This window comes from Leuciscus leuciscus (genome assembly GCF_965113295.1).
Source record: "Leuciscus leuciscus genome assembly, chromosome: 1".
NCBI classification, from domain to species: domain Eukaryota; kingdom Metazoa; phylum Chordata; class Actinopteri; order Cypriniformes; family Leuciscidae; genus Leuciscus; species Leuciscus leuciscus.
The window spans coordinates 43,633,841-43,755,736 of record NC_138725.1 but is presented as its reverse complement, the minus strand read 5'-3'; the positions used below and the strand labels follow the sequence as shown (position 1 = coordinate 43,755,736).

Sequence of the window (121,896 nt, the reverse complement as noted above, 5' to 3'; positions counted from 1 at the left end):
GAGCTGCGTTCAGATCCACTTGAAGGGTCCCTACGCAGTGTCCACTGATCCCTGTCCACTTCACTTGACAGAATTAGTTTGTCTGTCTTGCATGTTGTGAAACATCACGATGAAATGTACTGTGAATAAATATAAATGTGATGCACACTTCTGAAAAATTTTGGGGTCTGTAATATCTTTACTTTTATACAGCAAGGATGCATAAAATTGATCAAAAATAAAGTAATTTATAGTGTTACAAAAGATTTATATTTCAAATAAACGCTGTTCTTTTGAACTTTCTGTTTAAATAATCCTAAAAAAAAAATAAACTGCTTTCAACATTGTTCTACAATGTTTCTTTTGGATCAAATCATCATATTAGAATGATTTCTGAAGGATCATGTGACACTGAAGACTGGAGTAATGATGATAACATTTCAGCTTTGATCACAGGAATACATTTCATTTTAAAATATAATACACTACAATAAATATCATTACATATTTATATAGATAGATATAATTTACCCTTTTAGTTAAAAATTACAGTTGCAATGTTTAATATGAAATGTCTGCAGTCTTCCTAACTGCTAAAATCTTAGCACTTTATTCCCAAATGCTCAATTCCCTTACACACCATTTATTTTAGCCATAATTTCTGTAGCACAGAGGTTGTGTCCAATGAACGGTGGTTGAATTTCCCTGTCCAAGGATTGTATTACACTTGTTCTCTACGCTGCAGAAAGAAAAAAATCTAGTAAAATATCAAGCTTTCAGTAAAAATATCTATACATCCTTACACAAGCAATACTGTGTAAGATGGTATCTCTTTTGCATAAATATATCTTGAATTGCTTACATTTTTATATTGCTTACTCCAATGTTTTATATGTCTATAATGTTGCTTCTCAATTCTAAGAATCAGACACAACACACACACACACACACACACACACACACACACACACACACACACACACACACACACGTCTGGTTTACTATCTCTCCATAGACTCCATGGAGTTTTAATACTGTACAAACTGTATTCAATCCCCTTACACTAACCCTATCCCTAAACCTATCCATCACACAAAACTTTCTGCGTTTTTACATAAAAAAATAAAATAAAAAACCCCACACATTCTGTATGATTTATAAGCTTGTTTCCTCATGGAGAATGCAGGTCCCCACAGTGACACGAGTCCCCATGTGCATTCAGGATGAGGTCCCCACCGGGATAGAAAAACATGAACACACACGCGCACGCATGTATGCACACACACACACACACACACACACACACACACACACACACACACACACACACACACACACACACACACACACACACACACACACACACACACACACACACACACACACACACACACACACACACACACACACACACACACACACACACACAATCACTCCAACATGAACAAGTGAGTGTCTGTTGCTGTGATAACAGGGACTTTCATTAATTAATCTGGCCATATGTCTTGGTGAAGTCTAATTCCTTTAGAAGAAGGTGACAGCAGGTCAAAACTTCACTGCACTGTCCTACGACTTCTAGGAAGGGGAGAGATTTGAGAGCTTGGGGATAAAAAGTGATTTAGTCTTGTCCCTGTATTCTCTATATCCTTTTCTCTCATTGGTGTCTGTCAAGTGCTATAAAAAAGATTTAGGTCTTAGCATTTACAAAGTACCTGCACAAAGAAAGAACTACTCAACAAAACTGCAGAGCACACATGTACCGACTAACCCACATCTGACATCAGATGTGACTGTGACTATCACTGATCTGTAATCACACTATAGCTCACAGAAAACAAACACTGACCTCACCATCTCAAACATACAGTCCATAGCAGGAAATACTGGAAAGTTACTGAACTTTGGTATAATCCAATAAATCTATAGGACATTTGCAGGCCAGAGTAATATCAAAAGATTAACGTATCTATACCCTTATGCTTCCACACTTATTTGCAAAACATTTTCCTTACAAAACAGTTATTTTATTCTTGCTTATTATTGGTCATTCATTCAAACTTCTAAGTATTAAACTTCTGTGTGCAACTCAACTATTTGTGTTACAGATATGAATGATACCTCAAATTGTGTTGCAGATTATTATTTTTTATGAACAATAAAACTGGCAAAAAAAAATAGATAACACATTTTAAAACTAAAATCGTAGACACACTGAAAACTGACGAAATGTTTCTTAAGCATCAAATCATCATATTAGAATGATTTCTGAAGGATCATGTGACACTGAAGACTGGAGTTGACATCACAGGAATAAATTACATTTTAAAATATATTACAATAGAAAACTGTTTTTAAAACGCAGTCATATTTCAAAATGTTACATTATAAAATATTCATATTTTTACCGAATTCCTGATCATATAGCAGGCCTTCTGAAGCATAAGAGACTTATTTCATACATGAGTCACTGACTACTGTAAAAGGCTTATATTTCCATGCATTTAGCTATCTATGTCAATCATCATGTCCTTATAAGGTAAAGCAAAATGCAGAATACCTGTAAACATATGAGTCAGTTTCCCAGAAATGAACTAATGCCTGATGAAAAAAAATATAATTAGAAGTCCAGTGAATACCATGAAAAGTGTGGTTCAGTTCATGAACATTAGAAAAACATAGGCCTATTTCTTTTCTGCAAGTCTCTTTTTTGTCTTCAAAAGCATATTTTTGAATGAAAACAAGAAAGAGATAGAGAGAGACTTGCAGAAAAGAAATATGTTTTTCTAATGTAAATTTTCATAGTTTTCATTGAATGTCACACAATGGCAAGTGGAAATATTGGTTTAATTGTTTCAACCAGAAACTAATTCAGAAGAATATATCAGAATGGTAATACGTTTTATGTATCGCTCTTTACAACGTCGGACAGTAATTAATATTATTAGCCTTTGGCTTAACTACGTTATCAAACAGCTAATAATGTGTTGCTAATGTTAAACCAACATTTTTCCCGTTCGCCATCTCAGTCAGCCAACTGCCTTCTGACAATCGGCATCCTTAGAAACACTTTGAACATCATAGAAAGTCAGTGGAGAAAAGCCCCGCCCCCCACATTGACGGGATTGGTTCAACCCGATCTCACGGGAAAACGTACAAATTTTACAAGGTGGCTAATTCGTACGAATTCATACGACCTCACTCGTACGAATTAGTACGATTTTTGCAAAATCGTACATATTTTACGAATTGGCCAATTCGTATGAATTCATACGAATGACCTAACCCTGACCCTGCCCCGAAAACCTACCCATCACGTGGGTTTAGACAAATCGTACAAATTCATACGAGTGAGGTCGTACGAATTCGTACGAATTAGCCATCTTTTTATCATTCGTACAAATTCGTACGAATTGGTCGTGAGATAGCGTTGGATTGGTTAGATGTTTGTGATGTAGGAAACAGGGGCATTTTCAAACAGCGTTTTTGAGACCGTCTTTGGTTCACTGCAGTTTTAAGGAGAAAATACTCAGCAATGGTGTTGACTGATGAATTTGAACACCACATAGACATTAAACATTAAAAGCTTGATTTTCACCACAAAGGGTCTTTAAAACTAATTATTGAGTTTGTTCTCAAGTTTAGGCATGTTTAGAGATTTCTGATTAAAAAAGTGATTTCTACAGTGTTAGCCTAACATTCGCCAACACTGCTCATTTCAAAGTCGCCCATTGTCTTTTTAAAGAAATGTGCTGTGTTTATCATCTTCCTCTCTGCATAAGGGCCTATGCAATCATGAATGATTCTCATCTCATCACACGCGCTGCAGTCCCTGTCCCACCAGTACGCACCCACTGAGGATTAATCATAAAATATTAATTCTTTAATACCTCACCGGCAGCTCGAATGAAACTACGGGTTTCATCTATTACTTTGGATAAATGTGAATTCAGCACAGTTCAGCAAAGGCAGCCAGGATTACGACCCATGTGATTTGCAAATCACTATTATAAAAATCCACATCAAAATGTATTGAACCAAATTCAGGTCATATTAAAAGAGATTAGGCCAATTGTTCGGAGGAAACAGGGGCACAGACCTCTAATATTTCTACTGCACAAGGGTTTGAAGTAGAAGGCCTGTAAGTACTGCAAACAAAAATGTAGGCATGTCTCTACACATTTTTAAAATTGAATAGGATTACACAGCCATGCTTCATTCTTTATCTGCATTCATAATGCCGCAAATACTACTACTACTACTCTGATAGCAACAAGGGGAGGACCCAGAAGTCCACGTGGTTTCGAGAAAAGGATGAAGTGGTCGCCATTAGTGGACACGGACGTAGTTAACAGTGGTCATCGCATAACCACAACGCTCAGCCCGCAGGATAATCTCTTCCCAGAGGCTCCACAGAGCTGCTGAGTCCAAGGATTGGCTGTCTTTTAAGAGGTTTCCTCCATACAACCCAAATCAGTAAAAAATGCATTTATTCTGTAGATTTCTCCTTAATCTGCAGTGTCTTATCTTGTTATAAGTGTAAAGAAAATTCTCAAAATTTAAAACTGGGCATTGCTAGGAATGTGGTAACTGTCAGTGTTGACAACACGCTAAGTATTCATAAGCAGGGAATTGGTTGATAAGTAAACGCTATAAACATGGAAGTTTGTATTCTAAAAATAAAGTTGTGTTCCAACTAGAACAAACATTAGGGTAATTACAGGCTGTTATAAAACGTCTTTCTGGCGCTCTGTGGGTCAGGATTTCAAAATGTGGGTCATATACAGGGTTGTACTTAGAGTGGGTCTCGCTTTTCACAGTCTTTAAAGGACAAATCCAGTGAAAAATGAACCTAGGGGTAATTAACACATGGTTACCGAGTCGATCGTTCCCTGGGGTGCGTTTTCATGATAATCGAATGTAAAGAGTTTTATTTATAAAAACAGATTAGCTCATAACACTAGTATATAGGGCAGAGAGTAAGTAAAAACACATCGCAAGTTAATACCACTAACAAGGCTCAAAATAGTCTCACACTAACACGGTAGCATAATGAGGGTCCATACATGCAAACCGAAGCATTGAGAACTTTGTAAGTGTACAGACAGTTTAATAAGAAAATACTTTATAAAGACAGTACATTACGCGTTTACATGCAGGATCCATCTTGGAAAACAGTCTTGAATAGTCGAGCAACGAACGCCGCGCTAAGTGAGCTGGTCGATAGGAATTACGCATAGTGAAATCTGCAAATCTAACGTAGCACGGCGTTCGTGACTCGATTAGTCGAGACTGTTTTCCAAAATGGATCCTGCATGTAAACGCGTAATGTACTGTCTTTATAAAGTATCTTCTTATTAAACTGTCTGTACACTTACAAAGTTCTCAATGCTTCGTTTTGTATGTAGGGACCCTCATTATGCTACCGTGTTAGTGTGAGGCTATTTTGAGTGTTAGTGGTATTAACTTGCGATGTGTTTTTACTTACTCTCTGCCCCATATACTATTGTTATGAGCTAATCTGTTTTTATAAATAAAACTCTTTACATTCAATTATCATGAAAACGCATCTCAGGGAACGATCGACTCGGTAACCATGTGTTAATTACCCCTAGGTTCATTTTTCACTGGATTTGTCCTTTAAGCTTCTTTACAAACTAGTCATATTATGAGAGAGACTAACTACGAAATGTCCTGGAAAACAGAATTGCAAAAGACTTCCCTCTAGTTTCTTGAAAATGAGGTGAAAGAGGAAACGGGTTTACTACATGATAATGAACACATAAATAAATATGCTGATTAGAGCATGTCTTGGTGGTCATTGTCAAAGGTTAAACCTTTAAAGAGATACTCATTGAGTTACGTTTGTGTTTGTCCTCGAGCTGTGGGTCACTGTGTTTTATTATAATAGTCTTATGCTAATTTGGACTTGGTTGAACGGACACCTGCTATACTATCACTCTGGATTATTGACTCGAGCTCTGTTGTTGGGTCTGGTAAAGTTATAAGTTAGGAACGATTTGAGCACTGGCTCAAGTGCTATAAAGTAAACTTTGGCTGAATTCGAATATGCATACTTCCCTATCCACCTTATTTGCAAAGCAGAAGTAAGCTATTTTCTTTGAATATGCGAGACGTCCATTTCATTAGCAGCTATAGGGAAATAACTAAGAATAACAAAGAGCAGTAAATGGTAAAACGATTTGCGCTACAAACCAGTTTGTTTATGATTAATATCATTTATTAAAATAGTATGATAGCAAATACCAGTTTGCAATATCAAGCAGCATAACAGACTGTTTTTGTACAGTTAAAACAATTGGAAGTGAATGACAGTAGAAGCATTTGCACATTCAAGTTACATCCGTATCCGCTCTTACGTTTAAAATAAGGTGGATAACAGGCAAGAAACTGTACATGAAAAAAGCAGAATGTTGCAAAAACGTAGTTGAAAAGTACCCTGGATGACCTAATACTTCTGGCGTGATTCTGAAGTGTGTATCCAGTGAACACTTTACTATCCCGTGAAGCCATGGGAGAGGATTGGTGAATGGCAGTGACATGACAATGACATCATGACGAATGCAGTACCGGATTGCATTTATACATTTTAAAGAACAAAGGCTGCATCAGAGATCACAAACTTTCTTGAGTAGGTACTTATGTTGAATAAGTAATTACTTCAAGACGACTAAAAAAGTATGTTGTATGTATAGTATGACTGTGTGTAGTATGAATGCAATCCGGACGTAGGCCTACTACATTCGTTATTTTGTCATTATCATGTGACCTACCAGCGTCACTTCACTGCCATTCATAAATCCTCTCTCCTGGCCTCATGGGATAGTAAAGTGTCCATCGAATGCGCACTTCAGAATCTCACCGGAAATAGTAGGTCATTCTGGGACTTTTTGTCTACTCTTTTATGAGTGCTGCTTCTTTTGTCACATACTTTTTTTTTGCCTAGTATATTGTAGGGAAGTATGCAATTTCGGAAGCAGCCATACTTTTTTAAACAACCATGAAGTTCCAACTCCGAAAGTACGCGGTTTCGGACACAGCCATAGTATTATTATATGAGTAACTCAGTCAATTGCGTGACACGACTGGTCATGTGATCTCACCAGAGCAGAACTCCATTGCTGCGTCCGAAATCAAATACTTTCCAACTATATAGTATGGAAAAACAGTAGATGAAAAATACCTGGATGACCTACTACTTCAGGCGAGATACTGAAGTGTGCATACGATGGACACTTTCCCATGAAGCCACAGGAGAGGATTTATGAATGGCAGTGAAGCGATGCAGCTGACGCTGTTAATGTGATAATGACAACATGACGGATGTACGTCCGGATTACATTTATACTACACACATTCATATACAACATGCTTTTTTAACGGCCATGAAGTTCAAATTCAATTGTAGTATAGCCTACTCAGACAGTAGCCTATACGCAATTTCGGACGCACTGCATTTGTATAATAAAACTGCCTATTTTATAAAATTGCTTTCATTTTCTCTGCACTTTTGTTTGTTTAAAACATTTTGCACCTTTGCAACAGAGTGCACCTTTAAAAATCAGCTATTGAAAAATCCACATCTAATCAATATTCTGAATATTACGGTATTATAAAACTTTACTAAACTAAATACATTTAAAATCATATTCTAATATTTGCTAAATATAATCAAAATGTATTTTATTTGCATTTTACACCACGTTTTGGGTTGTATGTGTTTGGTTTTGGAAAGAGTTGCACATGTTGAGGTTTTCATAAATTAATCCCATTAATTTATTGTTCAGCAACCATGTAGTTGTTTTCTTTTTGCCTGAAATTCTGTCTCGCACTATGACACATTAGTTTATTTCGCAATGTACATGTGTACAAATGATGTTGCTGCATCATGGGAAGTGACATTGACTTATTTGTATTGCCTAAACTCAACTAAACTAAATACATTTAAAATCATACTCTGTTGTTACTAATACTCTATGTCACAATATTCTGTTTTCTTCAGGCATTTGTCTCAAACAAAAGTTTACCGTCTATAAAGACAACATTAAATGCAAGTAGGTTAGTTTCCTCATCCAGACTACCGGTGTAAAATGATCTAAAATAATGCTGCGGGATCGGTAATCCTCTGACCTGCAGACTCAAAGCCGCTTCTCTGGCAGGTTTTAAACGCGATAGTGAGTGAGTGTGCTGTTGAAAGTTGCTGTATCTCTCTCTCCCTCCCTCCACTACACTCGTCCATTGACTGCGAGCTAAGCGAAATTACGAATGCTACTACGGTTAAGGCTACGCTTATGAATATTAAGAAGGTCGCGCTCACGTTGCCTGGTAACCTTCCAATGGCAAAGGCTAGTTTCATGCATATTAATTACCCTACGCAGGCGTTGTTCGGTAACCTTCCAATAGCGAAACGCCTGCCTAATGAATATGAATTAGCTACGAGGGCCTTTGTTTTGATAGTCCAATAGCGACAGTTTGTGTTATGAATATTAACAACTAAGGTTTACCGTAGTAGATTTCATAACTTTGCAGTCGGACCTCTTGAAGAGGACTGTGGGGGAGGGTCACGTGACGTGTGTACACACAGTAGAGTTCAGCACCACTCGATTCGTAGTAAGATCATCAGCGTCCTCCCCTTTCCAGAACAAGCTTTGACGGACCAGAGACGAATGTACCATATGCAACTGTGTTTGCGCCACATATTGGCGACTTAATCGATCGCATTTTTACTTACTTTTTTTTTAATACGAAGTCTAGCTACCGATTTGGGAGCTTTTGTCAAAGTATCCGAGGAGAAATGTCAATGGAAATACAGCAGAACCCGATGCCTCCGTAGAGAGCTGTCTCTCAGTGCCAAGAACTGGTCCTCTGGTGAGTAGGTTAGCCAATACCTCCCTGTATTGAGTTAAAAGTTGTTTTTAAAGTAGCATTTCATCCGCAGTATCTAGTCAGCAGTGATGAGAGAGCTCGCTACATCAGTCTCATGCACGTTAGACACTTTATAACAGTTCACCGCTCGAAGTGTGGCATATATGTGACAGTCAACAGCAACATCAGACAGGTTAAACTCAAACGTGTAATGCCCGGATGAAAAACAAACCAATGATATTCACTGCTCAGTCAAACATACGCATCTTTTTAGTCATTGTGAAGACTTTTTCCCCCGCTGTATGTTTACTAAAAATTAACCATGGTTTTACTTCAAATAAATAAATAAAAATACCTTTAAAAAAACAAACAAAAAAACATGGTAACCACAAATTAACAATGGTTGTGGTTATACAAATCCATCTGCCAAAAAAACATGGTTAATACACTTTTACTACAATAACATTTTCGTACGGGTTGTTTTTGAGATTATGCGTAGAAAAAAAAGCAGGCTATATAAGGGGTTTGTACATTTAGCCTAGTATTTTCGGTTATATTTTCCATGAAGGTGCCTGGATGGGCTTTGAACATCCTGTGAGCATCAACAGACCGTGTAGGGAACACACTGTGTCTTTACATTTAAACACTCTGTATAGCTGATCAATTTTAACTTTTATTTTGAATTAATATTTAAAAATAAAAACAAACCAGGGGTGTCAGCTAAGTATTGAACAAACAAATTACAGGTGTTTAATTGTTTTTAAACTTGATGTAAGGCGATTTGTAAGTTGCTGTTTTCACCAAGTACAACATGTTCCTGGATCAACATCTTTATTGATCCTGAAACAACGTTTTAATCAACCAATCAGATTTAAGGGACACCTTTTTAATGTCAAGTTTAGGCTTACAACCAGGGTTAGGTGCTTCTACATCAGTCTTATTCATCATCAGTTCCCTCTGATTTAGGTTTAGGATTAGTATCGGACAGGAATTTTGTGCAGGATCAGTAAAATATGTTGATCCAGGAACATGTCTTAATTGGCAAAATAATGATTGTAAGTTGCTTATTCTCATTAACTTGTTAATCACCAGTGACCTTTGAGAAGAAAACTACTGTTTTGGAGTGTAATATTTACTCAATATAATCAAAATTCCTTTTATTTGCATTTTACACTACATTTTATGTTGTATGTGTTTGGTTTTGGAAAGAGTAGCACATGTTGAGGTTTGCAAACATTAATTCCATAAATTTTCTGTTGAGGAAAAAAAAATATATATATGGAAAAGCATTACCATGTTGTTTTTATTTGCCTGAAATTTAGTTTCGCACTGACACATTAGTTTATTTCGCAATGTACATGTGTACAAATGATGTTGCTGCAAGGGAAGTGACATTGACTTCTTTTGATTGCCTAAACAACCAAAAACCCCAGAGAGGCTACGTTACTGTTGGATCAGGTCCATGTAGGACTTGTAAGAGGATGGCAATGTGCCATGAGTTCTGTTGAAGATCGCAGACCTCATATGAGACAGCTGAGAGAAGCATGCATCTTTGCCTAAAGACATTGGCGAGCGCTTTACTCTCCAACATGGTCTGGACTGTCCAGCTGGACATGAGAGGATTACATAACCTGTTATCCAATTTTCTCATACAGTTGTCAACTTTGATCCCTCATATTCTCTTCAGTCCATATATTTCATTCCAAATATATTCGACCCCAACAACCCACAAGGCTAAGACATGACGTACAAACCAAAATATAATGTTCACCAGTAAACAAATTATGCTAGGCAAATCATACGTGAATCGCTTTGTATAACTAGGAACGACCCTGCAATGAATTTGTTTTTCTCGGTTCAAGACTGCCTCGCGATTAAACCATGCACGCGGTACTCAAACACCCAGAGTGATGTCTCCTGCTGATAACTCTACAAAGAAGCGCTGAGAAAACATGCCGTCCCAGGGGTCAACACTGCTGTGGTGGTGTCAGGACGACTAACACAGATATGTGCAGGAGGTTTAATTGAGACGTTTGTTTGTGTTTCACAGCTTCATGAAAGTAATGTAAGCCTTAGAAAAATGTCCTTGTCATCAGAGCCCCGGCTGCGTGTAGGTGATGAAAAGCATGTAAGAATGAATGGCGCTGTTGAAGGACGAGAGATTGAAACGGGTTGAGTCGGTGTTGAATAAAGTTACTTGTAGATGCAAAATGCGAAAGATCCCTTTGCAACACCCATACTTTCAAACCAGACACTTTTAACTTTGAGCTCACATGGCTGAGGATCCATTTAATTTACATTTTCAGCTGATTATAAAATATTTTTATTTGAATATTTATGAGGCACACTTTGATCTCTATACCAAGATGACCACTAATACTATTTATGCCTGTTGCAAGGTTAGTTTAGGAAGAGGGTTGTTGGGTAAAAACACCATGCATTGATTTCATACATACTGACCTTCGTGTTGTTTCACTATGTAAAAAAATATTTTGTTAAATTTACAGTAAAAAACTGGCAGTTGTGGTTGCCAGAAATTCACTGTAAATAAATACAGCAGGGTTGCCAAGCACTTGATTTTACAGCAGAATTGGACTACTTTTAAATTGTTGGCGCGGATTAAAGGTTTGATATATTGCATAAATTGCATTTCTCTATTGAATATTTTGGTCATTTTATATTCCACCAATGTGCTATGATGAGTGAGGGGAACTGCGTTTGAGCTCATGTGTGCTCCTTTATGAGTACATTAAGATTTTGAATACATTATGATGTATATGATTACTACTATATAGTAAAGTTGAAATTGTGTATAACACATAACAATGACTGTAAAATTTGTATTTTAGGTTCTCATGAAATGGCGTATATATGACACGCCAATTCGTATTTCCATTTTTGGCGTGCTATCAACACGCATAATCGCTTTTCAGCGTGTTTATCAACGCCGTTGACTTAACGTTATATTACTATATAAATATGACCTACCCCAACCCCGTCCCTAAACCTACCCGTCACTGGGGTTAATACCATTTATGAGTCTTCCCCTACTTCCCCTACGATAAAAAAAAATATCGCTCCCCAGATGTAGATATACATTTTGCTTCGTTTCGCTCGGACATTTAGCGGCGTACACATACATGCGGAATCACTCTGACATTTAACGGCGTAGACATACACGCGGAAGATGACAGTTCGTTTCGGCGTGGACATACACGCGGATAGCTCAAAATGCGTATAGATAACACGCCACTTGACTTGAAAGTGGCGTGTATGTTTACGCAAAGTCATGATGTCATGTTGGGTTTGAGGTTTGATATTTGGGATAGGGTCATTTGGCTTGTTTTGGGCTATTTTTTATTGATTTGTTTTGTTTCGCAGACCTGGCAACCCTGAAAACAGTGACAATGTTTCTGGCATTATGTGAATGGCATATTGATCATCAACACACATGACACTAAAATTATGCAAGAAAAATAAACTAAATAACATAACATTTAACTATAACCATTACTGATAACAAAAATAGAAGAAATGAATGTCACACTGGGACTTCTGAGAATGTTCTGAGAATCGCATACTTTCTTGAGTGTACTTATTTTGAATAAGTAGCCTACTTTGCAAGTGCTAAAAAAGTATGTTCTAAATAGTATGACTGTGTGTAGTATGAATCTAATCCGGCCGTACTACATCCGCCATGCTGTCATTATCATGTGACGTACCAGCGGCACTTCACTGCCATTGACAAATCCTCTCCCGTGGCCTCATGGGATAGTAAAGTGTCCATCCAGGGTATATGCAGGAATCATAGAGATGAATTTACTATCTTTTACTACCTTTTTTACCACCTCCACAATATTTTTTACTACCAACACGACATCAAGCAGCAGCCCTTTTTTGGGGGGTGTGGGGGTGTGGGCGGGGTATGTAAAGCACCACTTACTACCTACTATATGGTATAAGTGTGACACTGTCACACCCATCATACATATTAGGTACACTAATGTTTATTTGTTATCATTAAGTATTGTCATTGTCAATTATGTTTTTTTTGTAGTGTCGAGTTGAGTTTCAGTTGTCCTTATCTTAACCCTAGCCCTTGAGTTATCCTAACCATAGCCCTTAGCCCTAATAAGGTGAATAATAACATTGGCACTTTGTCATTGCTATCAACTCCGACTCACTCAGGGCTCGACATTAAGCCTTTTCATGTGCTTGTCCTTTGGACAAGTAAATCTGTCATTCACTTGTCCGAGTAAAAAAGTTGCTTGTCCGGAATGTTTTTGGTGTGTGTGTGCTGTAAATATAATTTATTCTGAAGAAATATCCTCATCTGTGTTAAATCAGCTCTGATATATTTAAATTTGCATATTGTCATATCTGCACCTTTAAAGGGCCACCCCCCACCCCCCAAATCTTATTCAATGTATGCTTCATCTTTAGTTTAACATTTTTATCAATAGATTAAATTGGAATAGCCTAAAAAGATAATATAGGGCTGTTGTTACCCTAGGAAGGGCTGATCAAATTAAATCATTTACACTGAAAATGTACAACTGCATTAAATAATGTTATGAATATGAGATCGTTTAAAATATTTTTGAATATACAAATAAGAAACGTTGGAAAGAATGATACTTTTAAACATGAAAGTAAACCGCCAGTAGGAGGCGTCAGGCGACCGTCATAATGAGCGAGTCATTGAGTCATTCATTCAAACAATTCGTTCAAACAACTGATTCATTCAAGAATGAGACATGTTTATGAATGGGACATTGAATCTTTGACTCAGCCAATTCATTCAAAACTCATTCAGTGTTTCATTCAGTAATGAAACACTGCTGAAACAGAACAAAAACAGTCAATATTGTGTCTAAAATGTAAGTAACTTAATTTGAACTGTTTATTGAACTGTTGTATCAAAAGCAATGTCACATTTTCAGTCGTGATGGTAGGCCTACTCAAGAAAACAGCACTCGTCGTGTGAGGTTGCTAAACTGTATCATATTAAAAATTTTAAAACACATTTTGAATTTTGGCACTGGCAGTAACGTTATGTTGTTAACTGAGTTTAAACTGAGTTTACATTTGTTTGGATTTCTCCTCGAGAGGCTGCGCGAGCCTCAACAGCGCAACCTTGTTACCGTCAGTAATACATCCACTATCGATCGCAACTTACAAGAAATATAATACAATCAGAGTCATTCTCTCATTTTAGTGATTCCCTAGTTATTTATTTATTTATTTTTTGTTATTGACGTTTAATCAGGCTATTTGTCCGGTCGGGCAAGTACAATTCTCTTTTACTTGTCCCTTCAAAAAATCCACTTATCCCGGACAAGCGTTAATGTCGAGCCCGTCAGGTCCTGTTGTTAGCACCGTATATATTTTGAAATTATGCTAGATGAAGTTAAAATATGGAGACACAAATATTAAGCAAAAAAATGGAAACTCATATATTGAGGTGGTGATGAAAAATTTACTACCAAGTCAAATTGCGTTTGTTACCTTTTACTACCTTTCAAGGGCCTTAATTTTGGTAGATTCTTTTTACTACCGCGCGGACACCCTGCCATCGTATGCACACTTAAGTATCACGCTGGAAATAGTAGGTCATCCGGGAACTTTTTGCCTACTCTTTTATGAGTACTGTGAATTCAAACATACTTCTTTTGTCGCCTTTTGTCATCTTGTTTTTCACCTACTAGCATATAGTAGTGAAGTATGCAATTTCGGACACAGCCCAAGTGTGCCGCACATGTCCTGAAAAGTGAAGACAAAACATTTTGATCGCCCCCTTGTGGCCGGCTGCAGTATAGGTCATAAACCCCGCCCTCTTTATGTAATCGGAAAGAAAATCCAATTACAATTTTTTTCCATGGTTTCTGTCATTTTAAGTTGTTCTTATCATGCTGACATATGTTCAAGTGTTGATTTATCCAATAAGTTTGGTTTTAGTTAGTTATTCGATGCTATAAAAACCTGGTGTAACGCCAGCTGTGCTTGCGATTGAGTCGGGAGCGGGAGTAGCCTATGTGCGGGACCTTGATACCCTGTGCGTGTCGGGCTCTAAATGACGTAATCGGCACAAGATTACAGTGGTTATTTCTGGGATATTTTGGCTACAAATTTTTTTATAGCGGAAGTGGAGACTTCCGATATTCGATATGCCGATATTTTCAAACTAATTTTGTCCGATACCAATGTATATACACATTTTTCATATACATCAGCCTTTACCGTATTACACTCATGTGTTGTAGATAAGGCAATACACAAGACAAACAAAACAACATTTGATTCTACCATAAATGTATCATTTTACAAATGTAGACAGACATTCACCCCTGAAAAATAGGTAAATTATTTCACTTGGAGAATAAATGATATGCCAGTGCCACATTTTATTTTTAAGTTCAGACTTCAAACTTCAGTTTTTAGGAGTAAAATAAATAAAAATAAAATTTTAAATAAAAAGTATTGCCTAACAAAAAAAACAAAAACGAAATAATGCAAACAAGTCATTGTATAACATTGGGCTGCATATAAAGGCCATCAATGTGTACTTACGATGGGGAATTGTTAATTTGGACGACGGGGAATTGTTTTAATTTGGACGATGGGGAATTGTTTTAATTTGGACTCTGTGCTTGTGTTTTGAGATAATGACCATAGACCTGCATTATATGACTGACAGACAAGAACGGTTTGACCTAAAAATATCAAAATTGAAACTACTGCGGAAAAAAAGACACCTACATCTTGGATGCCCTTGAGGTAAGCTAAAACATACCAAAAATTAATTTCAAAGTGAACTATCCCTTTAATCAACTCAACGGTTGCTGAATAATGCAACTAAACCAAAGAATGTACAACTTTTTATTACAATAGTGTATACAATTATAATAATATGACAGTCCCAATCATATCTTTTAATGTTTTGTATTGCCGTTTGATCATGCGCGCGATGAAGCTGAAGAGAACGAGCACCTGGAACTGGAAACTGAATAACTTTTATAGCAGGTTTGTTTAAATCACCGAAACGCACCCTATGTGAGATTAATCAGATATTTATGTTACATAAACTAAATATAACGACTTATCATATATCTGCACAAAATGACATGAATGCACAAGCGAACTTAACTGTGCTGGTCAGAACGTGTAATCCCTGTTCTGGACGCGCTATTCCCACAACAACGCGCTCACGGCAACTAAACATCGTTCATTAACTCAACCAAACGCATCCTATATTAGATTAATCAGACATATACACACATAATCAACATATTACAACTTACAATGGCACAAAATGCTGTGAATGCTCAAGCGAACTTGGCTGTGTTTGTCATGAAGGCTTAACTCCATACGCGCTCTTTCCGCAACAATGCGCTCGTCGCGCTGAAACACTGGCGAACACGAATTCACAACATTATTTTACAGGCGTGTTCTTATTATAATGTTATGAAGCCTATATGACAGGTTTGTGCTGCACATGTTGCACTTAAATCTTCGTTTTCAAAGTGATTCCAATCATTCAAAACCATCATGGCGAACAGCGCGCATCTCTCAACTTAAGTATATAATCTATTATCTATCGGCTTTGATATATCGGCCTTATTTTCTCATCGGATCGGGATCGATAACGATAACATCAAAAATGACCATTTATCGGCCGATATCGATATGTGGTCGATATATCGTGCATCCCTAACGCAGTCCATCTTTTTTATACAGTCAGTTTTTCACCATAAAATATGGTGATTCATATTTTTTACTTATTTTATTTTTTACTTCTTAACTACTTTTATTTTTTGAAACTTTTTTTTATATTTTGCAGTATTTTACAGTAAAATTACATATAATAATTAAATATACCGATTTACAGTTGGTTATGTACATGGTAACTTACAGATAATTAACAGGTTTTTAATTACAGTTAATTAACAGTTTTCTTTAAAAATGGCAAAAACCAAGAAACCTGTATGGCGCACTTCTGCGAAAGATGAATACATTTTGGCAAACATTTTAAAAGACTTCCATTGTAATCACTGAGATGTTTTAACATGCAGTACCATATTTAGACATTCGTAGAAATTGTTTTATGTCATTTTTGTTTACCTCACTTTTGTGTGTCATCTCTATTTCGATATGCAAAGCCTTGTATTTTTTACTCCAAATTCGTCTTCTTCCTCTTAGTCTGCTTTCTATTTCTAAATCCCTGCAGCTGAAACACAGAAGTAAAAAATGTATTGTAGCACAACATGATTTGACTGCAGAGCGCTCAGTCCTCATCTTCATTTACTATTCGTTACCTAAACCCTTGCAGCACGCACACACACACAAAGCTCAGAAAATGCAATCATGTGACATCACTCAGCCGATTCTGAGAATTTGCTGTACATTCCAGTGGGGATACGAGGGGTGTGGAGCAGCCCTCTTTTCATCTGACGGGCGGAGGGTTGACTACTCTGAAAGTGTCAAGTGCATTTAGTTCGACTCCCATAACACTCTTCATCCAGATGCATGGTCAGCCAAGATTTCTTGTTTGTTTGTTTGAGGGAGGTACAGTTAATAACAGGGCACATTGAGAGGTACACAGTGGATGGACACTTAACCGTTACAGTCGTGCTTGCTCGTGTATGTGAGCCGTGAGCTGAAGGCGTTAGAAGAACTATTCTCAAAATGACATGCTTTTATAGTAAGCAGTGATGTCAACTACCTTTTGCACCCACTCAAGAATGCTTCAGTCTTCCAGCATAGACAGTGTTTGGTCATGGTCTCTTGAGGCAGACAAGATGCTGGTTGCAAGTTTGAAAAGCAAGGGATGTACGGTAAGGATGGGCAGGATGGTTGAATAGTCGTCTGTGTACAAAAATGTACAATCCCATTAAAAAGGTTTGGGACCGGTAAGATTAGACTTTTATTCAGCAAGAATGCATTGTTAAAAAGTGACATTAAAGACATTTATAATCTTACAAAAGATTTATATTTCAAATAAATGCTGTTCTTTTTAACTTCCTATTTAAAATCAACTAAAGCTCAGCAGTACTGCCCTTATTTGTACAATTGGTTGCCATGGTCACAGGAAGAGGAAGAAGGGAACAGGATGATGACTGTTTATAAGTGAGAGATAAGGACACAGGTAGTGACTAGTCTTGGCTGTTCCATTGTGTTTGCTAGCAGCAAAGTCCATTTGCAAGATATTTTGTTTCTTTTGAAAGTAATTCATGCAGAAAAGCCGGCATGGCCATTATGGAATCAGACTTTTACACCTGCCCTTTAGAAACCATGTCATCACATATTTTTTTCCCACGGCAACTCTTTTCTCCTGTTCCCAACAGGACAGAGTCTCATGCCAGTGAGGAAAACAATTTAGTCTTTACAAGTAGAGATGCACCGATATGAAGATTTTGGCCAATACCGATACTTCTTTATATTTGAAAGCCAATAACTGATATTTTGGCCGATAAATCTAAATCCTGATTTTTATTAAATTTTTGTGAGCCTGATTACAAAAACAAAAGTCTCACCATTGAAAGCCATGTCCCAAGCACACAATTATAATGTCCTCATTTTAAGTTTATGTAGCCTAAACGACAGACTTGCGCTGCACATGTTGCACTTAACCGAATTTTCCTTTTTGAAGTTATTCCAATCATATTTCAAGCTATTCAAAACCATCATTACGAACAGACGAACAAATGTTCTTATCGGGCCGATAACGGTAACATTACAAATACACATATCGGCCGATACCAAAATGGTGACCGATATATCGTACATCCCTATTTACAAGTTTTTCCTCTAGACCAGAGTTTAACCCTTTTAAGTGTTGCCATGAAGATATTTACTGGTAGTTGCATACCGGTTAGACCGCAACATAAAGTGCTGCATACAGAGCTGTTGATGCAGAAAACATGCTGGTTCACCATAGGTGTTTGACTACAAGGTGAAAAGGATAAATGAGTTCCCCCACCCTCTGGCGAGAGTCATAGTGGAGCAATCCATGGCTGCCTGTCTCCAGGCCAAAACAGCCGATCTGTGACTGTGTTATGTAAGCAGACATAGGAACATGCACTCAACAGTCATTATATCTGCTCAGATGTGCTCAGCATTGCCTGGGAAGACTCCCAACTCTACGACCAAATACATGGTGACATGCACACAAAAGCCAGAAGCCTTGTGTCAGAAACGTGACTTGGGCAGTCACGATTTTTATTTTATTTTTCTGACAATTGTCATGCAAATAATTGTGAGTAATGATTTAATTGAATTGTTGTTGGTTTTTATGTTGTTATTATGAATATATTCACTTAACATATATTCTATAGTCACTTTAAATAATTAAGATTGAAGTATGTGTGAATGGGAAGTGCACAATGATTGTGATTATTCCAAATTAAGATAGTAGGGACAAATAACTTTAGCTAGCACACGTTTATCACATATAAAAAACACGGGAAACCAGGTTCAAATTTGGCTTGTTTGCTCTCTTTCCTCCTTAACTTTGCTCTCTTTACCAATTGTTTACATAAAAGAAGCCAGGAAGCTAATTAAATTTTAAAAAGCAATAATGTAGCCTGTGTGTAATCATACAAAAGTGTTGTTCACATTGTGAGAGCTCACTGAGAGCGTTATGTCATTATGTTTTAATGAGTGGACTGCAGAGCAGCTCTCTGCATGTGTCCGCGCTGTGACCTCATCCTGAACTCAAACTTCACACTGTGCATCCACTGCTCCCCTGACATGTCACATCTCATGCCATAAATCTGCCCGACTCACAGCCGTAGAGCTGAATTATTCCATCCTTTGGTCACAGCACGTGCATTGTCACCGCCCGACGAGCCAAGGTGCTGAGCTGGAGAGGTGGAACCTATTGTTATGGAAAGAAACATCTGATGTCATATAATGGTGTCCCTCATCTTTTTTGTACAACATGATCCTTAATGGCACGTGGTGACTGAAATGAAGTCCTTGTGTTTAGGGTTTTGCTCTTCAGTGCAACATATTGTGCTGAGTTTAATTCAGTCTGTAAGATGCAGGGAAGTGGAGATAATGTTTTTGTTGTGCATTGCTGTATGGTTTCAGTTTTCTTCTCTATGTGGTGGTAACAACAGCAAGAAGGTTTTTGCAAGCCATTGATCAGGAAACACCTAGAAAGTAATGAAACAAATTACAGGTGCACTATGTAATTATTTCCCACTTACATAAAGTTGTAAACCTAGAGAAATTATCAGTGCATTTGTCAGCTATCCATCATTTTGTTCAAGGGCGTTCAATCCTGCTCTTGGAGTTTAGCTTTATCATTGAATTAAACGCTCCTGAATTAGCTTTTCAAGGATTTTAGGATCACTAGAAACTCCCAGGCAGTGTATTGGAGCTGAACTCTGAAGGAAAGCGGCCCTCAAAGAGCAGGATTGGACACCCCGGATCTTGTCGGGTAATAAAAGCGTTTTATAATTTTGAAAACAAACCAATGCATTAACATTCTGCTCATGTTCTTTCTTACAGCTGATTCAGAAAGACGGAGCAGACACCTTTGGAAAGTCTAGCAATGTGGAGTTGCATGGTTTACAATGAGACGGACGACAACGTGGACCTCCGGCTCTGCCAGGACTTCGGACTCATTCTGTCCGTCTTCTCTCTGGTGTACCTCATTGTCTGCTTTCCAGTGGGGCTTTGCTACAATGCCCTGCTGGTGGTGGTCAACCTTTCCAACAAGGTCACCATGACCATGCCTGATGTCTACTTTGTGAACATAGCCATTGCTGGTCTGGTGCTCAACTTGGTGGCTCCAGTAGAGTTGCTGGGCCCCAGTTTTACACGCTGGCCCATGTGGGAATACAACAATGAGATCTACATCACCCTCCTCATTCTCTTCAACATCTCCTCTCTGGTCATCATGTACTCCACTACCTTGCTCAGTCTGGACTATTATATTGAGCGGGCTCTTCCTCGCACCTACATGTCTAGCGTCTACAACACCAAGCATGTTTGCGGCTTTATCTGGGGTGGTGCCGTACTCACTAGCTTCTCTTCGCTGCTCTTCTATGTGTGCAATCACGTCTCCACTAAGATCATCGAGTGCTCCAAGATGCAAAACAAAGAGGCAGCTGACGCCATCATGATGTTCATTGGGTATGTGGTGCCGGCGGTTGCCGTGCTTTACGCGTTCGTGCTGATCCTCCGAATCAGGAAGGAGTCCACGCCTTTGGACCAGGACTCTGGGAGGCTCGACCCTTCCATCCACAGGTTGCTGCTGGCCTCTGTGTGCATGCAGTTTCTTCTATGGACTCCATACTACATGACCTTACTGGTGCACACAGTGGCTGGAGCTCCTGGGAGCTATTCCAACAGGCACCACCTTACCACATACTTCTTCCTGAGATGTTTATCCGTGCTGCTCGCCTTCTGCAGTAGCTTTGTCATTCCCCTCATGTACAGGCAAATGAACAAGAACTTTTCACATAAACTCCAGCGGCTCCTAAAGAGGCTGCACTGCGGGGACCAATCATGTCCTCATGAACGCTCAACAGTACAGCAGGTGGTCACATGAGGGCTTGTGTCCAATCGGACCTGCTTCTCCCTCACTAGCACTTACTCTGAATCCACAGAAGTAGAGCCAGCACATGAACCTGGATATATATATTGTGTGCAGAAAGGAAGCTCACCACAAGGTGTGTCTCTGTGAAATTTTGGAACCTCTGTAACACTTAACTTTATTTGTCCATCTCTGTGGTGAGTGGGCGACCAAGAAGAAACCACTAAGTGCTGTTTTTGTGTAAGCTATGTCTATTCTTTGGGTTTTTGAGCCTGGGGAAATCTCAACCCATCTGATGGTCCTTTTGGTGGAGGGGGAAACGGTTGAACGTGTGTAATCTGTTACAGGATATGTGGCATAGCCTTCTAATGTGATGCTTTTTGACCAACCTATTCCCTTTTAGCTCAAGTTCACATTTTGCCCCAGACTCTCTGTGTTGTGATCCACAACAGCATAAGCTCTTCAGTCTAGATTGAGTTTTCTGGTCACACTTTCTATAAAACCTGGTAGACGCTAGTAAACGCAATATAATTACCTCAATTTCACACACCAACGGGCATTACATTACAACTTTTACAGCACCCAGAAATAACTCAGTGAGACTGATATCAGGGAGCGGGAAAGATGTGTTTGTGTGTGTCGTTGTGTGCGGGTGGTTGTGTGTTCTCGAGTGCTTGCTGCTAAGGTGATGTGCATCATAACTGCACAGCTGCTCAGCCATATTAAATCCAGTCAACTGTGTATAGCTTACTGAGACGAAGCTATAGAAATTATCTACTAGACAATGGATCACAGTTTTAAGGTCAACCAGTTAGAAATTTAATCTTCTTTATTAAATACTTTTTCAATCATTAGTCTGTTACTACTGTAATTATTATCCATGCACCATAAGGAAGTGGTTAACAATTCACATGTTTGAGATGTGAATACAAGCTGCACAAGCTCTATCAATACAATCAAACATATTTGATTTATTTTAACAGATTTACACTCAAGAAGAAACCTGCTCAGATTTTTTCTGGAACATACAATTAATGATTTTCAGAAGTATTGATCTGACTTTATTGCTTCTAAACAATGAATCAGATTGGGAAAACTTTTTCTGTCTGATGTGTATATCCAAAAGAAATAGCTTTTATTGAGATTAGTTGCATGAATAATTTCATTGTATGCATATATAGAGAAATATGCATCAATGCTCTCCAGACTGGGAGAAAATCGTAGACATTTCCAGAAAATAATACTGGCAGGATGAGAAATAGTACAGTTTAAGCTAGTAAATGGTATGTTGTTATCGAAAATGTCTTTACTCTTGTTTTTTTCTTAAGTCAGTGGATGCAAAATTAGTATATTTTGGAGAAAAAGCACTGTATGTGAATGGAAGAGTGGAGATGTGTCATTTAAATCCACTTTTGTATGCAAGGGAAAGAATGTATTTAAAGTCATGAAGGGGATTCAAATCAGTTAACCCTCAATCATAAATGATTAAACAGCATCAAATTGCAATGTAATGGCTGTTGTTAGTTTGCTAATGCCAGTATGTATCATATTAAGACTGTGTATATATTGTACTTCAGAGATTTACTGGAAAAAAGGCAGACATGCCATAGAGTACAGTATTATTATAAAAGTGTCAGTCATTCTCTGTCCCATACTGAGTCAAAGACTTGTTCAATAAACTAACATGAATATAATCCTGCTCGGCTTTTCATTGACTCACGACATCAAAGAACATCACAGCGTTCCAAATGACAAATGATGAAGCTTGTTTTGGTTTGCATCAACAAAACAGGTATGGATGACTACACTCGCACATACCAAAGAAAATAAAATAAATATGGTTTATGTAACAGATGCCAAAACATATTTGTCTTGCTTGGTGCGAGCCTCAGAATAGTGCCAGGCCCCAGGAGCACAAACCACACTGAAATGTTCTTTGGCAGAATCATTTTGTTTAGTTGCCCATCTGTAGAGCAGCAACCACCACAGACATTAGTATGGTGAAAGACACATTCAGCTTGTTCTTCATTTGGCAGCTGTCTTAATTTAATAAAAACACATTTTTGTGGCATATTAAACACTTTGCAACTTTACTAAGAGGTTTTACTGAAGAGTTTGAGTTTGTCTAAGTTCAAATCTCAAATGGAAACTGCATTGCAAAAACTATGATTGTTAACATCAAACATTCTCCAACCGCCATTGGTCGAAAAACAGATAGCCCTGCCCCAAACTCACGCCATTTGTTAAATCAATATTGCTGTAGTCTGGCTGGTCAGGAAGCTTAAACGAACAGCGCAATGTTTTGAAAATTACACATTTTGGGAAATCTTATAGTTGACAGAGATAGGAGGCACATTTTAACCAACCTATCAAGAAAAGGACATTATTTTATTGCGATTATGTATGAAAGTCAAACATCTTTTTGTTTGCCGTTTAAACAGGAATACACAGTAGCCACCTAAATGTTTGTGGAGTAAGTTGTACTAGAGAGACTCAGTCCAGTGTCGACTATTTTAAATAAGCATTACTGAAAGATTCCCAAAACGCTGTAGTGTTGACGCTCGCAGAATAAGAATTCACCTGGGTTTTGTTATATACTGACTCGCAGTGGGGGCACCTTCAGTCAACGGAGTCAGCAGTATGTGTGTGTGTGTGTGTGTGTGTGTGTGTGTGTGTGTGTGTGTGTGTGTACCTCTGGAATGGAGCGAGCTCGGTCAGAGTGGGAGTAGACCGAGGGGCCCCGTTCAGGCCTCAGCACTGTGTGCAGTCTCTCCGAAGTGCCTGTGGCGTCCCCAAACCAAGCCACAAAACCCCTATGAAAGAGGAACATTCTAGTCGTTCTGAGAATTGTTTTGGCTTCTGAACACCCCCAGCACAACATATCCGCCTGTCACAACACAAGAACAACATTGTCCGATATGGAACAATGGAGCCAAGGGTGAGTGTCGGAAAGTTAAACTCAACCATTGAAGAAGCAAGAGAATTTCCATGTTGTTTGGAGTAATACTTCCAAAACTGATTGTAAGAGTATTTCTTACAGGCACTGTTTTCTTTTTGTTAGAAAGTCACACTACTTTTTAGGAAGTTTTGGAAACTTTTTACCATGCTTTCATTTATTTATTTTTATTTTCAATGAAGACATTTTAATGTTTTACACTTGTCCCATACTTTCAATCTTAATATATAAAATCAATCATAAAAAATATAAATAATTTAAACAAGTGAAAGAAATATGTGTGAACTGCATCATTTCCAATCAGACTGTAATTTAATATTTAATTAAGTGTGTATTTAGGATATATCACTTAATTAAATATTAAATTACAGTCTGATTGGAAATGATGCAGTTCACACATATTTTTTCACTTGTTTAAATTATTTATATTTACCCAAAATGCTATTAGCTTAAGCAAGATGAAGGAATTGACCATTTTATTTCAAAACATGTTTAAACCGTAATGTCCAGTTCCGTTATTTCCACAACAGTATTAATTAAAAATGACAAAAAGTATTGGTGAATAAAACTGTGATGGATGGATGTCCACTGCTGTACATTATGTCTGAAAAGTCATGAAGTTTTAATAAAGTTTATTTTCTAAGGTTTATTTACTAGAAGTTCACAGGGCCAAAAGTCCTAAAGAAACACCTGTAAATGTGCAACATGTCTAGCAAAAAGCTGTACTACGGAAGCCCTGAACCGCAACGTAAATAATAATAATAATAATAATTATATATATATATATATATATATATATATATATATATATATATATATATATATATATATATATATATATTTCGACTTTATTTAGACTTTAATCTCAAAACATTTCTACTTAATCTTGAAATATTTCTACTTTATCCTCGTAATTTTAGAAGAAGAAAAAAATGTTTTACATATTTACATTTTTTTACGTTGCGGTTCAGGGCTTCCGTACTTTACAGACATATTGTGCAGTTGTAGTCTTTTTTTTATTTTATTTTTATTTTTTTATAGATCCGTCAGTCAAACTGTTCTTGACTGGTCACATTTGTAATTAGCCTACTTTAGAGGATATGAAATTTGATCTTAACCAAATGGAGACACCATTGCATTAAGGACAGCCCTTAATCTACTTTGAAGGGAACCCTTCATAATTATTTCACTGCCTCTGCATGCCTTTTGTTCACATATGCATGTTCAAACTTTTTTTGCCAAAGCATGCAGAAATTATTTTGTGTATTGTACACAAACAGATATTTTGGGTCTGCCAAATCCAGAACTGTCAAAGCACAAATCACTCAGCTGTTTTTTTTTTTTTTTTTACATCTGTATAGAGTAAAGTACATATGGACTGTATAAAATAATGGATGCCATACATGCCTTTCTCCATTAATATTTCATGAAGGGCAAATCAGATCTTAATGTTTTCCTCACAAGCACGACTCATAATCTATATTTTTTTTTTGCATCAATAATTCCCTGCTATCTACTTCACTTTATTACACATCTGTCTGGAATACTTTATTCTGATTGGTCAATCGTGGCATTCAGTAGTCGGATATTTCGTAATATTCAAAGATGTCCATAGCAATGTTACTTGCTGTGCTACTTAAAGACTTGCACCCTTTTGTTTTATCAATGCTACTGACACCTGACGTCTTTTGTCTCAGTTATCAATTGTAATATCGACTGTAGTGAAAATGTACATTATCCCATACATATTGCATATTGCATCCGATGAAGTTAAAAGCTTTGAATCGCCCAACAGGACATGCTTTCTAGAGACTGGTGGATGAGGCGTTTAAGTCACCTCCCCCACTAAATTACTGAAGCATCACCCCACTCTCAGAAATCCACGCCTGAAAGTTCAACATCCTGTTGGTATGTCCCACCAAAACAGAAGGCAAGCGTGTTTTAGTAATATTAAAACACGCCATGTTTAATCTCTTAATGGTACCTCTGACCATTCCAGTGGCCTCAAGAAATGATTTCACAGCCTCCTTAATCTGAGAGACTCTAAATAATTCACTCGAAATCCAATGGCAAACAAGCTAGAGGTTCGCACAACAGGTTTTAAATCCCACATATTGGGTAACACATCCCGAATAATGCCTCAACTCCGGACACAAGCTCAATTTACCCCCAAGAAGCCGGGGTCTCTAATGTTCTCTGGTCTTGTTTCAAAGTAAACTTGGGTTGAGCTTAAAAAGTAATTGTTTCGTAGAGACCGGCTTAAATCGGCCACACTAGACCACCAAGGTTGCACATTTGGTTTTTCTCTTAAAGTTTTTTGCTGTTTGACTTGGCGTTCATCCAGATCTCTCGTATATATTAGGACAACAATTCCTTTTAGAGGTTCAGGGTCACAGCAGGCAATGCAACTGAATCAGCTGATCCACAATAAAAACAACAGAGTAAAATAATATATTTATACTTAAATACAATCACAGCCAGACTAAAAGTGATTTTTTTTCTATCCAATGGCTTAACCTGGTTTAAAACAGTAAAATATCTGAAGTTTGACCCATTTTTCTATCTGTATGACATTATAAAAATGGGTCAGGAGCTTTGTATTTACATGTCTGGTTTACCCAACCCACCTCTATTCTAACCCCGATAAGCGCAGGGAAATGGGATGGGGCAATTCAGTCATGGGACCCAGATTTACTACTCTTTAGATAATGTTATCATTTTTTCACCAGAAATATCTATGGTCACATCGAATGCCTTAGGCGATTACACGCTCCCTTCCTCTTTTTGCACCACCGGAATAATCTGGCATGAACTGAATGCTTTGATAAATCAGACCCGATGGGGAAAGACAGTCCAGCCTTGCTGGAGAGGCCCAGACTACAGCAGATGGCTGAAACCCAATCCTCTAAGATCCTGCCAGACCGGCATGGTATTTTTCCTCTTTGCAAATGTACCAGAGATTTGGAAATACAACAACAATGAAATCCTGGTGTCAGCAGAACATCTGAGAATTGGACCATGGGAACCACACAGGAGTGAGTGACCAGGTTGGCGGTGTTTGACGCTGTGGTTGTGTGGGTTGGAAGTCTTGGGAGAGTGTGACTATTAAAGTGAGAAAGTCCCTAGTGTCTTTACTCACTGAGACAAGTGTGTTTCCACCAGACCACAGGCATGGAGCTTTACAACCAATTATCCTTATGTGTCGTTTCCAAAACATTTTGACATACAGTCCTGGACAAGAAAAAAAAAAGAAGCCGCAAACCACTGGTCAGGAAATTAGCAAGAATTGCAGAAATACTGTAGATAAAGTAACCGATAAAACAGGGAATAGCAACTTACAGACAGTTTTTTACAGGAAGATGATTCAGTGTTGTTCCACTCAATGTTAATGGCTTCAAACAGTTCATAAGTATAGTTGAAAAATGTCTCCCAGTTCGTTTCAGTTAAATGTAAGATCAAAGATTCACTATAGGGGTCAAATCTGCACTTTGACCAGCCAAAACATGAGCCTGATAACAACTTTTCATTTGAGGGAAGCAAGCCATTCTGCAATATTCTCCTGAACTCCAAAGCATTAAATGACTTTTGACAGTAAAGTATCTCACCAATACCAACAACAATACCAGTCGTTGTGCGCTCCCCACACAATGGCACTCTTCCTCTATGCTTCACTGTACTAGAGATGCATTTATTATTTTCTCTGCAGATTTTCGAAGACAACGCTCTGGAGAATCACCAATGCAACGTGTGCTTCATTGTGATTCATCACTCCATCAACTTCCATTATTCAGCCAAAAACAACAACAACAAAAACTGCTGTTTATTTTCCCATTATAACTCATACTTATGGATCATTAAAAAATAACCTGAATGTTTACATGTTTCATGATGTTTTTCCATTCATCCAACCCTGAAAATAGCCATATTGACCGGCATACACACTGACGAACAGATATTTGTCAAGAGTTACATGTATCTCTAGTAATGCATTAACACTGTCTGATTAGATGTACTTTCTCTTTTATGAGAATCAATGTGACGTTCGGAGGGGTCCAAAATCTATTTTCACAGTCAAAGGTCCAAAATCTATTTTCACAGTCAAAATCTAATTTAAACCTGGAAACAACCAGACAGTTTTATAACATTTTAAACAATGTTATGAAGCAAAATGACAAAGAACAATCAGATTCTGTACTATTTACAGAGCATTATTCACATTGATCATGTGAATCTTTGTACAGACAGTCAGATGTTTGTCTTCCATTGAAGCAGAAGAATCTCTTTGGATCATCTCGAATCATGCCGGAGAACAAGATCATCATGTTCATTTATAATTAATAGCTTGAGTGCTGCTGCTTTTAAAGCACAAACTTAATACTAAGACATTCTGTAATTTTCATTTCCATGCTAATTGTTGTGCTGATAATATAATGTTAAATATTTTTAGTTTGTTTGTTATATAAAGTATTTTCACCAGTGGTCTCAGAATTTTAGACATAATTTTGACACGTTATCACACGATGGAACAAGTTAGATTGCATCACATTTTGTTGGCCAGTGAGTCATTGATTTCAAGTAAAGCATTAAAAGTGAAAGGCTGTATATTGTGTTTCTCTATGTATGCATACTATGGTGGTCCTTATTTTTAAAGTTTCCAATTGTCATGCTCTTAACCCTTTAAATTGTTCCTTTATATAAGAAAATACAGCATGCCAATCTTTATGGCAGTAACATAATAATTACTGGTAGCTCAATAGCTTTAAACTTTCTGAGATTTTGATGATTTTCGTAAAAACAGATCATTTGAATTGGTATTGTACCTGGCTAGTAAAATTCCCCAAAAATCTCCATAAAAGCATCTAATGCACCATATATTCCTAAATATGTATTTTAGATACATATCTCAGTTTACTTATTGTAGAAACTAAATCCAAATTAATCCATCCATGACCCGGTTTAGCAGATTTACCTTTCCTGGTGGAATCAATACATATTTCTATTGATGATCACCTTGGTTATTGTTTGGGTTTAGAGCAAATTTTTTGGTTTAAAAAAGTACATTACGTTCCTTGAAATTGACCCGGAATTTTGGCCGAATCAAGCAGATTATCAGGAGGCACAGGCAACCATACATGCAATGAAAGCAGTCAATGATCACGCCGAGAGAGGAGTGGCTCTGATTCAAGAATACAATGGCTATCTCACACACTCTGAAGAACAATTGCAGTTTCTCCTTCATGTGGTGGAAGATCACCGACGGATCTATCCAGACTGCAAAAAGTCAACACCGGCTGCTGAGCATCAGAAATGAGGGATTGTTGAAAATGTTGTGCTTTTTTTTAGATTGTTGTCATTGTTGTCATGTCAGTGTTGCTCTGATTTCAATAAAATGTAGTTAATTTGCAGCAACTTTTAATATTATTTGCATATCACAATAACGCCACACAGCTTAAAGGTATAGCGGAGGATCTTTCCAAATTTTAGATAAGACCCGCCCTCTCTACTTTTTGAAAAGTTTGATTGATTCACCAGAATGATTGGCAATTAGGAGGACCAATAGTATAGGTTACCCACCAGGAAGTAAAACATCCTCCGCTATACCTTTAACATAGGCAATCTTCCACATGATTGAGCTACCTCTAAATTTATTTTTATTTTTTTTGTCAACATTTTTGCATATTTCTAATTTTGAAGTTAAAAGGAACAGTTTAAGAGGTTAAGACACTAACATAAAAAAAAAAAAAAATGCACTTGATAAGGACCACCCCAATGCATACACCTCTTGTGTTCTCTTTCTTTACTCTAGTCACAGGAGTAGCAGCGAATTATCAAGCTACGGGGACAGCAGTGAACACCGAGCTTTAGAAATGTGCTATAAATAAATAAATGCATTTATCATCAAAAATGCAGCTTTCACTTGAGCAAAGCGGAAGAGGTCACAAAAGGTTTTTATTTGTCACCCACATCCCAGGGGTGTTGCGGTCGGGTGAGGCAGCGGGGTGTCATGCCATGCGTTGTGTTTTGCTGCTTGTTATTGAGCAGACAGCTGGAGCATAATGCTGCGCTCACCCCTCGGCTCATTCCCACAGGTGCAGGAATCTAGACTGTCACAACAATCACTGCACTGACTCACTCAAGGCCACTGACCTCTAACATGCCTGCCTCTGAGAAAGCTGCTGCTCTCTTGTCTTGACCACAGAAAATAGCATTTCACCAAACCATTCAACATAGCATTTTACGGTATATAATGTTGCAGCTGCATTCCCAGAGAATTGCTCTTTTTATTCCTTTCACCAACATAAAAAATAAATTAAAAAATAAATAAATTTAAAAACATTTTAGAAAACATAAAAACAAAGCTTTTGGGAGAAGAAACAAAATCCATAATTTACACTTTGACTCCACCCTGTGTTCAAAAAGAATAGTGCAACAGGACCAACTCCGTTAAATGGACATTCAGAGATTTTTCTAAATTCATCAGCAGAAGCACGAATATGGAAGGGTCACAACGAACATTAAATCTTTGTGCACTTCCCATGCTGACTCTCATTTCCTGACTTAACTCTTACTCAGCATATTAAGCTACATTAGCAGAGGAATTCACTGCAAAAACGAAGGGAAACATAGTGCAATCCATTCAGATTGCTTCGTATTACAGTAAAATGCGTGTTCTGGACATTGTCAGTGTCGTCCTGTGGCTGAAGCTGTCTTATAGCCTACTAGACAGAGCTTTGTATGCATGTTGACGCATTGCTTTAATCTTTGTGTTAGCCATGTTTCCTGTGTTATGAATTCTTTTGTCCTGGGAATGGATACCATCACACTGTCCTTACATGCAGCATAAACTGACATGATAGATAGATTCTGAGTGCAGGGCTGTCCATTGACTAAGCCAATTAATCAATCAATCCTACTACTTAAAAAGAAGAAGAAGAAGAAAACATACACTGAGCTAAATGATGCAAGCATCAAAATGTATTACAAATCATGCATTGCACAATGGTAAAAATGTTTTGAGGTCATAACATATTATTGTGCAAGAAACAGTTTGAAAATAAGTAGCCTATATTAATCGATAATCGCCATCTAGAATTATCATTTGAGTGAACAGTAATAAAGTTGATGTTTTACTGCCAGTTATGTTCATTTCAGCTGGGAATGTCATGTACACAGCAGAGTAGCTGTTACGTTTTCCAGTCAATCCGTGATCCCTTAACTTACCTTTGCTGTGTTGCTATGGTGATTCTTATAAGACAGACCAGTTTAGTCTAAGAATTATGTAGCGCTCTTCTGGATTGTAAGTCACTAGCTCACTCTTGTGAGCATCCAAGATGTTCGATAATAGGGGTCCTTTCAGTTCTAAAATGTTAATTTTGTCACCAAACTCTCCTTTAACCCTTTCATGCATGAATTATGATAACCTCAGTCAGGATTTTTTTTTTTTTCCTATGTGTTTTTATTGCTCTTAGGGCATGAAAAACAAGAATTGTTTTTTTTTTTTACACATTTTTCAAAGAGATCTTCAGATGTCCACTTGAGTGGACAGCATGCGGTTATGGTTTAAACTTCAGATATACTATATTAAATATAAGACAATAATCAAACAGATGAAGTATGTGAATTTAACAAACTAATCAATACAATTATATCAAATCATGTGAAAACTATAAAATATATATACAAAAAATATAAATGCAAAATATTGCAAAGAATTCATACAACTTCACACAAATCTTTGATATCAGAACATGAGGACGTGATTCCATCAGAATTTTCTACATTCTGTCAAGGTACAACTGTGGAAACCACTCAGATGCTCCCTCCAGTGCACCAGAGTATGGAGATTTACCCTTATTAGCTGATAATTCTGATTATGTTCAAGATGGACATGCAGATTTCTATCATAGCCCTCCTGAGAAAACCTAGCGATACGATCTTTCAATCTCATCTGAAATGATCAGTGTTGGGGGTAACACATTACAAGTAACATGCATAACGCATTCAGACTTCTTTTTTTGATGTTACAATGTGTTACAAGTAACATGGCATGCATTACCTAATCAGATTACTTTTTGATCTAACAAGTAATTAACTACAAGTAATGTGCATTACGTAATCAGATTACTTTTTGATGTTATGAGTAAAGAAACGCATTACAATAACGCACATTACATAATCAGATTACTTTTTGATGTTATGAGTAAGGAAACGCATTACAAGTAACATGCATTATGTAATCCGCTACTGAATGTTGCGACCACTGTAGTGACCACTATGCGTGAAAGGGTTAAGTCAATTTGTGAGCCCGAATGACACGATTTAGTGTTCTGTCTCCGAAAAGATACGTGTATCAACTCATTTTATGGATCTTCAGAGCTCACACTAACAGTGTTTTCAGAAAGCACATTTCCTAGAACGTCACGCCATGCCATTAAGGCATAACTGTGTTAGGAAGATCGTGCCACTCAGTTTGCATTTAACACTAACACATGCAGGTTGCAGAGGATCAGGTTTCCACCACATGTAATTACATCCCTGCAGAGGGACACGGTCAGGCATGTAAAGTGAGAAAAGCATGTTTCATGCTGTCTGTAACTCATCAGTTGTTCCCGGCATCATAATTAATCTGTTCCCTCCAGATTGTTCTACGAGTCTCTGTGAAAATTGTATTGATAGAGAGTTTAATAGAGGGAGACAAACAACAGCTTCCCTATTTAAGAGCAATACCTCTGGGAAAATGATACTTGGGAGTAGGTGGAGACTTTGGGACTGTAATTAAAAGCATAACATTTTCATTCTTCGGGATTGGCAGGTGCATGGCACTTTTCACGGATAGGGTGCAAATTGGTGCCATGCTCCCTTTAATTATTTTTTTTAATAGTGCAATAACACAAAACACAATTCCCATGTTCTATGAGGACTATCAGATCTGTTAACATTTTATTCAATATAAATTAGCAGCATAAAAATTCAAACCCATCAAACATCTGTAAATATCGGTGTTGTTATTGTTAACTAAAACTTGGAAATATTTTTCGGTAATTGAAATGGATTAAAATATAATTATTAAACGAAAACTAAAAATAGAAATGATGACTATCATTGTTTACCACATTTTGCATGTAAGTTCACTGTCACGGTTTGGGGTTGAGGAGAAGAGGCGAGGACTCAAACGCAGAAGAAATAAAGGCTTTTAGTAAGCAAAAAATAAAACAGAATACAAACAAGACTAAGGACTTGACTTGACTTGACTGTATATCTCATTTCAACTTAAATTATATTAAACTGACTTAAAAAATAGTTGAATCTTGTATAAAAAAAAGTTGAAAATTCCTTAACTTATTTTGATGAGTTAAAGGTATAGCGGAGGATGTTTTACTTCCTGGTGGGTAACCTATACTATTGGTCCTCCTAATTGCCAATCATTCTGGTGAATCAATCAAACTTTTCAAAAAGTGGAGAAGTAGTCTTATGTAAAATTTGGAAAGATCCTCCGCTATACCTTTAAAGTAATGTAAAAATATAATGTTGTCATGACTTATTGATCATATAATTTTATTTTAATTAATTTTTTATTTACCCCTAAAAAGAATACAGTGTTCCATAAAATTGTGACTCCCAGGAAGTGACATCATTTCAAATGTGCTCATTTCTACAACATGGCAAGAAGACATTTTCTCAATTTTTACACAAATTGTATTGTATTTATTAAGCTGAATAATTTAACCCATTACCAAAAACTACTAACTAACTAACTAGCCCTTTTTGACAGTATAATTTAGGCTAAATGTTCAACCTTGTTGTTTGTTCTTTCAATTCACATGTACAAGTGCATTTAACTGATCTTTTGTGAAAACGTGCTCTAATAGAGGGGCATGTTGTCACACCATCATAGACAATGTTAACGTTTTAAACGTTAAATGGTTTTTCAGGTAATTTAAACTTAAAAAATGACAAAGCACAAAATCATTAATGGAACTGCAAATATTATAAAGGGTAACACAAACATAAGGTGCAGTTATTTTGATCAATACAATAATACACAATAATAGCTGTTACAGTTTTTCTCAATCGCTTTGGCTCAATTCTCGGATGAGATTTTTGTTCCCAAAACAATAATTTCAGATCTCTGATCTCTGAGTTTCTTGTTCACGTCAGATTTTAATTTCTTATTGATTTAAGCAAACTGCATGTGTTTTGGCACGTGTGCAAAAGAGTACGTAGAATTGTCTACAATTCACAGAATGACTAAATGCACATGGCTTGTTGATCAAAACTGATGACTTGTCAAACTCTTCACAACTTCTAAACATTCTTTCATCATGTGAGCCTTCATGAAGCTTAAAGTAGGCTACATGGAGTTTGCCCAGCACAATTACTACCATTTCTGAACTCGGAGGAACGCCAAAATCCCTAACAGCAACAGCAGTTTATTTTTGTAGTAATGTGTTACATATAAACTGAAATACACAGTTGCTTGTCTTTGAAGAGCAAGATATGTACGAATGTGTGGTTCTAGGGGAAGAGACAGAAAAGGTCAAATGAACAAGCATCTGTGAATTTTCAGTTAACATGTAAAATTTCTTCAAAAATGTGCTGTATAAATAAAAATGTTCGGTACCACTTTATATTAGGTCTTTATCTAGTCTTTAACTAGTAAATAGTCTTTAACTACTAACATTTAAATGAATCATTTGATACAATGCACATATTGGGCCCTATCTTGCACCCAGCGCAATTGACTTTGTACACCGACGCATGTATCATTCCTATTTTGCACCCGCGCAAAGCGGACTTTTCCCTCCTCAGAAGCACGTCGGTAAGTTAGGAAATACACTTGCGCTCCCGGGGGCGGTTCAGCGCAAAGAGGAGGCGTGTTCCGGCGCAAACGTTCCTTCATGCAATTTTGCAGGTTTAGAAAACAATTGCGCCACTAACCAGGAAAAAATAGTTTAAAGTCAGTGGCGGGTTGCGCATGTTATTCATATGCTATTTTAAGGGCGCATGCTTGGCCATAATCAATGGAGCGTGTGCACAATGCGCATACACTTTGATTCTCTCATCTACACAGAAGCAGCAGTTTTCATTTTTGCAAATCATACATTATTACGATAGATAGATAGATAGATAGATAGATAGATAGATAGATAGATAGATAGATAGATAGATAGATAGATAGATAGATAGATAGATAGATAGATAGATAGATAGATAGATAGACGGTTTATTATAAAAGCATACATCTAGCTTACACATTTACCCAAATTATCATACGCCTGTTTAACCGAAGTTAATTTGGGTGGGTTTCTCCATTTCAATGTAACTTCTCTCTTTTACGGCCGTGACGAGAGCGTTGCTCTCCTTGGCTGTGAACCGCTCCTGGCGCGCGCCTGGCAAATCCGCCGTTATAATAGCAATCCACTATGGAAAAAGCGCGTCTTCTCTTAAAGGGAATGTGAGATGACGCTCTGATTGGTTTATTTCACGTTACGCCCAAACCACACCTATGAATAATGAAGCTACTTCAGACCAACCCATTTTAGATTTGCGCCTGGCGCAAGAGTCATTTATCCCGCCGGGAAAATAGCAACAGCGCCGAGACCCACCCACAAAGTTACTTGCGCTTTGCGCTTGACACTTGCATTTCAGATCGTTAAAATAGGGCCCATTGTGTACATACATGTTTTTACATTGTACTTATATGTAAAAAAAAAAAAAAACTGCTTGCAGTTACAGCTGTAATTACAGTAGCCTAAATCTATAATTATACTGTTGACCCTTCCCTTACCCCTTAAACCACCCTTAAACTTACAACATCAAACCTGTCCCTAACCTTACCCACATTCCACCTCAATAGCAGCACAAGTGTTTTGCAATACAACTTGAACACAATAAGTATAATGTACTTATTTTTTGATGCAAGTATAGGTAAGGACACCTAATTTCCTTTTCCAAATAAATGTTTTTCCTAGTGCTGAAATCTATATCTAAAAAGCAGTGTGTGGTACCAGCGTGGCTCACATGATGACAAAACACTTTTTATTTTTGGTGGCATTGGCCAATTTACTGACACAATAACTTGGTTTTAAAGCATGAATTAAATGTTTTGGGTGAGTAACAACATTTTGCAGACATGCACTATAGTTCTGATGTTCCAGCAAACAGTTTAGAGATTGTTAAGACTGTTTAGAAAAATGTGCCAAAGCGATTGAGAAAAAACTGTAATTATTATGTGCCAGTTAGCCTATCTGTCAGTTGGCATTACAAAAAATACTGTTTCGCTGTTTTTTTTTTGTTTGTTTTTTAATGGAGCTCTGCTGGCACTTAAAGTACTCAGCACTTAAAAAGAGTTAGGACAATGAACAAGTTCGCTCAAGAAAAAAAGTGCATTCATAAAGAATACACTCTGACAATTATGGCAAGCCGTTTTAGCTTAAATTGTACCCAGCGTTACTCGTCGTAATTGCATTTTTAATAGAAAGAATTCAATTAGAGAGCTCTACAATTCAATTCTTACTGGTAGCAATTACAATTAGAGAGCTCTCTTATTCAATTATTACTCAATTATTACTAGTAAAAATTACAATTAGAGAGCTCTACAAATTAATTATTACTAGTCATATGTCTCCATTGACTTCCATTCATTTTTATTACGGAGCTCTACAATTATCATTTAATTAGAGAGCTCTGTAATTGGAATTCTTACTAGTAACAATTCAATTGTAGAGCTCCGTAATTAAAAATTAATGGAAGTCAATGGAGACATATGACTAGTAAAAAATTCATTTGTAGAGCTCTCTAATTGGAATTGCTACTAGTAAGAATTGAATTGTAGAGCTCTCTAATTTAATTCTTACTAGTAAAAATGCAATTACGACGAGTAACGCTGGGTACAATTTAAGCTAAAACGGCTTGCTATAGATAATACAAGATGCAAAACTCCTTTTAGATACAGATGTCATCTGTAAACACTAGTACTGGGTAATTTCATCGATAGGCAGATTGTAACGGTCACCAGCTGGAGTGCCCTTGAGAACCACCAGAGGGCACTCCACACCCGACTATTATCACTCTATGACAAACTACATTTCCCATAACTCACTGCCTGGACTCATCATCACTAATTGCATTCACCTGTGTCTCATCATCCTTATTAGTCAGCCTATTTATACCATGTTCACTCATTCACTCACTGCAAAGTTTTGTTTAAGTGTTAAACTGCATCTCTGAGCGTGTCCCCTGGTTTCATGTATTTTGGTTTTTGGATTTCGGATTTCTTGCCGTGTTCCCTGGATTACTCTTTTGCCTCTGGTCCCTGCCTGTTTTGTTTGTTTCTTTGTTTGGACTGCCTATCTGTGTATGACCCTTGCCTGTACTTTGGATTACGCCTTTGGATTGCCCATAATAAAGCTGTGTTTGGATCTAAACCTTCGTGTCTCAGAGCAGATCGTAACACAGATAGCTGGATAGACATACAGACAAATTGATAGAATCGATTTACCATATGATGGATGGATGGATGGGTGGATAGATAGATAGATGCATAGATAGATAGATAGATATACAGACAGACAGACAGATTGAGTTTTGTGTATTTATTGTTATAATAATTATTAATGACTTATTTTATTATCTTATATTAAGTTATGAATTAAACAGTAAAAGCTGTTCTGTATCTATATCACTTTTATAAGTTTCTATAGTTCTGTATTTGTTGATTTTCTAGCCTGAAATGTTCTTTCTGTAATAGCAAAGAGGATGCATCACAGTCTGACAGGGATTCTCACCGAACCATGGTGACTTCAGGGCGTTCTACACAAACCTCTTTGTAGACGCACATAAAAGAGCCCTCAAGCTTTCTGTAAACCCGTCCTGACACAGAGGGACTGATAAGGTGAACAGAATCCATCCGTGTTCAGAAAATCGAATTACAAGCATAATAGTTTGTGGCTCAGTAATCCCTTTGCCGACAGAATCTTAGCTACCCCTCATTCTACAAATAAAGGGTCATATTGGTTCTCCGTCCAACATTGTACTGCACCGCTAAATGATTAACATCTCACTTATGATCTTATTATGCATATTTTGCATTCTCTCAATGTTTTCAGAGATATTTTGACATACCATACACAGTAGTGAAACCATCTCTTCAAATTTGGCACTGAACAATACAGATTATTCCAACTACTTAGAGAAAGGCACTTTTACATGGCCATTATTTGAACAAGTGTTGTATCAAAGTAAATGACCTTTATTTGTGTCTCACTCGGATACGAGCACTTTACATCACGTTAAATGCTTAAAACCTGACCAAGTGTATTAAATATACTTGATTATTCATCATCAGAGTCCTTGACGAAGTCATGCATCAGGGACGTCTCGTCCCAGGTCTGGAGCATTTAAAAAATCCTGGCCTGGTTATTTCTCCATCGTTCTTTGAACTAAATGAGTGTTAGTGTCATGGATGTGACAGCAGCCATATGTCCTGTGGTAAGTAACTGTCGTTGGCGGGTTTCCTGCTATTGATGCTGTCCACGTGCATGTGGCCGTGCTGGGGGAAGTCAGAGCAGAGAGAGAGAGAGAGAGATAGAGAGAGGAGGAGGAGGTAGAGGGGTGGCTAGTGAACAAGTGGCCAGAAAAGAAGGAAGCTGTAGTGATATTCTTCTCTGGACCGTCTCACTGACAGAAGCGAGTTGTCTTATAACAGTAGGTGGCGCAGACGGTGGATCTTGTCTTGGTAAAGGGATTACAAATCTGCAGAAACTCTCCATTGACTGCATCACAAGCCCTCGTGAATAAAGTAAGTGACTTTTTTACTCTTTTATTTTCACTGCATGGGACTCACAAATTTTATCAAGTAATAATATATTGCATCATAGTTGAATTACAACCGAAATTAAGTTAATCTGTAAGATAAACGCAGTTGAAAAGACCCAATGGCTGGTGAGCATCAAATTTTGTGTTTTGGATGCAAGTGTGACGATATAGACTTTACATTCGTAATGTCCCAGATACCCCTTTGTTGTATGTGGGGAAAAAATATAATGGTAATTTAAATGTCCTTTAACATGTTTAAATGGAAACGTACCTTGTCTTTAAAAATAAATAAATAAATTCACAAATGACTGTTTTACTAATACATTTGTTTCTGTTTGACCACTTCAAAACACATTAGAGGAAAAGACTAAATAAATCAATGTAAACTTGAATGTACCGCTACTGTGTGTCAGGGTTGATATATTGTTAACTAAAACTTTATCAGATTATTTTCATTCATTGAAATAAAGCTAAAATTAATACATGAATATTAGATGATAAACATCAACTTAAATAAAAGAAGAAATGAAGAAAAACAAGAAATGCGGCATTTAAAATAAGTTGTAAGTTCTAAAATTACTTAAACTTAAAGTAAAATTAAAATGAAGTCTAATTCTAAATATTATTAAATACTATAAAATGACACATGCATATAACAAAATTAAAATAATATTTAAAGTGAAATTCAAATGAAAACTCAATACTTAATACTCAATATTATATCTGGGGTCTATGAGTCCCCAGACATAAGTATATATATATATATATATATATATATATATATATATATATATATATATATATATAGCTGCAATATTGCTGCAATAGAAGACTTCCGATTATTTTCCCCCCTGTTGAAAAGACCATATTACACTAGCATGAATTTCCATGATGTTCCAGGCTTATATAAATAAATAAATAAATAAATAAATAAATAAATATATATATATATATATATATATATATATCATTATTAAAATGATTTTATTAATAATTTCTCATAATATTTGATTATGAAAGTCATTCAAAATTACCTGATAATTGAATGTTAATATGTTTTTGTTTTTGTTTTTTACTATTGAAATGTCTTTGGAACAGGAGGGTTAATATCTTAAACAGCCAGACTATTTAGGTCAACCAGCTTCCCTAAATACTATGCTGGTGGACTGTCTTCCCCTGCCTATAGTTTGGTTGGACACACTCTAAAAATGCTGGGTTGTTTCAACCCAAGTTTGGGTCAAATATGGATAAACCCAACCATTGGGTTTAAAATGTAATATAAAAATTGGGTTTGTACAAATTCGACTCAAACATGGATGGAAACAACCCAGCATTTTTTTTAGAGTGAGCTTGGCTTTGTTTTTGCACCTGTTAGACCAGCATCATGAACCAGCATAAACCAGCCTGGAACATCATGGAAATTCATGGTCTTTTCAACAGGGGGGAAACAAAATCTGAAGTCTTCTATTGCAGCTTAATTTCACAGATGCACAGAGATTTCAAATAATTGATGAAGCAGCTCAGTCATTCTTCTCTCTGTCTCTCCAAATGAGCCTTTCAATTATCTGGGTGCTTGTGTGCTTGTCTTGTGTTACTCCATCACTAATATCCTGATAAATTGTTCATGTCATCTTGCAGCTGTGAGTAAATTTGGGCAAGGATTATATTGTCCTGGGTCTTTTGAAGAAGATGTAATTTTAGGCAGTAACAAATGTTCCTTTATCTATTATGCAGTGAGGAACTCTGAATGGGTCTGCTGTTGAGAATGAATTACAATTATAGGATCAGACTCAAACTTTCACAGTTTTGTTTGTTATGGTAATTCTGAAATGAAAGCAAATTTTGTATTAGTTTATAGTAGTAGCTTAATGGCCTCTAATGTGCACTGTGATTATATATCCAAGAAAACTTTAAAGTTACTTCTAAATAAATTTTTCTCTATTTTTATTGAGACAGATATGAGATATTGCAAACTGTCAATCTAAGTAAAGGCTGCATTTGATTGCACTGCGCATGGAATTGTCCAAATATCTAAACCTTTATGCTCTTAAAAAGCCATCTGCATAAGGCCGAAAATAAGTGGTCTAATTTTGGATAGATGGCTGTACTTTGTAAACGTTTCTGCTGCATGCCGACCCATTTCATTTGGGGTTTAATCCGGGTCGATTCTTTTAAAGGTTGACGTATTCCGAGTCCAGACCTCATAGTCACATAGACCTCATACACAGGTGTGTTATCGAAGTTAAATGACATTTATTTGCGTCTCACTCGGATACGAGCACTTTACATCATGTTAAATGCTTAAAACCTGATGATTATTCATCATCAGAGTCCTTGATGAAGTCATGCATCAGGGACGTCTCGTCCCAGGTCTGGAGCGTTTAAAACATCCTGGCCTGGTTATTTCTCCATCGTTCTTTGAACTAAATGAGTGCTAGTGTCATGGATGTGACAGCACATATACCTCATAAAAATCATGTTTATCATGTTTATTTCATTACAAAATAGATGTAGCCTTTGTTGCAATTATCTATGTAGGAATTGAAAAGTCTGATATGCCCTGATTGGCCACTGAAGTTCAGTGTTTTCTGCCGTACCTAATTTTAGTTCTCATTAAGATACTTCTTGCATATGATTTGTTTACCAAATTTATTTGGATCCTATATCTAAATATCTACATTTCCGTTTCAAATATATGGTAATTGTTGCATAATGGGTATTTTAAATAGCATGGAATATTAGCTTTATCTTTACACATCATTATGCATGATATACATGGTCATATGGTATATTAATCTAAAATTACTAATATAATGAGATTCAATGTTCTTTTGACACCCATTAACTCTGTGTCTGGGAAAAAATATCACAGTTTACTACCTTGGAGAGTTTATCTCTCCAAAATCACAATACATTAGTGTAGTCAAAATCAGTTATGAACATGATGTTATGTAGTCCAGTTAGCCTCCCGTGAAGAAAATCTACTTGGACCGTATCTATTCCTATGAAGCAGTTGTACAGCTCGTCTTTTTGATGTTTAATAATTGTGAGTTTAGCACATGGGTCTGACAGCTCAAGGTGCTTCAATGCATCTGTTTAAGACATCGCTTTGCATTTTAATAAACTTGTAGACACTCAATCCTTAAGGAGAATCGATTAAAAACTGTTATGAGAGCTGCCATCAAGTGCAAAAGCAGAAGTGTAACATGATATTTTCATTAAAGGGATGGTATGACTTACCATCCGAAGCAGACTGTATGATAGAATCATACAGGTTTGGAATGAGCTGAGGATGAGTAAATGATGACAGAATTTGGCTTTTTTTGTGGTGGACTATCCATGTAATAGTTCAATTAATTATGTCAATGAAAGAAACTTTAGTCTTCAGATATTATTTTCCTTCTTTCTCTCTCTCTCTGTTGTTCAGGTGTCAAAGTGGTGGTGTCATTGGTGGACTAAAAAAATCATGCTTACGGACTGGAGGAGAGCAGAATGCACTGGATCAAACACGTGTGAAGAGCAAAGTGTGCTAAAGAAAAAAAAGAAGCACAATCCCTAAGGACAGACTCTTGGTGTTGGTGCAATGGATCACACAAGTCCAGGCAGCCTCCATAGCTGAGAGACTGCCCTGAAAATGGAGGTCTTCTACACTGGCTGCATCTCTTTCTGGATGGCATCTACCAAACTTTGAGCCGCGTCCACGTGTTAAGCACAGGTTGTCATCAGAATGCAAATGCAGCATGAAGGATCCTCTCTACAAAGTGAACTGGGCACTGACACAAATGAAGTATGTAGCACCATTCAAAGCATCTAAAACAGAGACTTGGCCAGTATGGAAGAGCAGACTACCACTGTGATAACGATTTACGTGAATGGCACTGAGCAGTTCAATGCTTCGTATGAATTCAACCTAACCGATGTGAAAGAAAGCATAGACACCTATGAGTTTTACGTCATCGGCCTGTTCCTCTCCTGCCTGTACACCATATTCCTGTTCCCCATCGGCTTCATCGGGAACATCCTCATTTTGGTGGTCAACCTCAACCATAGGGACAAGATGACCATCCCTGATCTGTACTTTGTCAACCTGGCCGTGGCGGACCTTATTCTAGTGGCGGATTCGCTCATTGAGGTCTTCAATCTCAACGAGAAGTACTACGATTATGCCGTCCTCTGTACCTTCATGTCGCTTTTCCTCCAGGTGAACATGTACAGCAGCATCTTCTTCCTGACATGGATGAGTTTCGACCGATATGTCGCTCTCGCCAGCTCCATTAGCAGCAGTCCGCTGCGAACTATGCAGCACGCCAAACTCAGCTGCAGCCTCATCTGGATGGCCTCCATCTTGGCGACTCTGCTTCCCTTCACCATCGTGCAGACGCAGCACACCGGCGAGGTGCACTTCTGCTTCGCCAACGTCATCGAGATCCAGTGGCTGGAGGTGACGATTGGATTTCTGGTGCCCTTCTCAATCATTGGCCTGTGCTACTCCCTAATCGTCCGCATCCTCATGCGTGCCCAGAAGCACAAGGGACTGTGGCCTCGTCGGCAGAAGGCCCTGCGCATGATCGTGGTGGTCGTGCTGGTGTTCTTTATTTGCTGGCTGCCCGAGAATGTCTTCATTAGCATCCAGCTGCTCCAGGGCACGGCCGACCCATCGAAACGTAGCGACACCATGCTGTGGCACGACTACCCGTTGACCGGGCACATCGTCAACCTGGCTGCGTTCTCCAACAGCTGCCTGAACCCTATCATATACAGCTTCCTCGGGGAGACTTTCAGGGACAAGCTACGGCTCTTCATCAAGCGGAAGGCCAGCTGGTCCGTGGTCTACCGCTTCTGTAATCACACTCTGGACTTGCACATCCCTGTCAGGGGCGAGTCCGAAGTGTAGCGCGGGTTCGGCAGCCTGAATCACCGGAAGTTGTCATCTGCCTTGTCTTGCTTTCCAGAACTTGATCAAGAAGTGACATGTGGGTTGACGTAACGAACACTGCTTCATGTTTAAGTCAACTGGGTGAAATAAGGATTATTTGCTGACGAAGTGGATTACAAGGCACGGATGCAGAGCTTGGCCTTTACAGATAATTTAAATAAATAGAGATGGCATGTCAAAAACAAAGACTTTTATAGGACCATATTCTCTGTGAGCCCATTCTAAAGTAACAAATAAAGTCATCGAAGTGCCTGCGACCCATTTCCTGTCTGAGTCATTGCGAAATATATTCTCCTGTTCATATATTGACGTTGTTGAAACCGATGCAATCAACGACTTGGTCTGTTCTGCTTCAAGACTGAATAAATGCATATTTTGTAGGAGTTCTTCACTAGGGGATTATGAAAATGTGAGAATTTAGACAATTTCAAGTGTGAGATTTACTTCCAGACACTTTTAGGGATTCCGTAAACAGTGGTAAACAGTAATGATGTTTGACAAGGTGAAGTTCATGTACAAGGTTTACATGAAAAACATCATTAGGGAAACATTCAAGTAAATTCAGCTCAATGCACACATTTTTGGTGGATTACTGCTCATTTGGACAAGTGTTAGCGGCACTAAACCCAGGTGTTGGCTCCTGTTTCCCTGAAGTTGGAGTCAGTGGGCAGGTGTTTGCAGAGCGGGATATAAACATATTATCCAAGACTTCAGATGTGCGGTGTCCACCGCTGCTGTTTATTTGATCCAGACTGCTATCCACTGCCTTCCCATTCCTTTAGCAAAAACAAGGACGCTCGCAATAAATCGCTTTGAACTATGAAGTAATTCCACAACGGTTTAATTTATTTAGAATCAAACTGTTCATTGTCGAGACTGTATTGATACACAGTAAGACCTCAAATTATTTGGTTTCACTGTTTGTCAAGAATGTGTTAAGATGATTTGAGTATCACTTGAATAGTTTTGTATACAGAAATGATTACGAAATGATTACAAGAGTGTCGGTCTTGATAACAGGAAGCTGATGTTCTCCCCTAGAGAGAGCCCTCTCATGCCACGGGCTAAAACAATATATGACTCAAATTAATCATAAACACAGTGGCAGTCTGAGGGCTCCTTCCCAAGTAAAATAGAACAAAGATAAACAAATAAAAGAAAAATGAGGATTTGAAAAAATAATCCCAAGGTTGGTCTCTGGGGGATTTTTATCAGTCCAGTTGAGCAGTGCATCACACAGAATGATGTTTAATCAATACAACGGTCTGGGTGAAGCATGATGTAATGCATTCGAGCCTGAAAGAGCTGATTTCATGAATGGTTGAATAACCCCATTTTCACATTAAAGAAATAAAATGATCTTATTTTGTAATATTTAGTTTTTCACTACTAGAAAGCTGTCTGCTACACTATAGAAAGGTGAAGCGATATTTATGCATTATTGATTTATTTCCGTCTTAGATGGAAAATACTGTACTGCAGTACAGTACAATAAAATATAGGGTTGGTTTTACTCAACAGGTAAATCACTTGCTGTTTATTATCAATGGCAAATACCACAGGCAAATCACTTACTGTTTATTATCTATGGCAAATACCACAGGAAATTGACTGGCCTGCACAAACAGCTAATCCAGACCATAATTTAATATAGGGAACATTTTAGTGCCTGTCATATTATGAAAAAGTAGACATATTTTGTAATTAGACACATTTTGGCCAATAAAAGGGCATATTGTTTATGTCTCCTCTCCTGTCTGGAGACAAGATGCTGTGATTTTGTTTTTATTATCATTTAATTATAATGAGAATCTCGTGAGAATCATGAGAATTATAAAAAAATTTTTTTTTAAAAACTACTTCCAAAGTAACATGACTTATGGTAATGAATTTCAGTGATTTTTGGCCATGAAAATAATGTCAATATCTAAAAATATATATATATATATATATATATATATTTTTTTTTTTTTTGACATTCTAATTTAAGTAAAATTTTGTATTGTTTCTCATTTTGAAATTTAAAAAGCACTTCTTACTTCTCAGGGTGTCCTGCCATCTCTGCTTTTGAGCCGCAGTTTTGGTCACAGACTATGAGTCAGTCAGTTAAAGGTGCACTAAGCGATGCCACGCGTTTTTTAGGCCGAAACAGCGTTTTTCGTCACATACAGCAAACATCTCCTCACTATCCGCTAGCTGCCTGTCCCCTGAACACACTGTAAAATAACGCGGTCTCTGTAGACAGCCCAGGCTCCACAAACGGCAAAAAAACTGGCCCAGCCTGGACCACGAAACATAACAAACAGTGTTCCAACCAATCACCGAAAAGAATGATTTGGGGGTGGGGGGTTAGTGCGCATGGCATGCACATAAAGGGGGGTGTGGGGAGTGGAGGTGAGAGAAGCTAGCTAGAGGAAAGATGTTCTAGACAACGACTAACGTCAGAATTATATTCTCTTGAATTTTGATATGGCCGACACACAGAGACAACGTTCTGATGAACAAATAGCAAAGAAGAGGGGAAAGGAGAAGGAACGCGTGAAGTCCCGAATTTACATCGGAAAAGCCTGTTTCAGGAAGCATGGAAGGGAGGGGGAGTGGACGGGATTAGGAGGAGGGAGGGTCGAGCTAGCCTCCGTTTTGTTTGACAATACTTCGAACGTCAACAAGAAGTGACGTCACCCAACATCGCTTAGAGCACCTTTAAGCCATATAAATATTACGTGAAAAATGTGCTTTAAAATATAGCAATGCCATGGCAACTTACTGAAATAAAATAAGCTGAAGTACTAAAATAACTTTGCAAACTACATGGCAACTAACTCTCATTGTGTTAGTCGACTGGCAGGGTTTGTGTTAGTAGAATAAGTTGACATGTAGTTCCAAAATTACTTATAGTTACTAGAATGTCTAAAGTGGACTATCCAAATACAGTGTTACCAAATTCTTAAAACTTAAAATAAAAGTATAATGAAAGCTTGAAATATAGCCTATATAAAAAAGTTCATTCAAAATATTAAGAAATACTATAATAGTAAATAATTCTAACATAACAATGCTCTGGATTTAATGACAACTCTGATTGTGGATAAATATCATTTGGAGAAAGCTGCGAACATTTTTGATTGTAAAATCTATTTGTTGAGATGGTTTATAGTTGATAAAATTCATGTTTCCAGCATCTTTCAGTATATGGAGTGTTAGAGAGATACAGCCTGGCAAAACCAAGAAATGTTTTTCCAGCTGTGACAGCCCAGCCTGGGAAAAATTTAAGCATTGTTTGAATAACTATTCATGAATTTGTATAGACATCATCACAGTATAATTTACTATTATATGGTAAAATATAAAAAAATATATAAAAAAAATACACACATTAAAACATGAACTAAAGTGACTTGAGGAAACTTCTGTCTCAGACAGACCTATAGGGCATGGGTAAGGTTGTGTGCCTCTAACAGAGATTTGAGAATCCATGATGAGAACAGCCTTAGGATGTGAGCATCCCAGAAAGATACAGAAAAGTGAAATAACGACAGACAGGCTCATTAGACAACAGAGACGAAACCCGGATCCCCACAGTCGATCCCTTGGGAAAGAGCCAAAGCGAGACATAGTTAATTTCATATCTGTATAAATACAAATAAATAGACACGGGACGACTCTGAGAAAGACACAGAGCAAGAGGTGACGGACAGAGACTGTGAGAAGAGTGTGTGTCTGCAGCTGGGACCGGAGTAGGGCTCAGGGTTGAAGGATCTGACGTCATTGCGTCCCATTTGTCTGTGAGATTTCTCTTTTGATGCGGTTAAATGAATCTGTTTATCAAACTCATGCCGTCTTATGGTTTTCAATGCTTACTGTCTGTATGTATTCACACATAAACAATATAAACCTCAATACATTTGAGCACACAAAAAGAGTTCTTCATATTCAAATTGATCCAAATAATTTTCACAAAAATATTGTGGCTTGGAGGAGAATGATAAGCTGAAAGCTTATAAAACACAAGACTTACAACACAGAAGCGCGACTGCCTTTTGTCAGGTAATTAAAGTAGTGAGAATTAATGCATATGCTTAGGGAATATGAGTTTGAATAAAAGATCCGATTCACAATTACATTTACATATTATAATCGTATCTAGAAAAAAAAAGAAAAGAAAAAAGAACAGAGATAACTTAGGTAACATCAAGAGGGTCTATTAGAGCATTGCACAAGTGTTTCAGTTTAGAAGTGTAGCTCTTATAATGCCTCAAAATAAATACCTTAAGTAAAAACCTACATAACATGATATAGGCTAAACCAGAACATTAAGATACTAAAAAAAAAAAAACATAGAAGCGCAAACTCACCACTGGCAACGAGAGGGCGCCAAATACGAGCACGTTCAGGAAGATAAATAATCCAGTCCGAGAATGAGGAGAAATGTTTGCAGGTGCAGAGTAATGGCATTTTATAAAATACGGAATAATGTAATGGCACCTCAGCGTTTTGGACGAGTTAAACAGGGTGAAATGTTCAATATTGTCGAGTAACAGCCTATGAATCAGCTTCGTTCAGTGTAGGCTAAATGTGCGATTTTCTGTTAAAAAATAAGTTGCTGTCTTAAAGTACATTTCAATTTAAATAACAAAACTAACTTAACATGTCTTGAATCTTGTAGAACTTAAGTTGAAAATGATAAAAACGTATTTTGATGAGTTACAGCAACGTAAACACGTTGTCATAATTTATTCATACAAATTTAATCCAGCGGGGTCAGTTAGCTTTGACAGGCAAGCATGCTGTGCAGGTTATTTGTCAAGTGAAACAAGCATACTAGACACTGCACACACCAATGTAAACTATTTGAATAATTTTATTAGCTTAAGTTACGCTACATCAAGATCTTAAACATTGCAGGTTTAATTCCAACATCACATTTTTTATTCTTTTGTGTATAAATATAATTTGCAATTGCTATCAAATATGGTGACGTATGGATAACGTAGAAATAGCAAGACCATCCCTATCCTAAAGCTTTGATGGAAAGGATGCAAACTGCACAAAAACGACACGACCCTGCCCTCTTGTGGTGGAAAGACGAGTCTACATACCATAAATCAGGCAGCTTTCAACTAATAAAACTTAACACTAGCACTGTAGTATAAGTCTTCAGTAGTGGTCATAGTATAATTTAAGCCATACAATCAAAATCCATTAAAGCATATATATTTAAAAAAAACAGAATAACCAGCACAATTTTGAGGTAGAGTAATTTTATTTACAACCCAATGATCAATGTAAAAGATGTGATAAATATTTTACGCATGCAACTAAAGCTGCTTCACAATGAGCTCTACAATGGTTAATCTAGACACTCACTTTAAAAACCTGAGTCTGTAAGGAATGCTTTACAAAATGACTCCAATGTACAAATCCATTGCTTTTACTTTGAGTGTTTCTCAATAAAAGTAAATATAAAATAAAACGATAAAAAAATAATAATAATTAGGCCCTCTCTCCTCTGATTCGCCTTGCAAGCTGGATATCCTTGGGCATGATTGTGACTCTCTTGGCATGAATGGCGCACAAGTTAGTGTCCTCAAACAGGCCGACAAGGTAGGCCTCACTTGCTTCCTGTAAGCAGACAAGCAAAAGTTAATATTGGATATAAAGTATATTAAAAAAGTAATCATAATGATAAGTAGTTACGCACCTGAAGTGCACCAATGGCTGCGCTCTGGAACCTCAGGTCGGTTTTGAAGTCCTGTGCGATCTCCCTGACCAGACGCTGAAATGGCAACTTGCGGATCAGCAACTCTGTTGACTTCTGATAACGACGAATCTCTCTCAGAGCAACAGTTCCAGGCCTAAAGTGAGGAATAAAAAAACAACATGATTTACCGGTTATAATAAACTGCATTAAGCATGCGTGTTGTTCAGTTATAAAAAAAGCAGTCTCTCTATCTCTCTCAGACCCACCTGTATCTGTGGGGCTTCTTGACGCCACCAGTAGAGGGCGCGCTCTTCCTAGCGGCTTTAGTCGCCAGCTGTTTTCTTGGCGCCTTTCCTCCAGTGGATTTACGCGCGGTCTGCTTGGTACGAGCCATTTTCTCTCAGTCTCTAGGATTACAAACAAACAAAAAACGATTAACTTAAATACTGAATTCTTCCCGTTTAAAAAAAAAAATCCAAACGGTAACTTAAAATGGCGGTTTCATCCGGGTCCTGTGGTTTGCTTTTAGCACTTCCGCTCAAGAGCTGCAGCTACTTGATCTAAAAATGTCTCGTTTTATAAAGATGTACAACGTTAAGTGCCTACAATAGGGGAATCTAAACAAACCAGCTAAAACCCATGCGCAATTTGTAATGCGTGAACACAGCCTAGCGAGCATCGCAGATGAGCGTTTGCATTAGACGACAGGAGATGCTGTTGTTGTTAAACAGCCGCCCGGTATATCAGCCTCCATCTGCAGCAGGACCCGGTTCACAGCAGATTAAACATCAGCTCACCAAGAAACTCACTTTCAACTAAAAATACATCAGTTGCGTCATGTAGAAAGAGCGGGAAAATGTTCAGAGGCACGGGGGAAAGTTAGTTTAATGCAACATTGTTGAACAACCGGTTACTCGCCTCGACCTCTTCAAGAACAAGCTGAACAAACCATTGTCCAAAATGGCGGGCAAAAAAGGTAGATCGACAAACCAGCACATAATTATCAGATGCCACTTATACTTCCAAAGCCCGCCAAGACGACGAATTAAACGTGTATAAAACGCCACATCATGTTTAAGTGAACTATGTTAAAGAACAAGAGTGTTTGAAATATTAAATCCAAACTAACAAATCAGCCAGAAAAGTATCCATCAATAAGCACGAGAAACTGAAAACCCGATCAACTCTGTAAATGTCTTATTGATTTGTTTTAAACTAGCACTAGTGGAAATATTATGATTACAGTCTAATGTCGAAATAGCTACCAAATAATGTAAAGTTTACTCACACAATTAACTTCGTTGAACCACGATCTTTCTCCCACGGTGTGTTTCTCGTATTTGAAAAAGAGAGGGTTGGGCTTCTATTTATATATTTCTGTGGCTTGGCGCGTAGACACGCCCATATATGACGTCTTCGTTTCACATTGGTTGAACTTAAAACAAACTCCTCCTCCCGCCGTTTCGCTTTATTTACCGTACATTGTTTACCTTTTTTTTTATATATATATAATTTGTCCCACAGCTGATAATGTAATCATAAAAAAAATCATTTTGAGTAAAAAAAAAAAAGAGTTGATTTACAATAGAACATGTACTTGAATTAGGCTCCTCATGACGTTTCCAAACCCCCATTTAGGGGATTGTATCTTACAGTCTATGGTTTGTATACGTATTTTTCTAAACATAAACTCATTTTAATTGCAGCTGAAATTACAGCGAAATAGTCATAAATCAGAAAACGGTTAATATCAAAAGCACTCCCAAAATATCACTGCACTCCTACGAATTAAGAAATATAAATGCCTACTAGATAAATAATCAGCAACATGTTATTTTGTGATTTTATTATATTTTATTGTGTTGTTATATTTCTAAGTAATTTTGACGCCACGTTGCAGTCTACACAAACACTTGTTTTGCATTATGGCACTGCTGCTATGCAGCATGGTCATTGTCTCCTAGTATTTGTTTGTCCCGCCAGTTGCTCATATTGGCCTTGCAGCGGCGCGCGAGAGCATGAGTAGACGAGAGGGTCCCCGCGCACGCGCTATTATTGTTTTGACTGAAAATGCCGTCGGTTTCGAAAACGGCGGCGAGCGCTTCTCCTCAAACCGAGAAACCAACCCACTATACGTAAGTAAAGTAAACATTAAATGAACGAAAAGACGTTTCTGTGGAAGGTGGTGACTATTCGATAATCGACTGTCGGATTTGTTTTTGTAACGCGTGCTGTTTCCTCTCCCTCTTGAGCGTTTTAAAATGGTGCTTTTCCTTTTGTAAATTCCTCCGAATGCACGCGCCTCTCAAATCTCAATGTTGATCAAATCAACAATCTCATCTCCGCTAAACATCGCATTTATTTCCCTATTAGCGCGTCGGTCGCGCTATGTGCAATTTAAAACTTGAGAAAGTGCTCTTCGCTTATTTGCTCAGAGCCTGCTCGTGTGAAAATGCTTGAAGACATGTAAACTGCACAACAGCAGAGCGAGCGAGTCGAGACGCTCGCTAGATGTAGCTAGCAGGCTGGTTTGTTAGCTGCATCCGCCTCCTTCCTCGGCCCGTGTTTCTTACTCTACGCACTTTTCCCTCCGTACGCACCGTTGGTTTGAATGGAACGTACGTCGAAGATTCTACGTAACTCTAAACGCTAATCGCGGAGTACTTGGCGTAAGCTTCTAATGTTGTAGTGGAGAGCCTTGATAAATGGCTCACAGTGGCTTTTGTACGCTATAAAACACATTCCGTTCCCATTTAGCGGTTTATAAACACATACAATGAACATTATATGTTTATAGTTGCTGAAAAGGTGGTTTATCATGTAAAAAATTTATCCAGGGTTGGTTTTGTTGTGGAATGGTCGCGTATAAGAAACTGCGCAGTGCAACAACAGCCACCACAGCTCCAAACTTTGAACGTAGTTTGACATTACTGTGTCCATACTGATTTGTTAACATCAGTCAAGCGTAGTGTTCGGTGCGGAGGTGGTTAATTTAAGACGCTTTTGACCGTGCCTTTCCATTTTATTTCTAGATATTTGAAGGAGTTCAGGACCGAGCAGTGCCCACTGTTTTTGCAGCACAAATGCACACAGCATAGACCCTTTACCTGTTTCCACTGGCATTTTCTAAACCAGCGAAGACGGAGACCCATACGGAGAAGAGACGGGACTTTTAATTACAGCCCAGATGTGTATTGCACGAAGTATGATGAAACAACAGGAATATGCCCCGATGGAGACGAGTAAGTAACTTGTTTTTATTATTATTTAGGCCTATACTTAAGTTGAGAAATCATTTTGCATATAGTAATAAAATTGCGCGCCAATACACGTTGTAGTCATGTTTATTTTGCATAGACAATGTGACGGTTTGTGCTTGGGTTGCTCGAAACGAAGACGTGCTTTTGTTCGAATATTTGTAATAAATCGCGTCACTGATTTCAGTTGATGGGAATGCATGCGTTTTGTGGATCAGATCCGTCGATCGTAAATACACTACAGTCAGACATTGGGGCTTTCCATTAACCATGAGCATGTTGTAGTTTTTGACTCGTCTTGTTTTGTGTAGCACACACGCCCTCTTCATGAAATAAGAAGTTGAGCAGATCGTTGTCTTCTAAATTCAATATGGTTTACTTTATGTTAATGTTTTACTCCCCATATTGCCTAATGGCTTTTTCCTGTACAGTGTTTGCCGTTCGCTCGATGTGTGTGTGTGTGTGTGTGTGTGTGTGTGTATTTACTCGAGTCTCACTTCCACTTTTGACTGAGGACTCATCTCTCAGTTCCCAGTTTGCCCTGTGTGTAATAGAAATGTATAGATTCAGTTTGGAAATGAGTTTCTAGCCATCCTTGTGTGTTGAGCTTAGGGAACCCAAAGACACGCCCCCTGTTCTCTGGCTTGTGATTGGCTCTCCCGTGCACGTACTCTTTTTTTATTTTTATTTTTTATTTTTTTTGGTTCATGGTTACAACGTCACTATTCCCTCTTCATAAAACTCATGTGTTTACAAAGCACGCTGTAGTCATTGTTGGGAGGATATTTTAACTCCGACTTTAATGACTCTCATGTCTAAATTTACTCCAGACAGTTATATATTTTATTCTCAGTTCATTTGTTTGAACTGAAAACATTGTGCACTAAATAATTTATTTATCCCTTGTGGGGAATTATGTTCTATATTTATATATTAATATTATCGTGGGTTGTTTAAATCTGTGTGGTTTATCTTGTGTTAGTTTCTTATTTACTCGTTGAAACTGTATTTAAACTTTGCTGAGGTAGTACTACAGTACAGTTCAAAGGCTCTGTAAATGATGAGATCATAACTACAGTATTCAACATTTGAAGTGGGTCAAAAAAGTTAATCAAACGGGTATTGTTCAAAATGTATGTATAACTTTGATGAAAGATTTTGATCCACTTCAAATGTTGACTACTGTATAATGTCCATGGGAACCTACTGCTAGTCAGGTGTCATGTGGATTCTTGTCAAGTTTTTTCATGATTAAGTTTGTATTGTAAGGGCATGGCAACTTTGTTTTGATTTTTGTAATGATATAGTATTTATGATCTCACTGTGAGATTGTCGGCTGTGAGACATAGCTGTCAACATTTTGATATACTATAGATTATATCTGTAATTAAACCTAACATTATTTTTTTTTTACTAATGATTTGTACACCCTTAGTGATTCAATCATAACATGTTTTTATTGGTGTTACACAATACACAAGGACCATGTGGGTTATCTGCCAATATTAGAGACTTAAAAGGAGTACTTCACTCCAGAATTAAAATTTCCTGATAATTTACTCACCCCCATATTATACAAGATGTTCATGTCTTTCTTTTTTCAGTCGAAAAGAAATTAAGGATTTTAAGTAAAACATTCCAGGAGTTTTTCCATATAGTGGGAACCAACGGTTTGAAGGTCCAAATTGCAGTTTCAATGCAGCTTCAGAGGGCTCACGATCCCAGCCGAGGAATCACATAGAGCCGTTTGAAGCTGCACTGAAACGGCAATTTGGACCTTCAAACCGTTGGGTTTTTGAAAGGACAGCAAAAAACAAAACCAAACAACATATGAAAATAGTTTTATTTGTATTTTTTTATTTTTATCTGATTCAGACCATATTTGAGGTGGTTTGAAATGCGATTCCATTCCAATCATATACTGAGACACATCTGTAAATATATTATATTTACAGATGTGTCTCAGTCTGGACACTGGCTTCTCAAATCATATTTAAAATTTTGCGTCACTCTTAATGCGAGACACAATGATAACGTTAAAACTGGTGACACAAATGCTGCACATATTCGGCCATGACTACAGCACAGAGTCGGTCTTAAGGTGCGTGCCGATTGACAGGGTCCCTCCCTATGCAGTGTTCACTGTTCCCTACTCCCCGAGCACCGGATATCCATTGAAGTGGACTGTAATCTGACAATAATCTGAAATCTGTCATTTGAAACACCCTGCAACAATGTCATCAAAGAAAGGCAACGACAGGGTCACACAGATCGTGATATAACATAAATAAATATTGTGATTTACTTTACTTTCAAATTTAAAATGCATACAAAATACATAAAAAACAAAAACAAAACACACATTATGTAATAAATATAATAAAAATGAATAATAACATTTTAATTTAATTTAATCTCCATTTTTCCTGCATCTGTTTTGAAAGCCTTGTTACATACGTGTGTATGCCTACGTTGTTACCAATGCAACCCATGCAGACACGTTGGTTATGTCTGGACACACTAATCTTATTTGATCACTTACAATTAATAGTGCGGACAGTCTACCTGAAAAAAATCTGATTTGCCTGCAGTTTGAACATAGCCGAAACTTAATAGAGGAGTCACAGCGTTCTCATTCACTTCAAATTTAGTATTTATTCATATATTTCATAACAATGTTGTGATACCTACTGCATTTACATTACAACATTTCTTTGATATTTACAAAAAGCTATTTAGGCTATTTTCACCATAACATGAAAATAATGATAGACACCAGTGCTAGTGTGCAAGCATATTTTTTTTCTTTGCTTACACCTGAACTGAAGGTTATTGGATTATTATTATTATTTGTCTTTTGAAACACTTTGTGCTCTGACTGACTTGCTCAAATTAAGCTCTAATGTAAATGGTTAAATAATTACTAAAATATTTTGTCCCGTGTCTGCCAAATTGAAATGTATGTCACATAGTTTGTGAATGCATAGATCACACATTCATTCATCCAGTAGCAGCAGTCCTATGGTGACATCATTGCCGTTGCCATAGTTACTGTTGCTACCTGAACAAGATGCAGTTGCTATATTTGAGAAGATTATTGGGTATGTAGCATTTTCAGGATAAATCTGCTCTCCTCCAGGCTGTGTTTGGATTGTCACAGCCCCATTTTCTGTGTGCCTTAAATCCTGTCTTAAAAATTAAATGCAGATTTCTTATAAATATCTATATAAATATACTCCTATTGTACAGTTTCAGTCGATTTTAATGCATTTTAAAACTAAACAACACATGTGAACAGCACCAAGAATACACATACATTTCATGATGTTATGTAATGTAATGTACATCCACTGTACTTCGACATATCTTGCAAAACAACTTTCAGCCGGGAAGTATTTCACAAGTGTTTGACTGTTTTAAAGTTGTGAAAGAGGTTTGCAGTGACATTGGTGCTTGTTGCTCTTCATGTCTCTTTATATTACATGGTACATTTAACATATTTAAGTGACAAAAATTATTTGTTGATGAATTTAAAAAATAATTCTAATAGGCCTAGCTATAATTATTGATAATATGGTCACAGTAATTATTTTAAAACCGTGTGCATATGTTCCCGTGTGGAAGCAAGACAAAACCTTAGTTGTAGGGCAGGTAAGTGTAGTTTCAACACAATCGTATAGTTATTTTGTAACAACAAAATATAATAATGTTTCCAACCTCTCAATTTTATTATCTTTTTAGATGACTTATTATTGTTAAAGTATCAGCATTTATACTGATGAGCTGGTGTTTTTCTCCTCAGTTGCCCATACTTACACCGGACCACCGGTGACACAGAGCGCAAATACCATTTACGCTACTACAAGACCGGCACCTGCATCCATGAGACAGATGCCCGTGGACATTGTGTGAAGAACGGCCTCCACTGCGCCTTCGCTCATGGACCACATGACCTGCGGCCACCAGTTTATGATATCAGGTATCATTTTTTCTCTTTGTGTCCTTAGCAAAGGTGCATATTAAAGGGTTAGTTCACCCAAAAATGAAAATTCTGTCAGTAATTACTCACCCTCATGTTGTTCCAACCCCGTAAGATTTCCGTTCATCTTCGGGACACAAATGAAGATATTTTTGATGAAATATAAGATCTGTCTCACTCCTTCATAGGCTGCTAGGTAATTGCGTCTGCCAGCCCAAAAAAATTTGTAAAGACATCGTTAAAATAGTCCAAGTGACTACAGTGGCTCAACCTTAAGTTTATCAAGCGACGTAAATACTTTTTGTATGCAAAAAAAGTATTGTGCACAAAAAGTATTCTCGTCGCTTGATAAACTTAAGATTGACCCACTGTAGTCACTTGGACTATCTGGGATAGCAGATATCGATTACCTAGCAGCCTATGGAGGAGTGAGCCACCTCTCAGATTTATGAAAAAATATCTTAATTTGTGAACGAAAGTCTTAAGGGTTGGAACAACATGAGGGTGAGTAATTACTGACAGAATTTTCATTTTTGGGTGAACTAACCTTTTAACACCCGCCAAATGCGTATAGCGCAGTCACTCCTACTAGCCATTTTGCCGGACTGAATTTTAGATAGAATATACATTTTTAAACTGAAGTCTTCTGAAAAGGCATCTAAAATAATAAACTAAGTTGAATGTAGTGTTGTCAAATATATACATTTTTTGATACATAATCAGACTGAAATATCTTAAATGCTTACATTACTCATATTCCGTACATGAATACATGATACCAGCAGCTGGAATAAATCCCTCGATGTGCAGCATAAAGCTCACATGACTTAGCCTCAACTGTGGATGCAATTGGATAACTGGACTAAACAGTGAACCAATTTTTATTGGCAGCATCTAAAGTGTTGGTTTGATTATTCTGAAAGGCCTGAGCCAAAGTCTTGGTTTAATTCCTTTACAGAAGCGTTTTACGCGATTGCATTCCTGTACCTCCGGACGCAAGATAACATGACAGCGTTTATTGCGTTTTGTCTCTGCTCTCTGAGACGCGAGTCATTTATGAGGGAGCCACTGTGGCTTCAATTTTGTTCTCTTGAACACAAGAAGAAATTGCTTCTTTTTCCCCGCAAATATTCTATGCGACATTCCAGTTTTGTGCATAAATGAAATTTGCAACTTTTAATTGAAACATAGCTAGTGGCTCTGTGCATGTGACCAATAGCGTAAATCTGGTCTGCCAGTGTTATTCGTAGTGCGATGGAAAAGAGATCTGTCACATGCAAATGTTTGTGTCAGTCTGAATAGACTCATAAACAGCCGTTCATTCAAATTAAAATGTTTATTGCACCGAATTTTCACACCGAACATTCGTCTTGGTGTGAACAGAGAACCTTTAGAGAACAAGGGAATCATCACACTAAAGGGCAGGAGGAAGTCCTTTACTCAAATTCCTGTTTTTCTGCCAGGATTCCCAACCCCCATCTAACGCAAAGGCTGTGAATCCCCAAATAACAGCACAGTTTGTGCTAGTCATTGTTTTGTTATGACAATTGCTTTCAGTTGCTAAAAGCTGTCGTGGCTGCACACATTTTCAGTTGATTAGCAGGTATTTGCATATGTATTCAATTCATTAGCGAGCAGTCAGAGTACTTATAAGGGTGCTTAATCTAATTTGCAAAAATGTAACTTATTCGTTGTTTTGCAATTTACATTAATTAGCTTATGCTTGCATTGCCATGCAGTCTGCACAGCATAGCCACAAATGGTTAGATACTGGCCTGGAAATGTGGCTTACCAATGATTAAATAACAAGAAATATGCCATCTCAGCAGTTGCCTAGCAACGCGTTTGTGGAAATAGATGTTGCATCAAGACCAATCTTGGGGGTATTTTTTTGGTGTTGCGTCTGAATGGGCGGGCTGACTTGTATAATCATGTTCACAGAGAGATCCAGGCACAGGAAGCTCTGCAGAACGGCCAGTTGGGATCCGGGGAGGGAATTCCTGACCTGCAGCCGGGTGTGCTGGCCAGCCAGGCCATGATTGAGAAGACCCTAAATGAGGACCCACGCTGGCAAGGTGACACAAAACCTTCCCACAGAAAAATAAATAAAAACTAATCTCAGTAGGGATGTTTACAGATTTCAGTGGCAGTGGGTACAAAATGACACTGTATACAATCAGGTCAATCATATTCAGTTTCTGTTCCCCTTTTTTGCAGACACCAATTTTGTTTTGGCCAACTACAAAACCGAGCAGTGCACCAAGCCTCCACGTCTATGCAGGCAAGGCTATGCCTGTCCCCACTATCACAACAGCAGAGATAGGAGAAGAAATCCCAGAAAGTTCAAATACAGGTGAGATATTGCAAAGAAATTGCAAAAGCAAAATATTCCCAAACAAAACAGAAGTCGACACACTATGTCACCTAAAACACATCCGAGAGCAGAAGTGACGCTATTAAGGAATATTTGCTTTTGTAGCTTTTATTTTTCGTTTCTGTATATATATATCGTCGCTGTCCGATGAAAACCACGTATGTCCATTTTGCCGATTTTGAGATTTTTCGACGGATAGAATGTCCAGGTTCATTTCCGTATACGGTATGCTTCACATATCTAAATGACCAATGAAAAGTTGTGAAATCATGTCATCTGATTTTCACGTATATCCATTTGGTGTCAATGCTGTCAATCACGCCGCGTATCTCCCGCCCTGTGGAGGCATCTCGTCGGTCTAAGCGTCTCGGGAAGCTCAGCATTGGATAGCCGAATAACTCTGTGAGGTAAAGTATCAGCAAACGTTTGTTTTTGACAACTGTTCAAGTTTATTATATATTCGCAATATATTCACAACTGTTATTTACCAGTAAATGGTCTAGACGAAGTAATTGTCATCTTGTGGAGATGTTAACGCACGGGTCTGTTAACTTAAGCAATACTTTTAAGGTAGTCTAATATTTTTCTGACTAATAAATTACTGACACAGTAAAGGGTAGATTTAAATAAAGAATAACGAATTTTAAATAAAGAAAAACAAAATTTAAATAAAAAAACAAAATTTAAAAAAAGAAAAATTAAATTTAAATAAAGAAAAAAATAAATTTAAATAAAGAAAAATGACATTTAAATAAAGAAAAAACGAAAATTAAATAAAGAAAAAAACGAAATTTAAATAAAGAACATCGAAATTTAAATAAAGAAAAACGAAATTAAGTTAAATTAAAAACGAGATTAATTTAGATTGATAACGGGTAAAAAGGCTAATAGCCTACAGTCCGTGTACTTTTTCGTCCATGCATTATTCTATTTCGGAATGAAAGATGAAATGTAAAAAAAAAAAGGTGCAGCTTGTTTTTTTGTTTTTTGTTTGTTTTTTTTTTAAAGAAAAAAACAGAAATGGCTGTATTTTTTTTGTACATAGCATAGCCTACTTTGTTATGATTTTAGTATCATAATGATTAATAAATGCACGCACAATTATCCGTGAACTTGATTTGAAGCCTTTCAACTTGTGTGTGCAAAATTCAGAATTAAATGAATGTGCAGCAGTTTGTACAAATAGAGTCTGTAGGTCTACTATGCTGTTGAAAGTATGAAAAGTGAACAGCACGAGTATGCACAATTTGAGACGGGTCAGACATGATTTTGACCACTTCATTAAGTTTTGTTTTGTATAAAACCTTTCTTTAAAGTGAATTTCGTGTTGTATAAATTGTATCTTAATTTTAATCAATTTTTCATCAACCAATTGCCTGGGGTGGATTTAATAAATAAGCAAATACCAGTATATAGCAGACAATATAATCATGGAGGCGCCCGCGCGTTCACTTGCATTGCACGTTAACTGGAGCGCATCTCATTAACGAAACTCAGTGTATGCCTCACACAGACATGAGAAAGACATCAAATACACAAAGCTTGAAAAGTCTTTAAACGAAATAATTCAAAACGAAAAGAAAAGGGCAACTCTCTGATTATGATCATTTAGCCTAGCCTATTTTGTGAATTGTTCATTCCTGGTTGGCACACATTTTGCTGCCCTTACAAAAGTGCCGCTCTAGGCAATTGCCTAGTTTGCCTATATGGACGCGCCGGCCCTGGGGTCAGCATGAGTGTATTGATTCATTGTCCCTTCATAGTTTGCAAGAGACATTTAATAAACTGAGCGTATTTAATAAACTGAGACGTAGGCTATTTAATAAACTGAGCGTATTCATCTGTCAATATGAAACGCGACTTGGCCATTCTAATTAATGATCGGAAGAACGCGTATCGACCACCGTTACTGTAAAATATGCACGTATGTCCATTTAAACTCGATTTTGGTCAAATGTGGATTATATCATTACACTGGCAAGAATATGGCTACATTTAAAGATGCCGTACCAAGTGTGATAACGCTATGTTCATATGCTTTTAAATTGCGGTGTTTTTTTCACTTCCTGAAAAGTAACCGTTTTGGACATACGTGATTTTCATCGGGCAGCGACGATATATATATATCCACACACACACACACACACACACACACACACACACACACACACACACATATATATATATATATATATATATATATATATATATATATATATATATATATATATATATATATATATATATATATATATATATTTCTCATGTCTGTGAGGCAAGAATAAGCTGAGTTTAGGTAAAATTTGTATTCCAGTTCACGGAGAAAGCGCGTCCTGTTTGTTTTCTTTATTTTACAAAAGTAAAATAAAAATAAAATCAAAACAATGTTTTGATTTTATTGTGAGTTTACACAAATAAAAGTAGACCCTTTTAGACCTGTTCGGAATGATGTATTACTCTTATCTGTATGACCAAAAATGACAGAGTATTTTAAGCTGTTTCCGCTGTTGTCAGGAAAAATGCAGGTGATCGCGCCGGCGCCTCCATGACATGCAGTAAGCACGCTAATACTTTAGCTTCCACACAAACACTTGGATATGCGCCTATAATAGGTTTATCGATTTATCTAGGTTAACTTTAGAGCAAGCATCCATGTAAAGTTGCTACTTATGTTTAAAAAATGCTAAGCCATATTTGAGGTCAATGGATTGCCGAAGGTTTAGATTTCCTGCCTGACATACTGTAATTAGCACAAATTTCGGTCTATTTTTCCGTGACGAACTGACTAATACAGTTTTGGCTGATTAAGCCTCCTCTAGTCCACTAATGTTTAGTCGACTATTAGGGGGCAGCTCTACAGGGCACACTTCACTGTGACCAAACATTATGTTAGAGTAGCTATATGTACAATTGGCTAGTATAGTTTGGTTGTAATATCAAGAGGAGAACTTTTACTACAAATAGTTTATTTAAAAACTTTTAATTTTGGTTTCAGTAAAAAATGAAAAAATCTTTTTTGTTTATCACTATTTTTAATTAACTTAACACTCCATCTTTGTTGAATTCAACATGAAACTGAATCCCTCTTGGCAGGTCGACACCCTGCCCAAGTGTGAAGCACGGCGATGAATGGGGCGAACCCTCCAAGTGTGAGAGTGGGGACAGCTGTCAGTACTGCCACTCTCGCACCGAACAGCAGTTCCACCCAGAGGTGAGACTGACACACCTTTACAACATTGAACTTGACTGATTGACTTGAGTTTATTTGATTTACATTATTTTTTATCTCACCCACTTCTATGTTCCTCTGTTTCAAGATTTACAAATCTACTAAATGCAACGACATGAGGCAAACTGGATACTGTCCAAGGGGACCATTCTGTGCTTTTGCACATGTGGAAAGTAAGCATGATTATAAAGAATGACTGTTTGCAATGTGTTTGTGTGTTGTAGTCATTAAACACCTGAAAGGCAGGGATTTCATTTAGTTCAGTTATGGCTGCAACTGCAGGATTGCAGAAGTGAAAATGAAATGGCTTATGCTGGGTACACACCAAAAGATAATCTGGCTGATTTTGGGCCGATTTCTCCCCTTCCGACAATCCTAGCTATGTCCCGATTATCTTGATGGTTTAACAGATTATTTTATCAGATTTTCCCTTGGTGTGAGGTGTGATAAGAGTGTCCGAACCTGCTCGGAAGAACGTCGGAGCCGCTCCGATCGCGAATCGTAAATATTAAACATGTTTAATATTTACGATCAGAAATCCTGATGTGTGGGGGGAACTCCGAAGACAAACACGCGCACGCTCTGGAGATTATCACGTGAAACGAAACAATATCCAATCAGAAAGCGAGATGATGGAAGACACGGTCATTCTCACACACACACACACACACACACACACACACACACACACACACACACACACACACACACACACACACACACACACACACTTGCAGGAAGCTTAATGTTAAGATTTAGTATTCATAAGTGTAAATTTCGAGGAAACAAGCCTTTGTTTTTCATTTTAAGAGCAGAAATTTTACAATACCTAAACACAATATTGGGTTTGAAAAATAAGAAAGCTGCAAAGTGCGTTTCAATCTGTAAACATTTTCAAATTTTTTTTAACTTTTAAGTTTGTCACTGTTTATGTATATGTCTTTTTATGTTTGTTTATCGGCTTTACTCTTTGTACCCCCCTGACTGTAATTGTATAATTCTTAAAATCAATAAAAAAAAAGATAAAAAAAAAAAAAAGCTGAGTGTTAAGGGTTCAGTGAGGTTCTATAGACTAGAGGGATTAAATAACTTTTTCTAAAGAGACAATAAATCCAATAAAGAATAAATAAAGACAATAAAGAATGAATATATTTCTGTATAAAAGGTTATATATAATGGTAGGTACAATGGTTTTTTTCACGTGAATTTTCTGTGAAAATCATTCCAAACACTATCGCAATTTCTTCCTGCATATCGTCCGTCATGCTTATTCTGAAGTCTCACGATATTTTGCGAGATTTCCTGTGTTCATAGTCGAGACTCTGGTTGAAAATCTGTTTGTGTGTGGTGTGCTGTCTTTGTCACATCATGGCAGACCACACACTATAGGAGCAAAACGCTTAAATCTAGGATTTTTTGTCCTCATGTTTGTGGTCTGTCACATTTTGAAAATCTTATAAGATGTAAAAAATCTTTTGGTGTGTACCCAGCATAACTCAAAGTACCGGTAGGTTCTTTGTGCGTGTGTGTGTGTGTGTGTCTCATGGCAATGCATGTCCCATATGTTTCCATGCTTTTCCACTTCAGATCTGCTGCTTGAGATCACGTGAGGCGCTTCCTCTGGCACGATAATCTTAATAACATTTTGTAGTGTGTGGTGCACCGCGATTTTCAAACCTTGTAGTGTGAGCATGTTTAAGATTTGAGGGACGAAAATCTGCAAAGATTCTCCTTAAGTGTGTGCTGCAACCAGATTTCAAAATCGGTTAGGATTTTAAAACTCCTGTAGTGTGAGCCAGGCATTAGTGTGATTATAAAATCGCATAGACTGTGATTCAATTAAATAATTAGGTAAAAGTGTCCTTGTTACATGTACTTGCTCTAATAATAACAGTAAATTATGCATAATGACATGCAACTAACCGTAAACCAAGAGCTAATCTTATCCCTAACCCTATAGTAAATACTTGTTGTTAGTTAATATTACTCAGTACTTAAATGTATAATTACACTATAACAAGGACACCTTAAAATAAAGTGTACCCATACCCAATAATTCTGTGTTCTGCATGTTTCAGAGTGAAGCGCAGCACTGTGTTCTTTTACATACGAACAGCTCACGATCCAGTGTTTTCTTTGTCTCGGAGCTGCTCGGTTTGCATCACTTATAACATGCATTTGGAACGTGAAATGCGGCAAAAAAAAACTTGTAATGATAAGTGCTGATAAACCAGCTGTTGAGGATTTGCGCAAAAATAAAACATGGGTGGTTTAATGTTTGAAAATTAATAAATTATGACTGCCATAATTATTAGTATTGTCATTTTGCAGAATGTAAAATAAAAATAATTAATATTATTATATTTTTCTTAAACTCTTCTTTTATTCTAAAGGGAAATATTAAAATAGTAATATTTTTATTTTATTTTATAGTGATATTGATATATAATCACACATTTTGGCCAAATTGTGCAGCCCTACAAAAACAAATCCCATTTTCGTTTCGTTGAAATGAAAAATCGTTTGACATTTTTTCTTTTTTATTGTGCAGCCCGAAGTTGATGACTCTAATGAATATTTGTGTGTGTTTCTGAAGGAATTCCTTCCACAGAGGAGACCATGAGCACGTTTCTCACAGCAATGCAGTCGGGTTCTCAGTCCAAGCTGGGCTCCCAGCAATATCCAGAGTGTCCAATCAGCGAGTGGAGCGCCAACATGAATTCCCTCACCAGCAGCGCGAGTAACAACGGACAGGCAGGAAACGTATGTTTGCATTCACCTTCTCCCACCTGTCTTGCATCTGTGGTAGAGAAAATGTCCTTAACTTAGGAAGCAGTTGATTGTTTCGTTGTTAGAGCTACTGTTATTCTTTTCATTTCCTCAGTGTTTCATTTTGTTTTCTTTGCATCCATTTCTACTTATTGCAGTCTGTGTTGGAAAGCGAGAATACCTCAAATTCAAATCAGAGCTTTCTATTCAAATGCATTACACCAAAAATTAGATTTAAACCTGAAAAATAAAAAAATTAAACCTGATTGAGCTACTTTTCTATTATTGTGAGCGAAATCCTCTCACATCTGCATCCACCTATTTGGCTGGCTCCAAATCCACATTTTTTTTTAAGCTCATTTGTGCTTTTCTCCTTCAGGTATCATGCTCTAATAGTCCGACTGTAACACCAAGCTCAGGGAGCCACAGTTCTTTGTCCCCAATTGGACCCATCGGCAGACCAAAATGCTTTACTAATGGTAGCTTATGTTCAGAGTCCACCACGTCCAGTGTTTCCTCTCCGACGTCTAACTATCCCAAAGCTCCGGGTTTTGAACGGGAGGATCAGGTACACATGACCGTTTTCTCTAGCCCTTTCTAAAGGGATCTCCTGCAAGACTGCAGGCATGACACACACTGCAAGCTTCACTTTGATTTATTTGCCCCTGGGTCATTTTCATTTCACCACTTTATTTTCTTTTGTTTTTTAGCGATTTGTTGTCAAATGAAAATCACTTGTCTTTAGTTGTCAATATTCAGTTGTTGTTGTTGAAACTTTCACGTCAGTCTTTGAGATTGAGGGTGTGGTATCATTGTGTGCGCAGGTATTAATACTTTGGCTTAGAAATGCCACATGAACTTGTTTATATCTTTCATTTATCGTTCATGTTCTGATGTCTAAAATAATCATTTAAATGCTGTAGTAATCCGAGAACGACACCCAGAGGCCACATAACCATGTTGTGGTCATCATAAAATATCAAAATGAAGCACATTGTAATGGTGTACTGTAACAAACATCTTTAAACCACGGAAGGGCGGGTAAAAAAATGTTTTTTTTTGTCTTTTCCTGAGCAGGTAGCAATTCCCTACATAATACCACCCCTGGTTGCCTTAACAACATCAGGTCACATGATAGGATGTATTATCTGATTTCAGGCAAAGAACCAGAAGAGCCAGTCTGGGGAACATAATCAAAAGTTATTGGACCAAGACAAACAGGTAAAGCAACCTAGTCCTCATATTCACTCATTTTACAACCTTACAAGCAAAGATTGCAAGCAAAGACATAAAGTGGTTAGAGCAATGGATCAGGTTATCATCTATGTTTTCATCCTCATTTACAAGATATAAATACCATATAGCATTACATATCATCTGACATAAAAAGAAAAAGTGTATTTTTTTTATTTTTTTATATGACAATGTTTAAAACAGTGTTATCACTAACTAAAACTTAAATCATTTTTGATAATTGAAATAAATCTGAAATAAAATAAACTATAAATATTTGATGAAACGCTTAAAAAAAACTTAAACGGAAATTAGAAATGTTGTTGGCAATAAACTGAAATAAACAAATTTAAGTTCTAAAACTACTAAAACAGAGAGATAAATAAATGGAAGCGAAATGGACTTGTATTATATATCACTAAAACTATATAATACTAAACTTACACTTTTTACAGTGTAATTATACTTTTAAATACTGAGAAAAAAAGAACTATTTGTACTTTTGTAAGGGACCGTGTACATTATGAATGAATGAATGAGGCATTTATATAGCGCTTTCATATGTACTACTGTACACCCAAAGCGCTGTACAATCATATCAGGGGATCTCTCCTCAACCTCTCTCCTAAACATTCATGAATGTAAATTTTCCAAAATTAGCCAGAAGGCTAGTTTTCATTGGTAGTTCCTTTGCCAGATGTTATAAGGCCTACAAACTAGAGAAAAGAAAAACAACAATAAGAGTAATACAACCAGAAATTGTAAACGACTCTGTATAATACAATTAAACAACATAATATACAAAAAGACAAATGTACTTTGGGTGAGATGATGATGATAATAGTATTAATAAAGGTAGCAACATTAATGTTGTCACATTGTTGATTATGATCAATTTAACATTTAAAAATGATTATATTGCTTCCTTTCACAGGCTCACGGTGGCGTGTTCTCGGTGGTGAACCCACTAGCGTCCAGCATAACATCAAGCATCACGTCCAGCTTGGCCTCCAGTATCGGATCTGACAGTTCGTCACCCACCACTTTATCAACCATGAATGCAAAAGCCACGCCTTTCTATCCAGGCAGCAATACTGTGGAGTCAGTAATAGGTAAGGTCCCACTCTTTCGTCTCAGAGCCGTCTAGCCAAGTGCTACATGCAAGAGAAAAAGTACGTGAGACAGACTCAGCCCAGATAAGGCAGTGCAGATAAATGCAGAGTGTTTAGTGAAGTCGAAGGACGTGTATTTGTGGCAATGCATTAGCCATAGTTCGGTGAGTCCACTAAAGATCACTAGCATAAGCAGCAATGACTCAGCAGCACAGAGCTCAGTGGATGGTAAGTGCTTTTGCCTTTACGTCTGCCTTTTCTTTGAGCTAATTCAAGTTAGACATATGACTGTTACCTGAACACAGCTTTTGATGTATGTTATTGCTCACTGTGATTGGATATGAACTGAAATTAATCGTATTGCGGGATGGATAACTAAATTATCATGCCTTTTATCTCTTTGTTTTTATATTTTAGAAAACATAACAAAACATCATTAATAGCTTCATACAATATTGTCTGTGTAAGTAGCTGCTTTGTTATATCCACTTTGCAAAAATATTGAATCGCACCACTTTCCTTGCTCTTAGGATCTGCACTTGACCTAAATTTTAGTGACATCAATGTTGCCTCCCTCGACAAAGAGCTAGAGGACCAAGACAACAATGGCCTTGGTTTAACAAGTAAGACTTTATTGTTGTTGTTAGTTTTAGTTTGTACTAGGTATATGATGCAGTTAATATTTAAACACTTTTTTTTTTTCCACCGTAGGTCAGAGGTTATTAGGAGGCTCTGCTCCTGTCAATATTCCTGGCTCTCTGGCTCGGTCTTCCTCTCTGCATTCCTCGTCGTCTCTATCTGCCTCCCCGCTCAGCTCGCTGTCTCAATCCCTGTCCCAGTCTCTCCTCACTGGAATGGCCTCCCAGCAGAGCCAGCCACAGGCACCATCTGTTAAACCTGAACACGGCCTTCTAGGAACACCAACGTCTACACAGAACTCCTTAGGTAAGGACTGTACGGTTTGGAGATTGTCACATTCAGGATGAAAAGGGACAAAAACTACTACAGAAGATTAATAGCTGAATAATGAATTAATCTGCCATAAAGATATATATATACATTCATTCATTCATTCATTCAGTTTAATTTAATTTTATCTCTGCGCAAGTTTTAAAAAAACAAACCTGTGAATACGCTGACGGCGTGCGCATGCGTATTACGTGTTTAGTCTATAGGTATGCATGTTTGAATATATATGTGCACAGGCGTGTAGTCTTTCTTTACAAATTGACCTCAACAAATGACTTGTCTGGCCTTAAAAATGTATATAATACAGAATTATTTATCGCTTCCGAGTAGCCATGTGAACCAGAACTATTTTGACAACGTTTTATCTGTACCGACGTAAAGGGAAGGGGAAGGAGGGCCTTCACAGGGGAGAGACTAGTTGACACTTTAGGACTGCGTAGCTGTTGTGTCCAGGCACAGGTCCTTCATCAGATCTGGATACGGCCTGGATCTGCTGTGCTGTCATTAAGTCATTACTGCTGTGCTGCTTGGAAACGTCTGGGGTTGAAGCTTTATTTTTTGTTAAAGCTCTAGTTTTGTTTTCTTCCAGTTGCGCTCCATTTTTCTGGCTGCTCTTTTAAGGGCCTGAGTGTGCTCGTTGTACCACGGCGTTGGACTATCTTCTTTAAGCGCAAAGGAGCAACTGTGTCTAAAGTGCTGGAAAAGAGAGAATTAAAAGTTTCTGTCGCAATATTGAGTTCTTCTAAGCTATCTGGGATGCTGAGACAGGGTGTCCGCGCGGTAGTAAAAATAATATACTAAAATTAAGGCCCTTGAAAGGTAGTAAAAGGTAACAAATGCAATTTGACTTGGTAGTACATTTTTCATCACCACCTCAACATATGAGTTTCCATTTTTTGCTTAATATTTGTGTCTCCATATTTTAACTTCATCTAGCATAATTTAAAAATATATACGGTGCTAACAACAGGACCTGACGGGCTCGACATCAACGCTTGTCCGCTTGTCCGGGACAAGTGGATTTTTTGAAGGGACAAGTAAAAAAGAATTTTGACACAATACATTGATAATAAATCAGCATATTAGAGACTGGAGTAATGATGCTGAAAATTCTGCTTTACCATCACATGAATACATTACATTTTAAATTATATTAAAATAGAAAAACATTATTTTAAATTGTAATATTTCACAATATTATGTTTTTTTCTGTATTTTTGATCAAATAAATGCAGGCTTGATGAGCATGAGAGACTTCTTTCAAAAACATTAAAATGCTAATGTTTCCAATCTTTTGACTGGTACTGTATGTGTATAAATATATACAATAGCTATTTTCTATTTTAATATACTTTAAAATGTAATTTATTCCTGTAATCAAAGCTGAATTTTCAGCATCATTAATACAGTCTTCAGTGTCACACAATCCTTCAGAAATCATGCTAATATGCTGATTTGCTTCACAAGTAGCATTGTTGAATATTTGTATTATTATCAGTGTGAAAACAGTTCTGCGTCTTAATATATTTGTGGAAACATCAACATTCTTTGATGAATAGAAAGTTCAAAAGAACTTATTTATTTGAAATAGAAATCTATATAAAACATAAAGTTTTTTTTTCTTTTTCTATTTCTTAATTTTTGCATGCCATTATGCACTATAAGGGTGGGGAAATCCCAAAATATCTGATGATATCACAATAATAAACCAGATTATTATTTTTTTTTTGCTACAACTTTGAGGAGCGCATTTTGTTACTGACTTTGTGGTTTAAAGTAAAGTATTTCATGGACATTCAAAAAACAAAGTGGAAAATAATGTTGTGCTCATCTAAATTACATAAAACTAACTGCTTTAAACAAAACATTTGCAAACCCAACAATACATCTCTGTTGTTACCCAACAGAATAATAAAAATGTGTAAGTTGTGTAGCAGCCAGCTAAACAGATTCAAACTTTATTTGTGTGCACTATGCATCAGGTGGTCCGTGGGCGTGCCATCTGAGACTAAGGCCGGGTTCACACCGGACGCAGAAGCGGCGTGAAAGCGGCGCGGAACGGAGGCCGCTTCCTTTCGGCGCCCATGTTAACCTTTGGTGTCGTTCACACCAGACGCGGAGCGCCGCGGCACACCGCGGCCGGCCCGCGCCGTGAAGCGCCAGTTTCGGCGTCTGGTCTATTTTTTGCGCGACCGCGAGTGATCCGCGTCCATTCCAGCAGGAAGTCACACCAAGAAACACGAGACATCCGGTCAATTGTCAAAATAAAAGCAATTTTCTAATTAAAATACCGCGAGTGACAAATGCGATCATATTTGTGTATCGATAACAGACTAGAAAGATGAAAACAAACAAAGAAAAAAACTGTCTACCATATTCTCTCTCTGGCTGCGTGTGTGTCTCGACAACAGATTAATAAAAGAAGTGTACAAACTTCTTGGTTACAGAAACATGGTGTATTCATTTTATGAGGTTATTTACTTACCCATGATGTAAAAAAAATAGCTCTGAATAAACAACAACTGAGCAGAAGCGCTTGTCGACCGCCGCGGAGAATACGCGTCTGGTGTGAACAGGCAGGCGCCGGACCGCGCGTGATTTTTCCATTCCGCGCCGCTTCGGCGTCCGGTGTGAACCCGGCCTAAGGCAATTATTTTCCTAAACTTTTAAGTATCAGTCTCATGAATATTTGAGTTGATGTAATAATGTGTTGGCCTAGGTCTGAATGGCGGAGCAGGGAGTATATGGGACTTCATGAGTGGCAGCTTCTCTCCCAGCCCGTCTCCAGTGTTCAGCAGCCTTACTTCCAGCACGGTCGGCTCCAGCAGCGCAGACATCGGCCGGCTCCTTCGAGAACTGGATGAAGCCAAGCGCAAGATAAAGCAATGGGAGGATGCCTGGCACCAAGTCAAACAGGTAAAGATGTGCTTGCTTTTTTGTGGGCCTTATGAGATGGGTGACGATTAAAACAAATTATTTTGTCCAGCAGCCATTTAGATCCTCCTGTAGGTTGTCTCTGATACCCCTTTTCCACCAAGGCAGTGCTGGTGCCGGTTCGGAGCCGGTGCCTACTCGCGAACCAGTTCTTTGTGTTTCGACAGCCAAAGAACCAGTTCTCGGCCAGGAAAATTGGTTCCAAAGCGGCACCAACTCTTTGCTGGACTAGAACCGTTCTTTTACCACGTCATGTTTACGTCGGGGGCTGGGGGCGGGGTTATTGTCGAACTTCTTCTCGAACTTAACCTCCGTCTATAGTAATCCAGACGAGCAGCACAAATGTGGTCTAGACATCTTCTTCTGACCCCAATATAGGATCGCAAAGCAAGGAGAAACATTTGCAGAAAGACGATGTAGTCCGCCATTGTAATTGTTGTGCTTGAAGTTGGCGCAAGTGTTTCTAGGAAAGCTAAGATGTAGCCTATGGCAACGTACACAGTGACGTAACGACGTCGTTCGCTGGGCTCTAGTCAGTGGAAAAACAAACAGGTTCTGAGAAGGTTCCCAAGTTGAACCAACTTTGAACCAGCACCAGTTCTAAACCAGTTCTTTTTTGGTGGAAAAGGGGTATGAGAGATTTATGCCTAGTTTTATTGTAGAAAATAAAGTCTGACACCTCAAGCTATTGAGTGCTGCAGTGATGATGTAATTTTGTAGGCCCTGGTTCCCTCAACAAAAACCCAAAAGGATGTTTCCATTGGCTCGATTGTTACAGAAAATAGCCTAAGCTCTGTGACTAACAGTTTATGATTCTTACCTGTTTTGTTCATCACGATAATCTTCACAAATGAACACCACTTTTATGAATTTTGAAGCCTAAATACAATAGCCGGAAGTAAAAAGCTAAACGTAGACTAAACGAAATACTCGCATGGCTTCAACTTCACCGCCATTAAAGGGCTAGTTCACCCAAAAATGAAAATGATCCCATAATTTACTCACCCTCAAGCCATCCTAGGTGTATATGACTTTCTTCTTTGAGCCAAACACAATCAGAGTTATATTAAAATTATCCTGGCTCTTCCAAGCTTTATAATGGGAGTGAATGGTAAGTGAGATTTTGAAGCCCAAAAAAGCACATCCATTCATCATAAAAGTACTGCAAACAGCTCCGAGGGGTTAATAAAGGCCTACTGAAGTGAAGCGATGGGTGTTTGTAAGGAAAAACATCCATATTTATAACTCCGATTTTGTGTGGCTGAAAGAAGAAAGTCATATACACCTAGGATGGCTTGAGGGTGAGTAAATTATGGGATCATTTTCATTTTTGGGTGAACTAGCCCTTTAAGCTTCCGACAACTCTTTCAGTCTTTATTTAAAAACATTTTCCCTGAGTTAGAATAGTTGCAAGAGCATGATTATAAACACAATAAGGCTGTAAAAGCAGACCAGTGGGTAGATGAGTTTACCTGTTCGGTGTGATGATTTTTAATGTCCTCGGCAACCTTTAAAGCTTTAAAAACAAATCACAAGGTATGCATTTGTAAAACTGAAAATATCTTGAGCTTGTGTTCACCACAGACCTTATTTCAGGCATTTAACCAAAAACCCATTAAAAAAAAAAAACCTTGTCTTTGGGGGCGATGGAACCGGAAGTGATCAAATGTGAACTCATTTCCACGTTCTGACCTATAGATATATGTCATATCTGCAGCACTCCTTTAGCTTGGCAGCTTGAAAAAAGCCCAGAAGGTGTAGAATCAATTTTGTCATTATTATCAGATGGAACGTCTCATTAAAACACACCTCTCATAGGCCTGTGAAGCGTGGCAGAAAGACGCTCACGAAGCGAAAGAACAAGCTAAATCGGCAGAGGCAGAGCGCCAGCTGGCGGAGCAGAAGCGGGAGGACACGGAGCACAAACTGAAGGAACTGCAAGGAGACTTTGACGTTTTGTGTCGCTCCCCCAACACGCCTCTTCTGCGCAGCTACGGTGAGCTGGACCAGCTCCCTCTACCAAAGCTGCGCTCCATCCAGAGCCAGCTGCGCTCTGACCTAGACCTCATAGACGGGGTAAGAAGGACCAGGTCCCAACACACATAAGTCACCATGTCACATTTACACACACTCTAAGTAAGACCGTTGTACTCTTCTCGTCAAGTAGACGTAAGCGTGGCTTATGGGGGAAGAGCGGGCAACGCGGTTTAACATCCACATGAGTCAGTCATGCATGACGCACCGCATTGAATCTGTCAGAGTGTGACTGATGTTAACTCTTCTTTTTCTCAACACAGGTAATATATCAGCTTCAGTCAAAGAAATGTATAGTTTGCCAAAAGCATGATCGTTCCATTGTCCTGCAGCCTTGCCAACATTATGTACTTTGTCAGAACTGTGCGTCTGGTAAAACGGAATGTCCTTACTGTAAGACGAAAATATTGAAGTGGTGATGTACAGCTATCCAAGGTACTATTTAATGATTTAGCCCTTTGAAGAACTACTAATACATAATATTATTATTATTATGCTTACAGTTTCTAAATAGCATTCTTTTTTGTGTTTCAGTATTTCATATAGTGATTCAATTGATTGTTTTATTGGAATCTAAGTGGTGTTTGACTGATACAAATCAATTACTTAAATGCAATACCTGTTTTGTACAAGCTAGATTATCCATTTTCATAAAGCATTAAACAATTTCCCCTTAATAACTGCTTTAGGCATTTATAGTCAGTTGGCCCTGATTTGACTGTTAGCAACAAAATCATCGGTCCGACGCCATTACTGCTACTAGCTGTGTGAAGAGGATTTCTTTGAGGTTTCTTGTTAAAAGCACTTTGTTGACTTGGAAATTTGTCTGAGGGTATTTTTTTTAGACATTTTGCTTTAAGCTGCTTTGTAGGTTTTTTTGTTGAATTTTCTTAGATTTATATATATTTTTTCCCCCCAAATATGCTAAAGTATGAAGCTTTTGTGTGTACTGTGAAACATTAATAGAATATTTCATTTTTTTCTTACTGTTAAATCATGGTATAGTGTGTATATAACTTGTTAGTTTTCATATAAATTAGTACTAGTTAATATTACATTTATTGTTACTTAAATTTTTCAATCAAATAAGTGCAAACTTTGAATGCATTTTAGGCATAACCAGCAGCTGTAATATCAGTAAGGCACATACTGTATGCTAAGGCATTTAGTAAATCGATTTCTCCGTCTTATAGTGACTATTTAGATATACATTATGTAGTTGTTAGATGAGCACACGTGTTCTGAAGTCCTCAGCGACACAGTAATTATTATTTTTTTTTTTAACTTTAGCCTTTCAGATATGTTAGAACATATATCTGATTCCTGGCCACTCCCTCTTAAGTGCCTTGCCTTAAAAACATTCGAAGCATCTGTGAAGAGTTTAGGATTGTAGTACAAATCTCATCCGCTTGTGCAAAGATCTGCAAAGTATGTATTTTTCAGTAGTACCATTTTATCAGAGGATTTACCGGCCTAATTCAGTACTGACGTATTTCCGAGAGACTTCACCCTGGTCCGGTGCCTGAGCTCTTGAGGTTCAGCTAAAGAATCGTTCCCTCTTCTTCATTAACGATGGTGCTTTTTGAGTACAGCTTCATTATCGTTAGAAATGTTGAATCATCCTTAATTTAAATGTGTAGGGATATTCAAATCAGGAAATGTGTGTTTCTTTGATTGCAAAAACTAAACTGGCTTAGTACATTTCTGTTTATTGAAATGTGTAGAATTGTAGTGCTCTGTAGTGTTTACAGATGGACATCATTGGTGTTTTTTCGTATCCAAATTCGACAGTGTAATGTGCTTAGGTAATCTAATTGAAATGACCTGCTACTGTGTTATCTGAAACTTTTTTTTCTTGATTTTATTTTAATTTTATTTCTTGTTCCTTTCATATTTACAGCAACGAGTTTGTGCGGTAAATGGTCAGGTACACAAAGGTGCAAGTTTCTTTTGTCTCTTGAAATCGGGATAAACAGTTTACTTCAAAAGGGATGGTTATTGAGGATCTAATTGTCCAGACCCTCTTTTTTTTTCTTTTTTTCGTTCAGCTTCGCGAGGCAAAGACAGTGTATATATGATTTCTATGCTTTCTTTCTTGCATTGTATCTAAATCCACAAGGTCTGTATGTAGCTCATTTTCTTAACATTTGGACTGATTTGTCACTGCATGTGTCAGTGTGTAACTTTTGTTAACCAGCTGAAGCTCTAGATCACACTGCCAAACGTAATGAGCAGACTTATTCCGTCGTTTGGTCAGGCATCGCAGTCGATCGCTCAAAGTATTCAGAAATATTTTTGTGCAGTGCTTCAAATGCATTGACTATGTGCTCCTCTTTTCTAGTTCGATTAGCAAAGACATGTTCTCGTTCATACAATGGTTGACGTAGATAGGTTGAAATGGATCAAAGCAGCTCTGGGTGTGATTTTTCCAAGTGTTCATGAGCTTTGCAGACGTGTCACTTTGTTGAGTGATTAGTTCCATTATTTGGTTATTGGACCATAGCATAGGGTTTTGTTAAACTGTAAAATGTGGTTGAAATGTGTGGGATTTCACACATTTATTTCTCAAATTAAGAGTGCGGTCAAATCAAGTGTGGACTTTACTCAAACGAACCAAAGTGGTATTGTAGTTTATACTTGTTTCAGAGTTCAATTGAAGTGGTGTACAATTACTATGTCAGTTTTTCAATGTTTAATTTGACAGGACAACTATGCCAACTACTTTTGCTGACAATATTAATGGACTAAATGCCCATTTTTTGTAGTTTCTACCAAAGACCTTTACTATTCTTTGTTCTCACTTCAATTTTATAACTGCATTTTCATTTTAACATTTTGAGTAAATAGTTAGAAAAATGACCGAACCTTGTACCTTATTTACATTATATGTGCATTCAAAAAATCCTAATGAATCACAATTCTTTATTAACTAAATAAAAAGATTGTTTGTTTTTTCCTTCAATTTCTCAGTAGAAACGATAACATAGTATTGAATTGGCTGTAATCTACAGTGAAGGAATGTCATAGTAATGAATGAATATTTGTGTTGATATTCTTAAGTGGCCATATGGATTAGTGCTTATTTGAAGTATATATTATTTCTTTTTATACAAATAATACTCCTAAAATTCTGAAATCAGTTTTGAAACATTTAGTTGTTGTGCACTACTTGTATGCTGTCAGGAATTTAAAAGAGTATCTCGTAAGGTGCTTTCTTTAGTTTCCATTTGACTGGTGTTTGTTTTTTCTGTCTGTTCTTCAGAATTTGGATATGAAATAAGAAATATTTTAACTTATTATTATTTTTTTTTTAATCTTGAAGTCTATTATTGTATTGTCAAATGTTGTCTAATTTGATTGTGATGTAAAATGGGTCCCTTGCTCATGCTAGTTGAAATGGCTGAGACAGACATTGGGTTACATTTATGAAAACTGTTAAAATATCTACATTTCCTAGCCTTAAACCTCACTTTTTGGCCTAGATACGTTTGCCTGTTATAGTATTGAACAAGTAAAAAATATAGACCTGCACTTAAATGTCTGATTCACAATCATTCATTCTGCTTGATACTAATTGTTAAATCTGGGAAGGATCAAGTCTCTTAGGATCAAATTTGTGCCTTTAATAAAACCACATTGAAAGTATTTTTCATTGAACAAATGGAGTTAGCCCAGCTTACGAAATGAGCTGAATTGTAGTGCCTTGGGACATTTTAATCTGTATTTCTCAATGCACAGACTTTCTAAAGACCAGTGTATTAAAATAATACATAATTACTCTGCCATGCCTTTGAACGTTTCACTTTGAGTAATAAGTGATTCTGCAAGAGAAATATTTATTGATGTTGAAAGTCAGCACGTACAGTGTCTGCTGTCAAATGAACAGTTAAGGTGTTTTGTGATTGTATTCTCTACCAAGGGTGTGTTAAAAGTAGCAGCTCATCTGAACAGTTTATGAAGCTTGACAAAATTAAAGTGGAATTGTTGCAAAAACTAGTCATTGTGAGTTTGGGCTTACAAATTATTTTTCTGTGTTACTGGTTTGCTTTACAGTGAGTTTTTGTACACAATCTATAATTATGGCAGATATGAATCTTTTAGTCAAATAAATCTAAACCACAGCATGAAAGGTTTTGGTTTCACACACATGAAACACCTCTGTCTGCATCAGCCATTTTAATACCAACTGTAATCTAAAATGACCATTTACCATTGATGTAAGACCAGACATCTGTAATTAAAGAAGCACCAAGGACTCTTGTTTAGCAATGTGTAAATTAATGTATTGGACATTTACCATAATGCTCTGCAGTGGAAATAATAATTTCTTTGTTTCTTTTTGCATTCTTGTGGATTTCTTTTGTTCATTTGTTTGTTTTTCTAATTTTGTTCTCTATCAGTAGTGTGATTTATTGAACCTAAGGTTTTATGCAATCTTGTATATACATATTACATATGAAACTGGTTAAATTTAGCAAACTAGCCAGCCAGGGGGAAAAACCTATTACAATAGTAAACTTTTATAAGAGGCAAAAATAATAATAAATAAAAAAAAAAGACAGATTTTTTTTGGAACCACTGTTCCCTATAATTAATGTTATGGATAATCGAACATTAAATCCCTGAATATTGAATGTACCATTCAAATTAGATATAAAATGGGTCACTGGAATAACTTGGAGAAGTTAATCTATAATGATGTAGCACTAGTTTTGTGAATTGCGATACATTACAAATACATTTATAAGTTAAACAATTGCAGTTTTCAAGTTTGTGTATTTATCCGTGTAACAATTTGATGGAATTATGAGATGTATTTTTCTCAGGGTTTTACAGGAGAACTGTAGAATAGAGAGAGATGTCCAATTTTCAAAGGAAACTGCAACTCACAGATTTATTAGCTCAAAAGTCAAAATGAGGAAAACATTTATATTGCGAAGAAGAAACATATCCCTTATTTTGGTACAGTATGCATCAATATATAGAACAGCTTATATTCTAATTAGTGTTGAAATACTATACAATTTGCTGTCAATATAATATGTTTGTGTATGTGTTGTCAACACAAGACCTTAAAACATTTACTGGGAGTTATGTGTTTAAGTTATGGAGGTTTCTTTATGGAATAGTTGTGCGTTTTGATGCCGTATAAGGCCAGAGAGGTTTCTCTTCACTAGAATTACTTAAGATGGTATTATTTATAATGCATAATCTTTCTCTTGTAGTGTATCATTTAAAATTATTAACACTTGTCTACACTACAGCAGTTATGCAATGGTTTACAGAATTCATGGAATTATTTTTGTCATCATGGGAATTAAATAATTTTTCATCTTTAACCTGGCTCGAGTGTTTTGTCTTATTCCCCTCATGTGCTTCTGAATCATCAGTTGCTGAGTAGATTGATAACTTCTTTATTTTGTTCTAGTGTGGAGTTGGAATCAATTTAAGGGTTACAATATTTAGGAACACTAAGTGTTTTGTGCACAAGTAAGATTAAAACAATCTTTTCATTTCTTTAACAATGTAAAAAAAAACATGAATATCAGTAAATCACATTGATGTGGATTATAGAAAATTAAATATTCACCACTAGGTACATATTATGGAATAAATCCAGGTTATTGTGGTGCTATGCGGTGAAGACTGACTCAAGACTGTGATCATCAAACAGGTAACGCAGCAATTTCACTGCCTGCACACAGAAAAGGTTCAGGGAAATCAAAAGGGGAACAGTTAAAAGTACTCTTAAAGGGTAACTCTCGCCAAATTGCAACTTTGGCTATTTTTGTTAATCTACCCAAGTCAAACATTTGTGTAAAAGCATAATTAGAATGGAAATGCCACTTTTAAGATTGACCGTATTTTCGGTCAACATGCCTTTAGAATGGGAGTGCTAGGCTAGGGGCACTACAATGATAGCATCAAAATCACTATTTTTAAAACACTAAGGAGGCTTGACACAACATGAAACTGCTTGAAGTATCACCAGGGGCTCTACACATGAACTCAAGCATTGAAAACATTGTGTACACAAAGTTTACTAAAAAAAGGTTTTGTACGACTCACTTTCTTTTTACTCAAGATCTTTACTCTCCTCATGTTACGTTGCATTCGGAGATCAACTACTTTTGACTTGACAAAATTCCAACCACCGGAAACCCTAACTGATAAAGTGAGTCGTACAAAACCTTTCTTTTTAGTAAACTTTGTGTACACAAACAATGTTGTCAATGCTCCAAAGCCCCTGGTGATACTTCAAGCAAAGTTTCATGTTGTGTCGACTCTGTCGAGCCTCCTTAGTGTAAAAAAACGATTTTGATGCTATCATTGTAGTGCCCCTAACACTCCCATTCAAAAGGCATTTAGACCAAAAACGGAAATACGGTCAATCTTAAGAGTGGCGTTTCCATTCTAATTATGCTTTTACACGAATGCTTGACTCTGGCAGATCAACAAAAATAGCCTAGGTTACAAATTGGCGAGAGTTACCCTTTAAAAATATTAGTACTTTATTGGCATTATGTGATACAATGAAGAAACTTTAACATCAGTGGAATCTTTCCATTACACAGTAGGTTCTTTAGAGTGGAAAATAGTTCTTTAGATTATTAAAATGTAAAAAAAAATTAAATAATTAAATTTTTTAAATAACTCTACATTAGAGGCTTTTGCAACAGGTAGTAGAACTAGCCACCAGGAGGGTCCCCAGAGAACTAACTTTTCAAGGGCCATTTTCCTGGTTACGTTCGCACCACCAGTAGGAACTCTGAAGTGACGTAACCTGGCTGACAGCTACGTAATTTAAGCGCGACCATAGCGTAAAGGTTGAGAAGTGCCTAAACTTTGACGTCGGCACATGTTTGTGGCGGTTGCTGGTGTGGTGAAGAGTCCCAGCTTAGGACCCCAGTAGTATGCCTGATCAAAAGCTGTTCTCACGATTCTTAATGTAATAATCTTTTATTTTTATCCTGATTATTTATATAGTTTAAGTGAAAGAAATTGCATTTTTAGGTATGTTTTGCGACATTGTTAATTGTTATTAAGCAATAAGGCATAATATATATATATTTTTTAATTACAAGCATGTCATGTCATAATTCTTAAACAGAATTATGCTTAAGTATCATATTTGTTATCTATCGAAAATATAGTAGATGGTGAAAAAAAACGTTATCTCTAATAATTTCTGATAGCTGTATGCTATGCTACTTTCTAAGCTAACAACAACAACAAAAAACACTATGAACGAGAAATGTTTTATTTCATAATCTATAGCTTTGGCTATATACTAGTATATGAAACGTATAAGTTAAAAGACATTAATGGTCGTTAGAACGTAGTTCAACGTATAATAAAGTTTAGCGATAATAAAGTGATATCTGATTTGTAACCAGGAACTAAAGCGATTACCCATAAAACGAGCTTTGAACCAATCAGATTGCTTGGGTCCTAAGCTGGGACTCATCTCTTCACCACACTGGCATTTCGTAAGTCATGTGTTCGGCCAATCAACGTACACTTATGCCACTGGTAGTTCCAATTGTGCTTGGTTAGACCCTACTCTAGCTAATTTAGTAGCCTTTAGTAAAAGGTGTTCCTATTACTAAAATCATTCCCAGTTCCTGCGGTGCGAACACGTCAAAAAGCGGGTACTTCTTCCACCAATAGTTACAGGAGCTATGAAAACTTTCCTCTGGTGCGAAAGCCCCTATTGAAATGTTCTTTGGGGAACCAAAAATGGTTCTTCATTGGCATTGCTGCAAAAAACTTTTTTTTAAAAAAACGTTTAAGAGTGTAAGATAAATGTTACTGTAGACTCACCCCACTTTCAGAGTTTGGGTAAAGAAGTTTCATGGTAACTCTTCTAAAGTCTGGTCTCGTCCTACAAACGCTACAGCAGAAGGAAAATACATAATTGTGTTGAATTACATATCGATTTGTATTACAGTGTAATGTAACCCTTTACATTTTTCTTTCAGCTTTGATTGTACCTCTCAAGAATGATATCAAAGCATGTGACAGCATTGTCTGCCTGCAAAGCAATGATAAGGCAGGGACCCTCAAGTAGAAGTGCTCCACCAGCAGAGGACCTCAGTAACTCAGACATGTGCTGCCTTTGTTTTTCATCTGGTGTGCAGAGCTTTCCAGCCACCAGGTGGCAGCCTGTCCTTAGCAGCCAATGCAGTAGCTCCGAGTACAGAGGAGGCTGACTCTGTTGCAGGAGGTTGGAAGGTATCAGCAAGCAGGTGGTCTGACAAAGAGCACTGCAGACCAAAGGCCCTACTGGCACCAAAACACAAATAAACAACAACCATTCCCATCCTCATTACAAAGGTCAATCGCAGCTAGTAAAACATCTACAGGTTTTGTATTTGTGTCATTGACTCTGTTTTCTGATGTGTTGTTAGAGGGGTGAGGAAGAGGAAGAACGCCTTGCCTTGACCAAATCCTGATGAAAATGTGTTCTTGACAGCGGTTCTAAGGGTGTTCAACTGTTCACGGTCCAAACTAGCGTCAGGATCTGAACGCAAACAGGATATCTGAAGTAAGACAGAAAAGATGTTTAACTAGAGCACCAATATACTTGTGGGAAGGAAAAAACGGTTACAATACCTTCTCTTGTTTCATTACTGAAGTTTCAGTGCAGCACACCCCCTCTGGAAATACCAGTTTTATGTCTTCTACAGCCTTCCGATAAGATGGAGATCCTGTACAAGAATGTACAAATAGTGTTAGTAAGCTTTGACCAGACTTTAACGTCTGATTATTTTTGTCAGAGTGCTGACCATAGATGCCATTATGCAGTCTATCGGAGCCATACTGTGCCCTCCATTGTGTCTGATCTATTGTACGGGCTTCAACAGGGTCCTCAGGACCCATCAGCTCCAACAGCCTCATTACCGCATTCACTCTCAGTAAACCCAAAGCCAGAGAGGGGCCAGATCTCAAGTACTTCAACTCCAGCTCCTCTGTGGGATCCTGGACATCAAATAAACATGAACATTTGTTTTTATGCTTTAAAAAAAGTACATTTATTTTGATGTTGACTAATACAAGTTTTTACAGAAAGTATACATCAGTATATTTTGGTTAACCATAAATGCTTGTCAGTAAATTTGGCAAGACACTTATTTAAAAAAACATTACAGGTAATTATAAATATTCTATTTATGAAGTCCTCCTTAAGTGGGTCAAAAAATCTCTCTAAAGTAAAGCTAAAATACATTTAAACTACATTTTTATTTACTTGCAATTAATATGCTATTAAACGTCTGAAAGCATTACGTTCAGTTTGCACTCAAGTACTAATTATTCATTTTAAAAGTATGTTAAAGTGTACTACTTTTTCACAATGGTCTAGAATAAATGTGAATATTTGATCTTTTTAGGATATTTAGGAAGAAGAGAACAGAGTGACCTGTTGCTCCGGTGGATGTATCAGTGCATTTGCCATGGTTGAGTCCAGCAGAAGCACACGTAAGCCCACTAGAGTATATCCATTCTGTTTGATTATGGTGAGAATTTTACCAAAGCAGTGTCTCCAGGCTCCAGGCTTGAACAGAGCTAGTGTCAAAAGTGGCTCTGGGCCTGTAGAGTACAGAGGGAGGCAGCTGAAAGAAAAAGCCATGAAAGACAGCTTCTAAAAGGACATGTTCTGAGAAGACATCACTTACCCACTGTCATGTAACTGTAAAGTGACTGACTTCTGAGACCTGAGGGTTGTCGGAGATTGACAGTCAGTTCCCAGAGTACATGGGAGGGTAAAATAGATTTTGGCTCGGTTCTGTTTCTGTACATACCAGGAGTGTCAATGTGATGAAGTGGTAGAAATTTCAATGATGGACGACTGCTGTGATCTGAAGATGAAGAAGCTTAAGTTAAGCAAACTGCTTTTGGCACAAAAGTAAAAAGATCATACCTATCAAACTATTATCTAGTCGAATCCTCACCAGGGACCAATTCTGCCTCGGAGAAGAAGAGGCAGGTCTGTCTGAAAGCTGTCTCGGGAGTAGGGGACATCAATACATGCAGGTTTCCTGGGTAATTTTGTGGTAAAAGTCTACGTAGGGTGATGAATGCCCTCACCCTCCTCAGAGCCAAGACCAGGGCAGGAGTGGATGTCAGGCTATGCACACTGCTCTGCCACTCTCTGTCCCCAATCTCAAAAGGACTCAACTCTTGTGCCTGCCCCTTAGACAGCTTGGACACCCACTTCAATGCCAGCAACTCGAATCCATCTAGTCCTGCGTGTACAAGAGAAAGTAGATTCAGTAGCCAGACGCAGAAACGTCCTTACTGTAAATTACTCAAACAAGTACACGGGTACATTTGTGAAGGATAGTTTTAGGTTAGGGATGTCCAGTCCTGCTTCTGGAGGTCCAGTTTCCTGCAAAGTTTGGCTCTAACACACCTGCCTGGATGTTTCTAGTGATACCGAAGATCTTGATTAGCTGGTCCAGGTGTTTTTAATTAGGATTGGAGCTAAACTCTGCTGGAAGGTGGCCCTCCGTGAGCAGGATTGGAACCTGTGTTTTAGGTAGAGTGTACCTGCATCTCCCCTGAGAACTTTATGAAGAAAGCCCATTTCATTCTTCATGATGTTTTGACCAGTCAATGTGAGAATCACCACCTGCTCTACATCTGGCCAAGAGGGATAGGTGTGTTTGGACAGGACAATGTGGCTACACTTTGGTACTGTCCACATGAGCCCACCTGTAGGATATCATATAAATGTCAAAATTCTATTGGGCGGTAATTGAGTAATTTATGAAAATGCATTGTAATGTATGTACCCAGAACATTTTGGTGGTTTTTAGAGTAGGGTACAGTGTGAAAGCAGATGTGTGGATCAACAACATCTGTGAATCTTTCACGGATTGATCCAATAAGGCCTTGGGCAGCAAGCTCATTCATACAACCTTCATCAGGCAAAGAAACAGGACATTTAATTCTTGGAGCATCTCTGTACAGCTTCACATACAGTCAATAGCTAGCACGATATGTGCTATCAGGATGCTCTACCTATCGGCAGTCTGGAACAGTGTCTAACTGCACTTTCTCTCCTCATGAGCAGCACAAGACAATTAGAGGACAGCTCAACCTGTTCTCCATCCAGCAACACTGTGGGAGCGTGACAGAACGCTGCAACCTAACGGAGACATACAGCGTTTCCAGACAAATGCAATCAGCATCAATGTCATGGTAGTGTCCCACTCTCAGTTTCAATATATCTCTGTACTAGTACAGGCTCACTGTTGGGTTTATTCACCTGCTTGGTGGTGAGACCCAGAGATTGAGCTTGCTTCCTGGTTATCTGTGCCCTTTGAAGTCCCAACAGACTGAACCCTGTCTTTGCACAAGCAGATAGTAAATAGCTGTAACAGCATGGTCCAACCACAGGAGACACAATAAGGAATATATCCGCTGTATGGGGACAAAGGGAAAGGGGTAGAAAGTTTGACATATAAGATGTAAGACACTGTTACAATGACAAGAGTTTTTATTTTATTTTATAGTCACCTTCAACAGTGGCACATAAAGTTGCTGGAGAAGAGGTAAGAATGTGGGATCCATCTCCTCTGTCACCCTCCTCTGAGTCCTGAATCCTGTTAAGAGCGATAATCAGAGTCAGCAAGAAGTTCAAAGGAATAGTTTGCCCAAACATGTAAATTCAGTCATCATTTAATCATATCATTCCAAACGTGTATGAATTTTCTTTCTTCTACGAAACGCAAGATAGAATGAAGATTTTGAAGAATCTTTCTATCTATTTTTGTCCATATTATGTAAATCAATAGAACCCAGAACTATCAAGCTCCAAAAAGCACAACGATAGAGTGAAATGAATCTATACAAAGTGGACTTCTGAAGCCAGATGCTCACGTTATATGATGAAATTTAAATGCAAGTCTTTATTCACTCAATTTAAATTAAAATCAGCCAACACACATATACTGTAGACTACATGAAATAGCAATTGTCTCATAATCACCAATTGTCATGTTTTAGGTTTGTGTCACTATATTCAATGTAATCTGTTGAGCAAAGTTTTGATTTGAGAGTGAATAAAGGCTTAAATTCCGGTCTGTTCATCATACAAAGTGATCATATTGCTTCAAAAGACTTAACATATCCACTAAATCATATGGATTAATTTGACGTTAATTTCATATCCTTTAGAGTTTGATGGTTTTGGCTCCCATTGACTTTCATAATATGGACAAAAGCAGCTGACAGGTTCTTGAAATATCTTTGTGTTTCACATAAGAAAGACAATTAAGTGATGAAAGAAAATGAAAACTAATTTGTTTTAATGTATTAAGATACTAAGGGACAGATATACTAAACAGAGCAAATTAGCGTGAATCCCATAAAAGCGTTGATGGGAGTGGAAAGCAAATTAAAGAACACAGACGCAGCCGGAGCATTTCCATAATGACCAATGCAATCTACCAAGAGCAGTGCAAATTAGCGTCTGGTTTAAGACATGCTTTTTTGGGGCGGTAAATAATGGCACAAATCCAGTAAATTGATTAGTGCAAACCTTAGTAAATCATCTTGCATGATTCATTTAAATACTGTCCTCCCATAAATTTTGTCTGAAAGGGAAACTCCAACAAATGCATATGCAATAAGGTCAGTCGCAAAAATAACTCTGTTCACGCCTTTCAAGTGCAAATTTTAAATTTTCACCGCCAAAAGAGTGTTTGCACTGCCGCAAGCTGTAAGTAAATCTAACATTGTAAGATACTAACATTGGGGTCTTTTTTGCTATTCTACCACCAAACCACAAGCAGAGCCCCAGATGCACACGATTGGCAAGACGGGGTGAGTAGAGCAGGGGCTGGTCTTGACTATGATGGTAAAGGGCGTTGATGGATGCTGGATCTGTCCGCCTTGCCAGCTGGGGGTCTGATGGCCCTGTGATCTCCTGCCACACTGAGTTAGCGTGAGGACCCCGGAAAGCCATGATAAGCACTGGCTGTCCCTCGCTATGCATAAGTGACTTGCTGACTAGAAGACAGGATATGCATTAACTCTTGCAACTTGTGTACATTTTGCATAATTATGGTAGGAGATGATTTGTACCTGCAAAGTTTTTCAGTAGCTCTTGGGGTGGGTAGAGGAAACGGATACCACATACATCTAGACTTGATCTGCAAATAAGCTCAAGTGTGTGATGCATTGCCAGTGGGTTAAGCAACAGTGCCTTGCCTATCAGAACAAGTGCCGTCTAAAAGCAAAAAAAAAAAAAAAAAACCTTTGTAACCATACAATAAGATACTATATTATGTCCACTGAAAGACAAAATGGCATTTCGTAAAGACTCCTTCACCTCAGTAGGACACTCTTGAGAATTTGTGGCTTCTGCCCTTTGACATTTTTTATCTTCGGTTTCCAGAGTTTGCCAGTAGAATCCTGGGATCACACTAAAGGCCTTTTCAACGGCCTGAAACAAAGCGCAGTAAGGATTTAGAAAATAATGTCTAAATAACAGAAAAGAAAATGGAAACATAAATCATACACAACCTCTATATTTGGGTTGACAGAGATGAAGCAGTCCAGGTAAGATGAGGGCATGTGGACATGTGTAGGATAAGCCTGTTCCTCCTGCAAATGATTAAGCTGAGGTACCCAGAATGCAACAGTCTTCAATGACGTCTGAGCAAAAAACTTGCAAACTCGCCTGTAAAACATGCTCTCGTTCTTTTTGACCTCCTTTATCAATGAGAAAAAAAATATCAGATTCCAATATAAACTTGAATAATAGTCAATAAAGACCATTGCCCGGTTGCATAAAGCACCTTAAGTGTAATTTTCCCTTAAGTTCTCCCTTATGTTTCCCTTAAACCTAAGGGTGTTGCAGAAAAAAACCATCAAGTGTTACTTAAGGGTTTCTTTAAGTGAAACGTCATAAACACTTAGAATTTCCCTTAAACGCTGTTTTTTCACTTAAGTAATCCCTTAAAAAGCGTCAAGTGTTGCATAAAACCCCTTAACGGTCATTTCCCTAAGTATAACTTAAGATTTGGAAATCGTAACCTTAAGAGTAACGCGGACAAAAATAAGACGAAATGGCTGAATTTATGGAACCAGCTGAAGATCATTATGTGCTAAGAATACTTTTTAGGGATAGGGAGAACCCTTTGGACCATCTTAGCGATAAAAAATTGTTGCAGGAATACCGATTTGATCGACGCGCAATATTAGCGGGAGATGTTCTCTTACGAGAGGTACTCTCGTACTGCGTAAATCTTACGCTAGGGGAAATCTCTTTTCCGCGAGATACTGAAGCCAAAAAATTATCCTTAATTTTGAAATAATGTAAAACGCGTTGCGGCAGCATGCAGACATAGGCGAGACAGCTCGCGCGCCTATTGGCTGCCCTGCGGCAACTGCAGCAGCCTATCGATAAGGCCCTATCGTGACGTCATCACCAATGGGGGCGCTTCGCGCCCCATACGTCACGTCCCGCCGAAACGGGCGTGGCCTGGGGCTATAAATATAGCATCGAAAGGCTAGCTTACCGATTTTTCATCTCTTCAGCGGAGCTCACGCATCGCTGGATCCAGAGAGAAGAAGCCGCGCCATGGAAACAGCATTTCAGCGGGACGAGTTCGGTACCTGGAGTCGCTGGCCGCGCCGCCTTCAACCACCGTTCCTGCTACGCTATCCGGCGTTATATCCTTTTATTGCATTGTGTGTGTTCGCCGCCGCGACTCACACTCCTTCTCTAAAAGAGCAGAGCGTCTTTTTCAAGATGTCTCGTCCATCCTGTGGCTCGTGCCGAGCCCCACTCAGCGACGGGGACCGCCATGTCATCTGCGTTTCCTGCCTGGGTGAAGGACATGCGGCTCTAGCGCTCGCTGACGGCGGATGCCCTCACTGCGAGCTTATGCCTATGGCGACTCTGAGGACTCGCATGGCAACTTTCCACGAGCCTGCACCTCCCGCTTCGACGCCGCGCCGTAAAAAGCGCCGTGCTCAGCGGATCCCTGAGCCTCCCACCGAGAAAAGCTCGCCGGTGCGCCTGCCAGCTTCGCCGTCTGCTTCTCTCGAGTCTCTCACTCCCGGATAGTGGCCGCCGCTGGCCGCCGCTTCCGCCGGAGATGACAAGGAAGAAGCGGCAGTTTTCGAGGAGGACAACTGCTCTATCCTGGCTTCGGACAGCGAGGATTGGGCGAGCTCTGTGGACCTCGCCCCTTCTTCTGCCCGCGAGTCGTCAGGAAAACGGGCCAGCATTGAAGCTGAGCTGATGCGTCTGCTCACACAGGCCACAGAGAGCCTCGGCCTCGAGTGGTCCGCGCCCGCCGAGCCTACACGCAACCGTCTGGACGGCTGTTTTCTGCAAGGGGACCGCGTTTCCACGCCCTCAAGACCCGCCCCGTTTCTTCCTGAGCTTCATGAAGAACTGGCAAAGTCTTGGAGCGCCCCTTTTTCAGCCAGGCTACGTTCCTCTGCTTCGGCGGCATTCTCCGTGGTGGACGGTGCCAAAGACAGAGGATACCTCGCTCTCCCTCTAGTGGAGGAGGCAGTAGCAGCCCATCTTTGCCCGCCCTCTGCTGGACGGCGGACTAAGACGGCGCTACCTTCAAAAGCCTGCCGCGCTACTTCCACCCTGCACAGTCGCGCTTACACCGCCGCTGGGCAGGCTGCATCAGCGCTACACACTATGGCCACTCTCCAGATCTTCCAAGCTAACCTTCTCCGAAAGCTGGACGAGGAAGGCACGGAAGCAGTCAACGTGGCGGATTTAAGGAGCGCTACGGACCTCGCTCTCCGCGCTACGAAATCCGCTGCACAGGCCATAGGGCGGAACATGGCCTCTCTCACCGTTGCTGAGAGACACCTCTGGCTGACGCTTTCAGAAATGCCGGACTCGGAGCGCTCTGTGTTCCTCGACGCCCCCGTTTCTGCTACTGGCCTCTTTGGATCGTCCGTCAAAGATTTCGCGGACAGATTCGCTGAGGTACAAAAGACGTCGCAGGCCATGAAGCACTTTTTGCCAAAGCGCTCTAGCTCCGCATCAGGCCGCTCTAAACAGCCGTCTGCTCGCAGCTCGCAGCCACCGCCCCCCGCCGCCGCTTCACAGCGTCGACAGGCCCGGGACCAGAGACCACGCTCTCGCTCTGCCGGCCGCCGCCCCCCACAGCGTGGGACTCGGCCGAAGGTTGAGATGAAGCCCGAGGCCTCAAAGTCTTCCTAGCCAGCTTAGGAAAACGACGGTGTTCAAGCCCCGCTGCGGCCGGGTTTCCACCAAAACTTCCCGCTCGTCCAGTTCCATTACATGCGACTGTTCCAGTGTACTCTACAGTAAACAAGTCGGTTACATTACCCGCTTGCCTGTACACAAACGCCGTTTTCACGGCGACCCAGATAAATCCTGTAAAGAGCGTATTTTCTGGTATTCCGGCCACGGCCGACGGTGTTATGAGTGTAGTAAAAATGCCCACTGCCCAGTGCCCATTCCTACACACAGACACAGCCCACCCCACAGGGCTCGCGCACATAAAATCGACTCATGTCGATTGCGCACAGAATGTAGTGAACGTGCCCACGTCCCAGTGCCCACAAACACTACACGCTGCATGTCTCTCGGTTTCTGTAAAAACGAAACCAACACACATACAACCGACTCAGGTCGATGGTGTTTTCAGTGCAAATGTGCCCGCTGTCCTGCGCCCACATTCACTCACAGACATGACGAATCCCTCGGTTTCCCCCACGCTCGCCGTCTCTCAGCTACCTGCCGTGAGAGAGCCGAGCGCGGGCGAACCGCCCGCTGTGATCAAAACACTCCCCGCCTCGAGCGCTGCAAATGCGGTGTCTATAATACAGCATACCGAAGCTCCCCGGTCGCCACTATGTCACGACCAGAGCTCCGATCTCATTCAACCCTTAGCTATGCATGCACATGCGTGGGCAAAGCTTCCCGGTGTATCAGAATGGGTGCTGAACATTATAGAAAGAGGCTATTCGCTACTGTTCGCTCGACGTCCCCGCCGTTGTGCGGTGCGAGTCGAAACCACGGTAGAAAAGGAAGTAGCAAGTGTACTTCGTACCGAAATTGCGAAACTGTTGAGCAAAGGGGCAATAGAGCCTTTATCTCAAGCTCAGAGCGAAGGGGGGCTATACAGCAGATATTTTCTGGTTCCGAAAAAAGACGGGGGTCTCAGACCCATTCTAGATCTAAGACAACTGAACGTAGCGCTTTCAAAACGCCGGTTCAGAATGCTCACAACCAAGAAAATCCTCGCGCAAATTCGCCACGGGGACTGGTTTGTGTCAATAGATCTGAAAGACGCGTATTTCCAAATACAAATAGCGTCACGTCACAGGCGATTTTTGAGATTCGCCTTCGAGGGCCAGGCTTATCAATACACAGTCCTACCGTTTGGCCTGTCCCTAGCACCCCGTACATTCACGAAGTGCATGGACGCAGCCCTCGCTCCCCTGAAACTTCGGGGAATGCGAGTTTTGAACTACTTGGACGATTGGCTGGTTCTAGCTCAGTCACATACGGAGCTCATAGAACACAGAACCATTTTACTCGAACATCTCGAGAATCTGGGTCTCAAAGTCAACTGGGCGAAAAGTTCACTGTCTCCCAGTCAGAGAATATCTTTTCTGGGCACAGAACTGGACTCGCTGTCAATGACAGCTCAAATATCGCTACAGCGCAGATTGACTATTCAGCGCATGACAGAAACCTTCCGCCGCGGCACAATAGTCCCGCTAAAGAAGTTTCAAAGGATGCTCGGTCTCATGGCAGCAGCATCCACAGTTCTCCAGCTGGGTCTGCTTCGCATGCGCCCACTGCAGTTCTGGCTACAAGCGCGAGTACCGCGTCGGGCATGGACTTCAGGTCTCTTTCGTCTCAAGGTCGATCAGAAATGCGTCTCAGCACTGATACCCTGGAGAGCGACCGACTGGTACCAGTCAGGTGTAAGCCTGGGGACTTCCTCGAGTGTGAAGGTGGTGTCCACGGACGCCTCCACCTCGGGATGGGGAGCACTGCTCGAGGGCAGACCGTTTTTCGGCCAGTGGTCAGAACGGGAAAAGCTTCTGCACATAAACTGCCTGGAAATGATGGCAGTCGACAACGCGCTGAGGCGCTTTCGTCCCCAAATAGCAGGACACCACGTCTTGGTCCGCTCGGACAACATGTCAGTGGTAGCCTACATAAATCGCCAGGGAGGCATCACATCCCGAAACCTATACAGGTTAGCGAAACGCCTCCTGGTATGGGCTCAGCACAATTTGCGCTCGCTCAGAGCAGCGCATGTGCCTGGCCACCTGAATGTGGGACCAGACAGACTGTCCAGGAACAATGTTCCAGCAGGAGAATGGTCACTGCATCCGCAGACAGTCCAACTGCTGTGGCAGACATTCGGCAGAGCAAAGATAGACCTGTTTGCGTCTCAAGAAAACGCTCACTGCCCGGAATTTTTCTCAAAGAGCAGGGATGCGCTGGCCCACGTCTGGCCCCGCTGCCCGCTCTATGCCTTTCCCCCCATCACGCTCCTACCTCAGGTATTAGAGCGGATCAGGGAAAGCAGATGCTCAGTGTTACTGGTTGCTCCGTTCTGGAAGAACCAGGCTTGGTTCCCAGTTCTTATGCAGCTGACGAGCACTGCCCCATGGCCAATACCAGTGAGGAGGGACCTCCTCTCTCAAGCCAGGGGCTCGATCTGGCATCCTCGCCCGGAGCTTTGGTCCCTACATGCGTGGGCCATCAACGGGTACCCTCTGATATCCCAGAGGGAGTGTTAAACACGATCATGCAGGCTAGAGCTCCCTCTACGAGACGGCTCTATTCCTCAAAATGGTCAGTGTTCTCCAGCTGGTGCACAGCACGCGGCTTTTCACCCCTGGACTGTGGAGTGACGGAGGTTCTCTCCTTCCTACAAGAGCTACTGGATGAAGGCAGAGCCCCATCCACGCTCAAAGTCTATGTGGCGGCTATAGCAGCGTTTTCCAAACCAACGCTTGGTCAGTCACTAGGAAGGAACGATCTGGTCATTCGGTTCCTTAGAGGAGCTAAGAGGTTAAATCCTCCCAGACCTCCCTCAGTCCCCATATGGGACCTTTCTACGGTCTTGGAGGCCATGAAGGGTGCCCCATTTGAGCCTATCCAGTCAGTAGATATCAAACACTTGTCTTTCAAAACGGTGTTTCTTCTGGCTCTCGCTTCAGTGAAGCACATAGGGGACTTACAAGCGCTCTCAGTGAGCGCGACGTGTATGGAGTTTGGGCCAAATGACTCGAAAGTCATACTCAAACCAAGGCACGGGTACGTCCCTAAATCCCTCAATACACCGTTCAGGGCCCAGGTAATTTCCCTGTCTGCCCTGCCGGTCTCTAACGAGGAGAAGGACGCCAGCTTCCTTTGCCCAGTCAGGGCGCTAAGGGCTTATGTGTCCCGCACGTCTGTTTTCAGACAGACGGAGCAGCTCTTCGTCCGGCCCAGAATACCGAAATAGCGCGAGCAACGCTCGTTTAGATCGCGCAGCTCTATGGGCAATGTGTAAGACCCACTATATTCATCAGTCCAGGCCGGGGTCGCCCTGACTGAGTAAATACCATCACTATAACTGTTCTTATAGGATGCTGCATTACAGGAATGATGCTATTCTAGCCACTCTTCCTGGGCTCTCTGTGAGTCACTTATGATCATGTACTACATGAGCCCGGGCACCTGCCCTTGGGACTTTGGTGCTGGATCATAGCATGCACGGCGTTTTACACTGTTTCCCCTAGCGTAAGATTTACGCAGTACGAGAGTACCTCTCGTAAGAGAACGTACTCGGTTACTAACGTAACCTCGGTTCTCTCTAGAGAGGAAACGAGTACTGCGTATCTTGCCGTGCCTGCGCACGCTCCGGTTCGCTCCGGCGATGAAAAACCGGTAAGCTAGCCTTTCGATGCTATATTTATAGCCCCAGGCCACGCCCGTTTCGGCGGGACGTGACGTATGGGGCGCGAAGCGCCCCCATTGGTGATGACGTCACGATAGGGCCTTATCGATAGGCTGCTGCAGTTGCCGCAGGGCAGCCAATAGGCGCGCGAGCTGTCTCGCCTATGTCTGCATGCTGCCGCAACGCGTTTTACATTATTTCAAAATTAAGGATAATTTTTTGGCTTCAGTATCTCGCGGAAAAGAGATTTCCCCTAGCGTAAGATTTACGCAGTACTCGTTTCCTCTCTAGAGAGAACCGAGGTTACGTTAGTAACCGAGTACGTTTTCCACGTGCATAAATCGTCTGTCAGCTGAGAGGTTCACCGGGTTGCGGGGGCTTTCCCGTCATTTAAACGCAACGGTCAAACATTGTTTTTCTTTTACCATATTCGTCAAGAAGAATGCATTTCTCCTCTTCTGTCCAATTAGGCTCTCTTTTTTTGTTTTCTTTATCCATTCCGATATCCTAGCCTACTTTATTTGATTGCGAAAGTGTTAGTGTTTTGCGTATCTATGGCAACAACAGACTTTTATAACGTGAATCCAGGATCGCTGTCGTGAAACACTTAAACGTTTCCCTTACCTAAGAGAACCGTTTAAGAGATTATATGCAACACCCTTAAGTTATTCTCTTAGGTAAGGGGAAATCACCCCTTAAGTATCATACTTAAGGGAAAAACTTAAGGTGCTTTATGCAACCGGGCACTTATTTTTAAATAATGTTTGGCCCACACAGAATCTGTTGTAGTGTTTGTACGTAAGTGTGAAATTGCAGAAAGCATTGTAAAATGAGCCAAATATTTAATAAACAAATATGCTTGAGGATTATGTTTAGAACTCACCATGGATTTCCTACAGCCAGTTTGACCATCCTCAAGAGACATGGCACAGATGTACATGGCCAAGCCATCTTCCTTATAAAACTGCTGTAGCCCAGCCACCCAGAAAGGGGCATCAAGCTTGTTACCCTTTCTATTGCAGTTTTTGGGATCAGTCTATCACAGAACAGGTAACAGATGAAATGTAGCGTGGCATGTCAAATATTTTTTTTCCACTGCCAAATTATTATTATTATTATTATTTAGTAAATAAGACATACCAAAGACAAGAACCATGCTATGAGTGCATTGTAAACATGTGATTTGATGAAGACTGAATCCACTGTCTGTGCTTTTCTCTGCATTCTTCCAGCCACCACCCCAAGACTGGACAAGGACACAGTCAACAGCAAACACTCCCTCATCTCTAGATCTGCAGGCAGGGTGTTCACAGTGGGAAGGTAGGATGCTTCCTAAGGGAAGTGAGTACAGCAGTGTTATTATTATCATCAGTTATCAATTATTATTTTATAGAAAAACTGCCAATAACTCACAGGGTCATAAAGAATATCAGTCCTCTCAGCGGCTTCCTCCGTGTTATTAGCAGAACGTTGAGGTCTGAATGTTTGCCAGAACTTCAGATCCTTCTGCCATCTGACTTTATGGCTGTGTTAGTGCATGGTCATACAGTTATTACATTAGGTTATGCATATTCCCGAGAGTGAAGAAAACTTAAGAATACTTCGTACCTTTGTTTGTTTTGAGCAGCTGGAACGTGAGAAGATTGAGAATGTTGTTTATGTTTGTTACATTTTGCAGTAGAACAGCAGACATTGACCTGCTGAATACCAGGTTCACTGCAGCTAGTTTCAAAATCACAAAGCTGGTTTTCCTTTATGATTTTCCCTGGGGGGGGGTTCTGTCTAGCCTCAGCAAAATCTCTCCCAGATATCTCTACCACGCTTTGTTTTGACTGTCTGGTGTTTTGGAGTAATAAACTCTTCCCAGCAAATTCTCTAGAAATGAAATATAAACATGCATTGTAATAAGACGTAGTGGGAGTATATTTTACTCTACAGTCATTCATTACCTGAAATATAATTATACGTTTTATGTGATCTCTTACTTTTTCTGCCCATTTGCTTTTGCCTTTGTGTTAGTCGTCCTCTTAATGGAGCTTATTTTCTTTGTCATGTTTACAGGACTTACGACACTGTTACTCTGGCAAACAGCTGATTGCTCTGTTTGAAATTTGTTGTTGCGCAAGTCAATATATATGGTGGGAGAGTCTTGATTGAGTTGTAATTTTGAGGTCTCTTTGAAGTCCTTCATCGGTCGCCTGGTACATCAGGGGAAAGTCACAGACACATTTAACCTGCAGTACAGAAATTCAAATCTTGGAACATGAATATACGCAATTGTTAAAATGTTTAGGGTCGGTTTAATGTTTTTTGAAACATTGAAATATTATTACAATTTAAAATAACTGTTTTCTATTTTGATGTATTGAAATTCAATTTATTCCTGTGATGACAAAGCTGAATTTTCAACATCATTACTCCAGTCTTCAGTGTCACATGATCCTTTAGAAATCATTCTAATATGCTGATTTGATGCTCAAGAAACATTTATGATTATTATCAATGTTGAAAACAGTTGTGCTGCTTGATATTTTTGTGGAAACTGATACATTTTCTATGGATTTAATAAGGAACAGCATTTATTTGAAATCTTTTGTAACATTATAAATATAACTTTTGAACAGTAGTGTAATGTCATAATAGCAATTATAGAGATGACATGACTCTACCTGAGGGATGATTCTTGTATATTATGGGTTTTCGAAGATGAAACATGTGTCTTTATTTCCAACTCATTTACTTTCTTCTCACAAAAAGCAACCAGCTGTTTCATTAAATCATTTTCATGCGTTTCACTGTCGTCGCCTGCAACAAAAAATTATGTTTTTCTCTTGTTCATCTTAGTCTACATGAATAAAAACAGTCTGTAATCCAACCTTTGTGTGTATTGGGTTGAATTGGTTCGATAACAGGTTTGTGTTGCTTTAGAGTCTGAAGGACTTGGTCGAGATCCCAGGTATCAAGAGGCTGTTGAGATAATAATGTGTTACATGCTTTGTAGTTAGCTCTGGTCTAATAATCTAATTATATACAACTTATATACCCATCCAGTCTTGTTTGCTTTCTGTTGCAAAGGCACATTGTTTTCTGTTTTCTGTGCCACTCTTTCATTCAGTGATCCTTCTGTTTTGTGACCCACAGGAAGCTGAGGATTAGAGTCACCTTTCTGGTCATCATCAGTCCCGGAAGTGAATAGCTGTGATACAGATTTGTTTAGATGCATGCTTTATGTAAGACAAAATGATCTGAGAAATTATTAGAGATGGCTCTCTCTCTCTCTCTCTCTCTCTCTCTCTCTCTCTCTCTCTCTCTCTCTCTCTCTCTCTCTCACTCACACACCTCGACTTCTGGTTCTTTCGGTGAAACACACTCCAGGTTCATCCTGATCCCTTTCAGCAAGTGAATCCCTGGTGGTCTCTGAAGGACAGATATCTCTTCTTCATCGTCCGACTGCAGTGTGAAATGTTCAGTTGTGTTTGTGTTTATTTCAGATAGTTTACCTTGATTGTAAAGCTTGTGAGATCTAGGATCACAATTCACCTGGACCTCATTGACTTGTCAGAAATAATCATTACAAATCATGAACACTGGTAATATAACGATTAAAAGAAAGTCACGTGTGAAAAAAATATCATCAAAGAACACATAACGTTAGCTTGAACTTACTGATGACAGGTCAGAGTCAAGGGATGGTATCTTGGATATAAGGTCGTCTAAATGCGAATTCCTCTGCATTTCTTGTATTTGGCAGGGCAGGTGCGTAGTTTTTCATTCAAAATACTGTAGTTAACAGCAGCTGCTGACCTGCTGTTGATTCTGAATGCGGTCGGACATCCAGACGCCAACGAACTAAACTGTAACGTCAGTTAGTTGTCATGGTGACCGCACGCGTGGCGAAGCTACGAGTTGGCCTGGTTTATGAGATGCATCCCATATCACATGCTTGTCAAAAAGAAACGTTAAATGTGATTCGTCAGTTTCTGTTAGTGTCGTCCTCAAAGTTATCTTTATGACGCAAGGTTGTTAACCTTGTTGTAATAGTAACGTATGTAAAGTTGGCTTAACGTTAGACATTACATTTCAAACCATTATTTGCGCGTTTGTGGGGTTGAATTTGCAAATGGCGAAGCAAATATTAATGCTTTTAAAAAGTCTAGACTGGATGTCTAATTGTACTGCTGCAAGAAACCAATCTAGCAATGAATCCAGGCGAATCCTTTAACGCGAACTGACAGAGACACATATGAATGTTTTGGTTCATCTCCACTTTTAACCAGAACTTCCGTCGTTTCAGATTAATATTGCAGGAGGAGGACGTGCAAAGGTAAGTACAAACATTTGCTCAATGTTTATAAATTCTAAACATAAACCATATAATAACAGGCTGCATGAGCCATTTTATTGTGTTTGTCAGGCACAAATTAGGCTATATGATCGATCATTCAAGTCATATGTTTTTAGATTACTTTAACTAAACAAAATAATTTCAGCAAGTTACTCGAGATTCAACTTAATTGTTTGTCAATTTGAATATATACAATTTTAATATGTTTAAATGACTTATAGCTACAGCCAAATTCGAGTATACAAAGCAGCAACAGAATGTAAGTTTTAAGTTGAATAAGTGACCTTTTTTACAGGTTATTTTTTAATTTTATATAGGTTGTTGTTGTTTGCTGTTTTAAGACTTTGAACTTGAAACTGCTGTTTTTCTTGGCAGTTTGGCATGCAGTTTTCACGCCCACCCCCTTGAACATTTCTGGCCTGGTCCCTGCTGTAGACATAGTTTTGTTGACAGTGCTATTTGCATGTCTTCACTGTCACGTAGATGTTTTGGCGCAAAACTTGCTAATCGAGCTCTTAGGAACAGCTGTCACAGTTTTCTTTGTCCACTGTAGTGAACATTATATTTAATAAATGTCTCTGACATCATACATGTCACCGTTTTATGCTGGATGTAGTGTAAAGAGCACATTCAGGGCTTTTCAGAGTGTTTGGAGGTTTCACCATGAAAACAACTTCTCATTGGTCTTTAAAAATGACTGACATTAATTTAGTGATCAAATTTAGCACTCTTGTTGAAAATGATAATATTTATTTTGTAATAATTTAAATCGGATCAATTTTCAAAATGTTATGGGGTTTCTAAAAAAAAAAAAAAACTTTCTGTAAAAAAACAGGGCATGATTTCATAGGCCTACATGTCCACTGTAGAGGACATCCGGACTTGTGTTTCAGGCATTTTGGGAGACAAAACAAGTGAAAATAGGGAAATGAATTATATATCAATATCCCTATGAAATATTGGATATTATTATGAAAATGTTGCCAATTATTACTCCCATTATTACACTTCTGTTTCATGACTTTGCCCCAAGAATACATTAATATGCAAATTAGGTACAGTGTATAGATACATTTGTATTGAATGAGACTACCCATTTATGGCAATTGATAATAATAATAAAAATCCCATTGTTTATGCATATGTCATTTTGTGTCCTAGTGTCCACTATACAGAGGACATATATATCTGGATTCCAAATGTTTTCTTTTATATATATATATATATATATATACTCTAAACAATGTAATGACATGAAAAAAATACTCCCATTTTTTTTTTTATAATAATAATCTGGCTCTTAGGAGGATATAGGTTTATGTCTCATGTGTTGGGTTTATTACTATTATTAAAATTGAACAAATAGCCTTTGTTTTTTGTTATGAAGGTCCAATATGTTCAGTTTCAAAACTATGAAAACAGCAGTGTCAGATTGAGCTGAAATATGAGACAAAATATGAGAAATGTGAGATTGAGCTGAAAATGATGTGTGACAAAGACGAAAAATAAATATTACTTGTGAAAAGAATAGTTTTTTTTTTTTTTTGTATTGTGCCATTTCACGCTGTTATTGTGTTAATTTTTGTGTAAAAAATCCATGTCGTTGTTTGTGGACAAATTCAATAAACCAGTCAGAATCTAGTGAAACACTTTTATTTTATAAAAGTCCCATAGTAATAAACACATGAATGTAAAACTTGTGGTCTGAAAAAACTGACCTGTCATGCAACTGGAAACCATATGTAATCTGAGTTGCCCATATTAACTGCTTTATTAGTAAACTCTACTAGGGGTATTAATAAAGTTACATTTAATTTGTTAATTATTGTAATTGTTATTTTAATCGATTGTTTTAGAATGTTGCTGAAGAAGACAAATGGGGAATTGACCATGTTTAAACCTGAAGGCAGGCCTTTGGACTTAGAGCATGGATCAATATTGTGTACATATCTCCATATTTGGGTTTGATTTATCAGAACAAGCTTTTGCGCAATGTCCTTTTTCGTGTTTATATAGAGACCACAAACAAACAAAATTAAGTATCTTCTTAAGATCTTTTCACAAAAGAAGATATTTTTGAGATAAATAAAAGTCATGTTTGGAAGCTCTGAATTATAATGTCTGAATAGAAAACGTAATCTGTGTTTTGTAGAATTAATATTATTTTTAAATTTAACAGTTCCGGAAATGTTCACTGCCGATGTTCCGCAGGTCAAGTCCAGAAGCGCTTAGTGGGCTGGCACATGTGATGTTATTGTATATTGTGACAAGTGTATGGGGCTCCTCACCTTCCCCAAGCATTTCAACCTGCAGTGGAACTACCTGTGGCTTCTGTAGAACGAAATCTCTAAAGGGTTTGGCACTACAGTCACATTTCCAGTTGTTACCTGAGAGCCAGAGCTGATCCAAGCGATCAGGTATAGAAGCTGGAAGGTTGACCAGTACATTGTCTTTCAGGTTCAAGTAACGCAAGCGTGGCAGCATGTATATAGTCGCATTACGTATGAGCTCCAACCTGTTTCCAGAGAGATCCAGCCAAGACAGGTGTTGTAGTGGCAGTAAGGCCTCAGCAGGAAGATTGCGAAGTAAGTTGCCTGACAGTAGCAGGTACTCAAGATTCTTCAGGCCATAAAATGTGTGGGAGGTGATGGATGTTAACTGGTTGAATCTTAGATCAAGCTGTTGCAGCCCTTGTAGTTCCACAAAACTCTGACGCTCCACTGTAGAGATGTTGTTGTGTTGTAGGAAAAGGCGACGAAGACCTGTAAGACCAGCAAAACTTTGGGCTGAGACTTTTGCCAAACAGCTTCTGTCAAGGTGAATACTGTGGAGCTTTGACAGACCCTTGAAAACTTGATCTGGTAGGCTGTGAAAACAACTGCCTGTAAGTTTTATCACAGCAAGATGATTCAGGCCCATAAATGTGCCCATGCGTGCCTCTTGTAGCCGGTTGTTCTCCAAGTTCAGCACCTCTAGATGGCCCAGCCCTTCAAAAACTCTCACTCCCAAGGCTCGTATCTGGTTGTGACAAAGGCAGAGTTCCTCAAGATACTGCAAATCACGGAAAGTCCCAGGTCTTAGACTACTAATCGAGTTATTTGACAGGCGAAGCACGTGTATGCTGTGTAGACCGAGGAAAGTTTCATCATGAAGTACAGATAGACGATTCCTGCTGAGATCCAACCATCTCAAAGATTTCATGCCCACAAATGCCCTAGGTGCCACAGTCACAATCTGGTTTTGGGCCAGATAAAGCTTCTGCAGTTTTGATAGTTTCAGAAACACATTTCCCTTGATAACTTTTAGATTGTTTCCAGTTAGGTCCAATTCTTTGAGCTCAGTAAGACCCTGAAATAGCTGCGGTTGGAGATACGCCAGACGATTTCCAGTAAGAACTAACTCTCGTAATCCATGTAGGTCCTGAAACCCCGTCTCAGGCAGGACAGACAGTGAATTCCATCCTAGGTTCAACAGCCACATGTGGCTGAGTCCAGCGAACAACCTGTCATCTATTCGAGACAGCTGATTATTGTTGAGACTGAGGGATGCAAGGTTGGGTGTGCCCTGGAAGACTATGCCAGGTAATGAACGAATATTGTTCCTCTCAAGGTGCAGGTGAGCAAGGGAATTCAGACCTTTAAAGACATGGGCATCAAGGGATACCAGCAGGCTGCTCTGTAAGTTTAGGAACTCCAGATTGGACAGCTTTTCGAAAGCAGCCGCTGGTAAGTTAGCAAACAGGTTTCCATCCAGCCATAGCGAGCGGGTAGACAGAGGGATGTCAGAGGGAACCTGGGTGAAGTTGCGTGTGCTGCAGTAGACATTGAGCTCTAAACTGTAGTCATCTTGTAGACAGGTACATTTCTTTGAGCAGGGCTCACTTTTTTGGCCAGTGGGTTCCTCTGAGGGCTTTGGATCTACCGAGGGCCCCGGATCCTCTGAGGGTCTTGATTCGTCTTTGTTGGGGTCTGCCAGCACCACTGATGTCCCCAGTGTGTACAACAGTAGCAGTACAAAGGGGTTCATCCCAACTAAGAGACAATTATCGAAATGCCAACATCAAAAACTTGCAAGGTAACAAAGCACCTGCCTATCTATATACTTTTTCAATATCTGTCAGATTTAGGAAATTAGTTCAGCTGCAATACATTTACACCATCACATGATTAAATTCTCAAGCATTCACTGAACATCAATGGAAAAAAATTAATACATTTAAAAAACAATAGATTTGAGAAATTTAGTGTTTTGGCTCTACCGTTTTATTGTGACAGCAGTCCAGCAGGCGATCACTAGAAGAGGGGCATGTGTATGACAGATCTGAACCACCTCTGCCCCATATATCACCTAGACAAACCCACACAGTGTTCTAGACAGAATTAACCTCTTCATTTCTGCTGTTTTCATTTTCTGCGGTTGCTACTGTTTTACCGGTTGAATATGAAATTAAGCCTAGCAAAACTTGTTATAGTCACTATTTTATAATAAATATTTACTGTCCGGGACGATTTCAATATATATTTATTTGTAGAAAAGTATGTAAGTGGAGATGTTAAAATATTGCCATTAAGTTAATGTAACTCCTTTTGATATATTTTGTACAAAATTAGTACTCTAATTTTAATTGTCAATGCATATCCACAGAATTTTCTGTCTAATACTCCCACACATTTTAGATGAAAATCCTTTGACTTTCTCTGAATGGTGTTCCAAAGTTCATGTAAATCTACCGAGCCATCAGTGACATTTAACAGATGGTACTTGCTCCACTTGTGGTTATCTGTTGGAAGACATCCAGCTCTAAAAAGTGAATCTGGGTTAAACAATCTATAACAAGGCCTGACTGAAAACCATATTGTCTGTTTTCCGATTTTAGACTGAAACATAAGTTGCAAAGAGAGCAATGATAACACTGTAAAAGAAAGAAGTTTTCTGTTAAATGTTAGTATTTCTTTGAAGAACTAGACATCATGTGAGTCAATACTCAGTGGCATTCAAAGAATGTTAGGAAGTGGTAACTATTGTAAAGGCAAACAGAGATAGGACCCCTGCTCTGGCAAACACTGCAGTTCCCTGCCCTCATACACAAATCTATTCAGGCATCTCATTCACATAGTGTAATTTTTAAATGCAGGTTCTTGTCTGCCATAGGGTTATTGAACTTGTTGACCCAGAGATATGCTCAAACAGACTGTGACTGGTCGTCTCAAGGGTTCACAAAAGATGAATAGATGTTCAATAAACTTTCTCTTTTTTTCCCCCCAGGGCAATCGTGGTGGAAATGTTCAACAGATTTTCTGTAGTCAAATATTCACAGAAGCAACACGTGTGACCACATATGTTAATGTTTAGGCTCAATGTTACAGTGTTGAGAAAAAAAGACAAGGAGCAAGTGAAAAAAAGTTTGGTATTTTAAGACACAAAATCACCAGTAGAGGGAAGTACAGTCTTTTGCTAAGTATTTTGTAAGTCAGATTAAGTACCTCCAAGAATTCTATATTTTCTGCTTATTATCAATTATAGTCATCTAAATGAGACACACACAAAAATAACATTTTAAAATAACACTTTTCTTTTTCTTTTTGAAAATGACTATTTTGACTGTTTACTTCCATGTTGAAAGCCTCCTCATCAAGTTCACCTTGCCTCAGGTCTGTTTTCCACCACTTTCCACTGTCTGTTGTGATGTTCTTTCTATATGTGAGAGAGTGCATCTACTGAGGACAAGGTAGGCCTACCCGACAGCAAAAAACAAAACAAAAGTTCCTTCTCAAAAACAGAAAGTGCTTACATATTCATGAAGAATATGCAAAGGAACAGCTCAGGTATGGAAGGCAGTCAGTACTAGAGGGTAATCTGCCAATGGCTTTTATTGATTGCTTCTGCACTGACAAAAAGCTCTAATTGACCCATTCTCTTACAGTCAATGATATACAAAGGTTTGGAGCTTTGTCATTTGGCTGTGGCTCACAATGAGCACAAGCGGTGTCAGGATGAATGACAGTGCCAGCTGCTCAAACACACTCAGCCTGTTCAGAGCTGTGCTGCCAGCACGCTTCACAAACGGCCTCTCACGTCAACCGGCTGAGCAAACTAGTACTGGACGCTATAGTGCTTCCTCAGCACTGCGGAGGTGAGGTAAGAAGGCCTAAAGGACATGGTGTCAGATTGAGTTAGAGGGGAAATACGTGTGATGCTGAAGTTCAGTTCTTTCTGTGGTCTTCCCTCTATCTCCGTCAGGGAATCCACTTCCCCTCAGGAAGATTCTTTGCATTGCTTTTCTCTTCTTATGAATTGCACACATGATACATAGGCTAGCTAGAATTAAAGCATTAACAAGAATGCTAGCTGCCTTTTTCAATATGTGGTAATCTTTACCATGCTGTACTCTCTGGATTGAAATTCCTGTGTTGAGAGATAACATGTATAAAATTGAGACAAAAAACTGTTGTGTAACTATTGAAATATACAAGGATACTAGCTTTGAGCAAGAGAAAAATCCTCTGCCCAGACATTGAAATGATACTTTAGTAAATGTACAAGGCTGTAATGGGATTATGTGTTACAAGACTTTGCTAAGCGTTTGATGAAAAAGTGCAGAGCAAGATAGAAGACAATTTAAAAGACATTGACAGTCCTCTTGGTGATGCATGTTAGATGAGTTGTGAGGCAAAATGAGGTAAAGAGCTCTTAATCTTTAGAGGACATGCGCTAAAACTTTACACTGAACATTATGTACAGAAGTTGATTTAAAGTCCCCATAATTTTTGGTAACACTTTATTTCGGTAGTCCACTTCAGACATTCTACTAACTATCAGTAACTTTGCAACAACATGTCAACTAACTCTCATTAGAATATTAGTAGACTGTCTGCTTAATATCTGTTAACACTGTATGCTCCTCAACAGACATTCTGACTATAAGTAACTCTGCAACTACATGTGAACTTATTCTACTAACCTGAACCCTACCAGTCTACAAACAGTCTAATGAGAGTTAATTGACATGTAGTTGCAAAGTTACTTACAGTTATTTGAGTGTCTAAAGTGGACTCAACATTAAGTGTAAGCCAATGTTTTACTTGTCAGTCAAAAAAAACTTGAGTTAAATAAAATTAAATGATTTATTGTAAACATTGACAGATGAACATAAAACTAAATATATGTTGTATTACCTGCCTGTTTTTTCATTGTATGCTTAAACATTACATGCTGTGGAACAAACAGTTTGTTTCTCAGCACATAACAGCAGGTTTGTTACACACCTACTCGATGATACATTCAAATCGTTCCCTTCATTATCTCTATGAATAGTGGATAGATAGATAGATAGATAGATAGATAGATAGATAGATAGATAGATAGTTTTATTTAATGTCATGTCAGCATCTAAGGCTATTTTCAATGGTGTTTAGAAATAACCATTTGTATCTGTTCTGACCTGTGACCTCTTAGACCTTCACAAGGGGACAGAGTAATTACTTCAATCAGTGCTATTTACATGAATAGTTTCTCTGCAAGTCTTTTTCTCTTGGTGCCTTAAACGTTACGTCTCTGTATATCCAACAACAATGGTGGTTATTCTGTATTATGCCCGTCATAAGTCAGCCTTATAAGAATTTCTCTTCTGTTTGTTTTCCCTTTTCATTAATTACATGGCTGGTGAACCAATGGACCTGCTTTCTGGTTTAAATGTGTTTAATTTCAAGCAGCTCTTTATGTGTGCTGTGAAGCCCCACATGATCTCCTAGTAATAGCCTAATGTTCATAAAAACTGTGCCTATTTGAAAGCAGTGCGGTGGAGCTGCTAATAAAAGCAGTGTGATTTATTCTGCAGTGAGAAGAATAGCGATTTTGCCCTCACACCACAGCACACGTAGGCCTAATAGTCAAGGGATTTAGACTGAACTATGCACGGGGTGATGATTTTTAATATCACATCTTATTTTTAGGCACAAGCAATGGGAAGTGTCTTTAGAAAATGAGTCCCTTTTTGGGACTGTTCTCAGTTGTCATGGTTTAGGTTTTCAAGCCTGACTCTGATTGATAAGTCTGTTTGTACACTTCTGAAAAAAAAAAAAACCCTGTTTAACTGCCTGCTGATATCCATGTGAAACACGAGATATTTGAGGTGAATCATTTTAATAAGCCTGCACTGATTATATGTTCAGTAGTGTGCAGGGAACAAAATAGATGGATCTGTAAGTCTCATGACTGGGTCTTTCCAAACTTAGGAAGTCAGGAGGAAAAACTGCCGTGTGCTGTTCCCCTCTTTGCAAACTAAAAATAACTAAAGAATTTCAATTAAGCTGGCCCGGACTGTTGTTCTTTTGAGTAAGTCAAACCACTGCATATTGGATTCAAGTTTTACATGCAATGTAGAATCATGCATCAGGAATTTCTGCTGAAACATAAACATTGTGAGATAATGATATGTGAGTCAGCCACACCGTCACAGGCCCAATCATCACTCAATCACCAGGACCCGCCCACTCGTTCACAATCACCAGAGTACTGATTCGCCAGCCTGATCTCACGGCAATTCGTACGAATTGTACGAGGTGGCTAATTCGTACAAATTCATACGACCACACTCGTACGTATTTGTGCGATTTTTGCTAAATCGTACATATTTTATGAGTTGCCCAATTTGTACGAATGACCTACCCCTGACCCCACCCTTAAACCTAACCGTACTGAGGTTTAGACAAATCGCTTGTACGAATTCATTCTAATCAGTCACATTTTACTCACTCATATGAATTCGTACTAATTGGTCGTGAGATAGCGTTGGACTCGCTGCACCAGCACTCCCTCATCAACACACCCTTTTTATGCCCCGTTCATTTTTCACTCCTTGTCTAGTCTCGTTGAAGTATACACTGCTTTATGTCAGACTCCTTACCTATCTTACTCACCTGAGATCATCTTGTCCTGTATCCAGTCTCCTGTTCGTCATCCTGATCGCCTGTCTTCGTGTTCACTCGTCACCTGCACAGAGAATCCACTTCAGTTATCGCCAGCTAAGTCACCATCATCATTCTACAAGACACCATCATCTGGTTCCCGTTGTTCCACCACCACTATGCTTTTAATAAACACTGTGTGCACCTAAACTTGTCTGTCTCCTCCTGTGTTTGTGACAATATGGGGATTTGCTGCCTGGCACCTGCCCTCACCGGACGGGATCGCGAGAATGCGTTTCCAGGTGAAAGGGAACGCGATTTCTGCCTAATGGAATCATTAGATTGTTATTGTTAAACTATGGAGTGCCGCAGGGATCTGTATTAGGCCCTCTGTTATTTTCAATATATATGATGCCACTTGGAAATATTATAAGGAAACATGGAATTAGTTTCCATTGTTATGCTGATGACACTCAAATACATATTTCATCACGGCCGGATGAAAACGCAAAATTTTCCAAATTGACAGAGTGTGTTAAAGATATAAAAGATTGGATGACGCGTAATTTTCTTTTATTAAATCCAGACAAGACAGAGGTAATACTTATCGGTTCAAAAAACCGCCCACAAAACCTCGCACAATACAACTTTAACATCATAGGATGTCCTTTTACTTTATCCTCTACAGTAAAAGACCTGGGTGTTTTACTCGATTGCAACCTGTCTTTTGAAAATCATATTTCATATGTTACAAAAACAGCCTTTTTCCACCTTAGAAACATTGCTAAGCTACGTAATATGCTATCAGTTTCTGATGCAGAAAAGTTAGTTCATGCATTCATGACCTCGAGACTGGATTACTGTAATGCTTTATTAGCTGGTTGTCCTGCATCCTCAATAAACAAGATACAGTTAGTCCAAAATGCCGCCGCTAGAGTTCTTACGAGATCAAGAAAATATGATCATATAACACCGATTTTATCATCACTGCATTGGTTACCTATAAAGCTCCGTATTAATTATAAGATATTGCTACTGACTTATAAAGCCCTAAACGGCTTAGCTCCAAGATCACTAAATTCAAGGCTTTTGGTCATACCTAGGATATCCAGAACCACCAAAGGAGGGAGAGCATTTTCACATTTGGCTCCAAAACTCTGGAATAGTCTTCCTGATACTGTCCGTTGCTCAGACTCGCTCTCCCAGTTTAAAACTAGATTAAAGTCACATCTCTTCAGCCAGGCATTCATATAATCCTACAGTTCAAACTACAATCCGGCCTCTAGCTCATAAATGCCAGAGGAGAACTGGCCCCCGACTGAGCCTGGGTTCTCCCAAGGTTTTTTTTTTTCTCCATTAGGTCACCTGATGGAGTTTTAGGACACCATTAAGTCACTTGATGGAGTTTTTCGGTTCCTTGCCACTGTTGCCTTTGGCTTGCTCAGTTGGGGATATTTTGGGGATATTTAATTTAATTTGATCAATCAATAAATTCCTCTTGAAACAAACTTTGTTGTATTATTTTAATTTAATACTGTGAAGCTGCTTTGATACAATCTGTATTGTGAAAAGCGCTATACAAATAAACTTGACTTGACTTTACTTATTCTGCCTCAGAAGCCTGTCCAAAATCAATTTCGGAAGTTTTGGACTTAAAGTCCCTGTAAAGGCAATTCTAAAAAAAAAAATCTAAACGCATTATAAATGTTAGAAATGTATTGCTAAAACATATTACAAAGACTGTGAACTGTGAAGTACTGAATTGTGGAGTTAGACCGTTAAACAGTTTTTCACCATTGCTGTGTTTCGGATTTTTTTGGGCGGGGCTAAAACAGGGCTCGATGACGCACTGGAGCCCCTGAGCTCCTGGACACGCCCCTACTTGATGACGCACTCGAGCCACTGAGGCTGCCCCCTCCCCTATCAGTTCGCCGCTCAATCGCGAGTTACAGTCAGTATTATTTACTACAGCCTACAGTTGGCTAGCTAGCTATGCCTTCGTCACGGAAATGCGTATTACCTGGATGGGATCACTTACAAAACAGATCAGTGTCCTTATTTAAATTTCACAAACAACGATCATATCAACAAGAGGTGGATTACTTTTGTGAAGAGCCACCTTGATGGAGAGCTGAACACCCGTCTCTGTAGTGATCATTTTACACAGGATAGTTTTATAAACTTCCGTCTGAGACAACTGGAATTCACTGATAATCCGCTGTTACTGGTGAATGATCATCCTTCCGTCGCGCCGACAACTGGTGCCATCATCGGCAGTGCGTGCCCGCGAGTCAACTTTCCCGTGAGTGGGCGTGGTTTCAGCGCAGCCAGTGGACACGCCCCCAGCGTTTGAGAGCAGAGAATACTGCTCATTTTTTCAAGATTTTGGTAGCTTATTTTATTTACTTGGCTGCTTTTTTTATCATTCAAATTTGGCTGGGTGGCTAATAACACATTTTTCTGTGGTGTGACAAACTCAGAACACATACTTAATTTTGACTTTACAGGGACTTTAAAGAGGTTATCCACAAACTTGACAATTAGTGAGATGCTCAGTCACCATGGCACCCCTGAGGGTGACTTACTGTGCCATAAACTGCTTTGGATAAAAAAAATAAATAAAAAAAAGTACATTAAATGTTATGGAATGGAATGTTCTCCGGCTATATATATATATATATATATATATATATATATATATATACAGTGGGGAGAACAAGTATTTGATACACTGCCGATTTTGCAGGTTTTCCTACTTACAAAGCATGTAGAGGTCTGTAATTTGTATCATAGTGTGATACTTAGTGTGATACATAGTCTCTTCAACTGTGAGAGACTGAATCTAAAAAGCAAATAAAAAATTCAGAAAATCACATTGTATGATTTTTAAATAATTAATTAGCATTTTATTGCATGACATAAGTATTTGACCACCTACCAACCAGTAAGAATTCCGGCTCTCACAGACCTGTTAGTTTTGCTTTAAGAAGCCCTCCTGTTCTCCACTCATTACCTGTATTAACTGCACCTGTTTGAACTCGTTAACTGTATAAAAGACACCTGTCCACACACTCAATCAAACAGACTCCAACCTCTCCACAATGGCCAAGACCAGAGACCTGTGTAAGGACATCAGGGATAAAATTGTAGACCTGCACAAGGCTGGGATGGGCTACAGGACAATAGGCAAGCAGCTTGGTGAGAAGGCAACAACTGTTGGTGCAATTATTAGAAAATGGAAGAAGTTCAAGATGACGGTCAATCTTCCTCGGTCTGGGGCACCATGCAAGATCTCACCTCGTGGGGCATCAATGATCATGAGGAAGGTGAGGAATCAGCCCAGAACTACACGCCAGGACCTGAAGAGAGCTGGGACCACAGTCTCAAAGAAAACCATTAGTAACACACTACGCCGTCATGGATTAAAATCCTGCAGCGCACGCAAGGTCCCCCTGCTCAAGCCAGCGCATGTCCAGGCCCGTCTGAAGTTTGCCAATGACCATCTGGATGATCCAGAGGAGGAATGGGAGAAGGTCATGTGGTCTGATGAGACAAAAATAGAGCTTTTTGGTCTAAATTCCACTCGCCGTGTTTGGAGGAAGAAGAAGGATGAGTAAAACCCCAAGAACACCATCCCAACCGTGAAGCATGGAGGTGGAAACATCATTCTTTGGGGATGCTTTTCTGTAAAGGGGACAGGACGACTGCACCGTATTGAGGGGAGGATGGATGGGGCCATGTATCGTGAGATCTTGGCCAACAACCTCCTTCCCTCATAAGAGCATTGAAGATGGGTCATGGCTGGGTCTTCCTGCATGACAACGGCCCGAAACACACAGCCAGGGCAACTAAGGAGTGGCTCCGTAAGAAGCATCTCAAGATCCTGGAGTGGCCTAGCCAGTCTCCAGACCTGAACCCAATAGAAAATCTTTGGAGGGAGCTGAAAGTCCTTATTGCCCAGTGACTGCCCTGAAACCTGAAGGATCTGGAGAAGGTCTGTATGGAGGCCAAAATCCCTGCTGCAGTGTGTGCAAACCTGGTCAAGAACTACAGGAAACGTATGATCTCTGTAATTGCAAACAAAGGTTTCTGTACCAAATATTAAGTTCTGCTTTTCTGATGTATCAAATACTTACGTCATGCAATAAAATGCAAATTAATTATTTAAAAATCACACAATGTGATTTTCTGGATTTTTGTTTTAGATTCCGTAAATCACAGTTAAAGAGTACCTATGATAAAAATTACAGACTTCTACATGCTTGCAAAATCGGCAGTGTATCAAATACTTGTTCTCCCCACTATGTATATACACTCACCTAAAGGATTATTAGGAACACCTGTTCAATTTCTCATTAATGCAATTATCTAATCAACCAATCACATGGCAGTTGCTTCAATGCATTTAGGGGTGTGGTCCTGGTCAAGACAATCTCCTGAACTCCAAACTGAATGTCAGAATGGGAAAGAAAGGTGATTTAAGCAATTTTGAGCGTGGCATGGTTGTTAGTGCCAGACGGGCCGGTCTGAGTATTTCACAATCTGCTCAGTTACTGGGATTTTCACGCACAACCATTTCTAGGGTTTACAAAGAATGGTGTGAAAAGGGAAAAACATCCAGTATGCGGCAGTCCTGTGGGTGAAAATGCCTTGTTGATGCTAGAGGTCAGAGGAGAATGGGCCGACTGATTCAAGCTGATAGAAGAGCAACTTTGACTGAAATAACCAACCGAGGTATGCAGCAAAGCATTTGTGAAGCCACAACACGCACAACCTTGAGGCGGATGGGCTACAACAGCAGAAGACCCCACCGGGTACCACTCATCTCCACTACAAATAGGAAAAAGAGGCTACAATTTGCACGAGCTCACCAAAATTGGACAGTTGAAGACTGGAAAAATGTTGCCTGGTCTGATGAGTCTCGATTTCTGTTGAGACATTCAGATGGTTGAGTCAGAATTTGGCGTAAACAGAATGAGAACATGGATCCATCATGCCTTGTTACCACTGTGCAGGCTGGTGGTGGTGGTGTAATGGTGTGGGGGATGTTTTCTTGGCACACTTTAGGCCCCTTAGTGCCAATTGGGCATCGTTTAAATGCCACGGCCTACCTGAGCATTGTTTCTGACCATGTCCATCCCTTTATGACCATCATGTACCCATCCTCTGATGGCTACTTCCAGCAGGATAATGCACCATGTCACAAAGCTCAAATAATTTCAAATTGGATTCTTGAACATGACAATGAGTTCACTGTACTAAAATGGCCCCCACAGTCACCAGATCTCAACCCAATAGAGCATCTTTGGGATGTGGTGGAACGGGAGCTTCGTGCCCTGGATGTGCATCCCACAAATCTCCATCAACTGCAAGATGCTATCCTATCAATATGGGCCAACATTTCTAAAGAATGCTTTCAGCACCTTGTTGAATCAATGCCACGTAGAATTAAGGCAGTTCTGAAGGCGAAAGGGGGTCAAACACAGTATTAGTATGGTGTTCCTAATAATCCTTTAGGTGAGTGTATATATATTATTCCATGTGTCCAGATGTGTCTGTTCTCTTGCTCAATAATATTGTCAGCAATGACATGCACTGTTTCTCTTGACTGCTAATAAGGCCGTATTCCCTAATGTAAGGCGATATCGTAATACTGAGTCTGTTTTATAGCCTGCTTTACATGCAAATATAAACAGTACACTGGTGTTGAGGGAAGTAAAGACATACAGCTAGATTGGTTTCACTAAAACAAAATCATTGAATAGCATGGACAACTCAGCCATTGGGAATCCTGCTTCATCCTCAAGCAAATTTTGCACCACCAAAATGCACCTAAATAGATGCTGATGTTAAATCAGCTTAGGCAGATCTGGGAAAGCAATCCCCTCAGTAAAACTTTTTGATAAACTCTGAGACTTGGGGGTAGTCCAGAGGTCCTTTCAATTCCAATGTTTAAAGAGCAGCAGCAGCTGAGTCCCCCTCTGGTTTCCTCATTTTGCATTTCATCTTTGAACAATTTTTACATTTTCAAAAGTTTATGTGCATCATAAAAATCTCATTTTCATTGTATGCTAAGTTCTCAAGGTAATTCTTTCCACAAATGGAAAGAGAAATACAATTCTGAGGAAAACAGTCCATTTTCTGAGCGAAACTTTGGGCGTTCATGGAGCTGCCTGCTTTATTCCACAGGGAGGTTTAGAAAGATGATCTGTTGATGATCAGCTCAGTCCTTCTGACAGTCCTACAGCACAGCACAAGTCCTATTAATACACCTCACCATCTTCTTCCCTCTGGATACTTCTCAGATGAGTCTGTTCAGATACTTTCGGAAGGTGCTGTCTATAGAGATCCGCTAACTTTTTAAAGACCTTTCATTTAGATGAAAATAGAAACAGTGCTAAAATAACACTTTATCCAAAGGAAAACTGCTTCAAGAATGATCAGTTATATTGCTCTCAAATATGGAAAGTTTAGAGTGGTTCATTATCACTATTATCGCCTTGTACTTGTTAGAACAATTTGGCCTCGTGTTTCCAATTATAGGAGTTGACTTTTATCAGCACTCCATATTTGATGTGAATTTATTTTTGAATGTGTTTTGCTGAGTGAAGAAAAGTGCTGACCATTTAACTCAAGCTCAAGCAGCTGTCTTGTAAATAAGACTGTTTGTCAGTTGTTTCTTCAAGGAAAAAAAAAAGGTCCCTGTACTTTGCATCATGGATTCGAGATCACAGTTGTCAAAGAAGAAAACAAGCCTGTGATGTTGCTTTTGGAGGAGGGGAAAAAAACAGTAATTCTGTTCTTTAAATTAGTTTGGGTGAATAGTTTTTGCAATAATTTTTTTTTTTTTTTTTGATAACATAACATTAATTACGTAAATCATTAATTACCTCATGTCAAGCTTTTTTCTTAAGCAACAAGAATCTTCACACAGCTGTTTTCCACGCTGACAGTTTGTAGTGTCAAGCATAGAAAATTACACACACACACACACACTATTTTCCAAGTCTTCTAAAGAAATACTTTTTACTGAAAGTCAATGGCTATTGAAAATATGGCACATAGAGTGCTTCTCAATACTCAAATGGATGCGTCCTCATTTCCTCGCTCCTCCGTTCTTCAGCCTGTGACCCAACAACCGATCAAAGTTATCCATTATCAAGAACTCAATTCCCTGATTGCACCATGAGCAAGTGCGAAACGAGGAGTGAGGATGCTTCCAGAGGAGCTATGAGCAGAATGCACAGGTCTATGCGTAAGTCTTACGCATTCTCATATACATTGTCCTCCCCCTTCACATCTGTCACAATCTTTTATTTTATGTTTTTGCAGTTTAAGTAAACCATACATCTCACATATTTCTACAGGGCATCTTGCTTCATTATTATTTATGAATGTCTTAGCCAAACTTCAAAAACATAAGGCCAAATCCCTTGAGCGCAGCTGATGACACTCTGAAATGTGATGCTTGAGCAATCAAGAATACTCCAATATACAAATAAAATGTCCTTCCATTCCTCATCCTCATTTTCTTTCAAAAATGGAGCTGAGATGAGAAGAAAGGAAACAATGATGCATAGATTAGAAATGAGAAACACTCACAGTGTCTGCATTTGAAATCACATTCTCCCCTACTATATATTAGGTGAAAAAAAAAGTATGTGACAACAGATGTCCGTCCAAATTCACTGTTCTCATAAAAGGTTAGGCAAAAAGTACCTGAATGACCTACTACATCCGGCGAGAATATGAAGTGTGCATACGATGGACACTTTACAGTTGCACTTTATTTAAAGGTGTCTTTGGTACACAGTAATCATGCATTTAAGTACTGAGTAATATTAAGTAACTACATGTACTTACTATTGGTTTGGTTTAGGTTTAGTTGCATGTAATTATGCATAATTTATAGTTATTACTATAGTAACTATATATAACATATGTAACAGTAAAACTGTCAAATAAAGCTATACTACACGTGAACTGAGACTGAGAGAGACATTACAAAAGAAAAAAGGTCAGAGGAAAATGACTGGAAAAGGAAGGGTTATGATCAGGCAAGAGCTTTAGGACCCACGTTAATATTAGAAAAGCTTTCCAGCGCTGGAGAGACCTAAGCGGGAAGGCCTGAAAATGGCCGATCCCCGCGGCAGAGCAGAAGACCACCGCACCATAGCAGACGGGGCTGTAGATCCCAATGGTGGAGCAGATGACCAACAAAGCAGCGTAGATGGGACTGAAGACCCCAACAGCAGAGCAAATGACCACCACAGCTGAGCAGACAGGACTGAAGATCCCCACAACATAGCTGGAGACCACCACAGTGGAGCAGGTGGAGCTGGTGACCACCACAACAGAGTTGGCAGGGCCGAAGACCACCACAGTGGAGCTGAAGAACCCCAGGGCAGGTCTGGCAGAACTGGAATACAGAGCACAGAGATGTTTCCGGTTGACCTCTGCGGTCATCTCAGGGCAGGAAGGAAGTTCATGTACGACCTCTGTGGTTGTGTCTGGGCAGACAGAGAGTTCATTGATGACCTCCCTGGTCGTATCAGGGCAGACAGAGAGTTCATGGGCTTGAGCCAACATGGGACTGAACCCTGGGGTAGGAGCGGGTTCTGGACCGGACTTGTGGGCTGAAGAACAGTGTGCGACCAAACACACAAAATGGCTACTGCCATTACAGTAAGTGAAACCTCTAAGATGACCGAACTAAGGACAACAGAGCTCTGAAGTGTTGAGACCACCCTCTCATCACTGGGCATCACAGGAACTTCACTCCACTGGTTTGAGTCCTATCTCACAGGTAGGTCCTTCAAGGTCGCATGGAGAGGCGAGGTATCCAGAGCACATCAGCTGACCACAGGGGTTCCCCAGGGTTCAGTTCTTGGTCCCCTCCTCTTCTCCATCTACACCACATCACTGGGACACATCATACAGGCACACGGTTTTTCCTACCACTGCTATGCTGATGACACACAGCTCTTCCTCTCCTTTCAACCAGATGATCCCACAGTAGCTGCACGGGTCTCAAGCTGTCTGGCGGACATCTCCACATGGATGAAGGAACATCACCTGCAGCTCAACCTGGCAAAGACTGAGCTTCTCGTCCTCCCTGCCAATCCATCTCTACAGCACGACTTCACCATCCAGCTAGAGTCATCATTAATCACCCCATCAAGATCGGTCAGAAATCTTGGAGTAACGTTTGATGACCAGCTGACCTTCACAGATCACATTTCAAAGACAGCTCGATCATGCAGGTTTGCACTGCACAACATCAGGAAGATCAGGCCTTTCCTAACTGAGCATGCAACACAACTTATCGTCCAGGCCCTGGTCATCTCTAGGCTTGACTACTGCAATGCCCTTCTGGCTGGACTCCCAGCATGTGCGACCAAACCCCTACAGATGATCCAGAATGCTGCAGCTCGTCTTGTCTTCAACGAGCCCAAGAGGGCCCACGTCACTCCTCTGTTCATCTCTCTGCACTGGCTACCTCTAGCTGCTCGCATCAAGTTCAAGGCACTGACGCTTGCTTACAGAACTATCACAGGCTCAGCTCCCTCCTACTTTCACTCACTCCTACGAGTCTACATCCCTACCAGACACCTAAGATCGGTCAACGAGCGACGTCTCGTGGTTCCATCACAGAAAGCCACAAAATCACTTTCCAGAACATTCTCATTTACAGTTCCATGCTGGTGGAACGCTCTCCCCACCCTCATCCGGAATGCAGAATCCCTGACAACATTCAAAAAACAGCTGAAAACCAATCTCTTCCGTGAGCACTTAACCTTATAGAAAAAAAAAAAAAAAAAAAAAGAAAAAAAAATTTCCTTTCCCTTTGAAACATCACTTATCAGGCTTATGCTACTCTGAATAATACCTTAACTTCGTATTTTGAGCACTTCCTGCGTTGTTGTTGCTCTTGCCTCTTTATGATGACTCGCTGAATTTAGTCCTAATTTGTAAGTCGCTTTGGATAAGGGCGTCTGCTAAATGACTAAATGTAAATGTAAAATGTAAATGAGACCACCGGGATGCCAGCCACTCTAACCGACATCAGCGGTGGGTCCGCCAAGTTGGATGCCAGTCTCGCTCGCATAGTGACCACTTTAATGGCTTCATGTGCAACATTCATGACGGCTTGAGACTCTGGCGTGACATCAATGATGGCTGAAGACTCTGGCGTGGTGGCCATATTGTGAAGAGGCTTCGGTCTCGACACCGGAGACTGTAATGGGCCAAGCTCCAAGGTCCTGTTTACTCCTGGTATTAAGATGCGTTTTGGTCATTTAGATCACAAGTGTACGAAGCCAAATACAGGTGTAAACAGGGACTAAAACGCTTTGAGCTTGTCCCCTTTCGACCACTTCCAAAGGTAGTCAAAAACGCATTTGACTGGATTGTTTTCGTGGTTTAGGTGTTCATGTGGTTGAATGTGTTCTAACAGCCACAAAGGACCGCCTACTCTGTTCAGGTTGATTCATCAGGGATCTACATATCAGTGGATGTTTATAGAATTTAAAATGCCTTGCATTTTTCTTTGTTCTTTGCTTCGACAAAAGTATACATTTAAATTTATACATCATGAATATTAGAAATATTGTTATACAGTTTCACTCCTGGTTCATGGGTGCATCTTGCCATCATATTTACATTAAAGCATTTGGCAGTCACTTTTATTCAAAGCAACATAAATTCCACGGAAGACATATGTTTTAGTTTATGCATTCTATGGGAATCAAACCTATTAGTTGATTCCTGACTGATCAGGATCTGTATTTCCTGGATGTTTGACTTGCTGTTGTGTTTCAGAATTCTTTGAATATAGCATAAGTGGTATAACTTTTATTAATTTTGGAAAACAGCTGCATGAAAATTATTTTTAAAAACTATCCTTTTGTATTAACAGCATAGAGGTTTGGAATGGCATGAGGGTGAAAAAATAATGACAGAATATTCATTTTCAAATGAACTATTCCTATAAAAATAGCTTCAGAAGAGCTCGGGCTATTTAAGTATCCTTAAACCAAAACAAAAGGGATGATTATTTGAAGATACCAGTCAAGTTATATATAGCAATAATATCATTATCAGCACCTCAAATTTGTCAATACAGCTCTTTTCATCCTGTGCGAAACTTTTTTCATGTTTCTTTGGTTGCTGTATGCTTTGGTCACAGAAGAAATTATGCGAATCAAATTGTATGCGTGGCAGAAGCTACACACTATGCTGTGTGGTTTTTAAAGAGAAGGAGCGAAGCAGGTGGAAGCCTGGAGCTGAACAGCAATATGGGCCATGAAGTCTTGTGGGAACTCACATAACATCCTCCCTTTGATCTCTTTCCTTATTAGCATCATTTCGCACCGCAAGCCCAACAATGAATACTCCTGCAGTGCCAGAGTTAACAGTGGGCTTCATTAAAATGTGGCTATTGAGACACTCATATTTGATTAAAAGACACATTCGCAAACATGTTCAAACGACACAAAACATAGGCTGAAATCCAAATGTAGCTTCTTATTTTTTCTGAAATCCCTACCCACAGCCCTTTAAGTGGCAGTGCCATTTGTGCCGGCAGTGCCGTGGAGGTGTTTCACATGGAAGGGCTAAGAAACCAAAAGGCCATCCAAAATCATTGTAACACCAGTCAACAGGATCAGATGATTCTCAATAAGATTTTCCTTTCCCAAACAATAATAATAAAATAAAATAAATCCCAAAAAGACCACTTATTCACCCTCATGCCATTCCAATTGACATTAGACTTCTTCTGTGGAATAAAAAAAAAGGAGTTATTTATCAGAATTTCCAAGATGGTCTTTTTCATACAATGAAAAGGAATGGAAACTAGTTTATTTTATTTTAGTTATTTTTGTCTTTTCATCATGAATCTTCCTGTTCCACAACCCCCAGTTGTCCTTAATCAGAGACCAGACAGGACTGAACTACTCCTGCAGGAAGATTCATTGTCGGGTAAAGTGGAGGAATTCAGTCAGGAATGAGTACAGGTAAGAAGTTCCACCAGTGAAATAGAGGCAGTTGAGATTGTTAGGTGTGATCTAATTATGTGGGAGTAATGGGGCGGAAGAAGTCCTTGCAGCTGTCCCCCTCAGCCCCCTGGAGAGAGTCTCTCTGCCACCATGAGGCCATAAGACCTGATCATGCATGCTTGTTGTTGCCAGACACTCACACTGTAGACTGAATATTTGGACCCCCTGCTTTGCAAGGATGGGCTTTCACCTGAATAAGCTAGAATGGCTATAATTACTGTCATAAAAGCCAGAAAATGATTTGCTTGTTTATCAATTTCCAATTTCATTCAAAACTTGGCTTAGCCTGCTTTTATTTATTCATTGTTTTTATTGTAATTTTATTTTATTTTTTTTGTCTTACAGTGATTTTGGGTTTGCCTCAGCATGTTAGAACTGTTATTGTAGTATTATTTATACTATTATCCATCCATCCAATGCTTTTTAATTTAAATAATAATTTTAGTACCTCAACTTAAAGGTACACAAATTATTTTTTTATTTTTTTCTAAATTAACAATTTAAATAGAGTCAATACATCATCAATCCTTCTTCCATAACGTGTTTTGGTCTTACCCTGATTCACTATGGTAAGCCTATTATAAGTATTTATATTAGACCAGGAAATTGTGTATATACTGTATGTCACTCGCCTGTGTCTCGTCATACCCGTAAAGGCTGATTTATACTTCTGCATCGAACCTGTGCCGTAGCTACGTCGTAGGCTGTGTGTAACTATGGCGTAGCCTAATGTGCACCTCTCCAAAAATCTAACAACGCGTCAATTCTACGCTGACCGCAAGCGCTGTGATTGGTCCGCTAAAACCCCTCCCTCAGGTACAATTTTTTTAATAAAATATGCGATAGTGTCACATTTCCTCATACGCATTTTGCAAATAACTACAGTGAAAACAAAGATGGATCAAGCAACAAGTTTCTTCCTCTTCTTCGGCTTTTGCCTTGATACTGCAGGTACAGCATCAACATGCCTGTGGACACTGCCTACTAGTGGTCTCCATGAGTAATTGCACAACGACACAGAAGTATAAGTGAAAACCAACACGTAGGTCCAATGCAGAAGTATAATTTAGCCTTAAATAGAGAAAAATGCTGCATTCACAGCATGCCATAATTACTGTTGTCTCGAGATGACCACAACTGACATTCTATTCGTAGCTGTTCACACTCGGACTGGGAATTATGCATTTTTATGGCAACACTATCAACACCTAAATGAATCTCCAGCGGTCAGGTCAGGTGGTACAAGTAGAAGCTCTCAGAAAATTCCGATCTTACAAGCAGTAATTACGAGCTCTAAGAGGACATGAATTGAAAAGCGACGTGGAGATGCAGTTTTTACTACTCAACATGTGAGTAAGGTATTTTGTTGAACTGATAAATTGCCATATGTAGCTCTCTAACAGAGTTCATTGAATAGCATTATCTATTGTGAAGAATCATTTCATTATGGTTGTTGTAGTGCTGTGCTGGAATTTATTTTCAAAGATAATACGGTACGTGTCTGTTAATTGGTAAAGCTACAGTAATGTCTTCAGCTAGTCAGCTTGAGATACTTTCCATCTAAACTTGATAGTAATGGATGTTTTATGAGTTGTAGTATAACCATATTCATCCGCACAGTCCGAAACAATTTTCTTCCGCAAAATGCATGCAGTTTTGTTTTTTTACCTTCAAACTTATTTCAGTTAGTTGCCAAGGCAACATTTTTCATTTTCATTTAAGTTGTTAATATAATATATATTTGTTATTTTATTTTTATTTTATTTCAGCTTTATAACCACTTTTATTTTTTTTTATTTTTTGTTAAGAATAACAACAACACTGCATGATGGGCCTCCTCCACTACAGTTATCATTACTTTGAAACTAAGAATATGCAATTTAGTTGCAATTAAGTGCTTGCAGGTGTTTCTTGACACATTTTTTATTTATTTTTTTAAATAGAAATTCAGTGTTCATTATTTTGTATTAATGACGAGTTTCCCTGACATTTATTATGGGCTGGTTTGTGTAGCCTAAGCCTGGATGTAAGGACATGGTCATCTTTTAAATGGCTTCATTGTGTACTGCAAGTTTATTGTGACGATATATAAAAGATAAATAGTTGTGCACAAAATCTATCTACACTTTCAGCAGGCAAGAAACTTAGTGCTGCCTTTTTCGCTCAAAACTGTCCTTTTACTCCATTTAGGCCCAAATACATTGTTCATTAAGATAGAAAAACTCACATCAACTCAATGGCTCTATAGACATTGTTAGACAAGATCAGACTTAACATTATGGACACCTACAAGCTACTGCAGATGCATTTAATTTCTTTTTTTTTTTACAGAGTATAGCCAGTGATCTTGAAAATATTACAGAAAAACTGATCAGATAAACATGTCACAACATATGAAACCATTATCTACTTACACATAATGATGGGAGGAAAAATCATAGCACTTTTTGAACTCATGCTATAAAAAACAGTTCATAACAAATTATCTGCCATCAGAAGCTGATAATTTTCCAGCGGGAAACCCTGCAGTTTTTTGAGAGCTGTTGATGTAATTGCTGAGTATTTCTTAGGCCTTTAAAAAATATTGTTTGGTATTTAAAAAATGACTGGAGAAATTAGACAGAAAGTTGATTCTCCCTCTCGCCATACTCAATTCGGAATGGATTGGAGAAGTGCTGTGCTAATTATGCTAATGTTATTACCTTGCCAGGGATTTGGCCAAGACGCACAGATAAACAAGATGTCGGTAATCAGCATGTTTTGGAGTGATAATGATTCTGTTGACCCATCAGAGACCCAATTAAGAGTGAGCACACAGGACTCCCCTCAGTACCATCTTGTTTCGTTTGCTCCATCAGTGCCTGTTGTTTGGTATTCCGGCTTTCAATTAGGAGCTCCACTTTGAGACCAGCAGGGTCTCGCTCAGGCCCGTCCGTGTCAAGACTCAATAATCCAGCT

The 121,896-nt window shown here is 38.8% G+C and overlaps 6 protein-coding genes across 9 annotated transcripts; 3 read left to right on the top strand and 3 right to left on the bottom strand.

Annotated features, from left to right (window-relative positions):
- The first annotated feature begins 8,599 nt into the window (after positions 1-8,599).
- On the top strand, positions 8,600-23,100 carry gpr146 (G protein-coupled receptor 146). Its single transcript, XM_082189640.1, has 2 exons — positions 8,600-8,865; positions 20,377-23,100. Exon 2 carries the CDS (start codon positions 20,420-20,422, stop codon positions 21,419-21,421), a length of 1,002 nt encoding a protein of 333 aa, XP_082045766.1. The 5' UTR covers positions 8,600-8,865; positions 20,377-20,419; the 3' UTR covers positions 21,422-23,100.
- A 15,868-nt stretch (positions 23,101-38,968) lies between these two features.
- gper1 (G protein-coupled estrogen receptor 1) lies at positions 38,969-45,813 on the top strand. Its single transcript, XM_082179060.1, has 3 exons — positions 38,969-39,162; positions 42,607-45,636; positions 45,678-45,813. The coding sequence occupies exon 2, from the start codon at positions 43,012-43,014 to the stop codon at positions 44,071-44,073; it is 1,062 nt and encodes a 353-aa protein (XP_082035186.1). The 5' UTR covers positions 38,969-39,162; positions 42,607-43,011; the 3' UTR covers positions 44,074-45,636; positions 45,678-45,813.
- A 3,546-nt stretch (positions 45,814-49,359) lies between these two features.
- On the bottom strand, positions 49,360-50,255 carry h3f3a (H3 histone, family 3A). Its single transcript, XM_082180373.1, has 3 exons — positions 50,083-50,255; positions 49,817-49,970; positions 49,360-49,737 (listed from the first exon to the last, which is right to left on the bottom strand). Exons 1-3 carry the CDS (start codon positions 50,208-50,210, stop codon positions 49,609-49,611), a joined length of 411 nt encoding a protein of 136 aa, XP_082036499.1. The 5' UTR covers positions 50,211-50,255; the 3' UTR covers positions 49,360-49,608.
- Positions 50,256-51,799: 1,544 nt separating this feature from the next.
- unkl (unk like zinc finger) lies at positions 51,800-79,045 on the top strand. 4 transcript variants are annotated; one of them, XM_082189249.1, is made up of 16 exons: positions 51,800-51,951; positions 52,849-53,058; positions 56,876-57,052; positions 58,994-59,127; positions 59,270-59,405; positions 62,520-62,637; positions 62,744-62,828; positions 65,252-65,418; positions 65,804-65,992; positions 66,583-66,645; positions 67,592-67,769; positions 68,300-68,392; positions 68,481-68,714; positions 71,458-71,654; positions 73,491-73,748; positions 73,970-79,045. In XM_082189249.1, the coding sequence occupies exons 1-16, from the start codon at positions 51,887-51,889 to the stop codon at positions 74,123-74,125; spliced, it is 2,460 nt and encodes an 819-aa protein (XP_082045375.1). In that variant the 5' UTR covers positions 51,800-51,886; the 3' UTR covers positions 74,126-79,045. The 4 variants fall into 4 exon arrangements, with proteins under 4 accessions (XP_082045375.1, XP_082045376.1, XP_082045377.1 ...); XM_082189250.1 differs by having other exon boundaries at positions 73,840-74,112; XM_082189251.1 differs by lacking the exon at positions 65,804-65,992.
- Positions 75,553-99,454, bottom strand: LOC309513235 (dynein axonemal assembly factor 8). The gene is made up of 28 exons (XM_082189009.1): positions 97,295-99,454; positions 96,968-97,078; positions 96,672-96,824; positions 96,505-96,595; positions 96,298-96,433; positions 95,614-95,826; positions 95,237-95,503; positions 95,042-95,153; positions 94,769-94,960; positions 94,514-94,664; positions 87,240-87,436; positions 87,046-87,159; positions 86,799-86,943; positions 86,465-86,723; positions 85,230-85,315; positions 84,979-85,133; positions 84,732-84,858; positions 84,503-84,628; positions 84,259-84,422; positions 83,660-83,957; positions 83,384-83,566; positions 83,128-83,297; positions 82,496-82,688; positions 82,323-82,417; positions 82,147-82,249; positions 81,701-81,992; positions 81,531-81,600; positions 75,553-79,401 (listed from the first exon to the last, which is right to left on the bottom strand). Exons 1-28 carry the CDS (start codon positions 97,361-97,363, stop codon positions 79,339-79,341), a joined length of 4,335 nt encoding a protein of 1,444 aa, XP_082045135.1. The 5' UTR covers positions 97,364-99,454; the 3' UTR covers positions 75,553-79,338.
- A 156-nt stretch (positions 99,455-99,610) lies between these two features.
- igfals (insulin-like growth factor binding protein, acid labile subunit) lies at positions 99,611-102,317 on the bottom strand. Its single transcript, XM_082189398.1, has 2 exons — positions 102,232-102,317; positions 99,611-102,004 (listed from the first exon to the last, which is right to left on the bottom strand). Exon 2 carries the CDS (start codon positions 101,997-101,999, stop codon positions 100,146-100,148), a length of 1,854 nt encoding a protein of 617 aa, XP_082045524.1. The 5' UTR covers positions 102,000-102,004; positions 102,232-102,317; the 3' UTR covers positions 99,611-100,145.
- Positions 102,318-121,896: the final 19,579 nt, after the last annotated feature.

What these genes read in the sequence shown, in the direction of transcription:
- gper1 (XM_082179060.1), top strand. Translation starts at nt 43,012, where the DNA reads ATGGAAGAGCAGACTACCACTGTGATAACGATTTACGTGAATGGCACT.
- h3f3a (XM_082180373.1), bottom strand. Translation starts at nt 50,210, where the DNA reads ATGGCTCGTACCAAGCAGACCGCGCGTAAATCCACTGGAGGAAAGGCG. An exon ending in AAGAAGCCCCACAGATACAG is followed by an intron (nt 49,971 to 50,082) that starts GTGGGTCTGAGA and finishes TCCTCACTTTAG; the next exon opens with GCCTGGAACTGTTGCTCTGA. An exon ending in CAGCCATTGGTGCACTTCAG is followed by an intron (nt 49,738 to 49,816) that starts GTGCGTAACTAC and finishes GTCTGCTTACAG; the next exon opens with GAAGCAAGTGAGGCCTACCT.
- igfals (XM_082189398.1), bottom strand. Translation starts at nt 101,999, where the DNA reads ATGAACCCCTTTGTACTGCTACTGTTGTACACACTGGGGACATCAGTG.
- unkl (XM_082189249.1), top strand. Translation starts at nt 51,887, where the DNA reads ATGCCGTCGGTTTCGAAAACGGCGGCGAGCGCTTCTCCTCAAACCGAG. An exon ending in GAGAAACCAACCCACTATAC is followed by an intron (nt 51,952 to 52,848) that starts GTAAGTAAAGTA and finishes TTTTATTTCTAG; the next exon opens with ATATTTGAAGGAGTTCAGGA. An exon ending in CCCAGAAAGTTCAAATACAG is followed by an intron (nt 59,406 to 62,519) that starts GTGAGATATTGC and finishes CCCTCTTGGCAG; the next exon opens with GTCGACACCCTGCCCAAGTG.
- gpr146 (XM_082189640.1), top strand. Translation starts at nt 20,420, where the DNA reads ATGTGGAGTTGCATGGTTTACAATGAGACGGACGACAACGTGGACCTC.
- LOC309513235 (XM_082189009.1), bottom strand. Translation starts at nt 97,363, where the DNA reads ATGCAGAGGAATTCGCATTTAGACGACCTTATATCCAAGATACCATCC. An exon ending in AAGTTCTCAGGGGAGATGCA is followed by an intron (nt 83,958 to 84,258) that starts GGTACACTCTAC and finishes TCTCTTGTACAC; the next exon opens with GCAGGACTAGATGGATTCGA. An exon ending in TTCATCAGGATTTGGTCAAG is followed by an intron (nt 81,993 to 82,146) that starts GCAAGGCGTTCT and finishes TTTTGGTGCCAG; the next exon opens with TAGGGCCTTTGGTCTGCAGT.